Genomic DNA, 144,179 nt, shown 5'->3' on the forward strand with positions numbered 1-144,179 from the left:
GGCCTACCTTTGGCATTAAAAAATGTTATTTATTTTTATTGGAAAGGAAGATTTCCAGAGAGAAGGAGAGACAGAGAGAAAGATCTTCCATTCACTGGTTCACTACCCAAATGGCTGCAATAGCCAGGGCTGAACTGATCTGAAGCCAGGAGTCAGGAGCTTCTTCTGGATCTCCCACGTGGGTGCAGGGTTCCAATGCTTTGGATCATTTTCAACTGCTTTCCCAGGCCACAAGCAGGGAACTGGATGGGAGGTAGAGCAGCAGGACATGAACCAATGCCCATATAGGAATGTGGTGCTTGGAAGTGGATTAGCTAATTAAGCCAAAGTGCCACCCCTCTGACTTTAACATTTTATCAGCATACTGATTTCTGTCTCAGTATCATCTCTCCGCAACCCCAGCTAGCTATCCTTGCTGTTTGGAGATGTGGTGAATTCCTCAATGCCCTCTGGGAAGTACGGGGCCTCCTGGGAAGACGCTTGATCACACTAGAAATCACCAGGGCTATGGGACTCCACAGTTCAGCTGGAGGCATTGAGAGAGGAGTTAGACGGGGTAGTAATCAATTAGGGTATTTTGGGTTCCCAAGTCTTTATTTTTTTCTCAAATATGAAAGGATTTTTCCCCCACCATGTCTTGGATTCACCAGAGCACATCACTCCTGAGACAAGTGCATATTTTTTAAAAGATTTATTCATTTTTATTGCAAAGTCAGATATATACAGAGAGGAGGACAGAGAGATAGAAATATTTTCCATCCGATGATTCACTCACCAAGTGACTGCAATGGCCAGTACTGCACCAATCCAAAGCCAGGAACCAGGAGCTCTTCCAGGTCTCTCACGTGGGTTCAGGGTCCCAAGGCTTTGGGCCATTCTTGACTACTTTCCCAGGCCACAAGCAGGAAGCTGGATGGGAAGCAGGGCTGCTGGGATTAGAACCAGCACCCATATGGGATCCCAGTGCATTCAAGGCCAGGACTTTAGCCACTAAGCCACTGCACCAACTCCAGCAAGTGCATATTTTAACATATCAAGAACACACTTCCCCAAGAGACAAGGGTGACATTAACATAGCAATTCCCCACCTGAAGTGTCAGCCCAGTTCTGGCCCAGAGGGCCATTTGCCCAAGGGAGAGGGCCTCAGACTGGTCTCTATCATTAGAAAGGGACCAAAGAAGTTGGCTGGTGACACCTTTCTGGGCCTTTTGTCCCAGGGCCAGGTACCATGGAAAACAGGAATTCTCCTTTGTTTATGGAAAAACATTGAGGTGTGCTGGAGTCTGTGCAGTAGGTATGGATGACAGGAAGGTGTAAAGAGAACAGTTCCCCTGTTTGGCAGGGCCTGGCAGATGTCTCTCTGACCCCCTTTGATGCAGTTTCACCCCGTTTGCACAGACTCTCAAGCAGCCCACTAAGAACTCTGTAATCTATTGAGGCATTTGCTGTTTGCCCCTGTGAGATGGTTTTGCAACTGATGTGAGCTTGAGCATTAATGTTGCTGATAATGTCTTAGTGAGTGGGCCTTTGACAATTTACACCCAGGAGCACAGGTAAGCCCATGACATTTCTGGACACCTTATTGGGTGCTTAACCATTGCCTCAGAATCTGGCCAAGACATGTAGCACACCTCCTGGGAAAGGGCATGATAAATATCCTAAATAATAATGCAAGTGGGGGCCAGCGCCATGGCCTTGTGGCCAAAGTCCTCGCCTTGAATGCAGCCGGGATCCCATATGGGCGCCGGTTCTAATCCCGGCAGCTCCACTTCCCATCCAGCTCCTTGCCTGCGGCCTGGGAAAGCAGTTAAGGACGGCCCAAGGCTTTGGGACCCTGTACCCGCGTGGGAGACCCAGAAGAGGTTCCAGGTTCCTGGCTTCAGATTGGCGCACTGGCCGTTGCGGCTCACTTGGGAAGTGAGTCATCAGACGGAAGATCTTCCTCTCTGTATTTCTGACTTTGTAATAAAAAATAAATAAATCTTTAAAAAAAATTAATGCAAGTGATGGGAGTAAGAGCTGAAGCTGCTATGGCAATAAATAGAGTTATTGTTATCTCAAAGGCTAGCCTGTTTTTGCAATTTCTTTGGAGCATAGAAAATGTAACTGTTTTAGCCACTTCTATAATTTTTAGCTAGAGGAATTAAGGATGCTTTTATTAAAGAAGTATGCTTTTAATTACTGTTTCATTGTTTATGGGATTGTAGAGCCTATAGTTGTAGGGGGATTTAACATTTGAAACTTTTGTCTTGGATTTTCATGTTTTTTTCCTTGTAACCTATTTTCCCATTAAATAATGGGCAAATTGTAGAAATAGAAATGTGGTAGGAATGTACTACTGTGAGAGGAGTTAGATTGGGTAGTAGGCAGTTAGGGTATTCTGGGTCCCCAAGTCATTTTTTCTTCCCAAATATAAAAGGGAATTTCCCCGCCATGTCTTGGATTCACCGGAACAGGTCTCTCCCAAGACAAATGCATATCTTATCAGGAATGCTTCCCAGGAGACAAGGGTGACATTAACATATCTATTCCCCACCTGAAGCCTCCACCCAATTCTGTCTCCAGCCATTGCCAAGGGGGAGGGCTTCAGACTGGCCTCTTTATCATTAGAAAGGGACCAAGAAAGTTGGCCACCTTTCTGGCCTTTTGTCCCAAGGCCAGGTGCCATGGAAACCAGGAATTTCCTTTGTTTATGGAGAATCATCTTTGAGGGGAACCTTTAAAAGATGCTTTCTCCACCATTGATAGGGGTCTCTCTTTTTGCTTTTCCTCCTGCCACTATAGCAGGGAACTAGGGTTTTTCTCTCTAGCTTTTTCTCCTGCCACTATGGCAGGGGACTAGGGTCTTTTAGCTTTTCCTCCTGCCACTATGGCAGGGGATAAGGGTCTTTTCTATCTCAGAACCCCCTCCCGTCACTAGGGCGGGAGTCTCCTTTCTTAGCTTTTCTAATAAATCTTACTTTAAAACTAAACTGTGTCCGCATGAAAATTCTTCTTTCCTGCGAGACAAGAATTGAGGTTGCTGCAGTATTCGGGGTTCAAAAACCCTACAACACTACTGATTAGCAGGTAATCACACGTGCCTTGGCCTTGGAGTCCTGGCTGTCGCTCCATGGCTACTGTTGAAGAATGAATAATGGCTTGCTTTGAAGAATATGAATACAGTGTTTTAAAGAATTATCTCTGGGGACACCTGCTTAGCCTTGAAGTGCGGACAGAGTGACCAAATGTCTGCACATGCCCCCTTAGTCTTGAAGTAAAAATAGAACAATTAGTTGTTTGTGTAGAAGCTTGTGATGTGTCTGAGAAAATAAAAAAGGACAGCTTCTTGAGCTGTTGTGAGAGGACACCAAGTGGCAGTGTCCGTGTCTTTGTTGCCAACTCCACGCACCCTTCCTGACTCTGAACTCGGCTAGAGCTGGTCTCCAGCAGAAGTGAACCTTTAAAAGATGCTTTCCCCACCATTAATGCAGGTCTTTTTTTTTTTTTTTTTCCACTTTCCTTCCTGCGACTATGGCAGAGGTCTAGGGTTTTTCTCTCTTTCCTCCTCCTGCCACTTTCTATCTCAAAGCCCCCTCCCGTCACTAGGACGAGAGTCTCTGAGCTTTTCTAATAAATCTTGCTTTAAAGCTAAGCTGTGTCCACACGAAAATTGTTTTCTGCGAGATAAGAATTGAGGTTGCTGCCATATTCGGGGTCAAAACCCCTACAACAGCATGACCTGTTACCAGGCAATCTCTCTTGTTGGGTCTTTCCTCAGCTCAATAAGGCAGGAATTGGTTGCAGACAGATTAGTTTCATTTGCAAAGCAACTAGGTGAACATACAAGAGGGACTGGGAAGGCACCTCCTGGGAGCGGACTGGAAGATGGGGTACCTCTTAAAAGGAGACAGGGAGAGAGGCCAAAGGTTTGAGGAAGGGTCTTCAGATTTTAAGCGTTCTCTGATTCCTTAGGAGGGTCAGAGTGGGAACCCCATTGGTGGTCTCTTAATCAGCTAAGAAATGGCTGGGCAATTCTTGCGCCACAGACTTGAAGATGCAGCCAGAATTTTAGTGGGCTCATCATGTGCTAGGAAAGTGGCACAGAAAGCAGGGTACCCAATGTTGGGGAAGAGGCACAAAAGCAGAAGAAAAGGAGGAGTGAACTCACAGCCAACTTGAATTCATTAGCAATAAATTCAAAGAGGTGCCACCTGCCCAGGCATACATGTGGCAGTTGCCCAGTCCTTCAGTAGGCTGGACTTTACATAGCTTGGTGTCTTGGGGGGGGAGGGGTTCTTAAGGGTGGAGGAATTCCGAGAAATGGGGGAGTGGGTGAGGACTGGGAACAGCTTTTCTGGGATGGTCTTGCTACCTGGGGGCAAGGAAATGGAGACTGGGGTTGGGGGCAGATTACCTTGGTCTTTTGATATGCAGTGTAAGAACACCAAATGGGAACTTCTTTATTTACTACCCCAGATGGCATAAGGTGTAAACTTGTCTTTTCTCTCTCTCTTCCGTCCTGGGCACAAGCCCAGTGAGGGGCCTTGGGTGGCCCAGAGTGACCCACATTTGCATAATGTGAAAACTGGAACCATTATCAGCAACACCAGCACAAAGCAGTTCAGCCAGGAAGCAGCATGACATCTGCCAGGGAGCAAACGACTTCAACTCTTCATTAATGAGGGTCAAAGACAAAAGGCAAATGCTTTTTGGGCAAACCTGAAAGCCTGGCTAACAGGGTTAACAACATGCCAGCAGCCTCCTATGGCTTCTACTCCTCCTGGCTCTGGCCAAGGCATTGTAAAACAAAGCATTTCAGAAAACCAAACAAAAGAAGAGGAAGGCACAGTACTCCACACCTAGTTGACCCCCAGCCCTGTCATTCATCCCAGGCGGTCTCTGGCACCCACCCCCCTCACTGTGCTTCCTGGAAAGGCCCTTAACCAACTACTCTCCTCCTGGCATCTCTTTCTCTCTCTCTCTCTCTCTTCCTATCTCCCTCCCTCTCAGAGGTTTCTTTTTTTTAAATTATTATTATTAAGTTTATTCATTAATTACATTGTGTTGTAATTTCGTAGGAACTGGGATTCTCCCCACCCCTCCCCACACCCTTCCCCTCTCAGAGGTTTCTAACTGGTACTGGTACTGGGTTTCTTCCTGCTCCTGAGCCCCAGGGAGGCACTACCACAGGGCGTACCCAGAATCCTCAGAAGGGACAGCATACAGCATGGGACATTCTCCTTGTTCTTGTGCCCACTGGCCACTCCAAGAAGGAGGGGGGATGCATTTTAGCTGTCAGAGCAAAGAGGATGTTACGATTCTGGGGCTCCCTGGACCCACCACTGCCAGAACGACCTCCCGTGAACCCAGAGGGCAACCCCAGGGTCCGGGGGAGAGTAAGGGGTCTGCGGTCCCTGGAATTGCTCTTGGATGCCCCTCCCCACCCCCAGCAGAATGGACATCTGCAAAGAGATGGCCGGGAGATAATAGGAAAAGGTGGCTCGGCATCTTGCCCTGCCTTTTTAACCCACCGCAAGAATGTCAGGAAAACCGGCAGATGGGCCACCTATGCGGAACCCGGAGACCACGATCCTCCTGAGGGCAGCTTCCCTGCGCCGCTACGGGCCTCTGCCTGTACCTTCCGCAACCCGCCTCTCAGATTATGAGCCCCCGGGGGAGTATTTCAAACCCGCCAGTCCCAGTCTAGGAGACAGGCTTAGACGCTGCTTTGTCCCTGAATTACAGCTGTGGCAAAGCATTGCCGCTTTCGCCCGGAGAACTCCACATGCATCCGCCCTGGCGACTGAAGGACACGTCAAAGCTGTCACAGCTGCAGTCGGGGAGCGGCTGGCTGCCCATCTCCAGCCTCCACGGGGACCCCCGCAGAGCCACGCTCCCTGGTCTCCAAGCACAGCCAGCAGGGTCCCTAGAGAGCAGTTCAGAGATGCAGTCATGCCCTCATCGGCTGCCGCAGTAGGATTCCTTGCAAACCATGGAGGAAAAAACAAAACCTTAATCATGATTTGTTTTTCATCTCTTCCAATCCGGAGTCACTGAAGAAAGCTTGTCTCTCTCTTTAAACAGCGCACCCTCTCAAGAAATATTTAGACACCAAAACGTCTCTGCTGTGGGTAAACAGCACACGTCTAAGGGGAACCGATTTTCCCTGTGGGGAAATAACAGGACTTGCCATCACCTGGTTCCTACTACCATGGAGGAATTAGTGTGCAATCTCCAGTCCAGAGCCTGGGCACAAGGCAACCAGGAGGGTGAACAGAGGTTCCTGGCAGCTGGCAAAGACCAGCCCCCACAGAGGTTCAGGGTGGGGAAAGGCACGCATCGCTGGACTCACTGAACAAGAGGGCTGGAAAGGTGCTTCAGAGTTGCCTCCCAGCGTGTGGAGCCCCAGCCTCACTGGATTTCATTTCTAGGGAATGGAACGGGTTTTCTGAAGGAGAAAGAGGCTTCCGGAGGCAATCCCTGGTGCCCAGCCCCCACGCTCTGCACCTGCTGAGGTCTACAGGGCCAGAAGTGGGCAGCACTGGTCCTGCTTCTCAGGTTAGCCAGTGCCTGCCCTGTGTTCACACTAGCAATGGCCCAGCAGGCCTCTGATTTCCAGGCGGAGCACCCACTGAGATAAGGTTTAAGATTACCACAGAAATCCAAATGGGAAATATTTGCTAATTTCAAGGTAATCTATAATTTTTATTATGGATTCATTTTCTCCCACATATAAAGACAAAAAGTGTACCAAGTCGAGTTTTGCAGATCTTATTGGCTTTTATTAGTGAGTCACAAATCAGGCAGCATTGTGTGCACAGCACAGAAAGGGACCAGTCTGGCGGCAACTTGATTGACGTAAGTGCCTTGTTTTCTTCTTACTTATTTATCTTAAGGATTTATTTACTTGAAAGAGGAAGAGAAGCATAGAGTCAGAGACAGAGAGATCTCACATCTGCTGGTTCACGTCTCCCAAATAACTGCCAGGTCTGGGCCAGGCCAGAAACTAGCAACTCCGTATGGGCCTTGCACATGGGCGGTGTCATTGCTGCCTTCCCAAGCGCATTAGCTGGAGGCTGGATAGAGACCGGAAACAACCCTTCTACACGGGATGCAGTGCCCTGGACCGTATTTTAACCCCCTCTGCCCAAACACCCAGCCCCGTGCCTCATCTTTCACTGGTGACCTTCCTACCTTCATTCTTTCTCTTTGCTTATGTTAACTCTGCTGGCTGGATCAATTCTGTCTGCCCATAGCCCACCACCTATAAATCCTCATGTGCCTGTGTCAAAGGAATTTCAGAAAGTTTCCCTTGGAATGTTCCTGTTACACAAGCATGTCACTCCACTCTAATGAAAACCCCCTGCAGTCGTGGGGGAGGGACATGAGCCAGCTCTAGGGCTGGCTGACCACTGCCCTGCCCACCCTCCCTCCAGCCAACACCCACCCTGGGGACTTCTAACAGAGAAAAGCCCAGAAGGTAGGAGAGGCCTGGGCATGATCTCAGCAAGAAAGCTGTGGCACTGCCCCTCCCCTTTGTCTCCCTTGTCCTCTTCAGTCCTGTTCCCACAGCCAGAGGGTGACCGGTCAGCCATGACCAAAGTCACCAAGAGAATATTCCCCAGCACAGCACCAGCGATTCTTTCAGTCTCCATTGCCTGCTTGGGGCGCATGGAAAATGTCCTTCTTGACTTCACAGCAATGACTTCACATGACAGGGCACCCCTTACCACCACTTCGACTGACTAGGGCATACCTAAGACACATGACCTGACTAGACTATGGGAAAGGGACCAACACTAAAATTACCCAGAAAGCTGTGCTGCTGAGACAGGAAATCCAGTGCACGGCTCTGAGTGGTGGCAGTGAGACACATGAATGTGTTTCACGTGGCCAGATGCCAGCGGATGTCTCCTCTTTGCTCAACTCTCCCTCCCTACGGGTCACAGCAGTGCTCCTTTCCTGACGCCAGCTTCCTGCTGGCGGTAGCAGTTAATGTCTCTGCCACCACCCCCGCTGGAGACCCAGGCTCCCAGTTTCCATCTGGCCCAGCCCCAGCTGCTACAGGCATTTGGGGAGTGACCTAGTGGATGGGAAAGCAGTTTTTTTTTTAAAGATTTACTATTATTATTATTATTATTATTTGTTGGAAAGTTAGACACACAGAGGACAGACAGGAGGATCTTCTGTCTGATGATTCCCTCCCCAAGTGGCCGCAATGGCTGGAGCTGTGCCGATCCAAAGCCAGGAACCAGGAGCCTCTTTTGGGTCTCCCATGTGGGTGCAGTGTCCCAAGGGCTGTCCTTGACTGCATTCCCAGGCCACAAGCAGGGAGCTGGATGGAAATGGGGCAGCCAGGACACAACTGGCACTCCTATGGGATCCTGGCATTTGTAAGGTGAGGATTTAGCCACGGAATCATAGTACCAGGCCTGAATTCAATGTTTCTATTAGTGCTTGTAATCTATACCCAATTTCCCCCTGAAATATGTTCTCTAAGAACTCTTTGAAGCACCCACAACCTGTCCTCTCTGTGACTTGGGCCAGCTACTCCAGCAGCAGCTGACCAAAATCCACTTTTGAATTTACCTAGGTATGACCCCTGCTGTGCTTGGAAGGGTCTCCACCCTCAAGATGCGGACAAGTGAGGGAGTGGATTTGGGTCATCGGGATGTGGCCCCAAACCCCTCACTCCTTGCCACTCAGTTCCCTGTGGGAAGCTGTCTCCTTGCATGCTGTGCAGGATCTATGGTCTGCAAGTAGCCTCCCTGATCCCCCACACCACTGAACTATCCAACGGAAAGCAGGCAGCTGTGTGAGGGGTGCTTCTGCCCACTGCTGTCCTCAATCTCTGTTCTGCTGGCTTCCTTCTCACAGGCCTCCCCCACTTTAACAGCAGGGCCCTAACCCAGTGTCTTCAGACTGACCTCTTCCATCTGAAAGGACCACCAGGGAGCAAAGCTTCTGGTCAACCTTTGCATCTCCCAGTAGATTCGCCCCCTTTAGCTACTAGCAGACCATGTAATGTTAGCAGGTTCTCTAAGGTCTGCAGAGCCGTGCCTGGCTCCATCAGTTCCGGCTCCTTCTCTATCATTTGTTGTTACAATCTCCTGCTTAGAACCCTTCAGTTCATCTTTCAAACTGATCACCAGCTCTCCCTGCAGGCCATAGCCCATCCAGGGTTCCCTCACCCCACCCAGGGTGTCACACAACACCAGACTCTGCAAGGGCTTATTTGGGCTCATGATCTTTTCAAGTGTTTTAACTTTTGAGAGGACAATGGAAACAAAAATAGACTGGGGAATGATTCACATGAGAGATGAGTGTCCTAGCAGCTTTTTTTTTTTAAAGATTTATTTATTTTATTACAAAGTCAGATATACAGAGAGGAGGAGAGACACAGAGAGGAAGATCTTCCGTCTGATGATTCACTCCCCAAGTGAGCCGCAACGGCCGGTGCTGTGCTGATCCGAAGCCGGGAACCTCTTCTGAGTCTCCCATGCGGGTGCAGGGTCCCAATGCATTGGGCCGTCCTCGACTGCTTTCCCAGGCCACAAGCAGGGAGCTGGATGGGAAGTGGAGCCGCCGGGATTAGAACCGGAGCCCATATGGGATCCCGGCGCATTCAAGGCGAGGACTTTAGCTGCTAGGCCATGCCGCTGGACCCCCTAGCAGCTTTCAATGTTACCTGGTGCTCCCCTGGGTCTGGCTGCCAGTTCTCTGCTTTGGAGTTCCCGCTCTCTGAGCAGTGGTGATGTGGCAGAACACACCTTGACCTGGATTGGCCTCCCCTGCTGTGACTCCAGCAAGCTGTGTGCATTCCACTTGGTCCTTGCCAGTATCTTTGTGACTGAACACAACAGGAATGTCGTGACCCCAGGCATGACTTCACTCCTTTCTGTGTCCTACTGCTGCTCATTTCCCAGTTGCCCAAAGGCTGGCTGGGCAGGAGGGCCTCTGGGACAGGCGCAGGTGCCTCTATCTCCGACACATACGTCAGCTTGCCTGACACGGAGTCACGGGAGAGGATGGTCTCTCAGCATGAGGCAAGAATCTGCTCAGAGGAGTTCATCCAAACACGTACAGCGGTTAATCAACTTACTCCTCTTTCTCAATAATGTACTCATAACATGCCTCCCTTCTGGGGGGAATTTCTCCCCAGACTCACAGAAACCCAGGAGGCTTTTGAAATTCTACTAGAGAACACTCCACAGGATTCCCAAAGTTTTGCCTTTAAGGAACATAAAGAATAAGCAAAAACAATTACATGACCATGGACCTTTAGTAAGAATCAATAAAGCTACGACCACATTTCTTAAAAGACATTATGCTTTTTCCAAACTGCAAAATGTAGTGAGTATTAAGGTTGGTTATGAAAAACTTTTTTATTCTTTTTGGAAAAATTAACAGCTTCAAAGAGTCAACAACCAATTAAGGTCTCTCAATCCAACTTTGAAAAATTTCTCATTCTCACTTCTGTGCTGAATCAGCATACTAACCATAAAGCCAACACTAGCATTGTTTTATGTGTAGAGAATTACCTTGTTTATTAAAATCTGACTTTCATAGTTTAAGACAACAAAAAAACGGGCTGGCGCTGTGATGTAGCAAGTTAACCCTCCACCTGCAGAGCCAGCACCCCCTAGGTGAGTGATTCAAGCAATGTCTGCTTTACTCATTTTAACTTTTAAAAAACGATTCGTTTTATTTTTATTGGAAAGTTAGATATACAGAGAGGAGGAGAGACAGAGAGGAAGATTTTCCATCCGCTGATTTACTCCTCAAGCAGCCACAATGGCCGGAGCTGAGCCAACCTGAAGCTAGGAGCCTCTTCCAGGTCTCCCACGCAGGTTTAGGGTCCTAAGATTTTGGGCAGTCCTCCACTTTTTTACCCAGGCCAGCAGCAGAGAGCTGGATGGGAAGCGGGGCTGCCGGGATTAGAACTGGTGCCTATATGGGATCCTGGTGTGTGCAAGGTGAGGACCTTAGCCGCTAGGCTACTGTGCTGGGCCCCGTCTGCTTTACTTCTGACCTAGCTCTTTGGCAAACACTCCTGGGAAAGTAGCAGAGGGTGGCCACAGTGCTCGGGCCTCTGCACTCACGTGGTAGACACCAAAGTTGTTCCTGGCTTCAGACCAGCCCAGTTCTGGCCATTGTGGTCATCTGGGGAGTGTACTGGCAGAAAAAAGCTCCCTCTCTGTTCCATAACTGCCTTTCAAATAAAAGTACATCTTAAAAATAATAATAAACTGTTTTGAAGTCCATTCTCTCTCAGAACATCCTAATTGAGAGACCATTCTGGATCTTTGCAAGGCCGGGAGAGGTTAGCAGCTCCGACTCCCCAGAGGCCAGTGCAGCCAGCTATGCTAGATCTGCCATGAGCCTGGCATTCAGGCCAGCCACACGTCAGTGACTCTTGCCCCTGGCTCCAGGCTGACACTATAGCCACAGCTATTTTTAAAGGAGAGGAAAACATGTGAAAAAAAAAAAAAAAAACAAATGCAGAAATTTTAAAGCCATAGAAACTAGGCAATGTTTTCGGATGTCTCAGGAAGTAATGGTGTTTGCCTTTTCATTCACAATAAAAACTACAGAAAAGTGCAAAGAGCATCTGAGTAGCAGACCGATGAAGTCTTTGCCACAGTTGAGGTCATCTTGCTTCATCACCAAGTACGTCTGTAATGCTGCTCTGGGGCAGAAGGCGTGATGCAGCCCAGAGCATGATCATTTGGCAAGGCAGGAGCATGGCTGCCAGCAATGTGTATCTTAACGTTTTTATTATTAGTTTTTAAGATCTTCCACTCACTGGTTCACTTCCCAAATGGCTGCAACAGCGGGAGTAGAGCCTATCCAAGGCCAGGAGCCAGGAGCCAGGAGCCTTCTTCAAGTCTCCCATGTGAGTACAGGATCCCAGGGCCTTGCGCCATCTTCTGCTTTCCCAGGCTACAAGCAGTGAGCTGGATGGGAGGTGGAGCAGCTGGGACACGAACCAGTGCCCATATGGATGCCTGTGCTTGGAGGTGGAAGATTAGCCAGTTGAGGTAATATACTAGCCTCTAAGATTTTACTTTCCTTTAGAGGCAAAGTTAGACAAAGAGAAAGATAAAGATCTTCCAAATGCTGGTTATTCCTCAAATGGTCACACTCAGGCCTGGGCCTGGCCAAAGCCAGTAATTTCCTCTGGTCTTCCATGTGGGTGCACGGGCCAAAGCACTTGGACTAAGATAAATCTTCTACTGCTTTCCAGGCACATTCACAGAGAGCTGGATCTTCAGTGAATAATGAGATTTCAACTGGTGCCTTTATGGGATGTATTTCAGGGAGCAGCTTAACCCACTCCACCACAATGCTGGATCCTTTATTATCTGCTTTTTCTAAAGAAGCTACAGTACATTTTTCTTTAATTTCACAAAGAATTAAAAGGTTAAGGAAAGGGAAATGATTAGACCTGAGATTCTCAATGGAGCAAAAAAGGATACTGGTCAGTTAAAAATGTCTTTGCCTACTGGATGCTCCCACTCCAAGGCCCGATGCAACTGCTTCCTTTAAACCACAAACCGTGGAAGTGCCCAGCTGATCCAAGGGGGCAAGGAGAGTTCTGACACAATAATAATGAAAGCACACACTAACAACTTACAGGGTGTGTTAGTGATCCAAACCACTGTACAAGCTTAATAGGCAACATGGATCACCACTGATTATGAATTTGCTGAAACAAGTTCACCTTTCCAAAATGCTTTTCAAATTTGGAAATCATCTAACTACTCTAGACAAATAAATCAGAAATTCAGAGGTTTTAAGAAAAAAAAAATCATGCAAGGTAAAAAACGGGCAGAGCGCTTTTTTAACACAACTCAGACTCCAAAATACCTGTGCAGGCTACCTTCTACGATAAAGCCCAGCTGCACCTCAAGTCCTCTGAATCACAGCTAGCATCTGTGCACTGGCAGATGAACAGGGAACCCAAGCTTCGGGAGCCACTGTGGTCTTTCCGAAGACAAGACAGTGCGGCACATTGTTATCTATTTACCTGGAAAGAAACGCAAACTTCAACAGACACTTTAAAGATCTACAACTAAATGGTGTTCCTTTTTTTAAGACTGACTTGTGTTACAGAGAGGGACTGACAAATACATCTTCCATCTGTTGGTTCACTCACTAACTGGCCGGGTCTGAAGCCAGAAGCTTCATGCTGGCTCTGCCAGCACAGCCCAAGCACCTGGGCCATGCTCTGCTGAGTTCCAGATACACAGGCAGGGAGCTGGGACTCAAACTGGTGCCCATATGGGACGGCAACTTTCAAAGACAAAATAACAGGTCCAGCACGATAGTGTAGCGGCTAAAGTCCTTGCCTTGAACGCCCGGGATCCCATACGGGTGCCAGTTTTAATCCCAGCAGCCCTGCTTCCCAACCAGCTCGCTGCCTGTGGTCTGGGAAAACGGTCAAGGATGACCACAAGCTTTGGGACCCCGCACCCACATGGGAGACTTGGAAGAAGCTCCTGGCTTCAGGCTGGCTCAGCTCCCCGTTGTGGCTGCTTGGGGAGTGAACCATTGGACAGAAGATCTTCCTCTCTTTTTATCTGCCTTTCCAATAAAACTAAAAAATGTTAAAAAAAAAAAAAAAAAAGACCAAGTAACTAAACACACTTTGTTTAATTCAATTTTTTGGTGGCTTATGAAATTACTTGCATATACCTACACTTAGGAAACATACTAAATGTTCATGTTTGCTGCTGAAACAAGTATTTGCTGACTAGCACACAAGCTGTACCAGGTCATAACTACCTGAGAGGAGTTACAGTGAAGAACCGCAAGATAGCAGCATTGGAAATTCTACTCTGAATTTTAATGCAACTTTCACCTCCAGTTAACTTTTTCTTCAGGAATGTAGTCTGCCATCTCTGCTTTCTGAGAAGGCTGAAACCTTGAGGCTTCTCTCCAACAAACTTCCAGCGAGTTAAACCTCTACCAACAATGTGACCAACCCCATACAGCGAACACAGGGCAGCGTTACAACCCTACTCCAGCCTTCAGAAACCACTCTTTGCACCTTCAGAATCGTGTCTCTTAGGTACATGCTAAAACAGGTTCAGTGTCTGTTGCATTTAAATAGAGCATTTAAATACAGCATATTCTTAGAATATGGGTGCAAACACCAGAAATCCTACCCAAGAATTTAATTCTTGATGCATTATAACACTGAGGAGAAACTAATGCCAACAGAAATTTTTCTCTTACAAAACACAATCAACTTTTAAAACTTTCGTAAAGATCAATTCTGACCATGTTTTAAAAAAGGAAAAAGCAGTCAGTGTTACGGCATAACTTAAGCCTGTGATGCTGGCATGCCATGTTGGCACCAGTTAAAATCCCGGCTGCTCTGTTTCCGATACAGGTCCCTACCAAGGCATTAGGGAAAGCAGTGAAAAAGGATCTGAGATGATGAGTTCCTGGTTCCTGGCCTTGACCTGACCCAGCCACAGATGCTGTGGTCACCTGCACAAATAGTAGATAAAAGATCTCCCCTCTCACTTAATAACCTTTAAAGAGAAAAAAAGGTGGTATTCAATATGTTACTTGAAGCTGCTGTATCTGAAGAGAGAACCAAAAATGGTGAGCGTGTTTACACATACAAACTTCTCCGGCACAGTCATTCCTTTTTAAGAAATGCTGCTTTCCTCTCTGCAGAATATATCCTACAAGTGGACTTGCTGCTTAAGTCACTGTTCACCTGACTGGTGAGTGGATGCTGTGAACTGTAGCACTGAGTCACATGGCACCAAGTAGGCACTCTGTGTTTTTTTTTTTTTTTTTTTAAAGATTTATTTATTTTTATTACAAAGTCAGATATACAGAGAGGAGGAAAGAGACAAAGATCTTCTGTCCAATGATTCACTCCTTAAGTGATTGCAATGGCCGGTGCGGTGCTGATCCAAAGCCAGGAGCCAGCAACCAGGAACCTCCTCCAGGTCTCCCACGCGGGTGCAGGGTCCCAAGGCTCTGGGCCGTCCTCAACTGCTTTCCCAGGCCACAAGCAGGGAGCTGGATGGGAAGTGGAGCTGCCGGGATTAGAACCGGCGTCCATATGGGATCCCGGCGAGTTCAAGGCAAGGTCTTGAGCCGCTAGGCCACAGTGTCAGGACCGGCAATCTGTGTTTGTGAGCACTGTGACAACTCAGAATAAAACATGATGTGTACCCTCACTCTTCAAAGTTTAATTCAGTCTATTTCCCAGTCACCCTCAACCCCATCATCCTTCCCCAAATCTTCTGTCACACTGGAAGTACTCTTGTACTTCAAAAAACCTTCCTCACTGCTGTTATAGGACAAGTGAAACCGTATCAAAGTGTGATCTCAAAAAGCAAAACCCCACTCACCAACCTGCCCCCTTCCTGAGAACAGGCTCATGGCCAGGCTTGGGTCCGGCCGGGCTCACAGCTGCTAGTGTGCTGGAAATGCCTCCTTTACGGCTAAGCAATTTGCCCAGAGCAGTGGGTTAGCCAGAAACAACAACGTGGTTATGTGGCTCCTTTTAATGCTATTTTTATTCATCCCTTTTATATGCCAATAGATTTTGAATGTTTCTACAAACGGTCTCTGCTTCACATGCCCTCAACAGAAGTAACACGGAAAACCAACTGCATAAGGCATTGTGAGTTGAACTGTGTCCTGCCTACAAATCAAACACTAAGTTCTAACCCTGGGACCCTCAGAACGTGACTGTTCAAAGGTATTTCTGAGTTATTTTGGTGGGGCCACTGTCTGGGATGCCAGCACTCCCTGTGGTCTCCAGTTTGATGCCTGGCTGTTCCACTTAAATTTCAAATCTCTGTTAATGGCCTGGAAAAGCAAAAGATGGCCTAATTCTTGGGCCCCTGCCACCCATTTGGAAGACCCAGAAGCTGGCTTCAACCTGGCCCAGCTTTAGTCAGTGGGGCCATCTGGACAATGAACCAACAGATGGAAGATCTCTCTGCCTCTCCAACTCTTACAAAACAAAACAAACAACAAGAAAACCAAAATAAGCTTACCTTTTAGTTCAATGTTCCAGATATTTGAAGATAGGCCTTCAGAGGTGATTAAGTAGGGTGGGCCTAACCAAAACTGAGTGGTCTCCTCCAAAGAGAGGATGAGGACAGCCACCCTCAGAGAGATGGCTACAGTCCACAAGTCAAGGAAGGAGGCCTCTGGACAAACCAGGCCCGCACACAGTTCCAGCCTTGTGACTTGCAGAACTGAACCCACATTTTTGTGGCATGTCGACAGGAATGTTGCAGCACAATACTTAGAGGCAGGGGATCATGACAGAATCACCTTTTTGGTCTATCACATATGTGTTTATTCAGCAAGATCCTTTCAAAGTGTTATTAGTACTCCCAAAGACCAGTGTTGTTGGCTCAGATGGGTTCTCGCTGTATCCAATAGGTTTTAGTAAACTAAAACACAGAAAATTGCAGAGCAGAGAGACTATACTGCAAGCTAGGTATATGGCTGTATACTAAGAGCAAGGGAAACTCGGGTTTTAGTAAGATACTCATTTCACGACACACTTTCTAAAAGAAAAAATAGTTCTTTTTCTGGTGAAATAAAAACCTATATCAACTTTGATTCAAATTCTCAGGATACAAAGACGCCTACATCTCAGCAAAACCTCTTCCTAGGCTATATGGAAATATGAAAGCCTTTTTTTGTTGTGTTCAATGCATGAAACAGCTACAAATACTATATGGACAACTCACATACTTTGCAGAGGAAGCGGGAGAGGCAGCTGGAGCCTGAGCGCACATCAGGGGCTCTGGGCCTCTTCCCTGGGGGAGCGGAAAGAGCGGCATCTTCCAGACACTGCTGTGAGGATGAAATGAAACAATGCATGGAAAACAGTCCCAAGGAACCTGTTAGGCACTTACCCATGTTTTATTAATGCCCAATCCTTTTATCATTGTTGCAAACATACACCATGTCAAGGAAAAATGAAAGGAAAGCCCTTGCCTCCAACACCTGTTACCAACACCAGCTCTGCCAGCCTTCTGTACTGGACTGGCTTTGTTGTTCTGGGAGGACCACACGTGCCTTCCACGAACACCACAGAGAGAGAAGGCAATGAAAAGCAGAAGAGGGCTGAGCACCTGGGCTCCCAACTGCTCAGCCCTTCCCTCAGCTCAGATGGTGCCCAGCACACACCACACAGCTACACCACCAAGAGCCTGGAGGCCAGGTGAGTTTCACCCATCTTGTCACCAAGTAAAAGCAACTAGGTCGCCTCTCCTACCCTAGTCTTTCAGCAAAGTGGATAGGGAAACAAAATAAAACAAACAAACAAAAAATCTTTAAAATTACCAAAAAGACAAAACACAGGAACACACACGTATTAATATCACCTTAATTTCCTCAGCCTCAGCATGATATATATATATATATATATAAAATTTCAGAATCTTACCCACTGGCATTTAACTATGACTAATGGCATTTTAAGCAACATTCAGATCAAGAGTAAATGTGAAAGTATAAAATAACACTACTAATTCTAATTAAAACAATTATTTTGTTTAAAATCTTAGGATAAATTAAAAATGCCTCATCAGCGTCAAATCACAAAACTCGCCTGGCGTATCTGTGCTGCTTACTGTGCTCTCTCTGCGGAAGTCACTCCAGCACGCCTTCCTGCTGCTCCTACGCACACCTGGCGATTCCCATGTGCTGACACAGCTTTCCTGGCTTAGAAACTTTGTTCAGAAGCAGGTTAACGCATCACATTTTGCTCATGAGTACAAAATTTACAGTCAGAAGTTGCACATAAAGGGTTTATTTTTAAATGTTTTAAGGATAGGATAGAGTTACATCATAATTATAAAAATTACTTACAGAATTAACAGATGTATATTGTGTATACTTCTAAATGCAGAACAGGGGCTGTCTACACATTGTATAAAATAAAACCAAAATTAAAAGATGAATTCAAGCTCAAAAGATGAGGTCATTTACCTAATTTTAACATGTGAACACGAAGACCTCTGACCTACGCACGTTCGTTCCCACTGCACTAGCGATGGAACGGTACAAACAGCGCAGCATTTCCAAGGAACCACAGACATTTCGACCATAATTATTGTGTTACAATTGTTCCTGTTTTGTCTTTGGAGAACTTATTATTTTTTTTTAAGACAATCAGCTGAAGCACGTTTTCAGGCACTACAATTGGTCACAATCAGAACAGTCTTCTTCGGGTCTACAGTGTTCAGAGATTCGGTCCCAATGCACTTCCGGGTTTGGCACATGAAACAAGAAAGGAAATCTGGGTGAGAAGTAACTGTGGTTTTTAAAGAATGCACAGTCCCTTCAAATGCTGCATGACATACACAATTGGAAATCACCTTCTGTCGGCACTACATTGGCTTCACCAGTGCATTTGTATCCTACGACCACTACAACAGCACAGTAAGCAAATATACAGGAAACTCAAAGAAAATAAAAAAGAAAGAAAACAAAAAACCTAAATATCTTTACCATGCAATTTTTAGTTAGTTACACTGAACATCCTACTTAGAATAGAGCATGCAAAAAACGATGGTCTGCGTTCAAGGTTTGTCTCGGAGTTTTACGTGGCAGCCTGACACCACACACACACGCGCACACACACACGCGCGCACACACACACACACACACAAATACAATAATACTAGAGCAGGTAAAATGAGAAAGGCCAATAAATTTTATACATAGATTCATGTCTTGTGTTGTCCCAAGTCCCATGGTAATTTTGGAACTTAATGTTGAATTCCTAGAACAAGGAATCAACATTCAGATACCAGAAAAACGCAAGCAATGCATGCAGATCTGAAACATGAGCCTAAAACGAAGCCCAAGTTACACGGGTGAGGGAGCAGAATTAGTCACAGCGTCATTAAGAGTGGTGTAAGCCACCAAAGAAAAAAAAAAGAAAAAGAAAAACGAAAAACGGGGGGGGGGGGGGGGTGGCGGCGGGATGGAGAAATAACAAAAACCTTTCCCCTCTCCTCAGACTTGAAGGCAATAAACCGAACAATGACCGACATCATCGTCGTTGATGTCATCACTGTCCCCTGCATTCCTCCGGAAACTGGGAAATCATGGATATATTAAAGTCACTAAGGTTACTTGCAGGAAAACCACAATGCAAGTCATCAAGTAATGCTAGAAATGTTTCAACTGACCCAACCCTTGTATAGTTCAAACTGAAATTTATTTTCCAGCCCATAGTTGCCACGACATGTTCTGCTGTACCTACTTCACATGGATGACTCCTGTGTCACGCATGTCAACGTGGGCTCCAGGAGCCAGGCTCACGTTGGAGACTTGACTGACACACAAGAAAACACACAGCAGAGCTGAGAACAGTACTGTCCACATCAGAGGAGCATCTAGGACTGGGGGATCACAACGCAGTGAGAAGCTTGGCCCTGCTTGCCCGTGGGCAAGCCCTTGGGACGGGGCAGCTCAGCTGCTGACAGACAGAGGAGGGGGAGCAGGGATTTCCATCCAACAGCAAAGGCAGGAGCCTTCAGGAAGGCTAACAGGCATCTAGGAAACCATGCACAGCAAGGCCTTGAAAGCACACCATCTCTTCAGATCAGGATCAGCCACAAGAGAGGTCGTGCAGACACTGACTCAAACCTCTGCATGCACGCTTAGGGTCTGCTCAAAGTGCAGAAAGATTCTCCACCGTCCAATGAGACTGGTTCCACATTTGGCCTTTCTCCTGGTTGGAAAGCCACCAGGATTCCTCTAGAACAAAGTGACCAGCAGTTCAACTGCTTAATCAATCACCTTTGCAGGTCTGTTTCAGTTTAAAATGATCTTGCAACAACAAACCACGCAAGGACTCCAGGTAAGGGCTGCTTTCATATCCACAGCAAACATGGTGACTGGACCTTGTAAGGTGGCACAACTCTGCCCAGCAAACCCTCAGGGGTCACCAAAGGGAGTAACTCCACAGTAACAGCACACCCGGAGCAAGAACTACACCACCACAAAAGGTGTTGAGAGTAAGCTGTTATTTGTCCATCATTCTTTGTGAGGAAAACTGGGGGGTGGGGGGGAGACCTCTGACCATAGTAATATCAGCAATAATAGTGACAAAAATTAAAAAGTCCCAGAACTTGTTACAAGGCAAAGCCATTTTAAAAACTTACATTTCCAATATAAAAGTACTGTGTTCTCCCATAAACTTAACACATACACACAAGCCACTGATGGATGTTGCCTTTCCAATCCATGACCTAAATCCCAAATTTCTTATTTATACAAATAACATACCACATGTGCTGTCCGAAACACACCTGCGTTATAATTCTACTATGTGGACCAAGGACCTGGGCTTTCCCAATGAAGAGTACTTATGATTAAAATGTAAACAAAAATGTATAAGGTTTACAACTAAAGGCAGCCTTTTACCCAGCTTTCTCAGCAGTTTGTGAATTCTAAGGTGGGTCACTAACTGTTCACACAGAGCTCCTTTGGACGTAACTGCTTCAAATCTCCAGATGGAAAAGGCGCTCTGAACTTCCTTCAAAATAAGCTGCATCTTCTCATGTGCTTCCTGTGCCCAAATTTAATTTTAAATAAAGAACGGTAATATCATAAATATGACTGACTTGGGTTAAGCACTCCTGTTAAACTGGAGAAAACTGTATCACCCCCATCCCAATCCACAGAGAAAGGACTGCCAATGGTGTGTGTGTACACTTGTATCTCTGTGTGTGTATATATATTATATACGTATGCACACAGATGTAAGGTATAGACAAGTAGATATAGATACATATATCTCAAAAAAGGCAATAACAAAAATACCAAACTATACTTGCATTGTGGCAGCAGAAAAAGAGCATTAAAGAGGAAATGGCTGAGATCAAGTACGGGTTTAAATGACTATGATGCTAGCTTAACTTTCACCAAACTTGCCTGTAACTCCCCTCCACACGGATTTCTTCTAAGAGGGAGGAGTTTTCCTTACACAAAAACTTGGTCTTCACATCAATCTGTACTATTCAGAACAAAACCAGTTCTGCTGGCAGAGATTGTGGGTTCGCAGGGACATTTAAGCTTTCATTAAACTGGAAAGCAATCAAGTCTTTATGTCTACAAATTATACATTTAATAGTTCCACAAATTTGGCAGAGTTCATGATGACATCTAGGATGTTTTCACCAAATCGTAGACATAAATATGGAAATCATCATCAAACTTGATGAAATAGACGGATGGTTTGGCCTCTACTTGGTGAATGACCATGCCAGTCCTTTTGGAGCCATCTTCTTTGGCATATTCCACTTGTTTGCCTACCAGGCTGTCCACAACTTCTCCTGGTTCCCGTTCCGCTGGCGGGGAATCATCTGCAATGAGAGGGGGCAGGGAAAAGCAATTTTTAGATACAGAGCAATTCATGTACATAACAATGAACAAAGCAAAAGAAAAAGAAATTTGAAAAAAATCTAGTAACTTACAGTCCATTACAATTTTCTAGACCAGGAGCTACTGACCTTGTCTGCAAGGGTCAGAAAGTAAGTATAGAGGACTTCAGGCCACACAGCCTCTGTCCCATCTATTCAGCTCTATCGCTACCACACAAAAGCTGTCTCAGATGAAATACGAAAGGGGTGGGTATGGTGGTGTTTCAATAAAACATATTTTACAAAAAAGGCTTGCTGACCCATAATATATAACACGGACACCCTATTTTATTGGAAAAGCAGATTTACAGAGACAGACAGAAAGACCTTCCATCCACCGGTTCACTCCTTAAGTGGCTACAATGGCTGAAGTTTAGCTGAGCTGAAGCCAGGAGCCAGGAGTCTCTTCCAGGTCTCCCACGTGGGTGCAGGGTCCCAGGACTTTGGTCTGTCCTCAACTGCTTTCCCAGGCCACAGGCAGGGCGCTGGATGGGAAGTGGAGCAGCCAGGACATGAACCGGCTCCCATTTGGGATCCTGGCACATGCAAGGTGAGGACTCAGCCACTGAGCCATTGCGTTGGGCCCATACCAAAAATTCTTTTGGTTCATGATTAAGTTTGAGTGACTTTAAGGTAGAATTTCAAAGCAGACAACTCCTACGGTGACTGCTCAGAGTATGTTACACACTGTATATGCTCAGGTATTACAGACCACTGAGCTTCTCCAACCTGAAAACAGAAAACAATGCTCTCGAAACTTTGAGAGTTAATACAGACAGTATCCAGAAACTTCAGACTTCAAACGTGGGATGTTCAACCAAAGCAGCCTATACAACAGTGTCTGTGACACTTTAAAAGTATGCAACATTTCTAACGCTATGTTTCACAGATAAGGGATGATCAACCTGTACTAATCTAATTCTACAAATCCTTATAGATTTATTTATTAAAAAAAATTATTTATTTTACAGTGCAGTGAAAGTTACAAGGGAGAGACAGAAAGGGATATTATCCATCTGCTGGTTCACTACCCCAACAGCCAAAACAGTTAACGGCTGGGCCAGGCAGGAATCGTGAGCAGGCGCTTCTTACAAGTCTCCCACAGGGGTGAAGGGACCCAAAGCCTTGGGCCATGCTCTGCTGCTTTTCCAGGCCATCAGCAGGAAACTGGATCAGAAGTGGAGCATCCAGGATTTGCACCAATGCCTATGGGATGCCAGTGTGGCAGGTGGAAGACCAACTTGCTATACTACTGGGCCAGCCTGTATTCTAGAAATTCTTAAAGTATCTGCCTCTCAGTGTCAATGCATTCCATGTAATCTTTCTTTCTTTTTTTTTTTTTAAATATTTATTTTATTACAAAGTCAAATATATAGAGAAGGAGAGACAGAGAGGAAGATCTTCCATCCAATGATTCACTCCCCAAGTGAGCAGCAACGGGCCGATGCGCGCCGATCCGAAGCCAGGAATCTGGAACCTCTTCCAGGTCTCCCACACGGGTGCAGGGTCCCAAAGCTTTGGGCCGTCCTCAACTGCTTTCCCAGGCCACAATCAGGGAGCTGGGTGGGAAGTGGAGCTGCCGGGATTAGAACCAGCGTCCATATGGGATCCCGGGGCGTTCAAGGCAAGGACTTTAGCCGCTAGGCCACGCCACCGGGCCCCCACGTAATCTTTCTACTCTAGTTTTAAAACAAAAGGAATTCCTCATACTCTGGAAAGCAGTGAATGGTGTACCGAGTAAAATTAAGTTGCTTTTGGGAGCACTGGCATTTCATATGGATGATCTATTGGAGTTTCAGTTGCTCCAATTTGAATCTAGCTCTCTGCTCACGTGCCTGGGAAAACAGCAGAAGGATGGTCCAGGACCTTGTGCTTCCTGCACCCATTATACTGGCTCCTGGCTTCAGACTGGCCCAGTTCTGGACACTGCAGCCATCTGGGGAGTGAACCAGTAGAAGGAAGATATCAATCAAAAGAATTCCTTACAGATTTTGAATAATACACAACTTTTTCTTGTTGGCACAGGTGACCTCACTGAAGATTAACGTTCTCATTAAACAGAAAAACAGCCAAGGCTTGTGGATGAAGACTGCTAGAACGTGGTAGCACTGGAACCAGCACAATGGTTCAACTGGCTCATACTCTGCCTGCAAGCATCAGTGTCCCATATGGATGCCGGTTTACGTCCTCGTTGCTTCATTTCTGACCCGACTCCCTGATAATGGTCTGGGAAGGCAGCAGAGGACAGCCCAAAGTCGGGATGCTGCACTCTCACAGGAGATCTGGAAGAAGCTCCTGGCTCCTGGCTTCAGACCAGCTCAGCTCAGCTCTGGCCACCACAGGCAACTGGGGAGTGAACCAGTGAACAGAAGATCTCTCTCTGTCTCTCTGTAAATTTGCCTAATACAAATTTAAAAAAACTGTTTAAAAAAAAAAAAAACTTGTTGGCAACTAAAGACATCATTTCCTGCATCTTTAAAAAACCATTTATTTATTATTTGTAATGTAGTTACACAAAGGAAGAGGAAAGGGATGGGGAAAGAGGGGCTGGCCCTGTCCAAAACCAGCAGGTTTTGAATGTCCTACATGGGCACAAGGGCCCAAGTGCTGCAGGTGCTGCCGTCACCCACTACGTCGCAGCACTGGCCTCTCCACATGGCATTTCTTTTCAAACTTATCTAAAGATTCAATGCAACTTTTCCCAGGAAGGCCAGGTGATTTCTTTGTAGAAACTGGAAGGAATCTGAAATGAGCCAAACAATTCTGAAAATAAACTCAGACCTTCAGACCTTGAAACTTGCTACAAAGTAATATATTTAAGGTAGTGTGGCCCCAGTACCACAGACATGCAGACAAATCAAACAGAACTAACAATCAGTAATAAACTCATACATCCAATGCCAACTAGTTTTCTACAAAGGTATCAAAACATAAATGGCAAAAGAATAACTATTTTCAACAAAGCAGACAACAGGTCATCCTGACATAGAAATGATAGAAGCTGGGCTCCTATGTCAAAACCTATCAAAGACTGACATGCAGAACAGAGAAAAAGTTATAAAACTATCCCATTACTTGTGAAAACAGCTAAATAGTTGAAATTTTGACCTTATAATCTAGTTCGCACTGAAAGGTTCCCAAACTGTTTTCTGAAATCAGTATTCTCCAAAGGTCAAACATTTAGATAAAATCATACAATTCTAGGGTTGGCTTCAAAACAGGAGTCGATAAAACAGACTGGTGTCAGGCAGGGGAATGTGGGGGTGCTTCCTTGCTGGACGGCTACTCCCACTGGAGAGCGTGAGCTGGGATGGGGGCATACCAGACTGGGCAGGGCTACAATACCTATGCGCCTCATGCGGACCAGGATCAGGGAAAAGCCAGGCTGGGCTGATTATTCCTACTGGTGCAAACAAAATTAGAGTGGGTGAGGGCTGTTTGGGCTTAGCCACAGCATCAGCTGGCAGAAGATGGCACTGGGGGCTAATTCTGTCAACTCAAACCACAGAACCTCCTGGAGAGTGCATGATCCGGGAGTGAGAGAGGCCTGGGAGGGAAATAGTGGGCTCCTCCCTCTTGGGCTACCACTTTCAAGGGAGGGCACGAAAACTAGGACAGGGGCTGGGGTAGCTAGACAGATACCCAACAGCATCTCTGTGGGCTGCATAGTGGAGCTGGTTAGATGAAACTAAGCGTTACTACTCACTGACATGTACGAGAGCCAAATGGGATGTGGGACAGACTGGACTAGTCTGCTACACATACTGGCAAACCAGGGTAGAGGGCGGGCCTGGTGGGGGTTATTGTGGGTCGCTCTGAATAGGCTGCAGCTCCCACTGGTTTATGTGAGGGCCTAGTATGTGCTGGGCAGAACCAGGCTGGACTACAACACCCATTGGTTCCAGTGGAAGTCGGGACTGAAAACAGAATCAACCCAGCGATCACAACCACCAGTTGATTGGGGCAATGGACTGTGCCGGGCCCTGTACTTGCTAGCACATACAAGAACCTGGTCTGAGAACACCTCAGACAAAGTTTCTTAGGAGCTCTCCCCAATCGAAATGCTGGACTCAGAACCCTAACCAAGAAAAGACAGAAGACAGAACAGGTCAATCAACCATCTCAGCTATATGTAGGCAGCGAAATACTGGGCAAACAGAGACTCTATGATGGACTATGTCAATCAGTGGATTCTTTAAAGACCTCATCGTGCTTGGAGTGGCAAGATTGGCAGCGATTCATAATTGGTGAACTATCAAAACCACTTGAGCAAGAACCTCGGAGCATACCCTACATCCAGGACCTGGGGAGGGTGGAAAATTGGGTAGGCCTTCTCCCTTAATATCCTCCTTTAAACATGAAGGAAACAATATGGAAATAATAGTCTTACTAACTTCCCTATAGCCCTTGAATCTTTTTTACCCTAATTAACTATGTAAAGATTGTCAAAAAATTAAAAACAGAAAAATAAAAACAGACTGGCAATGAAATAGCAGCTATTAAAGCTAAGCAGTAGGGCCCAGCGGCATGACACTAGCAGCTAAAGTCCTCGCTTTGAAAGCACCAGGATCCCATATGGGCGCCAGTTCTAATTCTGGCAGCTCCACTTCCCATCCAGCTCCCTGCTTGTGGTCTGGGAAAGCAGTCAAGGACGGCCCAAAGCTTTGGGACCCTGCGCCCACATGGGAGACCCGGAAGAGGTTCCTGGTTCCCGGCATCGGATTGGCGCGTACCGGCCCGTTGCGGCTCACTTGGGGAGTGAAACATTGGATGGAGGATCTTCCTCTCTGTCTCTCCTCTTCTCTGTATATTTGACTTTGTAATAAAATAAAAAAATCTTAAAAAAAAAAAAAGCTAAGCAGTAAACGCATGGAGATTTATTATAGTGGTCCTCAAACCTTCATATTTTTAAACAACATAAGGTCCGGCACTAGAAGGCTAGTGGCTAAGTCCTCACCTTGCATGCTCCAGGAACCCATATGGGCGCCAGTTTGTGTCCAGGCAGCTCCACTTCCCATCCAGCTCCCTGCCTGTGGCCTGGGAAAGCAGTCATAGATGGCCCAAACCCTGGGACCCTGCACCTGCGAGGGAGACCTGGAACAGGCTCCTGGCTTTAGATTGGCTCAGTTCTGGCCATAGCAGCCACTTGGGAAGTGAGCCAGTGGACAAATGATCTTTCTGTCCTTCTGTCTCTCCTCCTCTCTGTATATCTGACTTTCTAATATAAATAAATAAATAAATAAATAAATAAATAAATAAATAAATAAATCTTTTAAAAAAACCTTAATAATAATACATAGTGCTAATAATTACTAAATAGCCTTTATTTTTGTTACAGGAGCCAAGCAAAGCTAATCATCTAATAATTTCCCTAAAACTTATGACAAGAGGATGAAAACTTTCACAACCCAAATGGAATGACTAAAGGATTATCATACCCAATTTTTAAAATATACCTACAAAATAATACACTGATTGTTATAAAATTAAAATTTCCTTTTACTAAGCAACACAAATGTTAGTATCTACTTACTGGAATCAGGCATGATGCGAAGGTCGCCTTCTTTGTAATCGTCCAGGAGCTGGTACATGTACAAGACAGGGTCTTTCTCATAGGTGATGTAAAACCACGTGTTCATGACTGGTGCCCGCGCTAGGACCATCCCCCTCCACTCATCCTTAGAGCCGTCCTCGGTCTCAAACATGTGCTCCACCGCTTTGCCTATCATCGTGTCTGCTAAGTGTGCGTCACTGATTCGAGAGGTGGCTGGAAATAAAAGAAAAGGTGGCAAAGTTGGCAGCATTTCACTGTTATTTTCTAAAAAGACTGAATTTATTAAAACAAAAATTACATGTCCTGTCCATGCAAATGTATCAATGAACAACAGAGTCACCAACAGGGCTTTAAGTATAACCATTAAACACAAATTGCTGGACCCCAGCCCAACCCAGAGCTGGATTCCAAAGAAAAAATTTTTATCTCAAGTCAACTGAAATAATTTCAGTTTTTCCTGTTTATATATTTTTTGGCGTCATGTGCTCTTGGTGTTATACCTAACCAAGAACTTCCCACTATTCATTCAAGGCATAGAATGGACTACTCTTCAAGTTATTTCAAATCTGACAATTCCAGACTTCCAAAAGAGTTGCCAAATCAATTTCAGATCGCTTCTTTCCATTAACATACCACATGACCACAGAGCACTAATTAAAACTAAGAAATTTACCCCAATTAATGCATAAGTTTTGTTGTTGCTTTAAGGAAACTGGTGTTCACATTCCATCAACTCAATTCCATGTCTGCTGAGGCACTGGGTTCTGCTCTTGTCCTTACATTTAGTGCCTTTCCTTTCCATGACCTGAAAAACAATCAAACGCAGCCCTGGGGCTGGTGTTGCCGCACAGTAAGAGGAACCTCCAGCTTCCAGGCTGGCATCCCGTATGGGTGTCAGTTCACATCCCGGCTCCTCTACTTCCAATCCAGCCTTGGAAAGCAGCAGATGATGGCTCAAGTTCTTTGGGACTGAACCCACGTGGGAGACTCAGAAGAAGCTCCTGGCTTGAACCAGCACAGCTCTGGCCATTGAGCATATTTGGGAAGTGAGCCAGCAAGCAGCTCTCTTTGTGTGTCTACTTCTCTCCAGTACTGTCCTTGGGAGGAAAAAACGCAGCTGTGCAGCCTTGTACCCTGCCCCCAGCTCACCACTTTCTTCCTCTTGGACGAGCCCACCGCCATCCAGGCTGGCTGATGCTCCTGTGCCTGAACCTGCCTCCCACTCCTCAGGGAGCCTGGTTCCCATCACAGCTCAGTCCCTCAGAGGACTATGACGCTGGAAGAAGTGTGACGCATGCTGGTCAGGGTAGCCATTTTTATTTCTTATCAATAGTCACCCTTATCTACCTTCCCTTGAGTTTATGCATTTGATAACTGTTTATTGCTCATATGTCTGTGAAACCAGAGAGAGGCCTTTCCTCTCCCACGTCACAATTCAGTATGTGCCGCTGACCTAACCAGATGGCCCATGCTGTTGAGATTTCCCACCTCCCAGATGACAGCCCCATTCTAGAATTCTTTCAAAAAGTAGATTTTAGGGTTTGGTGCTCTGGCCCAGTGGGCTAATCCACTGGGAGCAACAGAAGCATCCACAGGGGACTCACTCCCACGTGCCACGAGAACCCAAGACCAGGGCCATCTTCTGCTGCTTTCTCAGGCTATTACAGTAGCATGGACCTGGATCAAAAATGGACCCGCCAGGACTTGAACCAGCACCTCTTACAAGATGCCGGCACTGAAGACAGAGGTTTAACCTATTACACATGGCACCAGTGCCAGCATCTGTACAGGTTTCTCTAGTCCTTAACTTTTACAGGCTGGCACTGTGGTGCAGAGCGTAAAGCAACTGCGGACATCCTACAGGGAGGTATGTGCTCCACTTTTTTTTTTCTTAGTTATTTTTTATTGGGGCCCGGATTTATTTTTTATTGCAAAGTCAGATATACAGAGAGGAGAGACAGAGGAAACATGAGGGTGCAGGGTTCCAAGGCTCTGGGCCTTTTCCAGGCCACAAGCAGGGAGCTGGATGACTGCCGGGATTAGAACCAGCACCCATATGGGATCCCGGCGTGTTCAAGGTGAGGACTTTAGCTGCTAGGCCACTGCACCAGGCCTTATGCTCTACTTTCAATCCAGTCCCTATCAATGGTCTGGAAAAGGCATTAGAGGGTGGCCCCTATGTGTGGGCCTCTGCCACCCACATGTAACGACTAAAAGAAAACTCTTGATTTGGCCCTAGCCTTGGTGGGTATTCAGATATGAACCTCCCTCTAACTGCAGGTTTCAAGTGAGTAAACAGATGGTCTTTGAGAAACACACACACGTGTACTATTCAACTCATTCATCACCTCCTTTATTGTTAATAAACATGTTAATTTTCTAGTTGAATGTATCACTGTTTAATTTTGTGATAAACATACCCTACTTGAATAAATAATAATTCAAGAATGGCATAGGCACTGCATGTTGTGGCACAGCCTGCTTAGCTACTATTTGCAAAGCCAGCATCCTATACTAAAGTGCCCCGATTGCTGCACTGAAGTCCTGCGCTCTTCCCTGCCAAAAGCACATACAGCTGCAAGTAAGCAGATGCAGAATCAGAACTCTTGGAATACTGTTTGCAGGACTGCAAAATGGTACAACTGCCCAGGAACATACTCCGTCAGATCTGTGTGCCCTTCAGCCTGTGATCGCAAAAGGACTGAGCAGCTCAGGTACCACGGCAACCAAAACAGGGAGGTACTCCAGGGAGCCAAGAGATTTTGTACTAGAAAGGGTACAAACTACAATTCTGTGTCAGAAGAAGGAATGAGAACTCTTTAGCAAAACTAATGGCATTATTTGGGTCATCTTTTTTATCATCCTACATTATTATTATCCAATAGTGATTTTAGCGCTGCACGATCTTAGCATGCGGACATTTCTGAGAAACGGACTGATCTCAAAAAATAGACGGGCACGCACGAACACTTGAGAATAGAGAAAAACGTGAAAACTAAACTGTATCTACAAAAAAGTGAGTAAAGATTATCATGCAACATGGGAAGAGAAAATTAATGAAATATCCTGCTGCTAAGAAAGAGTTAAGTTACTGGGGAAAAAAGGAGAGAAAGTGGCATTAGTGTCTGCCTTTCACAATTTTCTTTTAAAAAGGTTCACTTATTTATTTGGAAAGGCAGAGCTACAAAGAGAGGAGACAGAGGTCTTCCATCTGCTGGTTCACTCCCCGAGCAGATGCAACAAAAGGAACTGTGCCAGGCTGCAGCCAGGAGCCCAGGGCTTCTCGAGGATTCTCCCACGTGGGTGCAGGGACCCAAGGACTTGAAAAGCCTCCACCGCTCTCCCAGGCAGCTCAGCAAGGAGCTGGATCCGAAGTGGAGCAGCTGAGGCTGGAACAGGCACCCATATGAGATGCCAACACTTGTCAGTAGTGGCTTTACCTGCTATGCCACAGTGCTGGCCCCTGCACTGCACCTGATGAAACTGTTTTAATAGCACAGACCTTTAAAGGCCATTCTGAAAAAATACATCAGTATTTAAACAAGAGCAAGAACACTGTAACAAAACACTTCAAAAGAAACACTCTGAAGAAAGTCACATTATCTTGGGCATCCACCACTGTGTTAAAAATAAAATCAGTGATTATTTAACACCACCGACCTCATATCTTAGTATTTTTATGACAAAATCTCACACTGTGTGACACAAAAGATATATTCATTTCCACAAACATTGTTCAAACAAATCCTGAGAAATCAAAGGCAAATACTAAAGCTCCATGCTTTGGTTGCTTAGATTTTGGCTCAAAGCACAGTGGTCATTTATGTAATATACAAAGACATGTACTGCGTATAAAGATCCCAACACTAAAGATCTCCAGATGGTCTTTGAGAAATCAACATACAAGACATGCGCCAACGGTAGGTGATCTCACCCATCCCTGTCCAGGGAACAGTGAGTAAAATGCTACACATTACCACTCTGCGCACTTCTTCAGCAGAGGTGGAAGCTGCAGGATAGATTCCTACAGTTCCTGGAGTTGTGGTTTCAGAAAATTTGCTTTGTAGCAATGTTTGTGGTTTTGCAAGAATGACTTAAATGTTCATCAGTAGTATTTGCATGCCAATCAAAATAACACCTGTTACTAAGTAATCAAAACACATCCACGTCAATACCACTTTTTAAAGCAGACACACTAGTTTAAAAAAACAAAACAAAACTTACCAACTCTATCGGGGAGGACTTCGAGTGCAGAAACTCTCTCATCTTTATTAAGCTCTAGTCCATAAACACAGTCAAATCCATCGTATTTTATAAGATACAAAGAAGGATTCACGGGCACCTGGTCCAGCACAGTTCCCTTCCACTGGGTGACAGGGCCATTGCCTTCTTTCCACCCATGCTGAATCCTGCATCCTACGATGTTCCGACGGGGCTGGGAAACAGGTTTGCTGGGCCCCACGCTGCTCCGGTGTTTTCTGCATTCACACACACACAAGGGATTATCTCACCAGAGCTGCACATCCAGAGCCAACATGGTACTGGCTAGCATGCTCCCACAACAGCTGAGTCAGCCTCATCGCTACTCAGTGGCGCCAGGGGTGCCTTCCCACCCCACCGCAGGAACACCTGCAATGAAGTTTTCCCCTTTACCAGCAGTAACAGGGCAAGTTAGCAACAGAAGCTTCCTGTGTGTCCTACAATCAGGCATCAGTTTCCTAGCTTTCAGATTTCTTTCAATTCAATTAACTCTACCCATTCTAATTCTCCTCTGGCTGAAGCAACAATAACAAACTAGGTATTTGGGTTTTTCTTAAAAAGGAGTTGAGGCTGGCTTATTAACAACATATGACATCCAGTATGTCTTCAGCAGGCATATTATTAGACACTTAACTAAGTTATCTTATTGTTTATAACAAATGCTTAATGTACTACTAGAAATTACCAGAGCAACAGTGGAAATACATTTTTTCTCAATTATTACCAATTGAAAAAATCTACATATAATAGATACCTGGCTCTTGGTATCAGAAAAATCTTCATTTTCATTTCACCTTGAAACACAAAGATAAGGGACCAGACTTGGCTTGGATGCAAAGGGGAAGGTCAAAATCAAGACAAAGGATGCTAATAATACAAGAACAAAGCAGCTAACAGCAAAACATAACTTCCTTCCCAGTTATACGGAATAAAGCCCCAATTTGGTACACCATGAATAAAAGTGATTAATGCTCAGCAAGTAACACAAGTTTTTTAAAAACAACACTTTCTTGTGGGTTGCAGTATTTAAAACAATTGTAAGTAAACAATAACTTATTCTAGACCTGTTATGTAAATTTAGTCAAATTAGAAGTCCCAGAGCCTTGGCAGAGGAGGCATCTAACTAATCTAAGGAGTGGGAAGCCCACACCAGTCAGCCGAAGAGGAGTGCAAAGTTCAACAGTGTGCCTGCCAACTTAGTCCCTGCTCTGCAGAGCCCCAGGAAGGCAGGGCCTGCCCCAAGACACCTGCTGTTGGCTGAGGGAAGGCCTAAAGTCTCCGGAAGCCAGGAAAAAGCTCTTAAGCTAAGGAGTCCTCCAGTCCCTCTTCACTCAGATGAGGCAGGGGCAGATTTGGGCTGGACAGCACAGCAAAACAGCAAATGGAGAAAAGGGCAATCAAAAGTATTCTGACTGGCAGGAGAAGCCCAAAACAAACACTTAAAAGGAGTAGAGAAAACAATCCACTACCCTTCTGTAAACAAGAGTCAATCAGCCCAGCCTCTAGGCGGGTCAGCGCTGGCTTCCTGCCCTGCAGTCTCTTCTCAGGCCTTTGCATGCAGAGACCTCCTCAGCAACCATGCCAATTCCTCCTAACAAATGTCATCTATGAGCTGTCCTCATGGACACGCACCCTTGTCCACTATGTAAACAACATCAAAAATACAATACTAAACAAAAAAATGTCATTTGTGGTCACCTATCTCTCACAGGCTATTTCTCTAGAAAACTTTAATGCAAGAACACCTAAGAGGCTTGGAATGGAAAAGTTCAGAAATGACAAAGACATGCAGAAAATAGAAAAGGCAGAGAAATAACCAGCAATTACAACACAGACTGGAGAAGCATGGAAAAGCCAATGTAGCAAACAGATGAGGGAATGCAGACAAGACAGGATTCAGACAGGCACAGACAATAAACTCCAACTTCTTTCTTTCTTTTTTTTTTTTTTAAAGATTTATTCATTTTATTACAAAGTCAGATATACACAGAGGAGGAGAGACAGAGAGGAAGATCTTCCATCCAATGATTCACTCTCCAAGTGAGTCGCAACGGGCCGGTGCGCGCAGATCCGAAGCCGGGAACCAGGAACCTCTTCCAGGTCTCCCACGCGGGTGCAGGGTCCCAATGCATTGGGCCGTCCTCAACTGCTTTCCCAGGCCACAAGCAGGGAGCTGGATGGGAAGTGGAGCTGCCGGGATTAGAACCAGCACCCATATGGGATCCCGGGGCTTTGAAGGCGAGGACTTTAGCCGCTAGGCCATGCCACCGGGCCCTAAATTCCAACTTCTGCACAAGTTCTGAAACTTAAAATCAAAGACACAGAAAGGAATGCTAAAATCCATTTAATTCAGGGAATGCAAAGGCAACAGGAGAACCCTAAGAGCAGAATGTGCAGACTACCTGCTAAAGCTCAGACTGCCTCACAGCAGCGGACAAAGAACTCAAGTCAGCTCTGTTCACAGCAAAAAGCCAAGACCTTTGCCCAAAGAGTAAACGAAAGGAAAAGGTCTCAGGGGACAGGAGCATTTATTCTGTCAAGGCCTGCTTGGAGCTTAAACATCATCTGCATGCCATACAGAATCATCAACTTCACATGCAGGCTTCTATAGGTTTATTCAAACTCAAGTCTCACCTGCATTTAACTTAGCAGGGCCAGACCAAATGACTTCACCAATCTTGCGTGACCCATGCACTAGAGGTTTCCTACCTCTGGGACGAGGAACTATCAAGTCTGTAACCTGTAAGTGCTGAAAGCGTTCAGATACAAGAGAAAGTAGATTTCTCAACATCCAAAGCATCACTGGACTCCATCTGGTTTCCTTGGGGCTGTGCTTCTACGGCAAGAGCTTTCTTTTTAAGACAACCAACTAAATACCCCCAACCAATATTTACACCAAGTCTCCATGACATTCACTCTGCAGACAGGATTAGGCTTTCTTCACGCTTACAGCAAAGGCGAACACTAGGTTAAAGACCTTACTGAGGAGAAAAATGCACACCAGCCTCTAATTTACAAAAGATATCCCAGTACTACCAAAATTATAAGCAAATGCAGCATTTTTACCACTGTGGCAAATACTTTCTAGATGTCGCTAGTATTTCTTGAAGCTGGAGTTAACACTTCAAGACGTGGACTCTGAGTAAATCAGATGACCCTCCATACCAAGGTCAGCCTCTGCCAGCAGGCAGCATTCACTCCTTCCCCGGGCTGCATCCTACTGGCCGCCCTGGAGACCATGTCCTTGCACGTCCCCAGCCAATCTCTCTCTACATACACACTCGTTCTCGCTCTCTTAATGGCAGTTATTCTAGAGTTCTGGCCAGCAGCTCTTTGCTAGACTCACATGCATGGAGTGCTCTACATTTTCAACAAAGCGATTATACACTTAACCAATGGTGGATTTCCTGACTTACTACCTGTCCCTTCTACATTTACTATTCTATATATGACGACCATCAGCAAGCGTTCCTGAGAGTTCCTGGGATGCTTGTCATCACATTTCACTGTGACTTCAGCTGTCTTTAGGCAGCCCTCTTTAACAGCACAGGAGGCTGGGACTCTTCAGCAGGAACCCGCTTTACACCATAAAGAGGCACGGCCCTTCCTTTGGGGCATTTTCCCCACTCATCTTTCAGCAAAATAATTTTACCTTTATCTGTTTTAAAAGATTTATTTCTTTTTACTGGAAAGGCAGAGAGAAGGCGAGACAGAGAGGAAGATCTTCCATCTGATGGTTCACTCCCCAAGTGACTGCAACGGCTGGAACAGAGCCAATCCGAAGCCAGGAACAAAATTTCTTCTGGGTCTCTCACTTGGGTGCAGGGCCCCAAGGGTTTGGGCCGTCCTCGACTGCTTTCCCAGACCATAAGCAGGGAGCTGGATGGGAAGCAGAGTTGCTGGGATTAGAAGCAGCGCCCATATGGGATCCTGGCGTGTTCAAGGCGAGGACTTTTAGCCGCCAGGCCACCGCACTGGGACACCATTATCTTTTGCCGCGTTACATTCCTGATCTTACTCTCAACGTTTCGCTTTGCATTTTCTGCCATTCCCTTTCCCTTCCTTCCACGATGGATACAGCTGGAGCCACTGAGGCTCCTCCACAACACAGGGAGCTGCTGGCACAGCCAACGCTGCCACTTCTAGGCTTGCGGTGATCACCTGCCAAAATTTATCATATCCCAGCTTAGATTTCTCCACTAAATCTACAATTAATCAAAACCTATACTTCTTTTTCCCCATCTAAAACGACACTAACAAAAATCTTTATCAAAGAAAACTCAAAAACTTGACCTAGCTACTACTTTTACTAAAACTTGCTTCCAAACTGTTGTTTTCCATTTTGCTACTATCTTTTTATTTTTACATTTAAGTTTTTTGAAGATTTATTTATTTTTTTATTACAAAGTCAGATATACAGAGAGGAAGATCTTCTGTCCGATGATTCACTCCCCAAGTAAGCTGCAACGGCTGGTGCTGCGCCAATTTGAAGTGGGGAACCAGGAACCTCTCTTCCAGGTCTCCCACGTGGGTGCAGGGTCCCAAGGCTCTGGGCCGTCCTCAACTGCTTTCCCAGGCCACAAGCAGGGAGCTGGATGGGAAGTGGATCAGCTGGGATAAGAACCGGCACCCATATGGGATCCCGGCGCGTTCAAGGAGAGGACTTCAGCTGCTAGGCCATGCCGCCGGGCCCATTTTGCTACTATCTTAAAAATACTTTTAATCCAGCTTCCGGCTAATAGAAAAACAAATGACTAAAGTCCATGGGTCCCTGTCACCCACAGGAGACCAGGATGAGTGTTGGAGGCTAGTTCTGGCCAAGTTCAGTCCTGCCTGCTGCAGTCATTGTAGACTGAATCTGAAGGTATAAGATCTCCGTTTCACACAAGTTTAAAAGTAAAGCTCCCTGCTTGTGGCCTGGGAAGGCAGTAGAGGAAGGCCTAGGGCTTGGGATCCTGCACCCGTGTGGCAGACCTAGAGGATGATTTTGTGCTCCTGGCTCAGATCTGGTCATTGTAGCCACTTGGGGAGTGAATCAGCAGACAGAAGATATTCCTCTCTGTATATCTCACTTTCCAGTAAAAGTAAATAAAATCTTAAAAAAAAAAAAAAACAGGATAAAACGAGGTAACCATGCATATGCAAGTACACACATCTCAAAATGCTTTTATAAGACCTGAAAGTACATTTTTCAAAACAAATACCAGGGCCTGGAACGATGGCCTAGAAGTTAAAGTTCTCGCCTTACACATTCTGGGATCCCATATGGGCACCGGTTCTAACCCTGGCAGCCCCACTAACCATCCAGCTCCTTGCTTGTGGTCTGGGAAAGCAGTCGAGGAGAGTTCTAATCCTTGGGACCCTGAACGCACGTAGGAGACCTGGAGGAAGCTCCTGCCTTTGGATCGGCACAGCACCGGCCGTTGCAGTCACTTGGGGAATGAATCATCGGACGGAAGATCTTCCTCTGTCTTTCCTCCTCTCTGTGTATTGGACTTTGTAATAAAAATACATAAATCTTCAACAAATCATAATAAATCTTCAAACAAACCAACAAAACCAGAAACAATCTAATTCTACATGTAAGTATATGGCAAGACGTGCCTAGGGCAGCCAGGAAACCTGCGACCATGCTCACACCCCACAGTGGTGCAAGTTGGGGTCCCAGTAGTCCTACTTCCAATTCTGCTTCCGGATAACAGCCTGGGAAAAGCAGGGTGCCATAGCTTAGGGACCCTGCCACCCACCTAGGAGACCCTGAAGCTCCTGGTTTCACCTGGCTCAGTGCTAACTGCTGTGGCCATCTGGGGAGTGAACCAGCGGGTGGAAGACTGATCTCTTTCTGTGTCTGTCCCTTCTTCTACTACTCTTTCAAAATAAAGCAAGCACAGAGAGACTGAGAAGGAGACAGAGGGGGAAGGAGGGAGGGAGGGGACATTAGAGAAAGCAAGTTAAAGCCAGATGAGATACTAGCAAAAGGAAAAGGTCTTTGCTACTTTCCGTAGCACAGGAGTTGGATAGGAAGTGGAGCATTTAGAACCTTAACCAGTGCCCATATGGGATGCTCGCACCATAGGTACTGGTTGTCACAGCACCAGCCCTTAAATTATTAACTATCATTTACCAACAGATAAACATCTCTTCACAAAGAATATTGTAAAATAAATACCAAAACACTATGACTTAGGACATCCTGATTTACAGCAAGTCACAAAAGGTTACTCTCACATCAACTAAAGGGGAATTCTTAAAGAAAAATCAGAGTTAAACACCTAACAACCTCTTACTTTACTGCCATAAACCATTTCTTGAGAAAAAAGAGGCACAAGAAAAAGAGGTATTTATCATCATGGAGAATGAGCTGCTTAACAGTATCCAGAAGATGAAATGATGATATAGTTATTAAAATCATGGAAAAAAGTACATTTCTAAAGCCTACAAATATAGAAACTGGACCACATGAAAAGTTTTCATACACGCAATTATCCATAGATACGTATGGAGATGTTCAAATATGTTAAATTAGTAACATCTATAACCTCTGAACAACAGCATTAGCAAAGCAGCCCATTTCAGCTTCGGATGGATCTGGCTCCAGGACCCTCCCTTCTCATGAAGATACAAAACTCCAGGAATGTGTGAGTACCATATATAAAGGATGCAACATTTGCAAAAACCCCGTGTCTATCCTTCCTTCAACTGTGAATCATCTCAACATTACTTGTACTACTTAAAGTTCAATCACCTACTAGTTACGTGACCATGGACAGTTCCACACCCTGTGCACCAACTTCCTCATCTAACATAAGAGCTCATAGTAGGGCCCGGTGCAAAGTCCTGGCCTTGCATGCTCCAGGATCCCATATGGGTGCCAGTTCCAATCCCAGCAGCCCTGCTTCCCATCCAACTCCCTGCTTGCAGCTTGGAAAAGCAGTTGAGGATGGTCTTGGGACCCTGCACCCATGTGGGAAACCCGGAAGAAGCATCTAGTTCCTGGCTTCAGATTGGCTCAGCTCTGGCCATTGCGGCTGCTTGGGGAGTGAATCAGCAGACAGAAGATCTTCCTCTCTGTCTCTCCTCCTCTCTGCATATCTGACTTTACAATAAAAATATATAAATCTAGGGCCTGGCGGCGTGGCCTAGCAGCTAAAGTCCTCGCCTTGAACACCCCGGGATCCCATACGGGCACCGGTTCTAATCCCGGCAGCTCCACTTCCCATCCAGCTCCCTGCTTGTGGCCTGGGAAAGCAGTCGAGGACAGACCAATGCATTGGGACCCTGCACCCGCGTGGGAGACCTGGAAGAGGTTCCTGGTTCCCGGCTTCGGATCGGCTCGCACCGGCCCGTTGCGGCTCACTTGGGGAGTGAATCATCGGACAGATCTTCCTCTCTGTCTCTCCTCCTCTGTGTATATCTGGCTGTAATAAAATGAATAAATCTTTAAAAAAAATAAAATAAATATATAAATCTAAAAAAAGAGTTCACAGTAGCTATTTTTAAAAATGTTATTTTTAATGTTGTTTACATAGCTTACATGAGGACCACTGATTAGGGTGGGGAGGGTCAAGTTATGGTGGAAGGTGGGTGGAACAAATGATTCCAATTTTCCTTTTCTTTGCTTCCAAGGTTCACTGGCTGACAGAGTCCACCTTAATGCATCCACTTACCCAGACACCTGGCCAGGAGAGTTGTCCAACCTGTTCTGCTTCCATCTTCTATATGGTACTCAACATCCTCTGCAAGCCTAAATGAGCTGGCCCCCACCCATGCACCTGGGCATGCTGTCCACTGCACAGGCATCAGCAATTGAGGCATTATCCTGATATATGAATTCCAAGGTCAGACCACAAATACAATGATTCTGCCTGTGGCCAGAATTTCAAATCCAGTAGTCCAGTTGGGAATTCTCCCAAGAAAACTCACCTGGGGTGACTCCAGCCCTGACTCGCACTTGCCAGCCAATACAGGGGCCGGTTCAGTCTGTCACCTGCATCAACCTATGCATACACTGGTGATTGTAGCTGTCAGCTCAGTTCCATCCACAGCCCCAAGGTCCTATGCAAACCAGTGGGTGCTGTGGTTCAGCCCAACCCAGCATGCCATAGACCTGACCCTTGTGCACACCAGCAGGAATTGAAGCCTGGCTGGGGAGACCTCCAACTGCCCTCCATCAGGCCTGCCCACACCCTTGGTTTCTGTGTGGGCCAGTACATGGAGCATATTAGTCTGGTCCTTGCCATATCCCAATGGGGCTCTCATGTATGGGTGTTGCAGCTTAGCTCAGCCCACTCCAGTCCACACATATCCAACAGGTACTGCTGCCTTGTCCAGTCACACCCACCCCCAGCCCTGGCTCTCACGCACACCAGCAGGAGGTGCATCTTGGCAGAGGAGTACCCACAGTTTTCCTACTAGGACCACTCCCAGTCTCAGGTCTTGCACTTTTGCAGGGTGTACTTCGGTCCAGTCTGACACAACTTGCACCCTTTCCCGGCACCTATTGCTGCAGCAAAGCCCAGGCAGTAAGCATTAATCCTTGCCGTTGTTTTTTTTTTTTTCATATATATATTTTTTTATTACAGCCAGATATACACAGAGGAGGAGAGACAGAGAGGAAGATCTTCCATCCGATGACTCACTCCCCAAGTGAGTCGCAACGGGCTGGTGCGCGCCGATCTGAAGCCGGGAACCTGGAACCTTTTCCGGGTCTCCCACGCGGGTGCAGGGTCCCAATGCTTTGGGCCGTCCTCGACTGCTTTCCCAGGCCACAAGCAGGGAGCTGGATGGGAAGTGGAGCTGCTGGGATTAGAACCGGCGCCCATATGGGATCCCGGGGCTTTCAAGGCGAGGACTTTAGCCGCTAGGCCACGCCGCCGGGCCCCATCCTTGCCGTTGTATGCACCAATGGATGAGGTGGCCTGGCCTAGCCCATCCCTCCCCCAAATCCAGCTAACCTGCAGGCTGATGGCTGCTGAAGCCCTACACAGCTCGGATCATGCTCAGTTCCAGCTCTTATGTCCCCCATGGGAATAGCGACCCAGCAAGAAGGCTCCCACAATCTCAACAGGCTCACTCTTGGCCTGACGTCTTACATGTGCTGGTAGGTACTACAGCCCAGTCAGGCATGGCCCATCTTTTTTTTTTTTTAAAGATTTTATTTATTTTATTACAAAGTCAGATATACAGAGAGGAAGATCTTCCGTCCGATGATTCACTCCCCAAGTGACTGCAACGGCTGGTGCTGTGCCGATCCGAAGCCGGGAACCAGGAACCTCTCTTCCAGGTCTCCCACGCGGGTGCAGGGTTCCAAGTCTCTGGGCTGTGCTCGACTGCTTTCCCAGGCCACAAGCAGGGAGCTGGATGGGAAATGGAGCTGCCGGGATTAGAACCGGCGTCCATATGGGATCCTGGCGCGTTCAAGGCGAGGACTTTAGCTGGTAGGCCACACCGCCGCCGGGCCCAGGCATGGTCCATCTTGCCTTGGCATTCCTTGACAGGTGCTGCAACCTAGCTCCACCTGGCCTGCCCTCAACTGCAGCCCAGTCCCGGCCCTAATGTGAACCAGTGGGTATTGTGTACCAGCCCACCCTGGCCTGCATCCCGCATTGACGCTCATACCTGTCAGCAGGTGTTGCAGACCAGTCCAATCCAGCCCACCCCCGATCTGACCCAATGTACGCCGATGGGTACTACAGCCAAGCCTAGACTGGCACCTAATCTCAGTTCTCATACTCACCAGCTGGCGCCATATCTTAACAGAGTAATTCCCCAGGTTCCTAGTCACAGACCTTGCGCATACTAGTGGGTGTTTGGCACAGCCTGATTTGGCCTAACTCTAGCTCTGACATTCACCAGTGGGTACCATGGCCTTGCCAAACCAGCCCATACCCATTATGGCTCTCACTGGTGGGTGCTACAGCTTGGCTTGGCTACAGCCCTACCTGACCCACCCCCAGACCCGGCTCTCAGGTGGATCAGCGGGTTCCATGATCTAGTCCAGCCCATCCCACACTCACTCCGCCTCTCGCGAGCACCAGCAGGTGCTGTAACCTAGCACAATCGGCACAACCCTAGACCCGGCTCGCACATACGCCAAGGGATGCTGCAGCCATGTTCAGCCAGTCTGCCCCCATTCTCAACTCTTGTGCTCACCAGTGGGAACTGAAGCTCAGTTGGGGCATTCCCTTAGCTCCCCTAACAGGCTAGCTCCAGCCACAGATCTTGAGCATGCCAGTCGTTGCTCTGACCTGGCCTAGCACAGCTTATCCCCCATATTTTTCTTCTTCTTTTTTAATTAGAAAGTCAGATATAGAGAGAGAAGAGACAGAAAGGAAGATCTCCCAGCCACTGATTCACTCCCCAAGTGGCTATAACGGCCAGAGCTGAGCTGATCCGAAGCCAGGAGCCAGGAGCCAGCAGAGCTTCCTCTGGGTCTCCCACACGGGTGCAGGATCCCAAGCCTTTGGGCCGTCCTCAGCTGCTTTTCCAAGCCATGAACAGGGAGGTGGATGGGAAGCACGGTTTCCGGGATTAGAACCAGCGTCCACATGGGATCCCGGCATGTGCAAGGTGAAGACTTTAACCACTAGGCTACTGTGCCAGGCCCTATCTCCCATCATGATTGTTGCCATCGAATGCTGCAGTCTGGCATGGTCCACTCGCCCCGCAGCCCCGCCCAGGTCCCAACTCTGGCTGGCTGGCACTATAGCCTATCCCTACCCAGTCAGCCCTCATCCCTGGTTCTCATGCAAACCAATCAGTGTGACATCGCAGCCCACCATGGCCAACACTGTACTTTGGCTCCTGTGCTATGGTTTGGCTCAGCCCTCCCTGGTCTACCCTCTTAGCCAGACTGCACATTTGCTGAAGAACAGAGCAGCCTTGCCCACCTGGCTCACACCCAGCCCTGACTCTCATGCTCACCAGCAGAGGCTATGGTCCACCAGAGTTTGCCAAGTTCACTCACTAGGCCCACTCCAAGATTGGAATCCCACATGTGCCAATGGGTGCTAGACCCCTACACCACCATAGTCTGCCCTCCTGCTTCGGCCTTTGCATGTGCTGGTAGATATTGAGGCCCAGCCTGACTCACATCCAATTCATGGGTACATGTTGTTCCTGCAGCCTGGGCCAGCCCAGCCTATTCCCAACCCCAGTTGTCATAAGTGTCAGTGAGTTTCTTGGTCATGCATAGGTCAACCCATTATCACCCCCAACCCTCGAAGAAACCAGTAGATATTGCAGTACCACAGGGATGAGCCCACAAATCGCCCAAAGAACCTGCCCTCAGATCCAGTTCTCCTGAGTGCCAGTTGGTAACATGGCCCACTGTAACATGCCCCTCCTATCCTGACACTGGCGGGTACAGTGACCTAGCCCTGCCAAGCAGGCCTCCCAGCCCTAGCTTTCCTGTGCACTGCTAGGTAGTGGTAGAGGCCAACTAGCCCAGCTCAGGCTTCCCACTGTAGGCGGGTGCACTGGTCTGACCCAGAAAGGTGCTCCAGCTTCCCTCCTCCATTCTGCTTGGCCTCAGCCCCCTCGCTTCCCTGCAAGTGCAGTGGCCTGGTTGGTGAAAGCCCCAGAAGTCACACCTCACCTGTAATGTACACCCTCAGTGGCCACCATGATTCATACATCCCTATGTCTCATTCCCTAAGCAATGCACAGCCCCGATGCCCACAAGTACAGCGGGGTAGCCTGTCACCTGGAGTCCTGCCCACCTGCCCAGGACCCCATCAGGGACAACACAAAGACAATGATATTCTTTGTCAATGATTAGTATTTTTAGCTTAATAACTAGAAAGGAAGTGTTTGCTTCACCAGCACACACACTAAATGGAAGAGAGAAAAAAAAGTAGACTACAGATAAGTCAGAAAGAACCACACAAGTTGGTTACCTCTTCCAACATCACCATGAAGTGGAAATGTATGCTCAGTCTGTGGGGGTGGTAGGGGCAGGTTTGTATTTGAAAACTAAAAGAACTAGTATTTAATGCTAGATACTATCTCAACTAACTTTTTCCCACAAGCAGCACTTAGAAAGCGGAAGCAAAGAGTGTCTGGAAATTCCCCAAACAGTGTCAGACAGGGCAGGAACACACATTCACAAAGAGCAAGGTGTCTGGCTGATAGCAAGCACACAAGCTTATTGAGTGGAAATACACAAACACAACTCTCCCACAGGGCCTGGGGTCTGGTATGTCAGCCCTACATCCTAACCCAGACTAGCAGCTCACAGGGACAGGTCCCACTGCTTGGAGCCTCTCCCTCAGCATCAGGTCCCGTGTCTGCTCCAGCTCCAAAGCTCCAAGATGTCCAGCCAGTGCAGCCAGCCAGGGGATCACTTGTGACGTGTCCTGAGGGGCTTCACTCCTCTCAATTCCTGGCAGTCATGCTGGTGAAGAGTGAGGCTCCAATTTTGCTTTACTCGATTTGGTTTCCTTAAAACTTTCACATGAGGTGGCACTGTGGCAGTCACTGCTTGCAACACACGCAGCCCATATGCATGCTGGCTAACCACAGAGCATAACACACTGGAAGCAAGTTTTAGAAGAGCTTACTTGTGGGACGTCCGCTTCTTCATCATGTTTGCAGACACTCCAGCATGGCCTGTAAGAGAGGTGAGTTACAATCAAGGAAAATGTATGAAACACAGCTGAGAACACACAGAGAAATTAACCACCAGCGGCCCACACGTAAGAGTCATTTGTTCACTGTTTCAAAGAGGACGACGTAAGGCCTCTGGGAGTACAAGGGGCAGTGCACAGGCAGCAATTCCTCCCCACCCAACACCAGCTCAAGGTGGGCACCATATTCACACACAGACGCTGTAACCAAAGTGAGTGGGCACTGCAGCCAGAGTGCAACATGGTACGCAACTGTCCTCCTGTTGTGTAAATTGAGAATGGGACAAAATACACAGGTATCTGGATTCAAACAGCAAAGCGGCACCAAATAGAGTCTATGAGAACCTGGCAAGGAAAGAGGGATGAGCAAGTTTCCCAGACATCCCAAGAAGGGACCAGAAGTGAGGTCAGGACTGTGGAGCCAGTGCAGGCCAGGGGGAGCTGCCGCGGAGGAACAGCCTCTAAGGCCTCCAGGAAGTGGTCTTCAGTCTCTGGCTAAGCCCAAGTCTGCATATAAAGAATTCTGAGAAATCAGTGATCAAAGTTGGTCCAACTCCACTCAGCTGCTTCAGCACGTGGGCCAAGTCACAAACTTCAAAAGGGGGACCCCCACTAAGAAGCTGGAGGAAGCCTCACATCCATCCTCAGCACCTCCTGCCCTATAAACCTTCACATTCTTTATGAAATATCAGCAACTGTCTTAATACTCAACCACAGTTTGTGGAATATCTAACACTCCAATAAAAACTGTGTGCAGAAAGATAATCACAATCCCATAACCAAGTGAATCATAGCCAAAACGAAGTATTTAGAAGGGCATGAAGAAACTGATTAAGTCCAACTATTTGAAGAATACAAATACTTAAAAATACTTACAAATACTTTAAAAATAGAAAATACAAAAGAAACAAAAGACAGGAGTGAAAGATATAGCATATCAAGTGAAAAGTTCACTGACTGTGGTTAATGAAACAGACCCTTAGTGTGCGGGAGCACAGCCCTACTGACAAACCACCCTAAGGGGGGAAATAAGGGAGAAAGGAACACAGCCCCAGGGAGCCGCGGGACCGCATGAACTGGTCTGACACACAGGAAACTGGACACGAATTTGAAGGAAGAAAAAAAGAGTATAAAGTTTTCCACTGGTAATAAACAATGTACGACCACAGAGCCAACAAAAGAGCAAAAACAGAAGCATGCTGGGGCAGACACCGTGGTAGAGCATCACGTGAGACGCCCACATTTGACATCAAAGTGCCTGGCTAGAGCCTCAACTTACTCCACTTGCAACCTAGCCTCCTTTGCTAAAGCCCCATGGATGCAGCCAGTCACGGCTCAGTGCTGGGCCTCTGCTACCTACCTAGGAGATCTGGACCGAGTTCTGGACTCCTGGCTTTGGCCTGACCTACTATCTTTGTCTTTTGCAGTCTTCTGGGGGAATGAACCAGAGGATGGAAGTTGCTCTCTCTCTCTGGTTCGCTTGATCTTGCTCATTCCACCTCTCAAGTAGATGAAAGCAACATTCAAAAAAAGTGGGTATTTGGCCTAGCAGCCAAGACCCACATGAGGCGGGCAGTACTGTCAGAACAGTAGTTAAATCCACTGCCTACAATGTGTGACGCGTACGAGTGCTGGGTCTGGTTCCAAACAGCATACTTCTGATGCAGCTCCCTGTTAAGGCACCTAGAAAAGCAGCAGAGGATGGAAAAATGCTTGGGCCCCTCCATGCCAGCCATGTGTTTCTGGCTCCTGCCTGGCCTGCCTCAGCCTTTGCAGCCATTTGTAGTGTGAACCAGCAGACAGTTCCGTTCTCTGTAACTCTGCCTTGTAAGTGATTGAGGGAATAAATCAATCTATATAAACCAATAATGCAGACCATATGTGGCAGCAGTGATTGTCCAAGAAGCTGGGTTCTTGCAGCCCTTGTAGGAGACACAGTGGAAGCCTTCTGGGCTTCCACCTTGCCCCTACAGTTGTGGTCATCTGTGGAATGAACCAGCAGATCACAACTCTATCTACTGTGTGTATTCTCTCTGTTTCTTGAATAATTTAAAAGCAAAGTACCTCGCACCAATGTTCTTCCGGATCAAATTTCTGAGGCCAACTGGCAAAGAGAATATTTAAAGCCAGCCAGGACTGAGTGCTTGTCACGGCGGTTAAGGCGCGACATGAGACGCCAGCACCCCTCATGAGAAGCCATGGCATCACTGCTGCAACTCAAGCTTCCTGCCAGAGTGCGCCCTGGGAGGCACCAGGTCACCCCAGGGGCAGGACTGCATTCTGACCTTCTGGCTTCAGTCCGGTCTAATCCCAGCAGCTGCAGCTGTCTGAGGAATGAACCACTGGAGAGGTCTTTATCCTCCCTCTTTCTCTGCTTTTTAAACAACCAATAACAATTAAAAAAAAAAATTCACTCGTATGAAAATAGCCAAAGAAGAGCAGGCACACTGACATAGGGAAACAGCTGAAACAGCGGTTCTAGATTTGTTGTCCCACAAGGAATATAACTGAAGCACTACAAGACAAGCCAACCAGGCAGCAGGTCAAACTGCCACTCAGAATTCCTGGCAGGCAGCGGACCATCGCTCAAACACTGAGTCCCTGCCACCAGCATGGGAAACCTGGACAGAATTCCTAGCTCCTGGCTTCAGCCTGGACCAGCCGGGAAGTAAGCCAGTAAATACAACTTACCGTTCTCTCTGCCTCTGCAAACATGTATGTATGTATTGTTCCACATCTCAAAATAAAAAATAAACATTTTTAGGGCCTGGCACGGTAGTCTAGTGGCTAAAGTCCTTGTCTTGTACATGCTAGGATCCCATATCAGCGCCGGTTCTAATCCTGGCGGTCATACTTCCCATCCAGCTCCCTGCTTATGGCCTGGGAGGGCAGTGGATGACGGCCCCCAAGGCCTTGAGACATGCTTGGGAGACCTAGAAGAGGCTCCTGGTTCCTGGTTTCAGATCGGCTCAGCTCCAGCCGCTGTGGCCACTTGGGGAATGAACCAGCAGACAGGAGATCTTCCTCTCGTCTCTTGTCCTCCTCTCTGTGTATCTAACTTGGCAAGCGACAAAATCTTTTTAAAAATAAACATTTTAAAAATGGGCGTTGTAGGCATTTGGAGAGTAAACTAGAACTCTGGCTAGCTGTCTTGCTCAAAAATAAATAAAGTTTTAAAAAGGGTAATTCAAAAATGTAAGACGGCCAATTCACCAAGAAGGCATGCTCCTTAACACATCTGAACCTAATTCCATGAACAGCGTTCGGCGCTGTGGTACACTGAGTAAAGTCGCCATGATGCTGCCATCCCATGAGTACTGCTCCATGTCCCAGTGCCCCATTGTGAGGCTGTGCCTGCTAACAGCCTGGGAAAGCAGTGAAGATGCCCGCAGTGTTTGGGCCATAGAGCTCCTGGCTTTGCCCTGTACCAGCCTTGGCCACTGCAGCCTGCTGGGGAGTGATCCAGAGGATGGAAAACCTTTCTGTCTCCCTTTCTGCCAAGTCTGACTTTCACACAAGTAAGTAAAGCTTAAAATAAAACAAAACACGTGAAGCAAAAATTGATGACATACCCAGGAAGGAAACATGTGAAATCGTACATTACACAACTTCTCCAGGCTCAGCAACTGATGTGACTAACTGAAATGAAGACTACATGAAATCAAGAGCTATTGACGGTCATGAACCGCCCATCTAACTTGGCTGACATTTCTAGAAAACTGGACCAATTATGCCAAAGCACACATTTTTCCAAGTTGGCACAGAAACATTCATCCATGTACCAGCACATGTCAACTCATAGCAGAAGTTTCAATATACTTAAAGATAATTTGAAATCATAAAAACATAACCTCTTACCACATTACAGTTAAGCCAGAAATAATAAACGAAATATTATCTAAAAAATTAAGCATCTTAAAAAAATTTTTTTAAGATTTATTTACTTGAAACATGGAGTGATGGAGAAAAAGAGGTTTTGCTTCCACTGCCTTCTCTAGGTGGCAAGCTCTGGAGCCACCCCCTCCACAACTCCCACTGGGTGACCAAATCTGGGCTCTCAGTGGCCACGCCAGCAGGCACATTAACCAGAAATCATCAGAAGCAAAATAACTGGGACTCACGCTGGCACTGATGGGGGTTTCAGCACAGCCAGCAGTGGCTTAAGTACTGCACCACAACACTAGCTCCCCAACAATAGCTTTCTAAAGAGCCATAGCTCAAAGGCAAACTCACAGAAATAACCCATCAACATTTACCAAGCAGCACTAACAATATTCATCAGGAACATCGTTTAAAATGATAAAGTATGAAGGGAGAAAGGACTTCTCGAGGCTCTGGAGTGTTGTGGCATATCATGTTAAGCCACTGCCTGCAACACTGAAGTCCCATATGGGTGCAGATTCAAGACCACGATGATGCCCCTGGGGAAGCAGAGGAAGATGGCCCAAGTTCTTAAGCACCTGCATCCACATGAAAGCCCTAGAAGAGGTTCTGCTTTGGTCTGACACAGCCTGGGTGGCCGTGACCATTTGGAAAGCGAGCCAGCAAATGAAAGATTTCTTCTCTCTCTCTCGCCCTCTCCCCGTGTGTATACCTCTTCTGTGTAGCTCTGGCTTTCAAATAAATAACATTAAAAAAAAAAAAAAAAAAAAGACTTCTTACCATGAAGTCAGCACAGTGGAGAGGGCAGAAGGAGGCTCCTGACCATCTGCCATTGTCCTCTCCAGCACTTACAGTGAGCTGTGCTCTGAAGCACGCATTTCAATATTGTTGCATTTATAACATTCAAAAGTTAACTAAACATAGCTGAAGTTCAGAGACAAGGATGTTGTGATGGGGGATCTGAGTGCAGAGAGCAAGTATGACTTGCCTCTCCAGAGTGATGAGGAGATGGGCAAGGAGGGGGCACTAGTGGTGAAGTGAGCATGTGCCAGCAGCAAATCCTCCAGCAGTATTCCTGTGACACCTCTCGGCTGCACAGCAGACCAGAAGGAGCGAGGGGAAAAGGAAAAAGGCAGGATCCAAACCCCTCTATCCCAATATGCACAACACCCCACTGGGTACATCACGTGCTGACTTCTGGGCAAGGCAGCTGCTTCATGGGCCAATCAGGCAGACATCATATCTGCCTTTCAACAAAAAACTACAAGGTACATTAAACACAAAAATGGACTGAAGAGACTGAACATGTATCAGAACCAGACTCAGAAATGGCAGGATGTTGGAGTGATTAGGACAGGAATTTGAAATCATTAATATGCTGCAAACTTGAGTGAATAAGTGACCAAAAAAAAAAAAAGATTCTAGACACAGATCTTACACCTTTACAAAAATGAGGTTAAAACGGGGACACAAACCTAAGTTAACATATGAAATTATAAAATACCTGGTAGGTAACACAGGGACAATCTAGACAACTTAGGCTACAGCAATGACTTGCTAGGTATAACACCAAAGGTATCATCTATCAGAAAAACAAAAATCTGTAAGAAGCTGGGACTTCAAGAAAACCTTAAATGCTGAAGACAAGGTCAAGAGAGCCCATGGTCACACAAGCCCCAGATTAGGAGCAAGTACCTGCACCAGAAACACCTAATTCAGGAGGTCTGGCTATAGCAGCTCTGCTGCGGTGACAAGATGCGGACTCGCAGAGCTTTCTGGTCACACAATCAGACCTTAGCTGTCCCTGAGCCTGTCCCCACAGCAGTGTGTGACCTCTCCACGTGTTTTCAGAACCTCCAACTCTCAAAAGTGTCAAGAGAACTTGGCCCACTTCTCAATCTTCAGAAACCCCAGGAAACTTAAGAAACCCCTCTAATAAAATTGCCCTGAAGTTCTCCACTATTAGACAAAAACACTAGAAAATGCAAAATTAAAGAGGTAATCAAAGATCTGGGCTTGCCAAGGTCCACAGGAAGACAAAGCTCACAGAGTACAGGGCTCTTCAGTGTAGGAAAATCATCCTGCATGACCCTGTAGTGGCAGACGCACACCATCACATCTCTGCTCCTGACCACCCATGCACAAGATCAAGAGGAAGCCCAGTGTGAATCCCTGCTCCGGGTGCTGACCACACACTCAGAGGAGGCTGAAATCAGACAAGCATGTAGGATACAGACAGGGGGAGAGCTATAAGTCTGTGAAGAAAAGGAGTAACAGGAATTTTGTGTATTTTCCATTCCATTTTGCTCTAAGTTCAAAAGTAAGATCTAATTAAAACATTCCTCAAGGGGCAAGCATTGTGGAGCTATTTCGGAGTGAATCATTGAATGGAAGTTCTCTTTCTCTTTCTGTACCCTGTCATTCTGCTTTTTCAATAATTTTTTAAAAAAGATTTAATTATTTTTATTACAAAGTCAGATATACAGAGAGGAGGAGAGACAGAGAGGAAGATCTTCCCTCTGATGATTCACTCCCCAAGTGAGCCACAATGGCCGGTGCTGCGCCGATCCGAAGCCGGGAACCAGGAACCTCCTCCAGGTCTCCCACATGGATGCAGGGTTCCAAGGCTTTGGGCCGTCCTCGACTGCTTTCCCAGGCCACAAGGAGGGAGCTGGATGGGAAGTGGAGCAGCCGGGATTAGAACCGGCGCCCATATGGGATCCCGGCACGTCCAAGGCAAGGACTTTAGCCGCTAGGCCACGCCGCGGGGCCCCTTCAATAAATTTTTAAAGACTTCAGAATCTTTTTAAGAGACACAACACAGACCCCACATTTTCTCCAGGAAATGACTCATACCATAAAAAGTGAAAGAAAATAACATTTTTCACAAAAAGTCAAAAACTCTAATAAAAGAACTTACAAAAGTTGAGGAAGTAACAGAAAAAGGCCTAATAGTTTCCTAGAAGACACACAGCCTCACATATAACTATTCTTTCTCACCAATGAAATCAACACAACTCACAATTGTGACAAAGAACACTAGTGGCAAGTCTTCCATGTAGCTGGTAGAGTGCAAAACAAAACAATAGTCCAAAGAGGGGAATATGGTGATCTTCACAAAATCACATACGCACTTAAGATCTGAATCGACCCTACTTTCAGAAATTCACCCAGTGACAGACTGGCAAGCTATATGCACAACGCCATTCAGGACAGCTATATTTGCAGTAACAGAACGGTGGAAACAGTCCAAGTGTCCAGAAATAATAAATGAACATGGGCATACAATGGAATACTATTCAGTCCCAAAATAGCACAAGCAGGAGCCACCACTGTGGCACAGAGGGTAAAGCTCCACAGGGATGCCGTCATTCCACAGCGGTGCCAGCTCCAGTCCCAGCTCTTTCACTTCCAATCCAGCTCCCTGCCTAATGTGCCTTGATGGCCCAAATCCCTGGGCTCCTGCACCCACGCGTGCAGAGACCCAAAAGACCTTGGCTCCTGGTTCTGGCCTATGAACCAACAGGATAAAAAGATGTCTCGGTCTCTCCCTCTGTGTGAAATTCTGCCTTTTCAAATATATAAATATACTCTTAAAACAAAAACAAACACCACACAGCGGATACTCTGCATCAGGAATGACCACCAAGACACACTGTTAGGTGGAAGAGCCAACTAACAGATTAAGAGTAATGTAAATACTACCTGGGCACTAACACGTTCATCACTGACGATGGTTTATACCTCCTGTCAGAGGCTCACTGACTTTCCAGCAGAAAACAGAACAAGATCCTTTACTAAGAGGCTGAATTACACCTATCTATTGGAATGAAAAAAGATCCATCATGTACAAATATTCTATGCCTCAAAAATAGCTATATTATGCAAAACTATAACATTCAGAGAAACCAAAACTGGTTTAACATACAGCTTTATTCAAACACAGGTTCTAAAATAAGATGAACTCACTCATTAACTAAACTGTGTGGAACTAGATATGACTACCCAGAAATCCTCATGGATTAGAAATGCCCCGCCATACCACACTTGCTCATCCTAACCCGGATATACTCCTCCCTGGAAGCCTCTTTCCCACTTTCCCATCCCACTGGGAGTCTGTTACGCTGATACCCCTAGCAGGCAGCAGATTTCATAAGTCTAGTGCCGCATACCATGTGGCAGTCTGTGGGGGCAAGGCCTTAGAAAGAGGTAATGGGGGTGTGTGTGTGGATACACCAAACTTCAAGGCAGAAAGGAGAACATCTGAGACACGAGCTGTACCTGTATGTGAATAATATCACCCTAGCAAACTGCAAATCACTCTCCAGAGAAAACATCCACAAATATTAACCCACTCACAGGGACCCTCATGAGTACACAAAATATACCACATAACTAAGGTCACTTTCTCACACATAGTTTCCCTCCACATCCTTGGCACTCATCAAATGAAGGTTCCGCAGACTAACAACAAAGAAACAATCAGCAGAGCTAACTCCAGAAATGTTTAAAGGCAACTTACGTCCTCAGAAATGTAATCTACTTGCACTAATAAACAAGCATGGGAATTAAAAAACGACCCAGAAGACAGCAAATGGAAGGATAGGTCTAAGAGGCCTAATATCCAATCAAGATATTCCGGAGTAGGCAGCAAACAGCGGACGACTGAAGCAGTACTCAACACTCCGCACTGCTCAAAGACAGAGCTGAAGAGCAAAGGCTGGAAGCCACAACTCACAAGGATACTCCTTGACACAACTCACAAGGATACTCCTTGACACAACTCACAACTCACAAGGATACTCCTTGACACAACTCACAAGGATACTCCTTGACACAACTCACAACTCACAAGGATACTCCTTGACACAACTCACAAGGATACTCCTTGACACAACTCACAACTCACAAGGATACTCCTTGACACAACTCACAACTCACAAGGATACTCCTTGACACAACTCACAACTCACAAGGATACTCCTTGACACAACTCACAACTCACAAGGATACTCCTTGACACAACTCACAAGGATACTCCTTGACACAACTCACAACTCACAAGGATACTCCTTGACACAACTCACAACTCACAAGGATACTCCTTGACACAACTCACAACTCACAAGGATACTCCTTGACACAACTCACAACTCACAAGGATACTCCTTGACACAACTCACAAGGATACTCCTTGACACATGTTAGCACCGTGTTTCACAATGCAGCTCTAACAATGCCTAGAGAAAAAGTAGAAAGGCAAAACCCACTGGTCACAAAGAATGAGGAATGAAGAACACCAGCCAATCTTTACTAAATATAATGGGACCTCAACTAACAGAGCAATGTTTTAATTCTGACTAAAGAGTACCTTCCTTGTAACTTTCCATTAGAATTACAGATTGAGCATGATGGCAGAATAAAGACAGTATCAACGCAAGACCTCCAGAAACTACTTTCAGGGGTCAGCAATGCGGCACAGCAGGTTAAGCCTGAGTAAAACAACAGCATTATCAAATCAGAGTGCTGGTTCAAGTCCCCACTGCTCTATTTCCAATCCAGCTTCTTGCTCATGTGCATGAGAAAGCAGCAGATGATGGTCCGGATATGCGGGGCCCTGCCACCCACTTGGGAGACAAAGATGGAGTTCACTTGGGTCCAATCAGCCCTGGCCATTTGGGGACTGAACCGACAGATCATTGTGCCTTTTGAAAAAGTAGATCAGAAAGCCAGCAAGTGAGTGAGACAAATTACTTCTATATACACTTTTGAAGAACTATTGATATAGACAATTTCAAACGTATGCAAAAGTAGAAAATAAGAATGAATAACCGTATACCTCACATGTAGCTTTGATAACCAATTCATTCACTGCCTACTCTTCAACTTGTTAAGACGTACATGCTTCACCTGGACAAGTATAAATACCAGAAAACAGTTAGCACAGCCTGCAGGAAACATGAAAGGAATTCCTACAGTGGCAAAGTGGCAAGAGATCTAGTACTCAATCAAAACAAACCAAAAATGACAAAGTTCTATAAAAATATAAAACAATATTTTAACATACAATTTTTCAGATAATTGTACCAAGGAGTTTTATCAAATTTTGGGAGAAGACAAAATGCCTTCAAAAATAGAAATAATAATGAAAATTTCTTACTTACACAACAAGCAGAAACAGAGCAGACACTCCATCTACTGGCTCATCCCCCAAATGGCCGCAACAGCCAAGGCTGGGGCTAGCCCAGGAGGGACCCAGAAGCTCCTCCAGCGCTCCCACACAGGTGCACAGGCCCAAGCACTCGGCTCATCCTTGATTCCTTTCCCAGATTAGTGGGAACCTGAGCTGAAGATGGAGGAGGAACAGCCATGATCTGAACTGGTGCCCATATGGAATGCCAGTGTGTAGGCCATTACCTAACCTGCTACCCTACAATGCTGGCCCCAATACCACGTTGCTAATTGAAGCAACAGAAAGAAAAGTTAACCATTAACTCCAGGAGAAACAAAATGCCCTAGCAAAAAAGCAATTATACCACATTACCTGGTCCAACAATATATTACATATACATATCAATTATAATAGAAACACCTCATAATTTTAGCCAAACACACAATAAGCGAGCTAGTGGGAAAGGAAGATACTATGTAAAAGATTCAAAATTCTGTGTACAAATCATCTAATACGCTTTTAATAGTTATAAATTTTGAGAGTGAAAATCACAATGAGTTAACAGTGCTACCTCTGGAGTTTCTACTTGTTTTGCCTTTTAGCATGACTTGGTATCACCAACCATAAATTTGTATCAAGTTGATACAAAAAACATCAAACTTTTTTTTAAAGGAATACATATATACACAAGGAAAAAGTCTTTGATAAATCTATTAGGTACAGTGATATTTAATGTTACCATCACCTGTACTCCTAGCATATTTAAAATAAGTCATAAAAGAGGCAATACTGCTACCACTAGCAAACCAGTAAAAACAACAGATAAGAACACTAGGGGAAAATATGTGAAAAATTTTACCGTAAAACAGTGGTTCCTACTTACGCTATTCTATTTGTTTCTATTTTCTCCACAGTACAGGCTCTTACTCTCTTCTTGTAGGTCACAGAAACTCTAATCGTTGTCTCTTTCTCTAACCTCCCCTGCATGACATAGGTCGTAGGACTCTGCATTCCACACTGCTGCTAGCCCATTGCCGGGAGGAATAAATGCTACAGAAAGGAGCAAGAAAAATCTGGACAGACCTTGCTGGGGTTTTCCACCTGGTACATAAGCAATCTTGTCTGCTTAGTGAGGCCTTCTTAAATCTCACCAGACCTGGGGTAGCCTCCTGACTGAACCGTTCGTGGAAGTGTTGTACTGTCCCCCACACCTTGTGTCTCATCAAACTCTCTGTAACTTTTTTTTTTTTAAATACTTAGGCAGATACACAGAGAGAGGGGGAGACAGAAAGATCCTCCATTTACTAGTTCACTCCTTAAGTTGGCCCTAACAGAAGGAACTGAGCTGACTGGAGGCCAGTAGCCAGGAGCTTCTTCCAGGTCTCCCACATAGGTGAGGGTCCCAAGGCCTTGGGGCCACCCTCTACTGCTTTCAGAGGCCACAAGTAGGGAGCTGGATGGGACATGAACTGGCACCCACATGGGCCCCGTCTCTGTATCTTCTGTAATAAATATCCTTTAACTCAGACAGGGGTTTGTGACAACCCTGAATCACAGTGTTTTGAGACACCAGATTTGGAAATAGCATCTGAAAAGGGGACTGTCTCACACAGGGAGCCTTCGTCCAGCCTGTAGGATCTGGCATGATCTTCAGATAAATGTCAGAATGGAACTGCAGGCTACCCTGCTGAAACCTAGTACAGAATTCTTCAGCTGGGAATAGCGAAAAATTCCCCCCACCCCGCTTTTGGGTTCCCAGAGGCACAGTGCTGTACTGTTCACGAAAGGGGAGCAAGGAGGAACTACTTTTCTTTTTTTGGTGGCTGGAGCCGGGATCCGGGCATGAGACACCCCATCCTAAGGCCCACCAGCAGCCAGGAGGCTGCTGGAAGTTTAAACCCCCAGGCCCAAGGTCGTGCCCCTCCCCAATCCCATTCACTGCCCAATGAGTGTGGTGGGTGGGCCCTAGACCTACCCAGTCGCGGAGACCTCCCCCCCTCAGTGTACTCACCCCGAAGGGAGCAGCCCCCGACTCAGGCAGCCCCGGGGACAGCTCACCACGTGCACATGGTGGCTGGAGTCGGGATCCGAGCAAGACATCCCATCCTGAACTACTTTTCTCCTGCTCTATAACCACCCAACAGTAAGAAAAAAAAAAAAAGAAAATAACCTTATAGTTCCCGAAACAGCTACCAAGCCCACCATTCCAGAATATCTGTAAGTCATATGACTTTAAGAAATACTGAACAAGAAAATGTAAGATCAAACATACAGGGATTCCCAATTTTCCCTTTAAAAATTAAACAGCTCTTGGGTCACTGTCAGTATTTTTTTTTCTTACTACACTACACAGCTTTCTTCTTAATAAGGATGATTTAAAAACACACACAATAAAGAAAACAGCAACACCAAGTTTGGGATGATGTACATACATGAACTTTGGACAATGGATTACTACTTCAAGTGACCCTGACTCAGGAACTTTCACCAGGCAATAAAATCCAACAGCTACACTCTCAACCGATACAATAAAAGCAGTGTAACAGTAATGCTATTAAAAACATCAGGCACCTAAATACCTGATGTGTTATTTCATCTAATCTTTAACCCTAATAGCACACTTTTAGGTAAGAAAAAAAGGGCTGAACAGACTAAAAAAGAGCATCAATCTGAACACAGCCACAGAAAAGAAGTGGGATTCTCAGTCAGCTCTCGGACGGTGTCTTCTTACACAGCAGTCATCATTATCCTAACTGAAGTCTTTTTGATAAACATAATTTTTAAAATTAATTTTTACGTGAAAGTCAGAGTTACAGACAGAAGGTGAAGTAGACTGAAATCTTCCATCTGCTGGTTCATTCCCCAAATGGCTGCAACAGCCAGATCTGGGCTGATCCAAAGCCAGGAGCTTCCTCCGGGTCTGCCACCTAGGTGTAGGGTCCCATGGCTTTGGATCATCCTCCTCTGCAGCTCTGCCAGGCCACAAGCAGGGAGCTGGATGGGAAGAGGAGCAGCCGGGACACGAACCAGCGCCCCTACAGGACTGCAGCACCACAGCAGCAGCTTAGTCTACTATGATGCAGTGTAAACCCGAAATATTTTTTTGCAAAGGCTGTTAATTTATTTTTTTAGTTAGTCTGAGAAGCAGAGTTGGAGATGGAGAGAGACAGAAAGACAAAAAAGAGATCTTCCATGTCATTGGTTCACGCCCCCAAATGCCACAACAGCTAAGGCTGGACCAGGCCAAGCCAGGAGCTGGGAACTCGATCCAAGCCTGCTATCTGGTTGCAGAGTCCCAGGAACATTACCAGTGAGCTAGATCAAAGGCAGAGCAAGCAGGACTTAAACCAGCACTCAAACTGGATTAAGCATCAGCAACAACAGCTTGATACGCAAGGCCAGGCACTGGCCTCATAGCAAACGTTGAAATCAGCATTATTTTTATACAGAGATAACCAAAAATGATACGCAGAAATCTAAGTCTCTGTGGATTCTATTGAAAAGGCACTCCAAATACACTGCAACAGTAACCAGCTTGGTAATACCTGTAATAAGTCTGCTAGCATATTCCCATAATAATGTAACAAAGAACCTCAAAATGTATGACAGATTTTTCCTTAACTCCAGATGTTTATGGGGTTGAAGAAGAAAATTCCAAAGAAAATACAACTTGCCTATTTTGTAGTGTATCCTATAAGGTTTATTTTATCTTTTTGCATACCATAAAAATAAGCATTAATGCAACTATTCATCTCATTTCCATTTCTAGTAGGGTTCCTTTCAAAGAAACAAACTCCTGAACTTATCTTTCTGCCTTAAAGCTCTTCTAAATATCTTCAACCTTCTCAATTCAATATTCACCTACTAGCTTTCATTCTTTCAAAAAAAAAAAAAATAGATCTCATTCACTTTACTATCCACCAAGTAACAGGCATTTACAATTCACTTACGTTCACTGTAACTTGCTAGAAGTTTGTTAAGAACAAAAGCAAAATCATCTTTTTCTTTCAAGAAATCTTTTTTGTTCCCCTCAAACATGTGTACGCATGTACAACACTTGTACAACACTCGGGAGTGGCAAACCCTCAGACATTCTCAAAGTGCTTCTCAGTTTCACAGCTGCTTCCAGTCCACCATCCTGAACCACCGCAGAGGCACACTGCCTACCTGCATCAGCTCTGGACCGCTGGCCAGGTGTCTTTCCGAATGGGGTCTTCATTCATCTGCATTTAAGTGAGCAGCAGAGCTGCCGGACTAGGGTGAAAATTCAATATTCTCCAATTTGAAACTTCCAAAAAGAATTTCAGTTTTCTCATTAATCCACTATCCAAATGTTTCCTTTGCAAGTTCAACAAAACTCCATGAAATCACAAGCACTCTGTAAAACAGTGAAAACAGTTCATTACTAGAGCATCACGAGAGTAAAATTACAGCAAAGGAGCTATGCAACAACATTTTAAACACAAGTATTAGCTCAAACACGCTTTACATGTAAGACCCAGATTTCTACAACAGGACAAAGTAGAAAAGAGTAACAGAGCCTGTAAGACAACTACATGCCATGTGTTTCTTTAAATTTTCCACTTCTTTTCCTACTGTGCTTGCAAGCCAAAGCAGAGAAATAATTACACAAACAAAACCCATAATTCAACTTCATATTTGCACTCTTGAACTTCATTCACCTCAACAAGACAAAAGGATCCTCCTCTACCCCAGGATGGTGAGCTCTGATTCCTGTAATGAACCGGCCTCCCTGAGACATGCCAAGTTACTCTACCCCATTCCCTCTCATCACAGGACACTCTTACCAGCACATAATTATGAAGTTACTCCCCAATCTTCCAACAACCTGTGACTCCATCCCCTTTCTCAGCTCCTCTTTAAACATCCACCTCAGTATCCGGCACAGTGGTCTAGTGGCTGAGTTCTCACCTGGCACGCTCCAGGATCTCACACAGGTGCCGGTTTGTGTCCCAGCTGCTCCACTTCCCAACCAGCTCCCTGCTTGTGGCCTGAAAAAGCAGCAGAAGATGGCCTAAAGCCTTAGGACTCTACACCTACATGGAAGGCCCAGAAGAAGCTCCTGGCTCCTGGCTCCTGGTCAGTCCAGCTCTGGTCACTGTGACCACCTGGGGAGTGAACCAGAGGATGGAAGATCTTTCTGCCTTTCCCTCGCTCTGTAAATCTGCCTTTTCGATAAAAACAATCTTTTAAAAAAAGCCCACTCCAAAGCTTAAGGAAAAGGTTAATCTCCAAAAAATTAATTTTTTAAAAGATTTATTTATTTTTTTATTTGAAAAGCAGATTTACAGAAGGAGAGAAAGATCTTCCATTGCTGGTTCACTCTTCAAGTAGCCACAATGGTCAGTGCTGAGCCAAGCTGAAGCCAGGAGCCTCCTCCGGGTCTTCTATGTTGGTTCAGGGTCCCAGGGCTTTGAGTCACCCTTGACTGCATTCCTAGGCCACAAGCGGGGAGCTGGATGGGAAAAGCGGAGCAGCCATGATACAAACTGGTGCCCATACGAAATCCCAGGTGTGCAAGGCAAGGACTTTAGCTACCAGGCCATGGTGCTGGGCCACAGAAAAGTAACTTTTTTAAAAAAAATTTTATTTTTATTGGAAAGTCAGATATACAGACAGGAGGAGAGACAGAGGAAGATCTTCCGTCCAATGATTCACTCCCCGATTGACCGCAACACCTGGTACTGCGCCAATCCGAAGCCAGGACCCAGGAACTTCTTCCAGGTCTCCCACGTGGGTGCAGGATCCCAAGGTTTTGGGCCGTCCTCGACTGCTTTCCCAAGCCACAGGCAGGGAGCTGGTTGGGAAGCGGGGCCACTGGGACACAAACTGGAGCCCATATGGGATCCTGCCCAGCTCATGCAAGGTGAGGATTTTAGCCACTAGGCTACCTTGTTGGGACCCACAAAATTAACTTAAATCTACGCAAACAAGGTTGTCCTGTGACATGAAAACCTTAGCTAACTAATATCCACAAGTGCACACTATTCTCACTGACAGATGTAAGCTTATTTTGGAAATATTTCCAGGTAATTAAAACTGAACTTATTAATGAACTTTGATTCTAGGACAGCAGTGAGCGGTTGGTGCATCTGCACTGAGGGCCACCTATGCTCCTAAGGGAGTGCCTAGGGTCAAGTCCTGCCTTGGCTTCTGATTCCAGCATCCTGTGAATGGGCACCCTGGGAGGCAGCAGGGAGTCGTCCAGGATTTGGGCTTTTACCACTTGGCCCACATTTGGGAAGTGAACCAGAAAAAAAGATCTGCTCCCCTGCACTTCCAACTTTGCCTTTCAAATAAACAGATGAAAGATGGGGGGGTGGGGAACGGGCAGGTGATGTCTCAGGCAAGTAATTGCTTTTTTAATAGTCCTGATTCTGACAGATCCAACAACAGATAAAACCATTAAATAAAAGGTTGCTGGAGAAGAATTTTTTTATGGTACCAAAGCATCGCCCCCACAGACTACTTTTTAACTATAAATGGAAAACTGTTCCTTGACAATGGAGAGCTTTAAACCTTCGTTACCAGGTCAAACTAATGCCACTAATAAGTTGACTCCACTTTATGCATTTTTGATAGTCTGATGTAACGTGATGCAAACAAGTCAGTTACCAAGCATTCTTGTCAAAATTCTAACATAACCTTAAGCCAGTTTCAGTTCAGGAAACACAGATGGTGCACAAACCAGCCAGATGACACCAGGAGCAACAAGCAAACCTAAAAGTAGGCTAGGACGCATCACCATTGGGCCACACGCCTCAAAAGATGTCATTAAAAAGAAGGCGGACTACTGCTTCAGGTGAGAACAGACTACACGGAGCCCACAATTAATCAAGTAAACCCTGAACCAATAAATCAGATTTGGAGAAAAATCTGCAAAGGGCTCAGAAGTTAAAACTGGTCAAGGTCATACACATTGCAAGCAGCACCGTTAGTAAATTCTCTACTTTAAAAACACACACACAAATCGCTTGCATCCCTAAAGGATAGGATACCAGAAAAAGGAAGGATAATGCAGAAAGTCAGAGATGAAGATTTCCGTATTGAAGATGGAAAAGCAGCATCACTTCAAAACAGAATCTCCGTATCAAAATGCTTGCTGCTGAGCCAGTGCTGTGCTACAGCCGTAATTTTACCTCCTGCAAAGCTCGCGACCCACAGGAGCACTTCCCATTCCAGCCACTCCACTGCTGATCCAGCTGTCAGCACAACATGGCCCAAGCGTTTAGGCCCTGCCATCCATGTGAGAGACCACATGAAGCTCTTGGCGGACCAGAGGATAGAAGATCTCTCTCTGTGTCCCTCCATCTATCACTTTCAAATAAATCAATAAATACAAGAAAAAAAAAGAGCAGCTTTTCAGCAATTATCATCAAATAAAGCTGTTTCTGAAAATAGGTTTCCCAAACTCTTTAATCCTAATTTTCTATGTACATACAAAATGTATGTATTAATACGCAACATGTCAAGTATGAACTGAAGCTTGAGCTGCCAACAAATCATCTTAAAACTTTCCAGAGGACTGAACAGTATTAAAAAATACATGTTCAAGACTCAAAGCGGCACTAAACAATAGTAAAACTACTATACCAATGCATGAGGGGGGAATCGGGTGCGATCCTGACAACCTCTTAACAGGAGGTCATGTGCGTGGAGCAGGGGGGCACTCCAGGGTGGAGCAGGTGGTAAGGAGGAAGCTTGGATCCCAACCATGAAGACTCCCAGACCTTCACCACGAACTATTAATACGAGTAACAAGGACTATATCCCAACTGCCCAGGAGGCCACAGGGAATTGGATGCCCTCAGAGGCCGAGTACTCTGAGGTCACCCACCCCCAACCGGAGTTTCCGCAGGGGATGGAAGAAGTCCAAACACTACCGTGCAGAAACCAACGTCATCGGAAAGACAACCAGAAGCCCTGAGCGGTCCGCAGACACAGAAGAACAATAAACGTCCTTCGGGACCAGGGAGGAGAGCTTTCTCTGGTCAGAGCCTGGCTCCACCTCTGGACCCCCACCCTCCCTCGCAATGACCATCGGGATGGCTCCGAAAACCCCTCATAGCAAACAAACAATCATACAAACTAAAAAAACCTAAAATAAATAGACAAACAAGAAAAAGTAGAGCTTGGAATCTGACAGGAAAGAGCTGGCATGGATTGGCTCATGCCTCACTGGGTGGGACACAAAGATTAGTCACTCCTCACTATGGTGTTGAGGATTTTCCTGCACACCCCCCCCAAAAATGTTCTGCACCTCAATTGTCAACAAATGTCTTGTTAGAGTTACAAGCCAGTCTAGATTATCCTAAAATCTGCCAAGATCAGCAATATTATACTTCAACACAACAAATGGCTAAATACTAAAATGAAATAGACACGAGACAGCTGAATGGTACCTTATAGCCATTTTAAGGTATATAGCAGCCAGTCCTGTATATAAACTAAAATTGAAATGTCAATGAGCTAATCATAGGTTGTGGTTAAGAACTTTTTTTTTTTTAACATACTGGTTATTCAAAACCATGTCAATTCCAAAATGTTGCAAATTGCTGTTGATGTTCTATTGGGACTCTTAATTGACTGGGATGATATTCTACCAGCTCTAACTTCAGACCAGAAATGGTCTCCCCAACAAACTGTTCAACCCATCTGGACAATAAGTAGCTGGACTCTATGCTTGGTATATGTTTGCAAGGAAAGAATCTTGACTGAATTTGAACTGTAATACTGCATCAAGGTGGAGGAATCCACCAGGGGGAGGGGCGGGGGGATTCCCAGAGCCTATGAAACTGTCACATAATGCAAAATAATTAATAAAAAAAATAATAATACCTTGAACACACACACAAAAAAATACATGTTCAAATCACTTCTCAGCCTTTTGGCTAACAGCTAGTGAAGAATTGGATTTGTGGCGCAGGGGAGAGGGGGGTGCAATGGCTTAACTGGTTAATTCCCTGCCTCACAGCGTCACCCAGCATCCTATGTAAGTGCTTGTTCATATCCCGACTGCTCTACTTCCATCAAATTCCCTGCTTAAGGTCTGGGAAAGCAGTGGAGGATAGCCCAAAGCCTTGGGCTCCCACACAGGAGACCCAGAGTGGGTTCCTAGCTCCTGACTTCAGATCAGTTCAGCTTCAGCTGTTGCGACCACTTGGGAAGTAAACCAGCAGATAGAAATTCTTTCTGTATCTCTTCTGTCCGTAAAGCTGCCTTTCCAATAGAAAAATAATTTTTATAAAAGCATATATATTGGGACCAGCATTCATTTTGGTACAACGGGTGCTGGGGTCCCCTTGATGGGTGTGGAAGACAGAAAGGTGTGAAGAGTATTGTTCCATTGCAGGCAGGACCGCAAGGAACTTCCCGCTGTGTGGCAGGGTCCGGGGGATGTCTCTACAACCACCCGAATGCAGCTCCACCTCCCTCTGCATGAACACCAGATAACCCTGCTGAGATTTCTATAATTTATTCAGGCATTGTCTGCCTCTGCGGAGTTAATGTTGCTGGTATCATTTTAGCCAAAAGGCCTTTCATTATTGCTGTCTCAGCTGCCCCTATTGACCATATGCTTATCAAGGGTGTTAACACCCCCTTTGATCCTATGTTAATCAAGGGTGTAGCAGAAACCTATGCTTAGGATTCTCCACCCCCATTGACCATATGCTAATCAAGGGTGTTACATCCCCAGGTGTAGTGGGAATCTATTCTTTCCCTCTTTCTTTGATCTTTTGATCCTTCCTTCTGTGATGCCTTTCCTCCCTTAACTGATTCAAGATTAAGTTGTGGAATGAGGATTGCAGTAGGAATGTGTTACTGATTGATATGCACCATCTATTGAGAACTTCCTAACCACGGTGCCAGGATAGATAACATCCTGCTTTAAGGTGAAACAAATGGCAGAATTATCCTTAGAAACACCCACTTGACCATGACGTAAAAAGTCTCAGCCAGAGTTTGGCTAGTTCTGTATAAATAAAGCGGACAGCTTTATTGCATTGTCCACGATGATCACAGAATTATAGCGGTCCATTTCGTTTCTCTTTACGCCTCATCCACACACCCTTCTGCAGTTCCGAACTCAGCTGGAGCTGGACTCCGGCAAATGGGTTAAACTGTTGTCCAACATCCATACAAGCAACAACTGAAGTCCCAATTGCTCCATTTGCAATCCAGCTCCCTGCTACTGTGCTTGGTGAGCCAATGAAAGACGGACCATGTTCTTGCATTTCCGGGATCAGTATAGGATACCCAGATGAAGTTCCTGGCAACTCACATCAACCTGGCCCAGTCACAGACCAGCTGTTGTGGACATTTACAGAGTGAACCAATGGATGGAAGATATCTCTCTACCCCTTTCAGATAAACAGATCTTGGGGGAGGAGAGGGAAGAGCCATGGTATCTGGAATTTAAGGCAACTTTTGAAAGGCCAAGTGATGAAAAACATGACAGCAAAATATCATCAAATGACTCTGGATGGACAAGTCGGGTCACTCAATTATAGTTTCAATTTTCCTACATACAGAAAATTTCATTTAAAAACCTAGGGATCTGTACCTGCAGCAAGAGCCAGAGCCAGAGTTAGGAGTAGGCATGGTAGGGGACTTGAGCAGCTGGGGCTCCTGGCCCAGGCGAGCGTACCTGTGGCTGAGGGTTGGGGGGGAGGTAGGGAGGCCCACCAATGGCTTTCGGCATTAGTAAGCAGCCTGTGCTTGCTCCTCATATTGGCCTCACAGAACAGGATCTCCAGTCTCAGGGACCAGAAACCCATAGGCGTGTAGTCTGGCCTTGGGGCACACATTCCAAGATTAGACCCCCTATACTAACTCCTGTGCAGAGGTCAACATCTCAGAGGAATGGTGACCATGTGGGGCACATGACCATTGGCACTGAGTAATTCACAAGAGAGTTATATTAGATGAGAGAGTTCAGAACCTGGACAGGCAAACCCTATGCCCCAAATCAGTAGAAAGTTACTAAACAAGATGTGATAAACCTGCACCCTTCAGCAACCCTTGGGTTAAGGGTCTGAAATCTCTTAGGGATAATGAAATGGGAAAGGCAGGTCGGGAGCTGCAAGTCACACGTCCCTGCTCTTACTCACCAGGTACTTGCACTCTTGGAAAGCATCCCTGCTGTAGCAGGAACTGTCCATCTTTACACACACAGTCTTCCACCCACGGGGTCATTCCCCAAATGGCCACAATGAAAGTAGAGCAGCCAGGACACGAACGGTCACACTCCCACGAGATGTGATGGCTCAGTTAGTAATTCCACTACGCCACAACACTGGCCTCCGCTGCTCCACGTCTGACTCAGCTCCCTGTTAATACGGCAGGGAAGGCAGAAGATGGCCCAAGTACTTGGTCCCTGCCACTCAAACACAGGTTCTCGCTTCAGCTCAGTCCAGCCTTGGCCTTTACAGTCATTCAGAGAATCCCAGAGGGTGGCAGATGGACAGCACTCTCCGTGTAACTACCTTCAAAGAAACAAACACTCAAACAGAAGTCTAGGGGTAAGAGTAGCCAAAGCCAGAACTGGTCACAGCAACATGGCAATCCACCAGAGAGTTACATCAAAGCCTGCCATAAGTTCAGAAAGAAGGCAGCGACCAGCACTGTAGCACAGCCCACTGAGTTACAGCTTATAATGCCCACGTGCCCTACCCAAGTGCAGTTTTCAGTCCATCCTGCTCTGATCCTTTTTTTTTTTTTTTTTGAGAATTTGTTCATTTTTATTGGAAAGGCAGTTATTCAGAGAAAAGGAGATACAGAAAGGTCTCCCATCCACTGGTTCACTCTCCAAGTGGCTTCAACGGCCAGGGCTGAGCCAATCCGAAGCCAGGAGCCAGGAGCCAGGAGCCAGGAGCCTCTTCCAGATCTCCCACGTGGGTGCAGCGTCCCAAGGCTTTGGGCCGTCCTCCACTGCTTTCCCAGGCCACAAGCAGGGAGCTGGAAGGGAAGTGGAGCAGCCGGGACATGAACCGGTGCCAAAATGGGAACCCGGAGTGTGTAAGGCAAGGACACTAACCACTAGGCTACCATGCCAAGCCCAATCCGAATCCAACCTTCTGCTCTGTGCCTGGGAAAGCAGCAGGTCTCAGTCATCCACGTGGAAGGGCAGCATGAACTCCCTGGCACCCATCAAATGCCGCAGCATTCGGGGAGTCTCTCCTCTTTTTGTTGTCCTTTCAAATAAATCTGAAAAGATGGCAAGATATTTATACTTCCTGACTCTGGGTGTGAGAATGCAGTTCCGCTGTTCAACTTTTCCATATGTTTGAAAACCTTTACAATAAAACATCGAGAGAAAAAGAATCAATGGTTTTAATATTTCTAATTCTGAAAAGGAAAAATGTTGGGAATATCAATCAGAACTTTCCTAATTACCTAAAATAAGTTATTGGAAATTTTTATTATAAATATCCCAACGAATGACACCAAAGTGTTCTAGAGATCTCTGGCATAGTTTAAAACTTCAGGCTGAATTCTAGTAAAGCACTGTTAGTCGGTGTTTGTGTACCTGAAGATTCGTAGAAATTCCTGTCACACATATCAAGTTTGTATGAAGCCCCCAAATCCTCAGATCAATTTAAACAAAATTAAGCAGCCAAAAACAATAAAGCGCTAAACATCACGTTACAATGGAAACTCTCTAAGAAAAATTCCCAAGGACTGTGGATTTCCCGAGGTGTGAAAGTGCACACCTTTCTTTCTTCCTAGCCTCCACCTGAGACCCGGGACCCCCTTCCACCATGGACGACTGCAACCAAATCCAGTGCTTCTGCCAGTACCTCCTACTCCTCAAGAGAAGCCACCCGTCTCTCCAGCTCCCTTGCTGCAGCCCTCACACGCGTCAGCTCCACCTGTGACTGAGCAGGTCTCCCCACAAGCATCAGTATTCCCATCTAGGTGTGTAGATGCAGCACAACCCAGTTACACGGCTACCCTGGGCCTGGGCCTTTCTTCCTCTTGGCATGAAATTTCCTGAGGAACACTGAGAGTCTGATTCATGGTGGACTTCCTAAGTGGGTGTTGCTAACAAGCTGCTTCAGGCCAGGGCTGGTGAGCCCACAGAGACTACCAGCAGTCTAGAATCTGGGGAGCCAACAATGTTAAACGCAGGATAAGCTGACCTCACGGAACACCAGCAATAAGTCTGAACACTGATGCTGAAAACAACTGTGCCCTGTGGCCACACCCAGAAGAGCAGGAGACCATCCGACTGGCCCACAGGAGGCCAGGCTGCATATAATGGGGACTGTCCACAACCTGCCTTTGTGTCTCTTCTTTCAGCTCATCCTGATTTGACGACTCTTGTCATGATAACAAAACTACACTGTCTTGAGCTCTGTAGGTCATTTTGGGTGAATTACCAAATGACGGATTATTAAAACCTCCGAATTTCTGTCAGCTAGCCAGAAACTGAGGTGACAGGGAAGCCCTCAGCTTACAGCTGGTGTCTGACAGCCATTTACACAGTATCAGGGCACACCCCTCCACAAGGATTCCCTACCATTCCCAATCAACAATTATGTAGTCAAAGATCACACCAAGTTTTTTTTTTCCACATTAAAGTCTTCACTTGAATATGAGGAAACAAAATTTAAATTATCTGCTAGTATTTTGTCATCTGAAGTATTAAAGCAGTAGCTATGGTACTACATTAAACAGCTATATATTTATAACTACTGAAATACTATGTATTTTGTTCACTGTGCTTAGGAACATTACAAGAAGGCATCATTTCACTAGACAGAAGATCCATGGCACAAACCACCTTCGCCTAAAGCCTCAGAAACAAGCAAGCCCTCTGCTTGCTCAGGGGCTTGTGAGAACCACATGCAAGCATCCATGTAAGAACCGCAAACTCCTGGTAACAACAGACTAGTCATTTAGACAGTCGTAACAGCAACAAAAATCAAAATAAAATTTAAAAGGATATTCCTAATTAATAACAAATAGGAATCAATTTTCAGGTTAGTGAAAGGAAAAAGATGAGGTGCTCAGAACATTCTGTCCTGAGTAGGAACTTATCAAAGACTATGCAAGAAATCACAACAAAAGGTGTTCTTTTCTAGACTCATTATTGTGACTGAAAATTTCCACGGCAAAGCTGAATACATACCCTAAACATATGACTAAAAACAAAGAACCTGAAAGACAGTGAGCCAGGGCCCAGGCAGAACTTAAGGCAGGAAACCTGCTGGTCACACAGCTAGTAGCCGGGAGAACAACTCCCACAACAGGGGGCTCTGGGAAACCCACCTCAAAAGCGAAACCCCAAGATCCAAGGTAGCTCAACTTCACATTTTTATCCTAAAAATTAGGTTATCAGATTGTCCACCACCTCAGATGCAAAGATTTATGTATATCACCTAGGTCCAAATTATAACAATATTTGAAATATAATCTAAAATGTATGCATGCATATACACACACACACACACACACACACACACACAAAGCCCACAAGGAGAAAAAAATGAGTTAAAAACCCAGCAGAAAATAACAAACAGGAAACCAAATAAACAAAGCGATACAACATAGTTTTAGTTTCTAATTACATAACACGATAAAATTTACAGTTTTAGTATGTCTGAAAATTTTTAAGATTTGTTTATTTTTATCGGAAAGGCAGCCTTTAGAGAGGAAAGAATCTTCCATCTGTTGGTTCAACCCAAATGGCTGCAACATTCTGAGCTGCGCCAATCCGAAGCCAGGAGCCACAGGAGTTTCCTCCAGGTCTCCCGTACAGGTGCAGGGTGCCAAGGCTTTGGGCCGTCCTCGACTGCTTTCCGAGGACACAAGCAGGGAGCTGGATGGGAAGTGGAACAGCCAGGACATGATCCTGGTGCCTGCAAGAGGAGGATTAGCCAACTGAACCATCGTGCCAGGCCCTATTATACCTGAAATCCTAAAAATTCTATTAATTTATTTGACGGCAAAGTTGCAGGCAGGCAGAGGGAGGAAGCAAAACAACTTCCACGTACTGGCTCATTTCCCAACTGGCCTGACAAGAGCATCCAGGCCAGGCTGCAGCCAGGCACCGTGAGTGTCCGAAGTCCAATCACTCGGGCTATCTTTCAGTGCTGTTCCAGGAGCCTTAGCATAAGCTGGGCTGAAAGCAGAGCCACTGTGACCAAAGCCAACACTCACAGGGAGGCCAGTGCTGTAGGAGGCAACTTGACCCACCGTGCTGCTCTACAAACTGGTATTTTAGCTACACTAGAACTATCTATGAATAAATAAAATAATAAATAACTATAATCACTATGTTCAAAGGGATAAAAACGCTAAGGATTTTGTTGAAGCCTATCAAGAATCAAATATTTCACAAACGAAAAGGAAAATACTTGATCGCTGTGACTGACAGCAATTTAATATCATTAAAAATTACCAAAGAGATCTCAATACTCAGAATGAAGCAAGCAGAGGGTAAGACATTAAGAAGGTAAACCACGCATTCAAATGGATTCTCAGAAGACAGGGGCAACAGGAATACCTGAAGACAATGCCTGTTCAACACGGAAGAGTTGGTGAATGCCCAAGAAAGAAAACAAAAAGAAAAAAGCATAAAACCTATGTAAGAGATCCCGGGTCAGTGCCATGGTGCAGCAAGCTAAGTGCCTGCCTGCAGCACTAGCACTACATACAGGCACCAGTTCAAGTCCTGGCTGCTCCAATTCCAATCCAGCTCCTTAGCTAATGGCCTAGAAAAGCAGTGGAAAATGGCCCAAGTCAGATTCACACAGAAAAGGAGAGTCAGGAAGACCTTTCATCCACTGGTCTACTCCCCAAATGGTCAGATGGCTAGAACTGGGCTCCTTCCAAGTCTCTCTCACGGTGCAGCGTCCCAAGCTTTGGCCCGTCTTCCCCTGCTTTCCCAGGCCACAGCAGGACAGGAGTTGGATGGGAAGCAGAGCAGCCGAGGACATGGACCAGCACCCACAGGAATGCCCGTGTTTGCTGGCAGGGGATTAGCAATTGAGCCATCACGCTGGCCCCCACCAAATCAATGTTAAGCTGTCATGTTTTCTTCTTACAGAACAAAGCTGAAAATGTGCTAATTTTTTCCCCCATATCTCAGGATCTCAGGAGAAAATAAAGTTTACACAATAAATATACTCCTCAAAAAAATCACTTTGAGGGACCAGTGAGATGACTCAGGGCTAAATCATCACCTTGCACGTGCCAGGATCCCATAAGGGCAGTGGTTCATACCTGGCGGCCCTGCTTCCCGTCCAGCTCCCTGCTTGTGGCCTGGGAAAGCAGTTGAAGATGGGCCAAAGCCTTGGGACCCTGCAAAGCCTGTGGGACACTGGGAAGAAGCTCCTGGCTCCTGATCGGCGCAGCTCAGAATGTTGCAGCCGCTTGGGAAGTGAATCAGCGGACTGAAAATCTTCCTCTCTGTCTCTCCTCCTCTCTGTATATCTGACTTGCCAATAAAAATAAATAAATCTTTAAAACATAAAAAATATATACCTTTTCCCTCACTCCCTCCTCTGCGTCACACTGGTTTTGAATCAATGCTTACACATATATATACATACATGAACCTTCTTTTTGTTATATTTTTATTTTGAATTTTTGAATTTTATGGTAAAATTTCATACAGTCTGGGATTCCTCCCCACACTTCCACTGTCGTCCCCCCCCCGCCGACAGATTTTCCCCATTGTCACAATAGTACAGACCCTCATAAGGAGTTATACTTCCGGGCCCGGCGGCATGGCCTAGTGGCTAAAGTCCTCGCCTTCAAAGCCCCGGGATCCCATATGGGTGCCGGTTCTAATCCCAGCAGCTCCACTTCCCATCCAGCTCCCTGCTTGTGGCCTGGGAAAGCAGTCGAGGACGGCCCAGTGCATTGGGAGCCTGCACCCGCGTGGGAAACCTGGAAGAGGTTCCAGGTTCCGGGCTTCGGATCGGCGCGCATCGGCCCGTTGCGGCTCACTTGGGGAGTGAGTCATCGGACGGAAGATCTTCCTCTCTGTCTCTCCTCCTCTGTGTATATCTGGCTGTAATAAAACGAATAAATCTTTAAAAAAAAAAAAAAAAAAAAAAGGCGTTACACTTCCACCAGGCTGTTATTGAAGTGTGCCCCGACATTGCTGGTACAGTGTCAGACAGTCCAGCATCCCGTTGTCTAGATATGTCCAACAGTTTCCTTGGGAGTCCATCTTTGATTTGGAAGTAGGGACGCATGTTGCATTGTATCCCCACATCTGGATATGGTAGTCTCTATTACTCCATCACTATACATTCCCTTAAATGAGAAGCCATGAAATAAGGTCAACAACCAGTATGAATTAGAACAACAGCCACAACAATGAATCTTCTTCTTTAAAAAATAACATATGTCATGGAGCCCATAAAGGGTGTTTGTAAGCTAGGCAGAAGGGAATGTACTAAATGGAGGATCAAGTTACATCAAAGACTAAAGGTAGGTGAAAACAGCAAGTTCTGTGGGTAAATACAAATGGTAATTCATCATGCAAATTAATATCTTAAAATATATAACTAAAACATCACAATGGTATGTAAATAAAATTATAACTTGAAGAAATTTAAATGCCTAAAGGAGAGGGAAAGTATCAAATATTAGATTTGGTAAGTTAAACAAAGATGTTTAAGTAGCTTCCAAGTTAACATATAAAAAAAACAAAGTTAGCTCCCAAAAGCTCAAAAAGAACAAAAAATTGACAAGACAGACAGAAAGCATGAGCAGATTTAAACCCAATTTTGCTATTTTGCAAAATGCCAATTAAATTAATACTGCCTCTTTAAGGTTTATTTATTTTCATTTGAAAGACAGAAGCAAGAGATCTTCATCCACTGGTTCACTCCCCAAATGGCTGCAATGAATGAAGTCGAGTTGATCTGAAGCCAAGAGCCAGGAGCTTCTTGTAGGTCTCCCATGTGGATACTAGGACCAAAGACTTGAGCCAACCTCCTCTGCCCTCCCAGGCCATAAGCACGGATGGGATGTGAAGCAGTCAGTACATGAACTGGTGCCCATGTAGGACATCAGTACTGCAAGGTGGAAGACTAGCCTACTGAATCACCACACAGTCACCATCCCCCTTTTTACAACTATGTATGATGGCAGGAGTCATGCGGGGTAACCACGAAGGCACAGTGCCTAGGATGGAGTCCTCTCTCTGCTTCCAATCCAGCTCCCTAAGGCAGTTGGGAAGCAACAGAGGTCCAAGTACTTAGGTCCTGCCAACCATGTGCAAGAACAGCACAGTTCAGAGTAAACCAGTGCACAGAAGACAGCTCAGCTTTTTTTTTTCATCTCTATCTCCCAGTCCTCACGTTGTCTCTGTCATTCTGCTTTTCAAATAAATATTGGGGCCCAGCACGACAGCATACCGGTTAAAGTCCTCGCCTTGAACGCCCTTGGTTTCCCCTATGGGCGCTGGTTCTAATCCTGGCAGCTCCACTTCCCATCCAGCTCTCTGCTTGTGGCCTAGGAATACAGCTGAGGACAGTCCAAAGCCTTGGGACCCAGCACCCACGTGGGAGACCCAGAGGAGGCTCCTGGCTCCTAGCTTCGAATTGGCTAGGCTCCAGCCACTGCAGCTGCTTGGGGAGTGAATCATCAGACAGAAGATCTTCCTCTCTGTCTCTCCTCCTGTCTGTATATGTGCCTTTGCAAAAAAAAAAATAAATAAATCTAAAAAAAAATATTTAGGGGGAAGAAAAGATTCACCTAAAACAGAAGTACACAGAAACACTGAAAACAAAGGGTAGGGACAGTTGGTACAGCTGCCTGGGATGTCGACATTTTATACTACGGACCCGGGTCCATGGCCAGCTCCACTTCCAATCCCAGTTTCTAGTCACGTGCATTCTGGGAGGCAGCCTGGCCCAGCCCCAGCTGTTGCAGGCATTGGGGGAGTGAACCAACAGATGGAAGATCCATGTCTGTCTCTGCCTCTGCGTGACTTTCAAATAAAAAATGGAAATACAGATTTTGAAACAGGAAAGGGTAAGGAAGACAGTCCCTGAACATACTAACCCAAGAAAAGACACTGCAACAACACCAATATGGAGCTAAATAAATGTCATCTCTAAAAATAGTGTTGCCATAAAATCGGAAACGTAGTAGTCTTTTTAAAACACTCAAGAAGTCAGCCTCAATGTTATATATGCATTGAATAACAAATCTTTTATACAGCAAAAATTCTAACTATAAACAGACAGAAGCAGACCTGGCACCATTAGGAACTAACACCTTTTTGAGTAGCCAACAGACCCAGCCAGCACACTCGGAGAAGACTGTAACATGAACTCCAACTGGCATAGAGTGCTGCTTCCAACAAATGTCTTCCCACCACACACAGCACTTACCAACACTGCCTATATGATGGCCATCTTCAAAACTCTCACAACCTTGTAAGTATACAGTGTCAATTTTTTTGTCCACAATGAAGCAGACAGAAGTTGGTAAAAATAAACACATAAACAAGCACACAGATCACAGAGGATTCTTAAGGCAGTGAAGCCAGCCGAGCACGAATTATGAAGTGTTTGTCTAAGCCAGAAATATAAACTATGGTCTTTGGATAACGATGTGGGATGTCAAGGTACATTCATTCGTACTGCATGCTGACTGTGAAGAGAGTGTGCCTGTGTCAGGGGTGAAGTGGAAAGACTCCAGTTTCCGCACAATTTTGCTGTGAACCTAAAACCACTCTAAAAAACTTCCTTTATTAAAAAAAAAAAAAATGGCCGGAATATAGCATAATAAGTCACACTATGGCTATAAACAGTCAGAAATCCTATTTACTAGAAAAGAAGTCATCTTGCAGCCCATCTCAGCTCATGAATATGTGCGCTGTGGAGAAGTGCACGTGGAAACGTGCCCACAGTGGCAGGAGGACCGTTAGGTAGTAAACCTCACCACCGTCACACAGTGACAAGTCTCTTCTAGCTACATTTCACTGTCCAGGGCAAACCACATGGCCACACCAAACTTACAAAGCAGGAACCACAGTAAAAACCACCTTACATCCACTGGTTTGACCGAAATTAGGAAGACTGACAATACCAAACACTGAAGATGTGCAGCCACGACAGACACGGTGCACTTCGGAACCATGCAAGAAAACGTATCCATGTAAATGCTGATAGCCACATCCCCTTATGCATTGCCCGGACCTCTGTGTGAATGAGACTCCTGGTCCCCACCCGTGAGAACGCACTGCCCTTCCCAGCCCCACTCCTGCAGGACCCGGGCCTTCTCAGAACTGTACTGCAGTCTTAATATTTTTCCTATTCCATATTCCTTCCTCCCCTTCCTCCTCCAGGAACAACCAAATGTTGTGGGTCAGGTGGCTCATTTCCAGTGCTTTCCCAAATTGTTATTATTTGGAGAACCTGAATTTATACACGCAGGTATAAACTATAATGACGTAGGATTCCATAGGCGGAAGGCGTTACAAAACGGGGGAAGCTACAGTCAGCACCTGGCAAAACCCAGGAATCTACAACTACTTTTGCATTTATAACACATCTCAAAACTTTAAAAAAAAATTTTAAAGACAATACTGAGAGCAGTGCTGAAAACAAAGGAGTATTTACTATTAAGTTATCTGAAGCCAAGCACTTCATCTGTTGTCATCCCATTATATAACGTCTTCCTCCAGTTTGTTACGGAGGCAAAGGTTACCTGCAGCCAAACACGTCACACTTGCTACCTTACACAATGGCATCCTCCCTTCCCAACCTTCACCTTAAAGGACTGCCATGAAATGAATCTAGCACTCCATCTCTACATAAAAACCTGAAATCACAATACATACAAACACCACACACAACTGAGAACACACAGCTCTGCAACTTGCTTCTTCCTCAGAGCTGTTTTCCATGCAGTGAATGTTTCCATCAGTTTCTTTCTTTTTTACACTAACAGGACAGAGTATGGATAGAATCCTTTACTTTACTTCCCACTGGACACCTGTTCCCAGTTTTTCACCATCACAACTTTTTGCTACAGTGAGGAACTTTATAATAATGATTTGTATTCCAGTGTAAATTCATCCACAGGAAAATTCCTACAGCAGAACAGCAGGGTAAAGTTATCTGCATTTCCAATTCCTTCAGAGTAGAACGTCATGCTCACAAAATGAACGCCATTCTCATTAGGTTGTCGTTCCATTAACAAGCTATATATTTAAAGGCTATGCAAGGCACAGAAGCCAGAACCAGTCACAACTCCAACATCCCACATGGGCACTGACTCCTGCTAACATACGTGGGAAGGTAGCAAAACCTGATCCTTGCACCTCTGTACCATGTGGGAGATCAGGTGGGGTTCCGGGTTCCCAGCTTCGGCTTGGCCCTGCCCCATCTCTGCAGCTACGTGGGAAGTCAACAGGGTATACAAGATTGCCCTCTCTCCATCTCCCTCCACCTGGTAACTCTGCCTTTCAAATACTTAAAATCTTCAAATCTTAAAAACAAAAAAGGTTGTGATGGAGTGCAATTATGAATGAATAGCACAAGGTTACTTTGTCTCTGTAAAGCACAAGAGCTCACCACCTGCTGATTCACTCCCTAAATGGCTGCACTAGCCGGATCTGGGCCCATCCGAAGCCAGAAGTTCCAGTTGGGCCTCCCATATCGGTGGCAGGGTCCAGGCACTCGGGCCAACCTCAGCTCCTTTTCTAGGCAGCTCAGTAGGAAGCTAGACTAGAAGCAGAGATGCCAGGCCCCGAATCTGCACCTCAACCTGTAAACTTTTACCTTTTGTTTAATCAACTCAAAGAAAAAAATCTTTCAGGAATAAAAAGTAATACCCAAGAGGCTTTTGTGTTTTCTTTTCGTCACCCATGCATTGGTTATTCAGTTGAGCCTTTTTTTCGACTCCATGGTGCTATAATTTTTTGTTGTTGTGTTCTAATTCAGACCGGTTGAGGATCTTATTTCATGGCTTCTCATTTAAGGGAATGTATAGTGATGGAGTAATAGAGACTACCATATCCAGATGTGGGGATACAATGCAACATGCGTCCCTACTTCCAAATCAAAGATGGACTCCCAAGGAAACTGTTGGACATATCTAGACAATGGGATGCTGGACTGTCTGACACTGTACCAGCAATGTTGGGGCACACTTCAATAACAGATTGATGGAATCATGACTCCTTATGATGGAATAACAATGTGAGGAAAATCAGTTTAGGGATGGTACTTTTGGGGGGGAGGGGAATCCCAGACTGTATGAAATTGCACTATAAAATTCAAAAATTCAACATAAAAATTGAAAAAAAAAAAACCCTGCAAAAAATAAATCATGGAAAATGGAAATGATAAAAAAAAAGTAATACCAGTTGAAAGCAAAAAGTATCAACATTTAAAACCCAGGGACTAATCTTGAGTAACAAAAATAGATCATTCAACAAATCTTACGCTTACTTGACAAAGGTAAGTCTTTCAGTAGTACAAAACAAACAAAAAAAACACCTTACTTGAAAACCAGTTTACAGAGACGGAGAGATAAAGACAGCTCTTTCACTTGCCCACTCACTCCCCAAATGGCCTCAATGGGCAGGGTGGGCTCATTTAAAGCCAGGGGCTTCTTCCAGCATCCCCACATGGGCAGCCCGATGATCTGGGCCATCTTCTGCTGTTCTCCCAGGCCACTAGCAGGGAGACAGATCAGAAGTAGAGTATCTGGGATTTGAACTGATGCCCACACGGGACATCACCATTGCAGGTTGTGACTTTGTTTCCTGTGCCACAATTCTGGCCCAATCTAGAAATATATGTAAGTGTTTAAAACAATGTTTAGCTGTTAATTTTTGGAGAACAATGTTCAGAAAGTGACTACGTTCTAGCACACTGGTACAACAGGCTAATCCTCTGCCCGCAGAGCCAGCACCCCATATGGGTACCTTTCAATCCAGCTTCTTGCTTGTGGCCTGGGAAAGCAGCCAAGGAGGGTCCAAGTCCTTAGGTCCTGAACATGGGAGACCCAAAAGAAGCTCCTGGCTTCAGACTTGCCCAGCTCTAGCCATCTGAGGAATGAACCAGTGGATGGAAGATCTGTGTCACTCCCTCTGTTATCAATAATGCTTTAACAAAATATTAGTTTATGCTGCAAATGCTGCCACCCACATGTGAGATACACACAGATGTTCTGGGTGCTGGCTATGACCTGAACCAGTCCTGGTCTTTGGTGACCATTTGGGGAAGTGAACCAGTATACATCCCTTCCACCTTTCAAATAAACCTTAGAAGAAAAAAAGAAAAGTCATGTGGCCCAGGGCAAGCCTGATGGCTGAATCTTCTGTTGCAAATGCAAGAATCCCATGAGCACCAGTTCATATCCCAGTTGCTCCACTTCCCATCCAGCTCCCTGCCTGTGACCTGGGAAAGCAGTCAAGGACGGCCCAAGGCCTTGGGACCCTGTACCCGCGTGGGATACCAGCAAGAAGCTCCTGGTTCCTTGCTTTGGATCAGCTCAGCTCTGGCCATTGTGGCCACCTGGGGAGTAAACAAGTGGAGAGATCTTTTTCACTGTTTCTGCTTCTCTCTGTATCCTTTACAATTAAAAAAAAAAAAGTAATGAAATGGGGCTTTGGGAACTAGAGCAAGGAAGAAAGGTTAGCAGAGTGAGAAATAAGATTGTGGTTATACACACAAAAGCACAGGAAACAATACAACAGCAAAGCCCAGTAATGCTGGGTGAGGTATTATGAAAGTCACTGTTGAATGATATTGTACAGGATTGTTTTGAGTTGTTTAGGGAAGATGGAAGTTGGGCAAGAAGCAGAAAAGGAGAGCCCGCGCAGACAGTCCTACAGTGCTTCCCACAAAGGCCTCAGCCGCCACTTGCCATGCCACTGCTACCGGTGAAGAAACGACCCTCGTTCCCCACAGTGCCAGCTAAGAAGCCTGACTGAGCGAGACGGATGTCCTGTGTGGGTGGCAGGAAAGTGTGGTCGTAACCCAGCACACTGCGAAAGCCAGCAGGCCCTGGGAGTCCTACCTGCTGTTTCTCCCTCCAAAGCTTCCTTATCACGGGACTGGGAGTGTTCTGCCCTGAATTTCCTTCTCAGTACTTCTTTCTGGATTCCAAATTCTTATTTTTTGGACTTGCTCAAGTTCTCTTTTGAAAACTGTTCCTAAAAATATTTCTTTAATGTGTAGCTGAAGATGGAGCTAATTAGTGATTACTGTGTGAAATACTGCAAAACAAACAAACAAAAACTAACTCCAAACTTACCAGGGCTCTTACACTTCCCGTAACTTCTGGGCGTGGCACTTCCAAGAGCCCGCCCTCTCTTCCGCCCGCAGCCTGGATGGAGTCCTGGAGCCACTGCTGCTTACTTGGTAAGTTCAGCAGTTTCTTACACATTTTAGGTTATATTTTTAAATCTCTCATTAAAAAGGGTGGATTAATAAAAACTATTTTGAAGCTTAATTTTTTGTAAAACAATTCTGGGTGCAACAGTGATTCCAAATAAGGGTAGCTTAATGTTTTTATGTCTTTTTAAAGATTCACTTATTTTACTTAAAAGTAAAAATTACTGAAACCAAGGGAGGGTAAGTGAGCTCGTCCATCTGCTGGCTTTACTGCCCAAACAGCTGCCACAGCCAGACCTGGGCCTGTCTGAAGCTGAGAGCCAGCAGCTTCTTCTGCTACTGAGGACGAGTTCAGGGGCCCAAAGCCTTGGGCCATCTTCTGCTGCTTTCCCAGGCCATTAGCAGGGAAACGACCAGAAGCCAAACAGCTGGGACCCAAACTGCCACCTGTAAGGGATGCTAGCACCACAGGCAGAGTACTAGCCTGCTAACGCACTGTGCCAGCGCCACAGTCAGCTAATGCTTACTTTCAACATCATGGATGACTGGCTGAAGACAACATCAGGGGCGACACGGCGGCTTGGCAAGCGAATCCTCCTCCTCCAGTGCCAGTGGTGTCCCAGCTACTCCACTTTCAATCAGCTCCCTGCCTACAACCAGGAAAAGCAGTGGAGGGGGCTCCTGACTCCGACTGGCTCAGTCCTGGCCACCTGTAGTCATTTGGTAGGAGAATCGGCTGATGAAGACCTGTATCTCGGACAAAAATACACTAAGCCGTAAAAGACTCTCATCTTGTCTTTTGCAACTACATGGATGCACAAGGAAATCATTAGGCTTAGTGAAAAGCCAGTCCCCCAAAGCTAAACAGTATACTGTCCCTGACTTGCGGTAACTACTAAAATTAAAAAGGAAAAAAGTTCAATTTAAAGATACAAAAGTGATACTCTTGGGATTTTACTATGGCATACAGCCTTTATACATCTGAAAAATAGTAGGTTTTTTGAGCGTTACTATTCTTTCATTCTTTGTTATTATTAACTTCATTTTTTAAAAGATTAATTTGAAAGGTGGAATTACAAAGAGACAGAGCAAGATCTTCTATCCGCTGGCTTACTCCCCAAATGACCGCAAAGGCTGAAGCTGAACTCATCCAAAGCCAGGAGCTTCTTCTGGGTCTCCCAGGTGAGTACGGGGTCCTCTGCTGCTTTTTCAAACCATAAGCAGGAGCTGGATCAGAAATGGAGCAGCCAGGATTAGAACCAGCACCCATATAGGATGCCAGCTATTGCAGGCAGAGTATTAACCTGTTGAGCCACCACACTGCCCCTTATTACTATTTTCTATTTGCCATTTGTTGATAATGGAGTAGTAAACATGTGGAAAATAAAACTCACACAATCCTTAAAAATAAAAGGTTTGATCTTTAACTTAATAATGTCAGTGGAAATTCCATTTTTTTGCGATATTCAACAGCTGTATTACCTGGATTGTATAAAAAATATAGGTCGGGGTCCAGTGTGGTAGCCAAGTGGCTAAAGTCCTTGCCTCGCACATGCCAAGGTCCCATATGGGCACCGGTTCATATCCCAGCTGATGCACTTCCCATCCAGCTCCCTGCTTGTGGCCTGGGAAAGCAGTCGAGGACAGCCCAAGCCTTGGGACCCTGCACCTGCATGCGAGACCCAGAGGAGCTTCCTGGCTCCTGACCTCAGATTGGCTCAGCTGTGGCCTTTGGGGCCTCTTGGGGAGTAAACCAGCAGATGGAAGATCTTTCTGTAAATCTGATTTTCCTATAAAAATAAATATTGTGTATATATATATATATATATATCTCACACACATATATATCCAAACCACTAAAACAATGCATTGCATGCAGAGGTGTCATGCCACCGTCTGCTGCTTCCACAGGCACATCAGCAGGGAGCTGGGTCAGAAGAATGAAACTGATATGGGATGCCAGCAGTGTAGGCGGCAGCTTACCTCAGTGTAGGGTGGCACCAATCCGATTTCCACTTCATTGTAACTCAAAGCCAAAGGCCACTGAGTCTCCACATACAGAACTGAGAACACCAGCTACAGAAGCCACCGTGTATCATTACCACTGCAATCTGAGAGGTGTGACAACTTGGCTATGGCATTCTGTTCCTACGGGGGCTTGGAGGAGCTCTGCAAATCACCTGCCGTATGCTTCCTCAAAGAAACATGTCCAGCAGTTCGCAATTTATCAGCCAACAGTTTATCAGGTGGCACTGTGATATTAATACTACACTGATTACAGTGGTAGTATCAATGGAAAACCAATTTGGCCCTGGCAATTATGCAAAGGTAGAAACACACAGTACACAAGCTATGAGAGAACCTTATAAACAGCCAGTATCCTCCCCCGATCTATCTCCAACTCACACAGACGTCCTTTGAGATGTAACTCCCCTCATTCCTCCCAAGAGATCTGGGGCTACACACTCACACCCTGTGTGAAACCAGCAATCAAGTCAGAATTCTATTCCCTGGATCTGGAACTCTCCTATTACTTTCACAGGTCAAACAGGATCTTAGTATGAACACCCCTCATTTCAGTTCTAGGGACACCATAGTCAATCACCGCTCACCTACCAGGAACAATAGCCAGCTTATCTGTGGTCTAACTCCAATGGTCCCCAATGTCTTTAGGGATGCAAGCTGAGAGGCCAGCGCTGAGGCCTCCTGTAGTGCGACATCTCACAGGAACTCTTTAAATCCTGGCAGCTCCACTTCTGATTCAGCTCCCTGCTAACGGCCTGGCCTGGGAAAGCAGAGAAGATGGCCCGACAACTTGAGCACTGTACCTGTGGATAAAGAACCAGGAGATAGATTTTTCTCTCACTCACTCTTTCAAGTAAATGGGCCTTAAAAAAAAAAAAAAAAAAGGATTCAGGATGAGTGGCAACAGTTTCCATGGTATTTCTGTCTTCAGAGAAGAGTGGCCACAGAGCTCTCAAGAATACCAGCCACCCCTTACCCCCATATCTTGCACTCTGCCACGGGATGCATGAGTTTTCACCCTCCCAGGACGGGCATGACATCCAACGATAATCCACTCTAACATTCCCGTCTCTCTAGCTTTTGGACCCCTCCTTGACAGTTCACCAGGGCAGTTCTGGTATCGGTTTCACTTAGCGTATGCCACCTTTGGGTTTACATTTCGATCCACAGATTCAACTGCCAGGAGCCCTGTCCTACTCTTCAAGTTCAACACTGAATCCAGATCTCTACTTGGTGGGTGCAATATCCTTGCTCTGATCCAACCTTATGTCCCTTCCATTATTATCTACAAATATTTACCCAGGCTGCCATCTAATAAGTGGTATAACTAGCATCTTTTCCATTATTAATTTTAACACTGTTTACATAGTTAAGATGGATGCATGCCATGTCAGGCTGGGCCAGACAGGGCCAGGCAGAGCACCCACCATTGAGAACTGACTGGCAGTAGGTCAGTTGGGCTACCTGCAGTACTCACTGGTGAATGCCAGGATTGAGGGTGACCCATGTCAAGTTAGGCTGCTGCATGTACCAGCACATGCAGAACTGGCTAGGGCTGCGAGTGGGCCTGGTAGGGCAGCTTGGGAAACTTCCCTGTTAGGCTGCAGCTCCCGCTGGTGAGTGCAGGAGCCTGGGCTGCCACAGGACATGCTGGCATGGGCTGGGCTGCAGCACCTGCTGGCAAGAGCGTGTGCTGGGGCAGGCCATGCTGGACTGGGCTAGGCTGTAGCACCTGCTGGCAAGTGCCAGGACTGGGTGTGAATCATGACCGGTGACACTGCAGTACCCCTGGCAGGTGCAAAATCTGGGGCTGGGAGCAGGCCCAGTAGTGGAACTGTGGGCACTCCCCTGCTGGGCTCCAGCTCGTGCTGGTGACCATGAGATCCAGGGCTGGGGATGGGCCAGGCTGGTCAAGGCAGAAATACCCACAAGCACAATAAGTGTGAGCAGGGTCTGGGGAGCAGGTCAGGCCAGCTAAGCTGCAGTATCCACAAGTGTCAGATGGGTTGCACAACATACCGCAGCACATGCTAGCACAGGTAAAAACCAGGGCTGGGATGGGCCAGGTAGTGGTTATTGGGAGGTGCCATGATAGGCTGCGGGAAGCTGGGCTGGGCTAGGCCACAGCACCCAGCAATTTGTGTGAGAGAAATGGGGCTGGGGACAGAACAGATCAGGCAACTGCATCCAAAAGAATGTGCAGGGGCTGGTGCAGGTGGTGGACCAAACCTGACCCTGCACTGACTGGCACACACAACAATCAAGTCTGGGCTCATCCCAAGCAAGGTGTCCTGGGGCACTCCCCGGTTAGATGGCTGGACTCAAACCCCAGACACAGGGAAAATCACAGGTTAGGTGGTCCAACCTTGGAGTGCACGTGTCAGGACTGCACCTCTTCAGCTGCTGCTGCCTGTGCAGCGGACAGCATGCCCACATGCCCAGATGAACATGGGAGACGTGACAGCCAGCTCTCACCTAGCACAACTGGAGTCATCAGGTGCCTCACCAGAGGATGGAAAGCAGAACAAGCTGGACTACTCTACTGGCCAAGCTTTGCAGCATGTTCTCAGGCCTGTGGCTGCACTAAGGTGGAAAGATTCTCTCAACACTGGTGCAATGAAGCAGGCAATGCCTCAGAATTGTCAAAACCACTCAAGTAACACCCTTGGAACACTGATCCCACCTGGGGGCCTCCAGATGACTGCCCCCACCCTCAGGTGCTGATAAAGTAACCCCCTTTCCTTTCCTCCCTGTGGATACAGGAGAAAAAAACTGAAACATTTGTCCAACCCACCTTCTTTCCCATCTGATCCCTCCTCACCATAATCAGATGATCCCTCTCAAGTGTGAAAATATTAAAAATAAAATTTAATTACATTTTTAAAAACCTTGAAATATTAAATTTGAGTTGGATTGCTTCTTAGCCTTTTGGCTAACATCAAGTTTAGTATTCTTATCAGTTTAAATCTGAGTTGGAAATAACAATGGAAAAATAATTTTTAAATTGATTTTACTTGGAAAAAGAGGGAGAGACACAGAGTTATCATCCATCTACTGGTTCACTCCCTGCCCAATGGCCACACTGGTTAGAGCTGGACCAGTTGGAACCTGGGAGCCAGGAGCTTCTTTACAAGTCTCCCCTGTAGGGACCCAAGGACTCAGGCCATCTTTCATTGCTTTCCCAGGTCATGAGCAGGGAGCTGGATGAGCAGTACAACAGCCAGGCCATGAATTGGTACCTATATAAGATACTGGTGCCGACAGGTGGAGGACTACTGTTATACCTATACCAGCCCCCTAAATCAAAATTTATATATTCTCTAAGTCTAATGACAACACAAACATCCTCTAAGGACTAAGGCTTTACAGCACCCAATTTTATTTCTAAATTTGGCTCCCTCAAAAAATGAGTTGAAGGAAATGCCTAATAGGCAGTTGGTTAGAAAAAGTAAAAAGCGTTTCTCAGACATCATGAACACATGAAACGCTTCAAAGAATAGTGTGTCATGTATCAGATCAAAGAACCAGATTATCTTATGACAAACGGGGACAGCAACAGAGTGGGGACCAACCCTGTGGCACAGAGCAGGAGGCCCTGCCTGGGAAGGTGGGACCCCACAGACACTCCACTCCCTACTGATGGCCCCAGTGCGTGGGTCAGTTCAGCCACCTGAGGAACCACCTGGACCACTGCTGGACATTGTGGCCACAGGAGCGAACGAACCAACAGATTAAAGCAATCTCTCTCTTTTACATTTTCAAACAAACAAATCTTTTAAAAATACAGGTTAAGAAAATCTAATTTTTTTTTAAAAAGCCACTTAGTGTAATCATGAAACACCTCAAATAGTACATAAAAAATGACGTGGTGGTCTCTGCATTTACTCTCATCTTGCAGCTAACATATTAATATCCATGTGACTTGCATCCCAGAGCACACACTGGACTCAACACTCAATATGCTGACTCCATATGAATTCCTCCTGCCTCCACTGACTTCATCCACCTTCCCAACAGACAAGATTCTGGAGACTCATTCTACACTGGCAGGCTCCCCAGTCCACTTTTACCTGTCCCCTATCCATCAGTAATTTCCCCACCTGTACAATAGGTATCAGCTATCTGTATCTGCCATGCAGAGTCTGAAATGTGGCCCCAGGGGCTGGGGTTGCAGCACAGGGAGTAAAGCTGCCACCTGCACCAATGCCAGCATTCCATACAGTTCAAGTCCCAGCTGCTCCTTTTCTGAGCTAGGAAATCAGCAAAAGGTAGCCCAAGTGTCTGGGCCCCTGACACCAATGCAGGAGACCTAGGTAAAGCTCCTGGCTCCTAGCAGCCAGCAAGGGAGTGAATCGGAAGATGAAGATCTCTCTCACTCTCTTCCAAGTAAATAGGGACCAACGCCAAGACACAGAAAAAGCTTCTGCCTGTGGCACCAGCATCCCATATGGGCACAGGTTCAAGGGCCATTGGCTCCCCTTCCCATTTAGCTTCCTGCTCATGGCCAAAAAAGGCAACAGAAGAGGCCCCTGCACTCCTGTGAGAAATCTGGAAGAAGATCCTGGCTCCTGGTTTCAGATCAGTTCATGTCCCATCTTTGTGGCCATTTACGGAGTGAACCACCAGAGGGAAGCTGTCTGCTTCTCTCCCTGTAACATTCTATTTAAATAAACAAAAAACAGAAAAAAAAAGAAGAAAAAAAAAACCTTTCTTTTTAAAATATTATTATTTTTACCTTTAACTTAAAATTAAGCTGAATTTAATCTTGAGATAAGACTAAGCAAACTATCTACACAGAAGAAAAATCATGCTGTAATTACAGCACAGCTCAAAAGTGGAAAGGGGAAGACATCAACATTTACTGGCACCAGCTGTTATATTTCAGAAAATGTACTGGGAAATAGATAAACCTCCTCCATTTAATTCTCATAATAGCGAAGTCTCATCCCAGTTTACAGCTAAGGAACTGAAGGTTTAAAAGACTATGGGTGGGGCCTGGCGCAATGGCCTAGCAGCTAAAGTCTTGCACACATTGCGGGCCCATAAGGGTGCTGGTTCTAATCCTGGCAGCCCTGCTTCCCATCCAGCTCCCTGCTTGTGTCCTGGGAAAGCAGCCGAGGACGGCCCAAAGCCTTGGGACCCTGCATCCACGTGGGATACCCGGTAGAGGCTCGGGGTTCAAGGCTCCTGGCTTCAGATCAGCACAGCTCCAGCCATTGTAGCCAGTTGGGCAGTGAATCAACAGATGGAAGATCTTTCCTCTGTTTCTCCTCCTCCTCTCTGTATATCTGACTTTCCAATTTAAAAATAAATAAATAAATAAATAAATAAATAAATAAATAAATAAAATCTTAAAAAAAAAAAAACTTTTAGAAAACTATGGGTGATGATTCAGCTTTGTGGCTTCCAACCAACACAGTGGGACTCATTCTCAGCCCGGAGGTTTCTAACATGCTAACTCCAGAGCCATATTTCCTTTCGCAATGCAGTAAAAGTAAAGAAAATGCTTGGGTAAAATAGTGTACACAGGCAGGCTGGGAAGTGAAAGCACAGTCATTACATTTATTTAAAACCAAGAACTCCATCTTACCAAGCTAAGAGCCAAACTCAAGGTACTATTCACTAAATGCATAGACACACTCAAGCCTCAACGCCACGGCCTCTCAGTTCACCAGGGAAAGACGCTGCAGACACACTGCAAGCGCAGGGTGAATCAAACCGGGCAGCACTGTCTGTGCCTGGGTGCCTGCAGCAGCCCCAGCAGGCCAAAGGAAAACTCACACTGCACATCACCAAACTCAAGTGGAGTGGTGTGACTTCCCTAGAGAGAAGGAAGGGATAGAACCACCCAACCTGCCCAGCAGACCGGTTCCTCCAGTGTCAGCAGCTTCACTCTGGGTAAGCCCTTACAAAAGAGGGTCACGTGATGCTATCTGATCCTAACCGGGCTTTAACTGTTCTGTGGCTTGGTTCCCAATTTACTGTGGAAAGACCAATAAGCTGTTTTACTTTCTTCGGCCCTTATGTCTCACAAACTCTCTTCAGACTTTCAAGGAGTAGGCCCAGAGGCTGAGAGGCCGGAGCTGGATACAGCTGGAAAGCAGCAGTGACTCCTCAAGTCATCTGGCTCCTGTCACCCCCACGGAAGACCTGATGGCGCTCCCAGCTCCTGGCTCAGTCATGGTCAGCCCCGTCACTGGGGGCATGCGAGAGGTGACCCAGCAAGTAGGAGCTCATGCCTGTGCTCTCTCCCCCTTTCAAATGCAACTGAAATGTAATGAAAGAGCTCCAACAGTCTTAATTTTGTGCTCTGACAACACCAGTAGCCCGTACTTCACAAGGACTGCTGGGAACATCCGCTGTTCCTGGATTACAAGGGCACACCAAACACCATAAACAGAAAAGGGTTCTGGGCCACATATGGAAAACACAACCTCAGGAATTCCCACAATCTCCAGGATGTTAACATAAACTGGTCCTAAGGAGCAAACCTATCTGACCAAGGAACCTTTTTATTTAAATCCCAGTAGCATCTCTTAGAAGTGGTATGACCAAGATCGCCACTCAAGCGACCCTGCTCCCCACATTCCAAAAATTAAGTTACTGATTATCCTATACTGTTACTTTTTTCTAAATTGGCAATTAAAGGCACTTTCAGAAGACAACAGTCAGCCACAACTGTAGATCCACACAACCGCTGGCTGATGACACTCAAGAAACACAACTGCACCTGAACGAAGTGTGAACAGCCTTTCTCTGTCACTGCTTTCTAAACAATACAGCATAACGGACTACCTGCGAGGCATGCACCTTGTCAGCTAAGTATTCAGGAGGATGTGCGTGTGCCCCAGCCAACACCGGGGGATTTGGGTACCAGCCAGCATCACAGGTCCACATCCAGAACCTCCTGGGACAGACACGGAGGTACAACTTCACTGGCAAAAATCCGGAGGTTAACCAACACTTCACACATACAGCCATGACTGACATCATGTATGCTGTCTCCTCTTGACTGTCTCGTATCTGTGGCAGCAGCAACTGGAAAATTTCGCTACTCAAACATGAAACAAATGCTTGCTGTTTCTCCTGAGAAACTAGTACTATCCACAATATATGGCATAAAAATGTTGCACATAATTACCAAATCCTCCCAAGGGAGACCTGTCAACGACTGGTTAGAATTGTTTTTAGTGCTTCCTCATCAACAGAGGCCGAAGGGGGGAAAGCTGGAGGAATCTGCCATCAGCTGAGCTCCCCAAAATTTCACAGTCTCTGAGGTTCCAAAGTCACCGCACGTCCAGGCACGACCCCTCCTCCCCCAAGTTCAGGTTCGATTCTCACGACCTAACAAAAGCTGCGCTGAACGCCAATCGCCATACCTTCTTCCTTCCTTTTCACACCGCATAGCATTCCTTCTAGAAAATTCGACCACAAGAAAGTTGCACGGATTATCGGCATTTTGGTCAGAGTGTCGCCTCCGGCACCAATCACACTGCACAGTGGAATCTCGGTGAACACCTCAACGTGCCTCGTGTTGCTTATTGCTGCACATGCGAAAGCAGCCCAACCACCCGCAGCAGCAGCAGCAGCAGCAGCAGCAGCGACAGGGACGGTAAGCCCTGTCCTGACCCCGGAATCAGTGCATGAAATCATAAAAAGGCAGGCACATCACCGTACAAAAACAAAACAAAAAAACAACTGCGTAAACAAACTTACGACGTTCCTCACCACCACCCTCTGCAACGCCGAGGGCGCACCGTCGGTCACGACACCACCCGAGGGGGGCCGGGTCCGCAGCCCCCCGAGCCGTGGCAGCGCCAGCAGCCGGGCGCGCCCAAGGTCACCGGAGGTGGGGCGCCCCGCGCGCCCCGCGCGCCCCGCTGCTGGGGCAGCACCCCGGGGGCACCCGCCCCAGGGAGGGGCAGGCGGGGGGTCCTCGGGGGTCCTCGCCGCCCCTCGCCGGGATTACGCAACCTCCCTCGCCCGCGTGCACGGACCCCTTCCCCGCCCGCGCCGGCCACCCCCGCCCGGCTCCGAACAAAGCGCGCGCCGAGGGGCCGCGCCGGGCAGCGCCGCCATGTTGGCGGGACGCGGGGGGCGGCGAACAAAGGCGCGCGCGGCCGCCCCGGCCCGGCCCGGCCGGCAGGGGGCGCTGTGCGGGCGCCGCCCGCGGACAATGCGCCCCGGGCCCCGCGGCGAGCGCTCACCTGCGCCCCCGGCCGCCGCCGCCGCCGCCGCGCCCCCGCTCAACCCGCGCCCCGCACGGCCCGCGACGCTCCCTCAGCCCGCCAGCCCTGGGAGGCTCACCTGCCGGCCGCCCAGGCCGCCGTCCGCAGGCCCCGCGGGGTGCGCCGCCGCCGCCGCCGCCGCTCCCTCACGCTCCCGCCGGCCCCAGCCCGAGCCAGACGGCGCCTCCCCGCCCCCGCTCCGCGCCGCGGCCGCCGCCCGCCCCCCGGCCGCCACGGCGCACGCGCACTGCGCTCGCCGAACTGCGACGGCCGCGCCGCCCCGGCGCCCGCCCGGCGCCCACGGCCACACTGCGCAGGCGCGGCGGCGGGGGCGGGGCTGCCGCTGCGCGGGGGCGGGGCCTGGCGCGCTCACCTGGAGGAGGGCGGGGCGCGGCGGGCGGGCGGCCAGGTAGGCGGTGGGCGCGTCGGCCGGCGGGATGCCCTGGCCTGGCGCGGCCGGGCGACTGTCCACCGGGGGCCGGCCGCCTTGGTCGCTCCACGTCAGAAGCGATGGGTGCCTGGCAGCGATGCAGCGGCGGAGAGGGCGGGCTGGGGGGTCACATGGCGCCGCCGTGCGCAGGACAGGTGAGCACTGCGCAGCAGCTTCGGCGTGAGGAGGCCCGCAGCAGGACGCGAGCCCTTTAAAAGGATGGTCCTGCCATCTGAGATGCCGTGGAAAAACAGCTGCCCCGCCTCGCTGCGCAGAGCGCCTTAGCCCGGGCCCCAACGCCACACCTGGCGGTCACCCACTGGCCCGGGGCCAATAAAGATGTGTCCACCCCCCACCCACCCGGCTCGCGCTCCTCGCCAGGTTGGGAGCCGGGCATGCCCACGATTGCGCGTGAATTCATTTGACTTGGGTGTCAGTTCAGATGCCCTTTGAATATGTTGCTTTTTGTTTGTTTTGCAGGAGGAAGGTATAGAAGGCAAAGTTAAGAACCATTTTTATTCCCACAGGCTCGAACCTGGAGGCCGAATCCTGGCTTCGGGCCAGGAGGGCGCTCGGCCCGGACCTGCAGCCGGTCACCAGACCTCATTCCTCGAGTGCGTAGCTAAAGAAGCGCCGCCCTCCCCAAACGTTGTGAGGTCAGGTTACAGGCCCCGTTATTGGAAAGCCCTGGGGACGCTCCGTGCTCTTTGTTGGGATGGCTCTGGCACCTTATCTCCCAAATAGGATCCAAAGGAGACTGCTCTCAGGCCAATGACGGTGCTTGTCTCAGATGACACACTTGGCAGGCAGGGGACAGCGCAGGGGCCAACCAGAGGACTGGCTTCAGAGGTAGCAAAGTGTGTCTCTCTGTCAGCCGGTTGGAAAGTGCTGGCTAGTAATTCGCTGTCCTTGGCGTGCTTCTTGCTTCCGTAGGGGAGCGCGGCAGGCACCAGGAGCCAGGAGAAGGCGTCAGGGGCGCAGGAGCTGTGGTGGATGGGCCCCACTGGGTTGCACCACCTTGGCACTTAAGGATCTTTCAGTGGCAGCAGATCATTCATTTTTTTTTTAAAGATTGATTTATTTTTATTGGAAAGGCAGACTTTGTAAAGAGAAGGAGAGACAAAGATCTTCCATTTGTGGGTCACTCCCCAGGTGGCTGCAAGGGCCTGAGCTGAACCGACCTGGAACCAGGGGCTTGGAGCCGGGTCCCAAGGACTCGAGTCATCCTCTGCTGCTTTCCCAGGCCACTGTAGGCCCCGGTCTCCCAAGGGTTAACTGCACAGCTTAGCTTGTTTCTAAGGGATAACAGGATGGGCAATCTTGGCCTAATACATTTAGCCCCTGGCTTGACTGCAAGTTCCTCTTCTCTGCTTCCTCTTTGTTAAGATGCCCCCAGGGGAGCTTAGGAGTTACTTGAGATAATACTGGGAGGGACTAGGCAGACTGTAAAAGATGCAGGCTGACCCAAAATAAACGGCATTCTGTTTACAAGAGTGACCCACTGCGTGTTGTCTTGTGTTGTCTTGTGTGTTGTCTTTTTGTAACCCTAGTCCCTCCGCTGGGCTCGGGGTACACGGCGACGCGGGCGTTGCCGACAGGCCACAAGAAAGAGAGCTGGGTGGGAAATGGAGCATCCAGGTTGCAGCCCGGCTCCCATATGGAAGGCCAGCGCTTGCAGGCTGAGGATTAGCCTGCGGAGCCCTCCCCCAGATCATTCTTTTTTGAGCTGGGTTATTGACCTGTATCTACCCTCTGAGCCTTACCTCCGATGCTGAAAACCAAGCTGTAGGCTGTGAGGCCCTCTCCTTCCGCAACCCCTGGGTTTACCTGTGTCTGGAATACGGAGATCAGCAGCAGCAGGCAGAAAGCAGACGGCTGAGAGGGCCACACCCCAAAGCTCTATCTCTCAACTCCTCAAGGTCTTACTGTGCTGAAGGTCAAGGTTGGCTTTTTACTCTCATGCAATTCACCCGTCTATCCACCTGACGTGTTTAAAATGAATTTAGGGGTGGTCTTTTGAACATCGGTTGAGATGCCTTTGGGGTACTACTTCCTCTCCGGCGTCCTGCCTAATGCACACCCTGAGAGACAGGAAGTACTGACCGGAGTAGCCGAGTCCCCACTGCCCTTGTAGGAAACCCAAACTGAGTTCACAGCTCCAGCTTGAGGCTGGCCCAGCAGCCCCAGCTGTTATAGGCATTTGAGGAGTGAACCAGCGGGTAGAAGAGCTCTCGTCTATTCAAATAAATGAGTCAGCACAAAAGCCTACTGTGGAAGCTGCAGACTTAAAGCAGGCCAGAGCAACGCCACCCGCAGCCCTTTGCCTGCACCTACACTGGAGAAGATGAAAGCCTCTCGTAAAAAATCCTGGGCAGTGATGACAGCATCTAGGTTTCCATAAGAAAGCTCAGACTGCCCCAGGCCTTCACTATAACTAAGGTATAATGACTGCTTTTGCTGAACACTTGTAAATACTTCCACATTGTCCCCGCAGCCTGGTCTCCACCCGTCCCTCTGGTTCTATTGTCAGGTCTTCACTTTTTCTTTGCTAAAATAAAACTTCATTTTTTTTTTTCTGCTCTCACCATTGTTCCTGGTCTCGCACAGCATCATGCACACCACAGCATGAACCCGGGTTCGTCTCACCAGTCTTCCTCCAGCACTACAACCCAGTCTATCAAATGGTTCTGGACCCAACACTGAGTGGAAGAAAGCTGAGGAAACATTCTGGAGACAGCTGGAACTTTGTGTGAGCTAGATACAGGAGACCTCTTGAATCCTGGTGAAGTTTTCCAGTGTTCATGGCAACTGACAAGATTGCTCCGGTTATTAGATTTTTGCTGAGTCATTTACAAGCGAGTTCTAGTAGCTACGGTTTCTTTCAGAGAGCTTAGAAACGCACATTTTGTGTGGAGTTAAGCACATGTAGCAGAATGTTAGCACGTTGTGAGGCTAAGTGATGAGCAGTGTGTGTTCATTGCACGTGTTTTTCGATTTTTCTGGACAACTTCAAAGTAAAAAAATTACCTGAGTTACTTTATGAATCTTTGACATGCTAATTCAGGTTGGTCTTGGCTCACCAAATGTTTTCAGATATTTAAGCACTTTTTAAATTTTTCTCAACCATGCTGAGGCTGGTGCATGGAGTAGCAGGCTAAACCTCTGCCCACACTGCCAGAATCCCATCAGGTTGCTAGTTCATGTTCCAGCTAATGCACTTTTTTTTTTAAAGATTTATTTATTTTTATTGGAAATCAGATATACAGAGAGGAGGAGAGACAGAGAGGAAGATCTTCCGTCTGATGATTCACTCCCCAAGTGAGCTGCAACGGCCGGTGCTGCCAATCTAAAGCCAGGAGCCAGGAACCTCCTGTAGGTCTCCTACACGGGTGCAGGGTCCCAAGGCCTTGGAGCATCCTCGACTGCCTTCCCAGGCCACAAGCAGGAAGCTGGATGGGAAGTGGAGCTACCGGGACTAGAACTGGTTCCCATTTAGGATCCTGGCTCATTCAAGGGAAGGACTTTAGCTGCTAGACCATTGTACCAAGCCCAACTACTGCACTTTCAGTCTGCTCCCTACCAATAGCCTTGGAAGGCAGGAGCTCAAGCCCTTGGACCCCTGCACCCATACGGGATGGCTTAGAAGAAGCTCCTGGATCCCAGGTTCTGCTCAGCTCTGGGTGTTGCAGCTGTTAGAAAAGAGAGGCAGCACATGGAAGCTCTCTGCCTGCCTCTCTATCTGTAATTTTGTCTCTAATTTTTTTTTAATTGGACAATTGGCGCGAACGCCGAGTCCAGTCACTCGAACAAACGCCACGAGTGGAGAGAATGGATGCTTGCCATCAAGCGTTTATTCAAGTGAGTACACACCAAACAGGATGAGGGAGAGCGCCCCTTGGCTTATCTGTCGTGGAAGCCTGCTGGGCGTTGGCTCCGGCCTAGTGGGAGCCTGCTGGCTTTGGTGGAAGCCCAAGAGGTTGGCTTCAGGTGACTGGGACCAAGGCATGGGTTTATATACAATTCAGGGGGTCAAGCCATTAGTTGTTTACAATGTTTTTGGTTGGTTATTACATATTTACAAAGTATTTCCATTGGTTACTTTCACTTTCACAAACATGTTTACTTATTTCTAATTGGTTATAACTTATCCATCGGTAACACTCTTTGCTTTTTCTTAATTCTGCAAAACATGTTTTTTACACATTTGTCAAAACATATTTTTCTTCTTTTATCGTTTTTACCAGAACTTGTTTTTTTTTTTTTTTAACATGTTTACTTGCATTAGAGCTTCTTGACAGGAGTGATATGAGAGGTGACTCCTCTTTACCAGTAGTCTAGGGAGATGGAGTCACTTCTGTTCAAAAGTACCAACATACATACTATATCCATTATTAAGTCACAGCATAATTTACATAAAAGGTCTATTATTGTAGCTATTTTTGGGTCATCAATCTCAGATAAAAGTGTAGTAATATTAAGAATACAATTAAGATTATTGATAATATTACTACCCATATTTCCCATAGATTCATTTTTATCTATACCCATTCAAGTATGTATTGGTGGAGCAGTGTAGATGTAGAAGAGAGTAAATAAACACTTATAATCAGACTGTTCCCATCAATAATCAGATGTACAGAGAGGAGGAGAGACAGAAAGATCTTCCATCCATTGATTCACTCCCCAAGTAGCCACAATGGCCGGAGCTGAGCCAATCAGGAACCAGGAGCCTCTTCCAGGTCTCCCAGCAGGTGCAGGGTCCCAAGGCTTTGGGCCGTCCTTGACTGCTTTCCCAGGCCACAAGCTGGATGGCAAACAGGGCAGCCAGGACCAGAGCTAGTGCTCATATGGGATCCCAGTGTGTGCAAGGTGAGGTCTTCAGCCACTAGGCTACTGTGCTGGGCTGAAAATAGAATAAATCTTAAAAATTTCTCAAACAAAAGTAAATAAATTTCTCAACCACCCTCCATTTCTGGAGGTTAGGTCAGAGGACCTGTGTATCTTTCCCACAGCACCTGATTAAATACAAATTGACACAGTGAAAGCCCTGCTGGGGTGGGGATTGGGCCTAGCAGTTGAATCAAGGATTTAGATACCCACGCTCAAGTTAGCTCAACTGCCAAGTCCAGCTTTCTGCTGGTGACACTCAGGGCAGCAACAGAAGCTGGCTTCCGTATTCAGGTCTCTGCCATCCACAAGGGAGACCCGAATTTCCACACATGCATCCGACCCTGGCCCTGGGGAATCTGGGGGGGTGAACCAGAGCAGGTTCCCACCCTGCTTTCCAAATAGATAAAATTGAAAACTCTAAGAGAAAGAAAGAGTTTTGTCTTGTAGTAAGCAGTCTTATCTTTCTTCAAACTCAGTGTTTCTTGGTCCTCTGGGAAAAAGGATTTTTGCCCCCAGGAATGGGACAAGAGTTGAAAAGACATGGGAGGGGTTGGCAGTACTACGAATCTTGGTCTATTTACAGATATTGGAGTAATAATTGGAAATCTTCACTTTCCAAATTATTTAGACTACTTTTTAAAAATTTGTCTACTTATTTGAAAGGAAGTTATATGGCGGGAAGAAGAGACAGCTCTTCCATCTACCAGGTCTCTCCCACACCCCACCCCCTCACATGGCCACAACAGTGGGACTGGACCAGACAGAAGCCAGGAGCCCAAAGCTGCTGCTTGGTCTCCATGTGGGTGCATGGATCCAAGCACTGGAGTATCTTCCGCTGATTTCCCAAGCACATTAGCAGTGAACTGGATCAAAAGTAGAGCTGTTGGGTCTTGAATCAGCACCGGAATTGCAGTTAGAGGCTTCACTTGCTATGGCACAATGTCAACCCCTAATTAAGACTTATTCAACACATCAAAAAATACCCAGTATGCAGTGTGTATTCCAAGCATGCGGATAGTTCTTTACATTGGCTTAACTTCTAGGTGGATAATCTTGATGTTTCACCATTGGTGGCCTCATGGATCATCTCAGTGGTATCAATAATGCGCTCTTTTGCAAGGCTCAAAGGTCATCCATGTTGGACCACTCAAGATTCTCACAGCAGTCTTCAGTTTGACCAGGGCTTGGCTGTTACCCACTCCAGCTGTGAGTGTGTTTCTTGGTGAGTATAATCAAGGAACACACAAGGGGCGTTATACAAAGCTCCTTTGCAGATGACAAACCAAGGAGACTGCGGAGAATCATGGCCACAGCCCTGGCTCAAGCAAAGGGAAACAGGGATGTGAAAGCAGAAGTTCTTGCCTTCAAGCAGGAGCAGCACAAACTCAGCTCCCACAAGTGCAGCATGGAGACACACTTCCTTGTCGTCAGGAGGCCTGAGCTCCTCCGCCCAGACACCCAGGTATCCTCAAGACCCAGGTAAGGTAACTGTTCCGAACACAAATGCTCAGTGGTCCTGACTGGTTGCAGCTGGTTTCTAAGGGGTTTCTCTGCTTTGTTGGAATCATCTGTTTCCTCCTTCTGGGCCTGAAAAACAACTTTGAGGAACTGCTACTTTTTGTCTGGTTACCCAGGAGGAAGGAGGGGCTCTTCAAACTCTTGTTAAGTCAGTTATAATGTTATTGATTGCTCTGCGATGGCTCTCGATTTTGGCTATACCATAATGCAGTCTTAATCTGTGAATCCTATTAAGATGGTGGGCTAGCGATGGGACAGAAGCAGCCCTTATGTATTAGTCCTACGAGATACTGAATTACATCTCTGAGAGCCACAGTTGAGATACCATCATTAAACTGACCTGGTCTAAACCTGTTGCTGAAAGTATGTGATAATGTTTGACCCAAAGTGGCTTCCATACATGGTGAACTATACCCTAGCTTGGTGTGTAAACCAATCATAAGCTAACGTAAGACTAACCCTGTTATAACAAAATCACTTAACCTCAGCCAATGACAGCTGTGAGTCAACCAATCACAGGCTGCCAAAGGACAAGACCGTGCCCACACAAATAACCTACTGCAGCTGGTCACGTGATGAGGTCGGACATTCTGAACCTGCCTCCCTCCAGACTGATGCCCAGTTCCAGAAACTTTTTCTTGCTCAAATAAACCGTATTAAATGTGTACTCCCTATGCAAGGAAACATGAGATCTAGGGCTGTACATCAGCACAGAGGTGACCTGAACCTGCCTGGAGTGTCAGCGGTAGCACTGGAGAGGGAGTGGGAAGAAGGGGTGCCATAGGTACAGGAAGTGCCAGGGCCAGAAACAAACTGGGCCTGCCAGCCCCTGCCAGGAGTGTCATGAACGCCATTTAAGGCACGTAGGTGGCTTCAGGTCCCATTCTTCGCCTCGCTGCAGAAAGTATCCATCAAGGGGAGTTTCGGTTAAAGCAAAATGAGGCAGGTATGGCCAAGAGGAGCCACACCCCACCAAAGGCCTCACACCCTGCTTCCTAACTCTTGCCAGCCCGACTCCCTCTCCAGGGTACAAGCCCAGAAAGGAGCTGCGGGTTTGTCCCTTCTCTCCTGAGAAGAGAGGCCTGGCCTGCTTGCTTTCCAAGAAGCCTCTTCCACTTGGACCCAATACAAAAGAAATAGCACAGAGTGTGTTTCAGCAAAGACCCATTCATGATCCCAGCAATGTCTCAAACCAGGAGAGGTTCAGAGAGCTTTACGGGACAACACGGTGTTGAGAATATGGATGAGAAAAGACTGGGGGAAAAAAAGGAAAAAGCAGCAAAAAGATACTGGGCGTTTCAAAGGAAGAATTGAGGCCGAGAGGATTTCTGTATCATGCAGGCTAATCCTGGCCAGTTTGGAGATTTGACTTAATCTCTCTATTAAAAAACATTGCAAAGGTATCTGCATTTTGACACAATATGTTAAGCCATTACGTGCAATGCCTTGACACCATTGTTAAGGTAGTTAGGTACCACCTGACTAAAAAAAAAGGGTTTCGTAAAATTTTTCAGCAAAATCTGTGTCTGTAAAGAAAATCTCAGGGTTGGCACGGTGGGTCAGATGGCTCATCCTCCACCTGCAAGTACTGGCATGTCATATGGGCACTGCTTCATGTCCCGGCTGCTCTACTTCTGATGCATCTCCCTGCTTACGACCTGGGAAAGCAGAAGACCATGATCCAAAGCCTTGGGACCCTGCACCCATGTAGGAGACCAAAAAGAAGCCCCTGGCTCCTGGCTTCGGATTAGTCTAGCTCCAGCCGTAGCAGCTACTTGGGGAGTGAACCAGCAGAGGGAAGATTTTTTTCTGTGTCTCTCCTTCTCTTTATAAGTCTGCCTTTCCAATAAAAACAAATAAATCTCTTTTTTTTTTAAAGGAAATGTGTGTTTATTGGGCAGTGCCCACTCTGTACCAAGAAGAAAAGGATGTGTATAAATCACTGGGAACTCACCAACACACGAGGCAGCCACTGGAATCTGCATCACAAGCCTTGCTCTGGTTCGCCACACTTGTCTTGGCTGTCAAGTCATGCAGAAGAGGAGGTCTGCCAGCATCAGCCAGTCTCTGTCTCAGGTGATGGTTGCAGGGAAAACAAGGAGATGAAAGAAGAATTTCCACTTAGACAGACAGTGAGCAAAGCACCATTTATTGATTGAGAAATCTCCCGCCACAGTGGTCTGGTGAGGTGTCTTCAGGAGAGGAAGATCCAAAAATCTGGTCAAAATGAAATTGTTAGAGCACAATTGTTGGGGCCAAAAAAGAAAAAAATAAGGAATAGCTGCTAACAATCAGATGGAGAGGATGAAACCCCTCGGAAGGCCAGAATGGCAATCATGGCTAGCCTGCATGCTGAAACAAAACACTCCCAGAGAGCTGGCATAGGTAACTCCAGTCTGTTCTCATAAAATGAAAGCTCAGAACGGTGAAATTACTTTTTCCTTGCTAATTTTTAAAGATTTATTTATTTTTATTGGAAAGGCAGGTATAGAAAGAGGAGGAGAGACAGAGAGGAAGATCTGTCTGCTGATTCACTCCCCAAGCAGCTGCAAGGATTGGAGCTGCTCCAATCCAAGGCCAGGAGCCAGGAGCCTCCTCCGGGTCTCCCATGCAGGTGCAGAGTCCCAAGGCTTTGGGCTGTCTTTAACTGCTTTTCTAGGCCACAAGCAGGGAGCTGGATGGGAAGCAGGGCTTCCAGGATTAGAACCATATGGGATCCTGGCGCATGCAAGGCGAGAACTTGGCTACCATGCTGGGCCCTTCCTTGCTATCCTTATGATAGGACTGGAAACCAGAGGAATGAAGACCAGTGCTTTTGGTCTAGCCAATGACAACTTTGGCGGAAAAGCAAGCATTGTGCACCCTCTTAAAGAGAGTTCACTAGTTCCTTTCTGTCCTGATAAGACTAGAAACCTAGAGGAACTGGGATTGACATCTGGGTATACTTTCAAGGGAACTCTCCCTTGCTATTTCCAACAACGACCTGCCTCTGTCTGCCTATTCACTTAACTCCTTGCAGAATGATTAATTTTCATTGTGAAGTCAAAGTGTGACAGACGGACTAATAGGTCGTCACAGTCACCTCTCTGTTGGAATGAGAAAAGGGGGGAGTCTCTTTAAAAGCTCACAAAATACTTGCTTCTGCCCAGAAGGTGCTCTTAGCAAGACAGAAGTGCCCGCCCACTGTTGTTGAACAACACTCCAAGATGGTTGGAGGCACTGTTGTAGAACCCTAAACTGGATCCCCTTGCACAGTGCAGAGAAAGGCAACCATTGACATTAGGGTGGTAGAAGAAAGTAGGTGTTTATTGCAAAGTATTACTTAATTCACAGGCTCCTCAAGGAGTTAGAAATACAGGTTCTTATAGGTTGAAACTGGGGCTGAGAGGTGCGTGATCAGCTAGCTCATGTCCAAGTTCTCGGTTGGTCACTGAAGTGTGTGACCTTCCTTTGATTGGATCAGTGATACTGTGATTTTTAGGGAGTTTATGATGGCCTGGTGGGCTCCAGCTAGTCTGGGGGTTACGTGAATGTGGCTGTTATGTACTGTCTAGACCTGGACTCCCCCTACACAAATCACATCAGAATAATATTGGCCATTGATGCTCCTATCTGTTGGAGAACAAGTGTTTTCTTGAGTCAGATGATTTGAACTCCGTAAGGTCAGCTGTCTCTCCCTTGTCAGTGGGTTTCTTTTGATAAAAGTCAGGCAAGGACATCTCGTGCCAAGAGAGGCAGACAGGAGGTTGGGGCCTGTTTTTACATCATGAGTACTCTATTTCACTACTCTTCTGAGCTTTTAGCATATCTTAAGAATGGAGAGAAGTTGCCAATCACACCCTGGATGACTTTCTGTCTTATCAAGCTAGACAGGGCTACAATTTGGCCTTCTGATGAGCTTTGTCCCTACACTGTTGTTGTCGTCAGCCATTGTTCCACTTACCCAGATTTTGCTTATGGGACACCACTTCCACCAACTTCCTCGGATCTTCCTCTCTTGAAACTCCACTCCTGATGCGATGCAGGTTCCCATCTTTAGTATCTTTAAAAATCTAGCTTTTTACACTGAACTCGTCTACATACACGTTCTTTTGTGTGAGACAACAACTGAGGTTGTTTTCTTCTTATCACATGGAAATTCCCCAAGCCTCCTCCTTCAGAGTGAGTTGTCCCTCTGTGTCCGTGAGCTATACGTCCCAGTTCCTATCTGGTTCTCTCATTGGTCTGTCTTTGGCTAATAGGAACTCACCACAGAGAGGATGGGGGAATGATGTGCTTTTTTACATCACCTAGGCCAGCTGCTCACTATCCTGTCTGCTGGAAAATCAGACAGCAGTGAGACCGTGAGGGACAAATGTTCCCGCCAAAGCTTGCTGGGTGCTTTGCTCAGCTTAGTATACAAATAGAAAGCTGGGAACCACTTGCTGACGGAGAAGTTTCAGTTGCAAAGTGTTTGCAAAGTGAAGGAGTGAACACGGAAAGAAGGAAGGAGAAAGCATCCCAGGAGCAGTCCAGGGTGTGGTGTGTCTTTTGAAAGGAGAGAAGAGACACCAGAAGGTGTCTTGGGTTTTCAAGCATTCCCTGACTTTGGGCTGGAACCTGCGGAGAAGACATGAGAATGATCTCTCAACCAGTTGGAAAGTGACTGGGTAACTTCTGTGCTGCCCACTTGTAAGAATGGTTCCCTGGGCAAGATTTCAGCTGGCTTGTACAGTCACCACAAAGAGGACCCCTTTGCTCCAAAGAGCCCTGTCCTCAGAAGGCACTCTACATTCACGCAGGTTGTAACTTTTACCTCCTTGCTGCTGGAATTGCAGCAAGCTCACACATTACAGTGTCTTAGGCCTCTAGGCTTCCCAAACTGCCGACGTGGCATGCAGATGACCAACAGAGCCCTTCCACTGGCTGCCTTGACAAATAACAAATGGACCACCACCACCTGCCGCCCAACCACCAGCAAGCAGGGAATACAAAGTCTACAAATCCAAGCATGTTGGTTCTTCAAGGAGGTTTTATCACCTGCGGCTCAGGAAATGTCAACTGAATGGAAGATTCTGGAATAGAAACAGCAGGAGCAGAGCTGAGCCATCTGGTCGACTACCTGGCTTCTTTCCCGGCTCCCTCACTCTTGCGTTCCTCCAGGCCACTTTCTGCCCAGCCAACACATAAATGCTTTTAAATGTCACCTCCTTCGAGAAGCCTCTTCTGACCACTGATGCCCATAGATCGCTCCCTCCCATGCTGTCGTCCTTACGTTCTTGGGGCACCATTCCCCTCTTGTAATTACATCCCTATAGATTTCTTTCTTTGTGTGTCCTCTCTTCCCTCAGCCCATCATAAAATCTAGAGGGAAGAGCCCAGGTCTGTTTTTGTTATCAACATACCCTTAGGTCCCAGTGAGAGCTCAACAGGTACCTATCAGAAATGAGTGCGGGACTTGTTCTGGGGGGTGTGTGTGGCTGTATGAAGACATAACTCATGGGAAGGACCTCCAATACCAAGTGACAGGGTGAAGTTAAACTGCCTGCCCACTTGGTGTGACCGTATTCTGTTCAAAGGTCAAAGGAAGTTCTGTACAGAACTAAACACAGGTGAAGCAGCTGGGCCATAGAGTGGAAAACAATGGGAAAGAATTGGTCACATGTGTAGGGGGATCATCCCTGAAACAGTCTGTGGCTGTTAAATACTAATAGTAAAGATACATATTTCAAAATGATTTTGAAACAGCTAGCAGACTAGACACTACATCAATGGGGCTCCTTCACTAGGGAGGGGCACGATAGTGGCTTTCAAGTTAGGTCAAAAAGGAGAAACGGATTTTTTAAGAGAAATAATCTGAGGATTCTGATGCAATGATATAAGGTTAATAAGATCCTGTTGATTTCTTTTTTGAAAGATGCATTTATTTGTTTGTAGGTAAGAATTACAGAGAGAGGGAGCAAGATTTTTCTGCCTGAATGACTGCAGCCGCCAAGGTTAAGTCAGACCAAAGCCTGGAGCTCCTCTCAAATTTCCCATGTGGACGCAGGGGCCCATGGCCTTGAGCAACTTGCTCTGCTTTCTCCAGTGAGTTAGCAGGGTGCTGGATTGGAAGTGAAGCAGCTGGTCCTGGAATCCGTGCCCACACAGGGTTCCAGCACAGCTGACAATAGCTTAACCCACTTACAGGTTTTTCCCAATTCTGCTAATTTTTCTGAACTGATTAGCTTTGCCTATCTCTTTTTTTAATCTTTTCTTCTTCTTCTTCTTCTTCTTATTATTATCATTTTATGATATAGTTCCATAGGCTCCTGGGATTTCCCTTATCCCCTCCCCAAGTGCCCCCTCACCTAGATCTTCTATATCATTACTAAAGTATAATTCTTCATACACTGTCATATGTCCATCATTGCGGGCATGGAAAATGGTAGAGAGTCCAGCATCCTATTGTCAAGATATAGTAAACAGTTTCATTGCAAGTCCATCTTTGTCCGGAAGTAGAAATGCATCCTACATTGTATCCTCACATCTGGATGTTAGTCTCCATTTCACAGTTACTGTACATCCACTTAAATGAAAAGTCATAATACAAAATCACCAAGAGGAAGAAAAATAGAAATTTACAATGCTATGAAGTTAAATAACATGTTACTAGGTATGATAGTCTCCATTAACACAGCTACTATACATCCCTTAAATGAACAGCCACAAAACAAAATCAACAATAGGAATAAAAAAGAAATTAACAACACCATGAAGTTAAGTAACATGCTACTAAATGACTAACATGTAGCTGAAGAAATGAAAATCAAGAATCTTCTTGAAGAAAATGGTGCTACTGTGTGATCTATGAGTCATTGAAGAATTTAATCAGAAGATGTTTTTAAGAGATGAAACTAACAGAAAACATCAAAATCCATGAGAAACAGTTTCCGCTGATCTTTGTGTCTCCTATAGGCAATGAATAGATGGGTTTTGTTTTTTTAATTCAGTCTACTAATCTATGACGTTTGACTGAGCTTAAGCCATTTACATTCAGGGTTAATATGTATGGTGGTACTTTGGTCCTGTCATTTTAGCAATGGGTTGTTCATTGATGCAGTCTTCTGTTATTTTACTGGGATGTTCTTCACATTTGCCTTTGGTTTTGATGGGTGCTATTCCTCTTCTCTGTCAAGAGAACATCTTTAAGTGTCATTGTAGGGCAGGTTTGGAAGGGGCATATTCTTTTAACTTTTCTTGACTGTGGAAGAATTTTCTTTCATTTTCAAAGACAAAGGAAAACTTTGCTGGATATATTATCCTGGGCCAACAATTTTTTGGTTTTAGAATCTGGAATATGTCACTCCATTCTCTTCTTGACTATAGGGTCTCCTGTGAGAGGTATCCTGGGAGTTTAATTGATATTCCTTTAAATGTCAATTGATTTTTTTTCACATACAAATGTAAGGATCTTTTCCTTATGTTTGATTGAAGAGAGCTTGATGATCATGTGCCGTGGTGAAGATTGCTTTTGGTCAAGCCTGTTGGGAGTTCTGTGCCCCTCCTGAATATTGCTTACCAATTCTTTCTCTAGATTAGGGAAATTTTCCCTTATTATGTCATTAAAAATATTTGTAAAACCAGTTTCTCTTTCTGCACCTTCTGGGACTCCCATAACTGTTGTATTTGGCCTCTTCATAGTGTCTTTCAATTCTTGAATACTTTTTTTAGCCTGATCCAGCTCTGCTTCCAGCTTTTTGTGTGCTTCCCCCTGGTAACAGGAAATATCTTCCAATTCTGAGATGCTTCTGCTTGCTTCATTTCTATTTTGGAGGCTCTTCACTGTACTTTTAATTTGCTCTACTGTGTTCTTAATTTCTGATATATCAGCCTTGATTTACTTTATTCCTTTTACTTCTTGTGTAACAATTTCCTTAAATTCTTTGGACTCTTGTATGTGCTTCTATTGTTGATCAGAAGCTTTACAATGAGTTTTTTGAATTCTGTGTCCCCCATGTTCTCGATGTCTTCCTCAGTTAACTCTGAGGTTGGCATAGGGTTTTTTGCTCCTTTGCAGGGGAGTCTTCAGTAATATTCATTGTGCCTTTATCTCTTCTTTTGCTCTTGGTCATTGTACTTATAGTTTTCAGATTCTTCTCCTTGGGGCAGGTTTCTAAGTTGTGTCACCCACAGGTCTATAGTTCGATGGTTGGTACATGGTTCTTTGCTTGCAGCCAATTGTGCCACTCCCTCCAGTGAGTTCCAGGTCTGGGTTCTTATGTTAGATCTCCCCTGAGATCTCCATATCCCCAGCTCCTGGCTCACCACTCTCCACCTCCTGTGATACTGTGCTGAGGCTGCACCGTTTGCTGTACAACCTTTCTCCCACTTCCAGTTGGAGCAGGTCCCAGGATTAGGGAAACACCATGTGTCCTATATAGCTAGGTTGTTGGTGGTGCTGATCTTGCCAGAACCTGTTGGATGTTAGGTCTGTGTGCCACATGGACCTATTTTGACCCGTATGATCACACAGTCGGTGTTATTTTCCTGTGGGACCAGTGCAGTCCTGAAACTCAGTGAGTTCTCATCAGCTTAGCACATGCGCAGTTCACTGTTGTCTCCTGCAGTCCCAAAGCTATTGCCACAGAGCACAAAATGGTGTCTGACGTGTCCTGCTAGAGTTCTTGATCTTCTGGCCATCAGGTCTGAGGGCTACCCAGACCTGTCTTGGGTGGAACCTGTAGAATGCCACGTAGTTGCAGTTCACTGAGTCAGCAATGAGTTCACTCCCAGCTCAGCATATGCTCAGTTCTTTCCCTTGTCTTTGCCTCCTTACGCAAAATGGCTCCCAATTTGGCTCTAGGGGGCTGACTGGGCTATGAAATCCACCCTGTTCTCGCACTGCCCGTCTGGGATCTGCTGCTCTGTCTCTGCTCCTGGTCAAATCAAACAGACCAGCATGACGGACAGTTCTTTGGGTTCACCTCCCAAGCTCCCAGTGAAAGTCTCCTCCCACCTGGTTGATGGTGGAGGTCTGGCTGCTGGTGGAGTTCAGATGGCCGTTAGCTGAATGCTGCTGGAGTATCAGTTACTGCAACACCACACCATTGTGTCCACTGCTTTCCAGTGTCCGTCAGTCTCCAGGTACCCCTCTGCTGTTGTTCTGTACTCTCCTATTTCCTGGAATGTGTTCTTTCTGCTTCATCCTGATTAAATGTTTCTCCGTCCATTTAAATGCCATCTTGATTCTCCAAAACAGATCCTAAAATTCAGCTTTGCCTATCTCTTAATGGATCCAGAGAGTGTGCCCAGTCATTCAGACTGGAGTAAGTAAAGTTAAAAAGTTTAATAGGGAAAACACACCTGTCAGGTGGGACGGACATCTCAGCAAAGATCTGCACAGGAGTACGGAGCATGCAGTCTGTATTCACACTGGGGTTCCTTCTTCCTGCCATTTCTCCTTGCGGCTGCACCTTCTGCTAAGCAAAGTGTTTGCTGTGTGTGAAATAGATGAAATTCGTCCTTGATGCCAGCAGACCGAAGTCCCCTGGGGTTGTTTCCTTGGTAGGGAGAGGGGATGACAAGCGCCACCCATAAAGGTCTCTGTGTAAGGTCAGGACTTTGTCGTGTTAAATGCTGGGCTGCTTTCCAGGGTGCTCCCTCTGCCTCCCCTAGGGACTGTCTCCCTTGGCCCCTTTCACACACATCAGCTCATGTCTATGCCTGCCTAACAGGAGCCTTTCCTCCCTGTGCGTGGCCAACTTGCTCTGTCCTTGGTTCTCAATTAAATAAATCACAACTGTAGATGAAACTTATGGGAAGCCATTGTCCTGAGACTAGGCTCATGCATCGGCATCAGGAAACCCGGCTAAAAAAAAACAAAGTAATGTATGTTTTGCTTAGCTTTCTAAGAAATCAGGATTGAGAAGTCCATGTCTTCCTAACAGATAATTTTTAATTGATGTGATGATGAGGTTCCTTCTGCCCTAACCACACACACATCTTTCACCTGTCCTAAAAGCAAAGTGTCTAGGGTCAGGGTGATGACTCAACAGGCTAATCCTCCCCCTACAGTTCTGTCATCCCAAATAGGCGTCTGTTCTAGTTCCACCGCTCACTTGCTATTCAGCTCCCTGTTTATGGCCTGGGATAGCAGAGGAGGATGGCCTAAAGGATTGTGTTCCTGCTCCCATGTGTAAGACCTCAAAGAAGCTCCTGGCTCTTGGCTTCAGCTCAGCTCAGCTCCAGGCCTTGTGGCCACTTCGGGAGTGCACCAGTGGATGGAAGCTATCTCTCCCTATCTCCCCTTCTCTCTGTAAATCTACCTTTTAAATAAAAATAAATCTTAGGGAAAAAAAAAAGCAAAGTGTCTTAGTCTTCACTTTTGCTTTCTCTGTGAAAACAACCACTTCTGCTTAGTCCATCAGAACATTTTTCAGTTTTATTAGAGGAAATATTGCCTGATTCTAGGATAAAATATAAATTTAATTAAGATCTTTAAATTGTGGTTTTGTCCTTTGACACTTGAATATTATTTATGAATTTATTTATGTTGCACCTGAACTTGAAGATAGCTGCTATAGACTATATTCCTAGAAGTCGAATTGCTATGCAAAAAGCACGCGTGCTTATTAAATAGATACCACTCTTACACGATGATAGACACATTTTAGGTATTTTCCAATTAAATAGGGAGAGTATCATATTCCATGATGGCTTGCGTTGCATTTCTGTCAGTCTAAAAAAATTTGATCTTTGGGCCTGCCGGCGTGACCTAGCAGCTAAAGTCCTCGCCTTGAAAGCCCCGGGATCCCATATGGGCGCCGGTTTTAATCTCGGCAGCTCCACTTCCCATCCAGCTCCCTGCTTGTGGCCTGGGAAGGCAGTGGAGGACTGCCCAATGCATTGGGACCCTGTACCCGCGTGGGAGACCCGGAAGAGGTTCCAGGTTCCCGGCATTGGATCGGCACGCACCGGCCGTTGCGGTTCACTTGGGGAGTGAATCATCGGACGGAAGATCTTCCTCTCTGTCTCTCCTCCTCTCTGTATATCTGGCTGTAGTAAAAATGAATAAATCTTTAAAAAAAAATTCAATCTTTCTCCATATGCTTATAAATGATCCAACTCCAAGGAACCCGTGAAAGCACTATTAGAACTAAGTGAGTTCAGCAAGGTGGTAGTCATATGGACTTGGGCAGTCAGGTAGTTCAGAGTCATGGGCTTCTGTCACCTTTGTAATCCCTTCAGCCCACCCATCAGTCAAAGGAGGCCTTTCCAGAGAGAGGCACACCCTCCTGAGACCTGAGGGAGAAGATGTCACATAGCCAGTCCTCTTTCAAACCCTTAAAAGCCGGTGCAAGAGCCCAGTGCACTGGCTTTGTGGCACAAGTCCTCGCCTTCTCAGAGCCAGGATCCCATATACCTGCAGCTTTGTGTCCTAGCTGCTCCACTTCCCTTCCAGCTCCCTGCTTGTGGTCTCAGCAAAGCTGTTGAGGATGGCCCAAAGCCTTGGAACCTGTACGTGGGAGACCCTGAGGAAGTTCCTGGCTCTTGGCTTTGCATTGGCTCAGCTCTGGCCATTGTGGCCACTTGCGGAATAAACCAGCAGACTGACGATTTCTCTATATGAATATGTCCTTTTCTCTGTAAATCTCTTTTCCAATTTAAACAAAACAAAACTCATGCACACAAGGGGCTGCCTTGCTCTGCACTGGTGTGGAGGACGGAAGGTAGAAGTCTGTCTCTCCCTCAGATTTCCCTCTCCCTTCCGCACACTCTCCCTGAACACAATCCATGTGTGTCTGTATTCTTCAACTTTTGCTGTCACTGCCTTAAGCCATGGTGGTGACTGTGTTTAAAGTACTTTGTAAGAGACAAGAACTTAAGAAATAAACATTAGGCCATACATAACCCAGAGCACAATAGTAGGTTATAAGATCAAGAATCAAAAATCAGTTGTATTTCTATATGGTAGAGATGAGTAAACTCGATTTAAAAAATTCTACCTAAAAAATGGTTAAGAAACCTTAAAGAAAACTGAAAAAGCATTCTTGAAAACAAAGACTTGATTAAGTAAGTCAGAAAGAATTCTGTTTTCGTGGATTAGAAGACACATCTAAAGAGACCAAAAGCACACAGCTGCTGCCTGGGGCTGTGAAGGGATGGGGCAGTGTGATGGTTGGTAGAACCTGTCAGGCCACTGAGACTTGCAAAATTAACCCCAAGCCTGAGACAACTAGCTGCAAATAGTTCACCTAAAGACTGGTGGGATGTCTGTGGCCAGGCAAAGCCCCTCACGGGGAAATGCCCACTCACCCTCCTCCTCAAGCTCTGCGCCCGCCTCTGCGCCTCCCCCATCAAGCAGCTTTAGCCTTCCAACACCTGTCCTGCACGTCCTCACCTGCTTAGAACCTTTAACACATTTATACCTAACAACAGCTAAGACCTGTAGGTTTCTTTCCATGAAAATATTCTAAAATTCATTGTGGCTCTCTCCTTTTCTCTGTTATTTTAGAGGCTGCATCCAACTCCTGTCCTTGCTGTTACTGGAGCCATCTTGGATGTAACAGCATTTTAGGATCTAACCACCTGCTTGAGCTATAGGCAACCTAGACGTCATCCAAAAAGTTATAGGCTAAATGAAGTCATTAAGAGAACATGCCTGGCCAGACCCTGGAATGTCCCTTATCTATGCCTGCAGTATTAATATTCTTTGAGAAAGTCATGGTACACTCGGCCTGCTTACCCAGCTCGAAGGCAGGGGTACCCACTGTGTCACAAGTGCCCAGTATCTGAGACCATCCCTCTGTCCATAAATCCCCTCAGGAAATCACAATTTACATAATCTTGGGTTTGTGTTATTTTTTTGACCTCTCAGCCACTTCTGCCTTTGGCAGCTGGTTTTCATACATGGGAGTTTTCTAAAACACTTGACGTTTTAGTCAGTCTTTCATTTCTTTTTTTTCTTTTAAGATTTATATATTTTTATTGGAAAGGCGGATATACAGAGAAGAGGAAAGACAAAGATAAATATCTGCTGTCCGATGATTCACTCCCAAGTGACCGCAAGGGCCGGTGCTGCGCCAATCCGAAGCCAGGAGCCAGGAACTTCCTCCAGGTCTCCCACACGGGTGCAGGGTCCCAAGGCTTTGGGCCATCCTATACTGCTTTCCCAGACCACAGTCAGGGAGCTAGATGGGAAGCAGGGCAGCTGCGATTAGAACCGGTGCCCATATAGGATCCCGGCATGTTCAAGGCGAGGACTTTAGCCGCTAGGCCACTGCGCCAGGCCCAATATTTCATTTCTTTAACAAGAAGAACAGGGAGGGGCTACTTAAGAAGGCAGGAAGTCTGCTCACAGTTTTGGAAGTTTGCAATCCAGGATCAGGTGATCCCACTGGTCTGCAGTCTGAAGATGGCACACAGTGGCAGAACACAGGCAGATGAGGATCCCATGGTGAGTGGGGCCAAAGCAGCTGGCCTCAAGGCAGCTTTAATAACTAACCCCGGGCTCGGCAGCGTGGCCTAGTGGCTAAGGTCCTCGCCTTGATCCCATATGGCCGCTGGTTCTAATCCCGGCAGCTCCACTTCCTGTCTATCTTTCCTCCTCTCAGTATATCTGACTTTGTAATAAAAATAAAATAAAAAAAATCTTAAAAAAAATAAAAATAAAAAATGGTTCCCTTTAAAAATAAATAAATAACCCCATGACAGGAACTGCCTTCTGAGGCCATGCTCCCCATGGACCTAAAGAAATCCTCTCCGAGGTTGGATCGGGCCTCCCCTCAGTCAATTAAACATTAATACAAGATTGGAATTTATATACATAGTATGTATATATATGTGTATATATGTGTATATATTATATATATAGTTTTATGTATAATTATATGATTATATATGTTTAGATAGAATTAAATATAAATATACAATAAAATATGCATAAATAAAATAGATTACTTATTTAAAATATATTGAATATATATTAAATATATATTTATTTACATAAACATATGTATTTGTGTGTATACGTGTGTATATATATTTTAGATTTATTTTTATTGGAAAGGCAGGTCTGCAGAGAGAAGGAGAGATAGAGAGAAAGATCTTCCATCCTCTGGTTCATTCCGCAAGTGGCTAGAACTACTGGAGCTGAGCTCTGATCTGAAGCCAGGAGCCGGGAGCTTCTGGGTCTTCCACAGGGTGCAGGGTCCCAAGGCTATGGGCCATCCTCTACTGCTCTCCCAGGCCACAAGCAGGAAGCGGAATCGGAAGTGGAGTAGCCGGGACACAAACTGGTGACCATGCAGGAACCTGGAGCCTGGAGGTGGAGGATTAGCCAATTGAGCCATCATGCTGCGCCCACAGTAGTTTTTCTGTTTACCATTTGAATTGTTTATTTAGTGATCATAAAATAAGCTGAAATTATGTCATTATAAATTTTTTATTAAAAAAGGAAGGGAGAGTGGGAGTGTGGAAAGAAAGGAGGGTGAGTAGGAACTACCATTGTATTCTTAAATCTGTGTACATGTAATACATGCAATCTGTTTACCTTATATATAAATGCTTCCCGGAGCTAATCCGGCTGCCTGAGACGCAAGCATCCCATATTAGCACCAGTTTGTGCCAAGGCTATTCCACTTATTACCCAGCTCCCTGCTAATAGCCTGGGAAAGCAGTGGAAGACGGCCCGATTGTTTAGATCTCTGGCACCTGATAAGAGACCCAGATGAAGATCCTGCATCTTACTTTGGTCTGGCCCGGTCCCAGCTGTTGAAGCCATCTGAAGAGTGAACCAGTACATGGAATATTCTCTCATTCTTTGTAGCTCTTTCTTTCTTTCTTTTTAAAGACTTATTTTTATTTGAAAGACAGAGAGAGATACAGAGAGAGTAAGAGAGACAGAGAGAACTCTTCTATCCACTGATTTGCTCTCCAGATGGCCACAATGGATGGAGCTAAGCTGGTCCAGAGCCAGGAGCCAGGAACTTCTTCGAGGTTTCCTTCCTGCACTGCCTTCCCAAGCTATTAGCAGGGGCCTGGATCAGTAAGTAAAATATTAAAACCGAAAACCAAAACCACAAGCAAAACCGACCTAGTCTGCCAACAGATTCAGGTGAAAACTGTTCAGGGATCAGGCACAACTCAAGAGATATTGGAGAGGAATCAAGCTGGTCCATAAAGAACTGCACATAAGATATTCATGTGTGCACATATGCATATTCATGCTGTTACGGGGTCACTGTCATCTCTACTACAGCAAACTGAAAGTGCTACCACTGTGGCGACAGTTAACCATGTTTTGTTGGGGATGTAATGTTTCTTCGTTTCTGTGCTCTTCATTGTTCATTTAGTTCAGTAACGAACATGTGAAACCTCACATGTCTAATGGCATGGATATTCTAAAAGGCCATTAGTACAGTTGAGATAGGTGAATTGTATCGTATGTGAATGATGTCTTTTTGATGTCCCTTTAAAAGGCATGGAATGGACAGACCAGAAATGGCACCCTTCGTTCTCTTTTCCATCTTGTAAGACGGCAGGTGGAAGAGCTCCAGCTCCAAAGGCAGCGCTAAAAACACTGCAGCCAAGAAGGCTCCTAATGCCATTGGCAAAGTTAGAAAGAGGATACACATCCCAAGGAAGGGAAACCCTCTGCCCTTGTGGAAGGAATTGGCAGCTGTCAGCCGCGTGTTCCAGGAAGGCTGTGTGCGGGAGGCAGCGCTGCGTTTCCACATTCAGCCTGGAGGAGATGAAGGAGATTTGTGGTGAGAATGGTCACGCCAGGGTGGTGATGTTTTGTAGAATGCCTGGGTAGTAATTCCCTGGAAACATGCTTTGAGCACTGCAGGACTGCGGCAAAAAGCCCTTTAGCCAGTGTGTGAGGAACCTGCAGGTCACCGTTGCTCCTCGTTTTTCACTGTAAACATTTTGGTGATGTGTATGTAGTTGAGAGATGCATGCCCATGTGGACCACCAATTAGGGTGGGGAGGGTCGAGAAATGGGGGAAAGTGGATGAGACAACTGCCCCCAAACTCCTGTTTTCTTCCTGTGTCTGAGGGAAGTGGGAAGAGAAGAGGAGAGGGCCATTCCCAACACTCCAACCACATCAGTAGTACCTGGGGGACGGCCACCTGTCAGGATTAACAGAACAGACGAGAAGATGCTTAACAGAGAAATGATTTTATTAACCTGCACTGCGGTCATCATCTTTACTTTCAGGCTGATTCACTTTGTTTGAGAATACACAGAACCCATTTGTCACACAAAAGCTTTCATTAATCCTTACCTTACATAAAGCTAGCAGTTCTTAGAATAATTTTTCTTATGTTAGCACCGATGTCATCCCAGAGTTCCCAAGATGGAGCTTGCTCCAAGGATTCTGCTTAAGTGGTTTTGATAGTTCTGAGATGCTGTTGATTTCAGTGCTCGAAGATTGAAAAAATCCTTCCAAGGTCTGTTGGCTGACATTTCAATAGTAGAGTCTCAATTCAGCCAGATACTTGCTGTCAAAACCTGTCTGGGAGAGCTGTCCAGTTTGTTCTGACCTCCGTGGCACCAGATGTCCTCTGCAGACCTCAATGAACTGGTTGTCATATTCTCCATGAACATCTGGGCATGCTGTCCACTGCTCAGGCCTAAGGGATTGTGGAGACCCAGTTCTGACACATGCACTCCACAATCCTGTGGTTTTCACTGTGGTCCAGTGATTTTCACTTCTGAGTCCAGTGATCCAATTCAAGGGGATCCCCAAAGAAAACTTGCCAGGGGGGTGACCCCAGACCTGATTCCTGTGTGTGCCAGCCAGAGCAGGACAGCTCAGTCCATAACCCAGATCAGCCTACACACAGTGGTGGCAGCAGTCACCTGATCAGTCTGTCCCCAGCCCCATCTCAAACGCAAACCAATGGATGCTGCGGCCCAGCCTAACTCTGCCCGCCACACACACACACACACACACACCAGAGGGAAGTGCAGCCTAATCAGAGCAACCGTCAGGCTTGCCCCTAACCCGCATTCCTATGCATGCCAATATGTGCAGTAGACTGATGAACACACTTGTTGGCTACGATCTGGTGCCAGAACCCAAGATCATTGATGCTGCTTTGCGGGCGTGCAGACGGTTGAATGATTTTGCTAGTGCAGTTCGCATCCTAGAGGTTGTTAAGGACAAAGTGGGACCTCATAAAGAAATCTACCGATACGTCATCCAGGAACTGAGACCAACTTTAAATGAGCTGGGAATTTCTACTCCAGAGGAGCTGGGCCTCGACAAGGTGTAAGCTCCTGTGGTTCCCAAGCACTTCCTGGTATTACTACTTGATTGTAACCGTCACCTGGAAATACTGATGATAACATATTACCTTATTCAGACCCGTTTTCCTTTATTGAGTGCTAAACCATGTCATGGTAATGTGAACTTTAATAAACGGGAAATGAGTTTGAACTGAAAAAAAAAATATAATATCAGTGGGCCTACCTCAGCCCAACCAACCCCACTATCCAAGCCACACTCATACTGACAGGTGCCACCACATCTCCAGCCAGGCCTTCACCCAGTCTTGGTTGTCATTCTCACCAGTGGGAGTTGCAGCCCATCAGAGAGGTGCCCACAATTTCTGTGCAAGGTGCATTCCCAGACCTGTATCTTGCACGTTCAGGGGATTCAATGTTCTAGCCTGGCAGGACTTGCCTGTAATACGCTGGTATTACCTACTAGCTGACATTGTGCAAAGCCCAACTAGCTGCACTTACTCTGGTTCATGCAGTGGATAAGGTCGCTTAGCCCAGCCTGGCTCTCCTATTAAACCAGCTCACACGCAGGCCAATGGGTGTTGGAGGCCTGTCTAGCCTGCTCTGCTCCAAGTCCCAGCTCTCATGGCCATCAGTGGGAGTACTTTCCTAGCAGGGGACACTCCACAGCTTCCCTCCTGGGTTTGTCCCCATCCTGGGACTTGCGTGTGCTGGTGGGAGCTGCAGCCTCGACTGATATGGCTCACCTCACCATAGAATTCACTAGCAGATTATGTAATGTGGCTCAGCCCAACCTGCCCCCAGTTCTAGCTCATGCTGGTGGGTGCCACAGCCTAGCCCAGCTCAGTCAGCCCCCAGCTCATCCTGGCTCTAATGTAAACTGGTTGGTATTGTGACTCAATCAAGCCCCTCTTGCACCCTGTCCTGGTTCTCACATTTACCAGTGGGTGTTGTCCCCAAACCTGACCCACACGTATGCCAGTGGGTACTATAACCTGGCCTTGTCTGGGCTGTTCCCAGCCTTGGTCCTTGCACTTATCTGCAGGGACTGTGACCGGAAGTTCCCCAAGCTTCTCCATCAGGTCTCCCCCCAGTGGCAGATTTCGCTCACACCAGTGGATTTCTGGCCCAGTTTACTTGATGCACCTCCTGTCCTGGCAGGAACAGTGTCTTGCCCAACCAGCCCACACCCACAATGGTCTGGCTCTTACCGTTGAGTGCTACAGCCTAGTTCTGCCTGGTCCACCCCCAGACCAAGCTCTCATGTGGTTCAGTGAATGCTGAGACCTAGCCCAGCCTGTCCTTAAACTTACTGTGGTTCTTCCAAGCACCGACAGGTGCTGGGACCTGGCCCAGCCTGGCACATCCCAGATCCAATCCACACCCATGCTGCCAGAAACTGTAGTTATGTCCAGCCCAGTTTGCTGTCGCCATTCTGGCTGTCGTGCTCACTAGTAGGAACTGCAGCCCAGCCAGCGCATCCCCTTACCTCCCTGACCAGACCTGCTCCCAGCCACAGATCTTGTGCATGCTAGTGATTGCTGCAACCCAGCCCAGCACAACCCACCGTCCAAGTTGGCCTTTGCCATCAGATGCTGCAGCCTGGCCTCACGCAGCCTGCCCCCAGGCCAAACTCTTGCTGGTAGGTACAGTAGTCTAGAAGTCACTCCTTACCTGTCACATTCTCCCTCAAAATCCTCCCTCCCACACATCTCCGTCCTGCTTCTCTGTTCAATCCATGACCGCACATGCCCACTAGCATGCAGAGCCCCAAGCCTGTCCTCCAGTAGTGTGCTGTCCAGCCTGGGTCTTGCCTACCTACTCAGACCCAGGCATTCTCACATGCGCATCCCCAGACCCTGTCTGCTGGTGTGCAGGCATCTGCCCCCAGCATATCTTAAAAACAAAACAAAGTGAATAAACAAACAAACCAGAGTAGGCCACTCTGCTGGCACGGTGGTATAGTTAACACAAATCTGGCATTGACCAGGCCCAGGATGCCGTCAGCTATTAGCTGATTTTCTCCCAGCAACTTGGTATAATGAACCTAGGCAGTTGCCTAAAGCTGGGGAATGTTTAATGTAATGAACACTTAATTATTTACTTTATTGCTCCTTCATTTTTCACCATGTTTAGAAAGTTCTTCCCTGTGCTGGAATAATATATATATTTTCTCACATGTTCAGAAACTATTTTTTGCTGTTTATAAAATTAAAATTATAGAATATAAACAATGGAAATGATGAATTTGCACTTCTTTCTTTAAACATTTTTGTTTTTAGATGTGGTTTACCTTGTAAAATAGATGAAAATCTTGCACTTGAGTTCTTCATCAAGTTTAAATATTGGTCTCTATAGTCAACCCAGAGATGACATGCCCAGAAATAAAACGATTTTTGAGGAGTTGGCATGGTGTCGTGGGAAGCTAATCCTACACCTGCAGCTCTGGCATCCCATATGGTCACTGCTTAGAGTCCTGGCTGCTCCTCTTCCTATACAGTTTCCTAATAATGGCCTGGGAAGGTAGCCGAAGATGGCCCAAGACCTTGAACTCTGCAACCATGTGGGTGACCTGGAAGAAACTCCAGGTTCCTGGCTTTGAACCGATCTAGCTCTGACACTTGTAGCCATTTGGAAATGAATCAGAAGATGAAACATTTCTCCATCTCTCCCTCTTTCTCTCTGTGACTTTGCCTTTCAAATAAAAATAAATATCATTCTTTTTGAGATGGTCACAGATCGATACGTGCTTCTATGTCAGAGGACATCTGGAAGCCTGGCACCGAGGCAGTGGAGCACAGGATCCAGTCGATAATAAGAACCCTAGATAACATGCAGGGCCAGTAGACTGTGGCCAGGGCAGAGTCTGTGCTCTGGGAGACGGAGCCAGGACCCAGCCAATGGTGGCCAGGGCTAGACAGGCCACCACTGATGACCAACTGCTTGTGTCAACAGCAAATCTTCTAAATCCACTTAAGGAGTGGCTCTTATAATTTGAGTGCCTTTAAATATTTAACATATATTACTTCCTTCCTCTGCAAAACTTTCAGTTTTTTGATTGGTAGATAGAATTTCTTCCAAGTAGGTCGGTAATCTTCACAAGAATTATAAATTGTAGGTTCTTTTGAATGGTCTAATACTATTTATGTAAAGTAACATTTCCTTTTGAGATACCAAAGACCTAATCAGTTATTTAATTGCATGTTTAAGCTAAAATGACAAGACTATTGCGCTCCAAATCTGTTACATTTTAAATCTACTTACAATTGCAGGTACTGTAGGCTATTCCTTAATACAAAAATATGAATCAATTTATTTGATTTACTTTGTGGGGTCTACTCTTATTTTATAAATCTTAAGTTAAAATGTTTACATATAGGGCCCGGCGGCCGTGGCCTAGCGGCTAAAGTCCTCACCTTGAAAGCCCCGGGATCCCATATGGGCGCCGGTTCTAATCCCGGCAGCTCCACTTCCCATCCAGCTCCCTGCTTGTGGCCTGGGAAAGCAGTTGAGCATGGCCCAATGCATTGGGACACTGCACCCACGTGGGAGACCCGGAAGAGGTTCCTGGTTCCCGGCATTGGATCGGCGCGCACCGGCCCGTTGCGGCTCACTTGGGGAGTGAATCATCGGACGGAAGATCTTCCTCTCTGTCTCTCCTCCTCTCTGTATATCTGGCTGTAATAAAAATGAATAAAATCTTATAAAAAAAGTTTACATATAACAGACATAACAGCGTTATCATGCTTGAATGTTTTTCTGTTTCTTTTCAGATAATTTAAAAAATTTTTTCTTTTCTCTCTTTCCAAGCACTGACAGAGAAAGAAAGTTCATTCTCCGAATGTCACAGTTAGGTGGCTATGCTAGGTCAAAGCCAGGAGCCAGGAACGCAATATAGTATGCCCATGTAGGAGACAGGGACACATCTACCTGAGCCTTCATTACTGCTCTGCAGTAACATGTAGCTGAATTCACACTCAGAACCAGGTGTTGAACTCAGCCACTCTAAAGTGGCATGCAAGTGTCTTTGTCTTTTATTAATTTTTGAAAGGTATAGTTAAAGAAGAGATCTTCTGTCTACAGGTTCATTCCCCGGATAGCTCCGAAAGTTGGGGCTAAGCAAGGCCAAAGGCAGGAGCTTCATCGGGGTCTCCCACACGGACACAGGGGCCCAGGGACTTGGATCATTTTTGGCTACTTTCCCAGGCTGATTTGCAGGGAGCTGGATTGGAAGGGCAGCAGCTGGGATTCCAATTGATGTCCGTGTGGAATGTTGGTGTGACAGCCTGCGATGTCCTCATTTCAGGGAGTCTCAGTTTGAGGCCTAGGATGTTTCACCTCTAATACATTCCCAGGTGATTTCACCTGCCAATGTGTCTGGCCAAAGTGCCTGAGCGCAGGTGGCTTGTGGCTTCCTCCCAGCCTAGGCCTGCATGTTGCAGTCATGTGGTGAGTGAGCCGGTGGATAACAAATCTCTGTCTCTCTCTGAGACTCCACCTTTTAAATCAATCAAAAAATTTTTAAAAATTACCTTTCAACTCCATTTTCCACGAACTGTTTGAAGTTCCCTCGCATATTATGCTTGTCCCCACAAGCACATACCCGTGATAAAGTTTAATTTATGATTTAGGTTCAGTAAGATTGACAACAACTACTACTGATAAAATAGAACAATCATAAAAATCAAACATCATTACTGTTGTGTTTTGGGGCTTTTATTAAGTGAATAAAGGTGATGTGAACACAAGCTTTGTGATAACAAGACAGACCATTGTCAATCCGAGGTGGCAATTGTCAGACTAAGAGGAGAGTAGTGTATACAGCATGAAACTGTTGGACAAAGGTCTGATTCCCATGCCAGGCAGAACCGAGTGAGTTGACTTCAGCCATCTACTCAGAACAGCACACAATTTAAAATCGATGAGTATTTATTTTTGAAAAATGTCCATTTCATATTTTCAGACTGTGGTTGGCTTGTGGGTAATTGAGACTGCTGAAAGCAAAACTGTGGCTAAAGGGAAGATGACTGCATTTTCATGCTAAATTGGATTTCAGGGGTGGACACTGGTGCAGAAGGGTGACTGGCCAAAGTCGGGGTAACTTGGGACGGTGGGGGTGAGGGAGGCTCGGCTTTTGCCCTGTTCCCTGCGCCCGCCGAGACAAGGGTGCCCCTTCCCTCCAGGAAGAGAACAAGCACCTGTAGAAGCAGGTGCCCTGACCTCCTGGAGAAGAGAGACCAGAGAGAAAGATGGCACAGCTGGGGGTGGTCCTGAACCCCGTTTAAAAATTACAGGAATATGTGCTCTATGTCCTTTTCATCACCTCCTTGTTTTGGGTCTGGACAATAAATGATCAGAAAGAAGCTGTGTACTTAGAGTGGGTCACACCTCTGTCCCTCTGTCTATGAGGGTGCCAATGACACAGGATCTATTGCCTCAGGAGGGCACCTGCCCAGTGCCTGAGGCAGATAGGTCATAGTGATCCAAAACCCTCTTCGTGAGGTGGGGGGCACTGAGGGATGCTCCGAAGCCACCCTCCCCCGGCAACATACACACACTGAGGGAGTCTGTGCCAGGATCAAGTGAAAGACAAATCGGGCAGTCAATCCCAAAAGTGATTGATAACTTCACTTTCCTTCTCCTAAAATTTTCTTTGGAAACCCTGATCTATCATCTCTCTTCTCTTTTATCAGGAACCTGCCTATAAAATGAGGGCCTCTTGTCGCTGCATGTTTGTTTTGCTACCAGTCTAACATTCAAATGAATGTATTTCTGAGACAAATTCATCTTGTACTAGCTACTTATGCTCTTGGAGAAGATGTTACTGTAAAGAAGCTATTTCATTGGATATTTGAGTAGATATGAAGTTATTCTTATTCCGTTTTAGTGCATTTTCAAAACACAGGGCCATGTTCGAGTCATAGAAGAATTCAACAGGAAGTTTGTCTCAGTCTGCTCTTGGTTCAAGAGCTTATTTCTTTTTAGCATTGAGTAATCTTCTATTGTTTGGAATACCAGCTATTTTCTAAAATTACAGTCAACTCTCGACATCTGTCTTTACCACCTCTCTGGACTCAGCCAACCACAGACTGAAAACATGGGAGAAGGGGCAGGCTTAAGGTGAAGAGCTAAGGTGTTACTTGGGGAGCCCACATCTTAGACTCCCTACTCTACCGCTAATTCCAGCTTCTTGTTATGGACACTCTGGAAGGCAACAGGCGATAGACCAAGCAGTTAGGGCCCTGCTGGCCATGTGAAATACCTCGTGAAGTTCCTGGTTCTTGGTTTTAGCTGGCTCAGCCTGGCTGCTTGGGCATTTGGGGAGTGTACTAGCATATGGAAGATCTCTGTTTTTGTCTCTCTGCCTTCCAAATAATTGCTTTCAATGAAAAATTAATTTGTTAGCTTTCTGTAAGTTTTATTTTTGATGATGTTTACATAGCTGATTAGGATGGGAAGGGTTGAGGATTAAGAGAAAGTGGGTGAGACCATTCTTTCCAAAATTTCTTTTTCTTCTTCCTGTGTGGGGGAAAGTGGGAAGAGGAAGGAAGCTGCATCCAGCCTCTTAACCACCTCAGCACCCTGAGATGGGGACAGTCACCCCATGTCATCCCAGGGTCCCTGATGTGGAACATGCTCTGAGGATTATTTCGAGTGGTTTTGATAGTTCTGAAATGCTGTTGATCTCACTGATCCAAGGATGAGAAAATCCTTCCAAGGTCCACTGGCTGACACAATCCACTCTAGAGTCTCTATTCACTCAGATATGCTGTCAGCGCTTCACTGGGAGTTGACCAATTCATTCTGCTCCCCTTCCTTTGCTGTGCCACCAGAAGTCCTCTGCAGGCCCCTATGGACTGCCATATCCCCCATGTGCAGCTGGGTATGCTGTCCACTGCTCTGTCTAAGCCACTGAGGAGGCCTGGTTCTGACACAGGTACTCTACGGTCACACCACAGATCCTGCAATTCTCCCCAGGGTTGGAGTTCTTAGTTCAGTGGTTCATTTGGGAAGATCCCCAAAAAAATCTCATCTGAAGTGATCCCAGACCTGACTCCTATCACCCACATCAGCCTACGCACACTCTGGTAGTTGCAATTGCTGGGTCAGTTCTATTTCAAGCCCCGTCTCTTATGTAAACCAGCTCAAACCTGCCTGCCACACATTTGGCTGTCATATACACCAGCAGGAACTGCAGCCCAGTCTGGGAGACTCCCAGTAGCTCGCACTAGGCTCACCCTCAGCACTGGCTCCTGTGCTTGCCAGTATGTGTAGCAGACTGGTCCAATCTGTCCCACATCCCATTCAGTTGTTATTTACATCAATGTGCACTGAAGCCTAGCTCAATCCATCCAATCTCACTACCCGATTACACTCATGCCAGCAGGTGTCATGCCACTACCTATCCTGCCAGGCCTACCTCCAGCCCTGATTCTCACGCTTACCAGTGGGAGTTGTGGTCCATCAGGGAGGTGTTCACCGTTTCCCTACTGGGCCCACTCTCAGTCCCAGCTCTTGTATTTTGCTGGTTGTTGTGCATCTAGCTTGACAGGCTTTGCAGCTAATGCTGCAGCAGAGACTGACCAGCCTACACTTACTCTGGCTCATGTATAGATTAGTGAATATTGTCACTTAGCCCAGCCTGACTCTCCGCGTAACCCAGCTCACATGCAGGCCAACAGGTGCTGAGGTCCTGCCCAGCATGCTCTACCCCTGATCCCAGCTTTCATAGTCACCAGTGGAAGCAATGTTCCAGTAGAGGAACCCCCGCAGCCTCCCACCGGGATCGCAAATCCAACCCCCCATGTGTCACATGTGCTGGTTGGTGCTGCAGCCTAGTCTGACATGGCCTATCTGACCTTGACATTTGCTAGCAGGTGCTGTGGTCTGGCTTGGCCCTGTCTGCCTCCAGTTCCAGCTCATGTTGGTAGGTGCTACAGCTTAGCCCAGCCCAGCCCAGTCACTCCCTAGTCCTGGCCCTAATGTGAACTGGTTGGTGTTGCGGCCCGCCCCTGCCTGTCCTGCACCTCATCCTAGGTCTCACATCTGCCAGTGCATGCTGTCAACTGGCCTAGCCCTACCTGCCCCCAGACCTGACCCACACATATGCCAATGGGTATCATAACCTGGCCTGGCCTAGACTGCTCCCAGCCTGGGTCCTTGCACTTGCCTACAGATACTGTGTTGGGAAAAAGGAGTTCCCCAAGCTCCTTTATCAGGTCTCCTCCAAGTGGCAAATTTCACATACACCAGTGGGTCCTTGGCCCACTCTGACTTGATGTACCACTTGTCCTGGCAGGAGCTATGTCCTTATGCATCCTGTCCATACCCATTCCGGTTCTTATTGTTGGGTGCTATAATCTAGCCACACCTGGTCCACCCCGAGGCCCAGCTCTTGCGTGTTCAGCAGGTGCCGAGACTTTGCCCAGCCTGTCCTACACCCACCCTGGCTCTCATGAACATCAATGAGTGCTGGAGTCTCACTTAGTCTGATACACCCCAGACCAAGTCCATACACATGCCAAGGGACACTGGACACTGCTATTGTGTCTAGCCCAGTTTGTCACCCCCCATTCTGGCTATTGTGTTTACCAGTGGGAGTTACAGTCCAGTCAATGTGTCCCCTTAGCTTCCTGACAGGCCTGTTCCCAGCCACAGATCTTGCAGGTACCAGTGGTTGCTCTGACACAGCTTGGCATAGCTCCTCACCCAGTGGCCTTTGTCATCGGATGTGGCAGCCTGGCCTGGCCTGGTTCATACCCAGTCCCAACTCTTGCTGGTTGGTCCCGTAGCATAGCCCTGCCCAGTCTGTTCACATCCCTAGCTTTCATGCAAACTAGTAGGTGTGGTAGCCTACCCTAACCTGGCATGGCCCACACTCCATCCTGGCTCCTGCACATGCCAATGCGATAAGGCTGGCCTGGCCCTGCTTGGCCAATCCCCCTTTAGAACCAACCCACATACTTGCTGACAGGTGGAGTACCTTGACTGGCCTAATCAACACTCAAGCTTGAGTCACATGTTCATTATTGGGAACTAGGGCCCATCACTAATTTCCCAAGTTCCCCCACCAGGCCCACTCCCAGACCCAGATCTTACATGTGCCTGCATGTGCCAAGCCTTTACCTGACATAATCTGCCCCCTCCATCCAGGCCTTTGTATGAGCTGGTGGATGTTGCAGCCTGGCCTGCTTCATACCCTGTTTTGGGGTATGCCTATGGGTGCTGCAGGCTGGACCAGCCCAGCCTGTTCCCAACCCCAGTACCCATGAGTGTTGGAGGGTTCCTTGGCCATTCCTAGCCCGACCTGTCACCTCCATCGGCAGACATTGCAGTTCCACAAGGGTGGACGCACATATCCCTCACCAAATCTGTCCCTAGACTTGGTTCTCTTGCATGCCGGTTAGTGTCATGGTCCAGCCTAACATTGCCCATCCAGTGTTCCAACTCTCACTGGTGGTACTGTGATCTAGTCCTACAAGGTAGTCCCCCAACCCTAGCTTTCATGTGTGTCAGTGAGTGGTGTTCAGCTGTGATTCATGCTAGCTAGTCCAGCTCAGGTCTCGCACATGGACTGCTGCATCAGTCTGACCCAGAAAGTTCCTCCAGCTTCCCTACTCCAAACCGTTGGGTTTCAGCCCCTTTGTTTACTTGCAAGTACAATGGCCTTGTTGATGGAAGTCACTCAGAAGTCATTCCTCACCTGAAACATGCTCCTTCAGTAGTCTTCCCTCCCACTGCAGTTCCCGCTGCCACTTTCCCTCATCAATCCATAGTCCTTGGACCCAGGATTGCATGGGTTCCCCAGAGCAGCCTTCTGCAGCCCAGTCTTCTGGTGGGGTAGTGTGCTGGCCTGGAGCTCTGTCTGCTAACTAGGGTCCCAAGCTCCTGGCACATGTGCTGACTTGGAACCTTATCCCTTCACACACCCAAGATCCAAGCCCACTCTAAGTTCCCCAAACCTGGTCCACCCACACACCAGGCCAGTACTAGGGTGCTGCCCTCCTCTCCTCCCATCCTGTTAGGGACCAACCATGTGGAGAAATCCTGAGGCTTATTAGCCTGCTTGCTTGTGAGCTCCCAGGTCCCTGTACCCACCCTACTGGCCACATCCCCAAGACCCCTGCAAGCCTGTACCCTCAGCCCCCATGAATCCGCCGCCCCCAGTTGGCCCAGCACAAATGGTGCTGGGTTGTCCCCCACATTGCAATAATCTTAAATAAACTGTTCCTTATCATTTTATAAAGTGTCAGAATAATTTTTCTGATAAGGAAACATAGATACTTCTCTGTTTTGAGTTGTATTCCCACCAGTGACTGGACTGTGACCCGTGTACCTCTGGGAAGTAAGCTGTCAATTTTTTTGCTTGGTGCATGAAAGGTGAACAACCTGCTCTGATTCTTGTACCCGTTTCCTACCTGGCTGCAGAAGAATAAAAATGTGGGCAAAGAGCATGCCTAAAACCAGCAGATGTGGTTTTATCCCCTGGGGGTTGGAAAGAAATGACAAAGTCAGGAATAAAAGTAAATGTTTGTCTCTTTATTCTCAGGTTGAGGTACAACTGCCAGGCCTATCAGTCAGTACCTTGTATTGGTGGGAAGAGGGGTGGGGAGACCTCAGGCAGTCTGGAATGCCCAGGGGCCTGAGCCTAATGTGGGCACCTGCATGGGTCCCAGGGTGCATGTAGGATCCAAAAGACAACAAGATCCTTCCATCTGTGTAGCCTGATTCTCAACTTTAACATTCAATACATGCAGGAGAGATCTTCATCTGCCACCTTCCTACTTTTTAAATAATTCCTTCTGCAAAGAACAAAGCAAGGAGGAAATAGAAAGCTAGATTCCCAAACAAAACACAACTCAGGTAAGTGAACCGGATGATCGAAGATTTTTCTGTCTGTCTCTCCTTCTTCTCTGTAACTCTGACTTTCCAGCAAAATATATATAAATCTTTTTAAAATATTTAGTCATTTATTTGAGAAGCAGAGCCAGAGAGATTGCAACTGCTAGTTCACTCCTCCAATGACATAGCCGGACTGAATCATAAAGTGAGAGCCTGCAGTTCAATCCTGCGGTCACGGGCTGCCTCCCAGGGTACACAACAGCAGAATGCTGAAGTCAGGAGCCAGACTTGGAAATAGAACCTAGGTATTCTGATGGTAGCAGGCATCTTGGAAGATTTTTTTTTTTCTCTGCCCTCTCTGTCCTTCTGTGTTTCTGTCTTTCAAATAAATATACATGAAAGAGATTTGATACAAGCTGCTGGGACTATTTCAGAAGGAAGGCCCTGTGTCAGGTTTTGAGGGTCTATATGAAGATAATATGCGGTCTGTATAAGTTAACATCATTAATAGACATGAGACAGCTGAATGGTACCTTATAGCCATTTTAAGGTATATAGCAGCCGGTCCTGTATATAAACTAAAATTGAAATGTCAATGAGCTAATCATAGGTTGTGGTTAGGACTTGCTTTTTTTTTTTTTTTTTTCAACATACTGGTTACTCAAAACCATGTCAATTCCATAATATTGCAAATTGCTGTTGATGTTATATTGGGACTCTTAATCGACTGGGATGATATTCTACCAGCTCTAACTTCGGACCAGAAATGGTCTCCCCAACAAACTGTTCAACCCATCTGGACAATAAGTAGCTGGACTCTATGCTTGGTATACATTTGCAAGGAAAGAATCTTGATTGAATTTGAACTGTAATACTGCATCAAGGTGGAGGAATCCACCAGGGGGGAGAGGAGGGGAAAGGGTGGGGGGATTCCCAGAGCCTATGAAACTGTCACATAATGCAAAATAATTAATAAAAAAAAAATAAGTTAACATCATTATATAGAGCTCTGGGGAAAACATCTTCTAGGTATCAAATTCAATTTATATGGAAAAAAAATCAATCAACATGGTACTCTTCCAAGCCAACACAGTTTTGCTTACTGTTTTTTTTTTTAAGATTTTTTTTTTTATTACAAAGTCAGATATACAGAGAGGAGGAGAGACAGAGAGGAAGATCTTCCGTCCGATGAATCACTCCCCAAGTGAGCCGCAACGGCCGATGTGTGCCGATCCAAAGCCGGGAACCAGGAAACTCTTCCGGGTCTCCCACGCGGGTGCAGGGTCCCAAAGCTTTGGGCCGTCCTCGACTGCTTTCCCAGGCCACAAGCAGGGAGCTGGATGGGAAGTGGGGCATCAAATGCTGGGCAAGACGCACAGAAACTGAGAGAAGAAATGGTCAATAAACTCACGATCCTATTGAACTTATTAGTTATAAATTCAAAGAGATTCCGTCTGCCTGGGATAGATAGAATAACCTTCAACAGGTTGGGCTTTTTTCTAGCTTGGGGATCTTGGGGGTGTTCCTAGGGGTGGGGAATGAAGATGGAGGAGAAGGTGGGGACCGGACCAGTTTTTCACAGGCATTTCAACCTTGGTAGGCATTGGTCCCCAGGAACAAGAAAATACTGAAACTGGGATGGGGACACATTAGCCTGGTCTTTTGAGATACTATGTAAGAGCCCTTGGTGGGGGATTCTCTACTTACTACCCTGAGGGTGTAAGGCACAAGCTTGTGTTCTTGTTTCTTTCAGAGAAAAACAAAATTTTTAATTCTAGGTCAGTTAGAAACACAAACGAACAAGCGGCCAGAATTACGGCATAGGGGTAAAACCACTGCCTGTGACAGTGGCATTCCATATGGTACCTGTTCTAGTCCTGGTTGCTCCATATTTGATCCAGGTCCCTGCTAATGTCTTGGAGAAAGCAGCAGAAGATGGCCCAAGAGTTTGGGCTTAAGGAAACCATGCAGCAGAAGACTTGGAAGAAATTCCTGGCTCTTGGCTTCAGCCCAGTCCCATCCAAGTCCCAGCTGTTGCAGCCTTCCTGGGAGCGACCCTCTCTCTGTAATTTTGCCTTTCAAACAAACAAAACCAGAACAGTCAAGCATCCAAACTTTTGCTCAGAGTGATGGTGTATACGTGGTTATTTGGGAAAAATATCAAGATTACTGAAATCTGCCTTGGATGAAGATGCTAACACTATCAGGCCTTCATCCACAGTGGGCTCCCAGCTCGCTTCCCTTAGCTCAAGTTTCCCTGCCCTGGCTTATGGCTGCAAATCAACCTCTTAGTAAAATAGTAAAATTAGCTCACTGAATTGAGAGATTAGCACAGCTGGTTACCACCTGTCCCAGTCCCTGAACATAAGATTCAGGAAGTCATTTATGTCCCCAGGAGATAACATTCTGAGATGAGGAGCGTTCAGGGTGGTATGGCCTTAGACGGCAACTAGGAGATAACATTCTAATGATCTTTTTGTTTGTTTGTTTTTTAAGTTTTGAAAAAAATATTTATTTATTTCTATTGGAAAGTCAGATATGCACAGAAGAGAAGAGACGGAGAGGAAGATCTCCCATCTGCTGATTCACTCCCCAAATGGGCACGATGGCCAGAGCTGAGCCAGGAGCTTCCTCCAGGTCGTCCCTGCAGACACAGGGTCCCATGGCTTTGGGCTGTGCTTTATTGCTTTCCTAGGCCACGTGCAGTGAGCTGGATGGGAAGTGGAGCAGCTAGGATACGAACCAGCACCCGTACGGGTTCCTGGTTTGCTCAAGGCAAGGATATAGCTGCTGTACCTGGACCTTGATGCTCACTCTTGTCTTGAGGGACTTCTCCAGGAACGTGCCCGGTCTTGCACATAGCCCCCAGATTGACCAGAATCAATTTTGCCGTCACAGAAATTCACCAAAGGATGCGGTATGGCCTATTACCTGAAGGAGAACCAGGAGCATTGTGCAGACCGACCAGAAGCTTGGACAGGAGCTGACCACACACCTCTCTTCCCTAAGAACCTTTGTGGCCAACCTCCTCTGGAGCCTGGGAAGTAAGGGACAGATTGCTGTGTGTCTCCTTGCTCTGAGCTCCACAATACACACTTCCTTTCTTCCGTTTCGTCCACTACCCAACTGTCAGTAACGGGCTTGGTTGTCTCAGGGAGGCAGACCCAGTTTAAACGCTCCATTTCTCCAATCAGTTTTGGGGGAGTTCTGGTATATCCATTCTCTTATGGATCTTAAAGAGCTCACCAAGGCTAAATTTAAATCCCCAAATTCGTAGCTTGTAAATACGTAGGTTTCTGCAGCTCCAAGACACCACTCTCAGAAATGAGACAGGAGGACCCACAGTCGGTCGGTTGGTTCTGAGCTTCCATGATTGTGTGATTTGTGGTTTAACTTTTACTTTTTTTTTTTTTTTTAACATTTATTATGATCATTTTATGATACATTTCCATAGGCCCTGAGATTTTCCTTACTCCATCCACAAGTTCCCTACTCCCTGTAACTGAGTTCCCCCATATTATTACTACAGTATAGTTCTTCATTAACAGTCACATGTCCATCATTGTGGGCATGGACAATGGCAGAGAGTCCAGAATCCTATTGTCAAGATATAGTAAACAGTTTCATTGCAAGTCCATCTTTGTCTGGAAGTAGAAATGCATCCTACATTGTATCCTCACATCTGGATATGATAGTCTCCATTTCACAGTTACTATACATTCCTTTAAATGAAAAGCCACAAAACAACATCAAAAAAGGAAGAAAAATAGAAATTTACAACGCCGTGAAGTTAAATAACATGCTGCTGAATGACTAATGTGTTGCTGAAGAAATGAAAAAGAAATTCAAGAACCTTCTTGAAGAAAATGATGCTACTGTATGATCTATAATTCAATGAAGAATTTAATGAGAATGTGTTTTGAAGAGATGAAGCTAAATTAAAAAAATCAAAATCCATGAGATACAGTTTCCGCTGATTTTTGTTGGTAAGATATTTCTCCTGTAGGCAATACATAGATGGGTTTTGTTATTTTAATTCAGTCTACTAATCTAGGTTTGATTGATGAGTTTCAGTGATTTATATTCAGGGTTAATATGTATGGTGGTACTTTGGTCCTGTCATTTTAGCAATGGGTTGTTCATTGATCCAGTCTTCTGTTGTTATTTTACTGGGATGTTCTTCACATTTGCCTTTGGTTTTGATGGGTGCTATTCCTCTTCTCTGTCAAGAGAACATCTTTAAGTGTCATTGAAGGGCAGGTTTGGAAGAGGCATATTCTTTTAACTTTTCTTGACTGTGGAAGAATTTTCTTTCATTTTCAAAAACAAAGGAAAACTTTGCTGGATATGTTATCCTGGGTCAACAATTTTTTGGTTTTAGAATCTGGAATATGTCACTCCATTCTCTTCTTGACTATAGGGTCTCCTGTGAGAGGTATCCTGGGAGTTTAATTGATATTCCTTTAAATGTCAATTGATTTTTTTTTTTTTTCACATACAAATGTAAGGATCTTTTCCTTATGTTTGATTGAAGAGAGCTTGATGATCATGTGCCGTGGTGAAGATTGCTTTTGGTCAAGCCTGTTGGGAGTTCTGTGCCCCTCCTGGATGTTGTTTCCTAGTTCTTTCTCTAGATTAGGGAAATTTTCTCTTATTATTTCATTAAGTACATTTTTTAAACCCAGCTTCTCTTTCTGCACCTTCTGGGACTCCCATAACTGTTGTATTTGGCCTCTTCATAGTGTCTTTCAATTCTTGAATACTTTTTTTAGCCTGATCCAGCTCTGCTTCCAGCTTTTTGTGTGCTTCCCCTGGTGACAGGAAATACCTTCCAATGCTGAGATTCTTTGTTCTGCTTGCTTCATTCTATTATTGAGACTCTCCACTATGCTTTAATTTGCTCCGCTGTATTCTTCATTTCTGATATACGAGCTTTCATTTGATTCATTTCCAGTGTGACATATTCCTTAAATTCCTTGAATGCTTGCTTTACGTGTTTCTCATTGTTGATCAGAAGCTTTACAATGAGTTTTTTGAATTCTGTGTCCCCCATTTTCTCGATGTCTTCCTCAGTTAACTCTGAGGTTGGCATAGGGTTTTGCTCCTTTGCAGGGGAGTCTTCAGTAATATTCGTTGTGTCTCTGTCTCCTCTTTTGCTTTTGTTCATTTACTTCTGGTTATCGGATTCTTCTCCTTGGAATAAGTTCTAAGCTGTGTCACCCACAGGTCTACAATTAATTTTTACTTATTGTGGTTGGCACATGGTTCTTTGCTTGCAGTCAGTTGTGGCACTCCCTCCAGTGAGTTCCAGGTCTGGGTTCTTGAGTTAGATTTCCATCATGGGGCCCTGCGGCGTGGTCTAGCAGCTAAAGTCCTCACTTTGAACGCCCCGGGATCCCATATGAGCTCCGGTTCTAATCCCGGCTGCTCCACTTCCCATCCAGATCCCTGCTTGTGGCCTGGGAAAGCAGTCGAGGACGGCCCAAAGCTTTGGGACCCTGCACCCATGTGGGAGACCCAGAAGAGGTTCCAGGTTCCCGGCTTTGGATCGGCACAGCACCGTTGCACTCACTTGGGGAGCGAATCATCGGACGGAAGATCTTCCTCTCTGTCTCTCCTCCTCCCTGTATATCTGACTTTGTAATAAAAGTAAATAAACCTTAAAAAAAAAAAAAAGATTTCCACCACGGCTCCATAGCCTCAGTTCCTGGCTCACCACTCTCTACCTCCTGTGATACCTTGCTGAGGCTTCATTGTTGTTTGTCCAACCTTTCTCCCACTTTCAGTTTGAGCAGTTCCCAGGATTACAGAGACATCACATGTCCTGAATAGCTAGGTTGCTGGTGGTGCTGATATTGCTGGAACATGCTGGTGTTTATGCCTGAAGCCACAAGATACCAAAGTCGGTGTTATTTTGTATGTGAGACCATTGCAATGCACTGAGATCAGTGAGTTCACTCCCAGCTCAGCGCATGCGTAGCTCACTGTTGTCCCTGCACTCTTAAAATCTTTCCACACTGCACAAAATGGTGCCTGATGTGCCACTACTAGAGTTCTTGATCTGCAGCTGTCAGACCAATCTTTAGGATGCCACGTTGTTGCAGTTCATTGAGCCAGAAATAAGTTCACTCCCAGCTCAGTGCCTGTGCAGTACTGTTCCGTAACCTTTGCCTCCCTATACAAAATGATGCCAATTTGGCTCTAGGGGGTGGACCGGGATGTACAATCTACCCCGGTCTTGCGTCGCCCGTCTGGGACCTGCTGTTCTGTGTCTGCTCCTGGTCAAATCAAACAGACCTGCAGGACAGACAGTTCACCTCCTCAGCTCCTGGTGAACGTCCCTTCCCACCTGGTTGCTGGTGGAGCTCAGATTGCCGCTCACTGAATGCCGCTGGGTTATCGGTCACTGCAACACAACACTGTTGTGTCCACTGTTCTCCTGTGTCTGTCAGTCTCCAGGTACTCCTCTGCTGTGGTTCAGTCTTCTCCTATTTCCTGGAATGTGCCTTGCTTAGTGCCTAATGTTTCTCTGTCTGTTGATCCTGCCATCTTGATTCTCTGGTTTATCAGTTTCTTAAATAGCATGGCTAAGAGTCCTTTATTTTCCTATGCCCACAGAATGAATAATTTTTATGGACTGTCATTCTAGAAGATTCACCAGGAGAGTTGAGGTATCCTGGTTTCCCATGAGCGCAGGGTGATTTGTCACCTGCTCCCTGGCACTAATGCCAGAAAGTCAATTGGCCTCATGCAGAGACTTTCCCAGGAGGTGGAAGTACAGAACTCCACAGGGAGGCTGGATTCTCCACACACCTCTCTCATTAGCCAAAGTGGGAAGGAGCCTCCAGGGAGCAGGGATGTTTGTCCTGCAGGTTCCTCCCTGGGGAAGGCTTCCTGCTTCCCTCTGCTTCGTGTTAGGGCAGCAGTGCCTTTAGGGGTACTGTTGTCAGTTTGCCACAATTGATAACAATCCCTGCAGTCTAGTATTCAACAATTGTTTGCAGAGTTTCCAGCTGAGCACTGCCTACAACACCACACAGAAACATGGTGGCAAAAGGTACAGCTCATGTTCAGCCCTGTCAAACCTCAGACCCTGAACGACAGCGACCCAGACCCACTAGGGCTTCCGTAGAGGGACAGTGGCTGGCTACGGACATCCACAGCTGGATGTGGGTAAGGTCTGTGTATCTCACACCTGCCTACCCTCTGAATCCAAGAGAGCTGGGGTGTGTCTTTACATGTCTCATGGGCTGGCCCACCACTCATCCTGGCTTCACCACCTCATTCTTACCTCAAGATCACAGGCTTAGTGATGCCTCTCCTCTGAATTTTGTGTCACAAGGCTGCAGAGCACTGGGAGGAAGTTCCATCCTGAACTGGAATGCTTCATGCCCCCTCAAAGTATCACGTAGTTTTCTGTAGAATGAAGGTGCCATTGTTTATTTAAAGCTCCCTTTTGATAGACGTTTAGGTGCTTCCCTGCTTTTTTACTGTGATTAGCAATACTTAAATGGTATAAATATGTATTTAATATATTGATGTATATTAATATGCAGGTGTACAAGGTATGAGTATTTCTATAGAATAGCTTTTTAAGGCATTTGTTTATTTTATTTGAAAGGCACATGCATATACCCACAGAGGGATGTTAGGCAGGAAGTTAGAAATTAACTCATGTGTGAAGGGGCCTAAAGAAAGCAAAGTGCTTTGGCAAAGGCAGGTAGCAGCCTCCAAAACACAGCTTGGAAGTGGCTCAGTATTTTGCACTACAAAATCCTACCTGTGCCCCAGTGACTTTACAGGAGATCCTGTTGGCCCCCCAGGGAAGCACCCCAGGGAGCATCTTTTCTGCTTGGTGACCACTGGGCTACCCAGCTTAATAACACTGGATAGTAAAGCCTCAGCAGGAATTTCACTAATTTCACACCCAACCAACTTCATCCACAAGTGGGGCTGGGAGAGAAACAGTGGGAAGACCTGGACTCCATTTGCTCGTAAGCCCCAGACCGAATGTAGACAGCCTGGCAAGTCGTCCGGATTGGGCAGCTATACCGCTCTTAGCTCTCAGTACAGCCCTCAGAGCTCTGATGCTCCCTTGGCCTGCTGGGAGAATTCTCTCTAATGAACTCTTTAACCTCAGTGTAAATGGTGGGACACTGCTTTTCAGATCTGGAGCGGTGCCTCTCTGTTGTGCTGGCTGCACCGTCCTGTCCCATTAAACCTTGCCACCTTACTAACTACTCTCACTGTCACGTCTGAACTCCTTGCGTGAAGACAAGAGTCCATCTCAGCCATCTCTGCTAACACACTTGCGTGGCCTCTGTCAATACCAAAACCAACTTTCTTTTCACAGCCACTGACTGCTATGACAATGCACTCATTATTTTTCTCCTTTTTAAAAAGATTTATTTACATTTATTGGAGAGGCAGATACAGAGAGGAGCAGAGACAGAGAGTAAGATCTTCCATCTGATGACTGACTCCCCAAATAGCTGCAATGGCTGCAGCTGAGCTGATCCAAAGTCAGGAGGCAGGAGCCTCCTCCGGGTCTCCCACATGGGTGCAGGGTTCCAAGGCTATGGGCCATTCGGTCACTAAGATACATTCTGAGCTCTCGCTGGGTCTATGCTTCTTTAGATTAGGTAAGATTAGGTGGCAGGTCTAATCTCAGATTTGCTTGATAGACAGAGTTCCAGAGAGGGAAGGAGAGAAGGGAGACAGAGATGACAGTTGGAGAGATGCTCCATCTCTTTAAGATACTCTTTAAGGTATCTTAGGTGGCAGAGGCCCAAGTTCTTGGGCTGCCTTCTGGTGCTTTCCCAGCACTTGACCAGGGAGCTGCACAGGAAGTGGAGCTGCCAGGATGCAAACCAGCCTCCGTATATGCTGCCAGCATTACAGCTGGGGGCTTAACTCTGTGTGCCACAATATTGGCCCTTACCTTGTAAACTCATAAACCTCCTTTCTATCCTCCGACCCTTGTAATTAATTGCACAATATCCCAGAAACTTTCGCTGATCACAACAAGTCACCCAAGGATATCGTTGTCTACATTGACAACCAGCCCTTTCATTTGTGCAGATTTCTCCAGGTCAAGAGTTGGGGCAGGGTTCAGTTGGATAGCTCTGCTCTGCACAGTGTCTGTCATAGTTGGGCCTGGACCTGGCATCCCAGGGGTTGACCCTTCCAGCATGGCTTCCTTACACACCTGGACCTGACTAGGGTGGCTGAAGTGGTTACAGGCCAGACATGCTTTATGTCCACCTGAAATTGAGCCTGTGATTGAATTCTGGAGGCTTTGTCAGAAGAAGAAGAGACTTTCTTTATCTCTCTCTCTCTCTCACCATGTGATGCCCTATCCCATCTTGGGACACTGCTAGCAAAAAGGTCACCACCATATAGGGACCCTCCATTATGAATCTAGAACCTTAAACCACAACAAACCACTTTTCTTAACTTATGCAGTCTGTGGTTGGGGTTATTAGCAGCATAGACAGAGAAGGGCACCCAGTCTCATTGCTACACCAAGCCCCTTCTGCACGCTGTAGCTCAAGGCCTGTCTCTAGGCCAGCCCAGGTACAAAGGACACGCTGCCCACTCTGCCTCTGGATGGAGAACTGAGGTCACGCTGAAGGAGCAGAGCTGCAGCCTTCTTGGTCAACCCCATCTCCCAACACTACCTCCTTCCTGGGAAGGAGGGGCTTGCTAGTGTTTTGTGGTGCAGCCCAGATGTTGACACAGTCACCTCTTGGAGGGTTAGTTCAGGATAAACTGTATGGTATGAGTGAAGCCATCAGAAACACTGTTAGAGAAGTGTCATCTTATGTGACAGTTTTTCTTCTCAATAAGAAAACTAACTGTGGGGCCCGGCGGCGTGACCTAGTGGCTAAAGCCCTCACCTTGAAAGCCCCGGGATCCCATATGGGCGCCGGTTCTAATCCTGGCTGCTCCACTTCCCATCCAGATCCCTGCTTGTGGCCTGGGAAAGCAGTCGAGGACAGCCCAAGGCTTTGGGACCCTGCACCCGTGTGGGAGACCTGGAAGAGGTTCCTGGTTCCCGGCATTGGATCGGCGCGCACCGGCCCGTGGCGGCTCACTTGGGGAGTGAATCATCGGATGGAAGATCTTCCTCTCTGTCTCTCCTCCTCTGTGTATGTCTGACTTTGTAATAAAAATAAATAAATCTTAAAAAAAAAAAAAGAAATAAAAAAGGATGCAAATGTGCCTGTTCTCCCAGGCAGAGTATCAAGGGATTGCAAGATGGGCATGGGTAAACAGGAGAAAAAAAATATCACTGGTTAGAGGCAGCAGTGTGGTCTATGCAATTACCCTGTTCTGAAAGCAAAGGAAATAAACAGCCTGGAGAGACAAGCTAATATTATGGATAATAAAAGATTCTTTTGTTTTCTCTTGAGATGCAGATATGCAAGTCCAGTAGCTTGGTGAGCCCGTGGGAGCAGGGGAGGATGCCCCATTAGAGAGGTGGGGAGGCCTTGGGGAGCAGCTAGCACTTGGGATGTTGAAACAGGTAGAGGAAGACACTCACTTCTGCCCCATGGCTTTGGGGGCAGAGAGCAAAGCCTTGGTTTTTATAACTCAGATGGATTTTCTACAAAGAAAATCCTTGTTGTCACCATCAGAGGGATCTCTCTAAAGAATGACAGCTTCGAGGAACATCCTCACCTTACAGAAATAGTGCAAGATGGGGCCCGGCGGCGTGGCCTAGCGGCTAAAGTCCTCGCCTTGAAAGCCCCGGGATCCCATATGGGCGCCGGTTCTAATCCCGGCAGCTCCACTTCCCATCCAGCTCCCTGCTTGTGGCCTGGGAAAGCAGTTGAGGATGGCCCAATGCATTGGGACCCTGCACCCGCGTGGGAGACCTGGAAGAGGTTCCTGGTTCCCGGCATCGGATCGGCACGTACCGGCCCGTTGCGGCTCACTTGGGGAGTGAAACATCGGATGGAAGCTCTTCCTCTCTGTCTCTCTTCCTCTCTGTATATCCAGCTTTCCAATAACAATAAAATCTTAAAAAAAAAAAAAAAAAGAAATAGTGCAAGATCTATAAGTGGCCTAAAAAGATCTGTAAGTGACCTGAAGGCCTGAGGTGCTTAGGGGTGTTCAAATCCGTTAAAGCTCAATAATGACCAAATGAAGACACTCCAGGTACTGATTCCTTCACGAGGAGAGTTGGTTCTACCAGCAGGGTTCTATGGTGCCGGGTTCACAGGCTGCAGCTGGAGGAACCTGAGCTGGCTGCCCCAGATCCAAGCACCAATCCAAAACCGCTACAGGTTCGAGTCAGGGTCTAGCCATGGCAAAGGGGGAGCTCCTGGGTTGTAGAGCCCCCACTGAGGCTTGTGTCTTGCTTTTCCTAAGTGAGGACGGGGTCACATCGTGATGAATGTCTATATACCTGGGGTTTCTGGAGTTGCCAGCTGTATCTCCAACGAACATCTTTGGTCCCATGCCATTCGCATTTCCATGCAGTAACAATGGACAATAGACACGGTAAAATTTCAAAAATCTTCGATATGGTTTGAACCAAAGTGACAAACATTTGGTTGCATTTCCATATCTGTTTGTGTCTTACCTAGTAACAGAGACACAACTTTGTCCTGCCACGGACACTGTATCTACAGGCCTGCCAGCCTCCCTTCCTCCCACCACCTTCCCTTTGCCCCACCGTCTCTGAGACTGGAGCACAGGAGTGAGTCGAGGGGAGCAGTACACAGTTGGAGAGGAAGCAGACCCCTCGGGGTGTTTTTCTGCAGGAACTGAACTTGCAGTGAAGGTCAGGAGGTTATGGGCCTCTCAGCTGGCCAGCTCTTCCTTTGGGATGTGCGGGTTAGTGGGGAAGCACCGGACAGTGCATCAGGCTACTGTCGTCTGTGTCACAATTGAAGAAACAGAGGTTCATGGTCATCTAACCTCGTAACATGTCCCACAGTAAGTGCTAGGCCTAGGCTTTCGGCCCAGAGTCTGGGCCTCTCTTCCTTGTGCTGGCTACTCTTCTCTCCTTCTCATTTAAAAATTTTAATTTTTGAAACACTTTATTATTTGAAAAATCACTGAGAGAAAGAGCTCCCAATGACTGGTTCACTCCTTAAATGTGTACTATGGGTCAAATGGGCAAAGCTGGGAGCTAAGAACTCAATCTAGGTCTTCTGAGTGGGTTACAAGAACCTCGAGATACTGGAGCCACCCCTCAGGGTCTGCGCCTCCGGGAAGCTGGAGTCAGGAACTGGAATTAGGAATCTAAGCGCCTTCAGTGGGGACTGTGCATTCAAGAGCAGTGTAAGAAAGTCCATCTCAGCTCAAACTCGGAAAACGCTCACTAATGGTCCTTGCCACTGTGTTTCCTCTCATACGCACACCAGGTATTGTCCCTGCTCCCCAGGAACTCTAGGCAAATCCTGCCCCCATTTTATACAGGGGACTTGGGCACCTGCGGATTTTGATACATTCAGGGGCTGTGGGACCCATCTCCCAAGGTAGGGGTAGTGAGGAAATGACCCACCAGTGGGAGAGAGAGGGGCGGTGAGCCCAGCAAGGAAGTGAGAGAAGCAGTACCTCTTTAGGAAGCAATGGATGTGATCCGCAAGGAGAACATCAAACTGCTGGGAAGCCCCAGGAGCATGTGCGTGTGCCCTGAGACTGGCACCCACCACCGCCACCAGGGCAGAACCAGGCACACCTGGGGACACTAAGGCACAGGAGGAGGAGCCTGCTGTGATGGATCCAGCCCCGCCTTCCATGGGAGAAAAGGGGCTTCCCTCCCGATAGCCACGGAAAGCAAATGCAGCAGTTCCAAACCCCCAAACCCTGAAACTCACAGGCTCTTTTGCTGGATGTCTACTGGAGTGGTAAATGACCTACTTTTGACCTAGCCTGTGACTGCAGTGCTGTTTGATCTTCCTAAAGAAATCTGAAGAGAACAATACGCAGTGGCTTGCGGCAATGCCTGTGGTCATGCTGACCAGCAGGAATGACTGCTTGGGGGTGCTTGCTTCCACGGTAGGATTAATCAGACAGCGATCAAAGAGTTACCTGATTCCAGGGGTCAGTACACGCATGCCAGACAGCCCGGCACCTTTGATTGTGAGTGAATGGTACAGGGTCTGGAAAGTAAAACTAAATCAACCTGAAAATGTACGATTGTTCTGTAGATGGTACTGGAGTGGATTCTTGTGTTTCACTTGTATTGTCAAACGTTCCTTCCATTGAAACATCTAAAGGTCGTCTGCACAATAAGTTACTGCTGAATTGCCTGTGCTGCAACTACGAAAGTCAATAAAAGCGAGCAGCGCAGGATGTTTGGGGCTCCTTAGCTTTTACGCAGACTCCCCTGGTCGCTCCTTCTTCACCCCACCTGTCTCTCAGCCCTGTCTGTTGCTAGCTGGCTCGTGACAATCTCTTTGCCATGCACATTAACGGAGAGCTGTGTGAGAAGCTGCTGGGCCTGGAATTAGTACTTCTACAGCAGATACAGGTACCTCAATTGGTGGCTTAACACACTGCACCACAATGCTCTCCTAAAGATTTCATCTTAGTGTTATTTTTTGGTTATATAATCTTTCCTAACATGCTTCTACCTATGGGATTATTTATCCCTAATTCTCTTTTACCTTTATCTTGATTCTTTTATTTTTTTTCAGAAAAACATATTTTAAGAGTAATTTCCAAATGCTATTACTTGGCTCATATTTTGAGCTTAAAATGTATTTTCTTTGTTTCAGCAAAAATGTAAAACTACAGCTATCTTTTCTAGCCCAACCAGAGAGTCCAGGGACTGGGCGGGAGGAGTAAGCGGGGAACAATGTCCCTCCCCTTCTTCTGGCCAGGACAGCTTGTGCAGAGGAGGAAGCGGTCTCTGCTTCAACCTACTCAGTGTCCCTTGGTAGTCAAATCAGACTGATAAAACACAGACTATGTTTTACAAAAATGATTCATCTGTGTATGTAATTGAAAAGAAGGAGATACAGAAGAGAGAAATCTTTCATTCCTTAGTTCACTCCCCAAATGGTTGCTACAGCCAAGTCTAAACCAGGCAGGAGCCAGAAGCCAGGAGCTTCACTAGGGTGTCTGACACAGGTGGCAGGGGATCAAGTCTTGGGTCTTCTGCTGTCTTTCCAAGTGCATGGTCAGGGAGCTGAAGGAAAAACAAAAAACAGCGGAGACTCACATGGGATGTTGCCACATCGGATGGTGACATCATACACAGTAATCAAACCCTCTCCACCACAGTGTCAGCCCCCACAACGAGGTTAATTAATGCATGCGTGCAGCTCACGTAACAGAGAACTCAGCAAACAGCAACTCAAAGGATGGTTGGAACTTAAACTTACATAGTGTCTTAACAAAGAGCAATAAATGTGTGGCCAAGTGATCAAAGGACAAGCATGTTGAGCTTCCCAGAGTTAGAAATTGTGGGAAGGGAGGCAAGTACAATGAGCTCTCCTTATCTGTGGGTTCTGCTTACATAAATGCAACCAACTGCTGATCAAAAATCTTAAAAACAAAATTGTGTCTGCACTGAACACACACAGATTGTTTTCTGGCTATTATTCCCTAAACAGCACAGTTTAGCAGCAATTGCAGAGAATTTACATTGCATTAGCTCTTATACGGGATCTAGAGGTGATTTAAGGGAGGATGTCCATAGGTCCCACGCAAGATGCAAAGCTATACCATTTTATGCAAGGGACCTGGGCAGCTGTGGGTCATGTTCTCTGTGATGGGAAGGGGTCCCACAGATGGCGTATATGGGGGAGCAATGGTGGGTCAATGCAGGTTGGGAAGGTTTGTGACAGGCATTTCCTCTAGCGCTTCCTCTAGTGCTCACCTGTCACCAACGGTGAACCTCTGTCCTTCCTGGAAAAGGAGGGAAGGAGTCTCCTTTGCAGATGGGTATTCGATTTTGGGACAACAGGGGGAGGACAGAGAACTCATCCTGTTTCAGGCTGCTCCCAGTTTTCTTCCACTGAAACACAGCTTTATGCCAAAATAGCGTTTTCTGGAGTGGCCTGTAGTGCTATCAGCCCCCTCATAGGCCCAACGTTGCCTTGTGGATTAGGTCCCTCCTTGCCAATTTGCCAGCTATACCAGATCCTTCTTGCGCCCTCCAAGATGTGGAATCAGACGTGAATCCTCTCTGAGGTGTGGCCTCAGAGTCTAGAGTGGTTCCATGTGACAGGCTGCTCCGAGATGGAACTGAGACCAGCATCAGCCGTCAAGGACAATGTTCGCTGCCTGCAGAAAATGTTTCATTTGCCCAGGTAATAGTTCTCAGAGCATTTCTTAGCGGCATGTGAAGTTTGTATTTCTGGCTGAGGCCCGACCACTAACCCCTTTTTCTGTTTGCATGGTGAGCAGCGACCCACATCCCACCCACCTGGTGCTCAGGTGCCAGCTTGGCTGGAATAAACATCTCTGCAGCAGATGCCTAATGTGTGGAAGAGAAAAGCTGGTTCTGCCTTGTAAAACCTGAGGCATCTTACAGAAATGCACCTCACTGCCTGGATGCCTACTATTCGGAAGGGAAAAAATTCTGCTGTAGATCCCTCTTTCAAAACCGGATGCTGAGGTAGGCATCTGGCCCAATGGTTGAGATGCTACGTGGGCTCCCCACATCCCGCGTCAGAGTTCCTGGTTCAAGTCCCTTTACTCCAGCTGCAATTCAGCTCCCTACTAATGTGTCCAGGGAATCAGCAGGTGATGACTTAAGCACCTGGGCCCCGGCTGCTTAAGTAGGAGACCCAAGACAGAGTTCTGGGCTCCCGGTTTCTGTCTGGCCCAGATTTGGCTGTTGTGGGTTTGTCTGGGGTGTGAATCAAAAGATGGAAGATTTTTCACTGTCTCTCTCTTTCCGTGACTTTCAAATATAAGAATGAAAATAAATAAACATTAAAATCACGCAGTGAACCACACCCTGCTCACTGCTCTTGCTGAGGGATGGCTTGGTGTTGGGTGTTGTGCTGGACTTAGAGCGCTCTGCCTTCACTGGCAAGTCAGTCAAGGAGAGGAGAGAGGAGCCGTACAGGCAGCACGAGGGATGAACACGGGACTGCAAGGAAGGCCAGCATAAAGCACAATCTCAGGTGAATGGTAAACAAAAAGCATCACACTTTGCTTTCTTTTTAAAGGCTTTTTGAAAGACAAAAAGAGAAACACACAGAGGCAGGCAGCAGGAGAAGTTCCATCTGTGGATTTATTCCGTAAATGGCTGCAGCAGCTGGGCCAGGTGGGAGCCGGGACCTGCGCACTCAATCCAGGTCTCCCACGTGGGTGACAGGAACCCTGTTATCTGAGCCATCATTGCTGCCTCTCAGGTAGGCTGGGGTCAGGAGCACAGCCAGCAGCTGAACACAGGAGCTCTGACATGACAGTCAGGCATCTGAAGGTCTAGGCCAAATGCCGACGTCAACGCGACACTTCAGATCTATGGTGATGGCGTTGTGAGGGGTAGAGAAAACAAAGACTAGGTCTCAGGAGAGCTTTGACTGTCATGTTAAAATGTCTGCACAGCTGGCTCTGAAGCCCTGTTCATCATATCTATTAGATAGGGACAAAAGCAGACTTAGCACTGTGAAAAGCTTAGAAGCAAATGGAGCAATAAAAGTTGATGGATACAAGCACATTCATCACAGTTTTTCATTCTTTTCCCTAAGTGCAAAGACTTCATAGAATCAATCAATTAACTGATATTTATTGGTGACCCAAGTGCAGGCCAGAGTGATTGCTGACTTAATGGAAGTAGGAATATTGCTGAGCTGGCAAGTCCAGCCCCTCCTACCCACCCCCTACCCCAGGGAACCGGCAACACCTTCGGGAGGGTTTAATTAAGGATGAGTGTGTGCTCTAGGCATTCAGAAAAACCTTCAGCTCAGAGAGGCCAGAGCTGAAAGGGAGCAAAGTGTTGAGTTCTCGATAGGTCAGAGAGGAGCAGGGATGCAAGTGAATCTATTCTGAGCCCAGGGCTCCTGATATGTGTTTCCTGGCTCTGCGAAGCGCCCAGAAAAAAGAGAAGAGAGCAAATAGGCAGCTGTGCAGTCCCAGCCAGCTGCAGTTAACAAGCGCAAAGGCTGACTTCCCCAGGATATCTGAAGATTTGATAAAAACAAGTTAGTTTAGAATGGAGATCACTTCCAGGATGCAATAAAAATGTTTGCTCAACAGAGAGGTAAAACTGTACACATTTCACATGAAATGTAGTGACCAAGTGCCCAGTGGCCACTGTGGCCCTGAAACGTGGAGAGGCTAGCAAGTACAGACTGAGCATCCCTTCTCTGAGATGCAGAGAGTTACAGTGGTTCAAATTTCATGTGGTTTTCAAATTCTGGAATCATTGTACCAGTGTAATGAGATACATGAAATTCATGGATATGTTCCTCTACACCTAGCCTGGGACATTTTTATGCAGTAGCTTTAACAATTTTGTGTCAGCGTTGAGTCATCAGACTTGTGATGGCACATAGTACTTGAGAACTTCAGGTTTTGGACGAAGGACGCTCCATCGGATGAAAGGGAAGCAGACAGCACCTGTTGTTGCTCATGGTAACAGCCCCTCCTCCATTGACTGGCAGAAAGGCACTAAGCCTGCTTTCTCCTCCTCTGGGCGCCCTGCCCACACACCTGGACTACTCTTGGAGTCCAAAGCTCCACGAATATTCTTTTGAAGGGCCCGGTCTGTATACTAACATTGAATAGTTAATGGCTCACAGAATTCTAGGTAAAGAATGGAAAACCCCTGATGGAGGAGAGCCCAGCCCGTGCCTGCTGGCTGCCCCGTCAGTGCTTGTGAGGATTCCCCAAGACATGGCCTGTTTGTGACCAGGACCCTCTACTCCATTGTCTACTGCCAAGCATACCCTTCCTTGCTGTCGTTGCTTCTCCCACTGTGTGATGAATAAAGGTGATAGGGACACTTCTGAGAGCACTGTCAGTGTGTAACAGCAAGCACACATTGTCCAAAAGGCTGATCCACAGACAGGACTAAAGGAAGAGGAGGGTAATAGAAATGCTTAATTATTTCTGTGACAAACACTACACTGGGTATTTACAGATTCTTGTAGCTTCTGTTCAGGACACACTGACTTTTAACAAGAAGCGGTTAAATTTTCTAATAAGTGTACCATTTGAATATTACTAAATTTTGTGTGTTGGAAACTCAGTCTCTAAAATCCTACATTGCGGGCCCGGCAGCGTGGCCTAGCGGCTAAAGTCCTCGCCTTGAATGCCCCAGGATCCCATATGGGTGCCGGTTCTAATCCCAGAAGCTCCACTTCCCATCCAACTCCCTGCTTGTGGCCTGGGAAAGCAGTCGAGGATGGCCCAAAGCCTTGGGACCCTGCACCTGTGTGGGAGACCTGGAAGAGGCTCCTGGTTCCGGGCTTCGGATCAGCACACACCAGCCGTTACGGCTCACTTGGGGAGTGAATCAGTGGAGGGAAGATTTTCCTCTCTGTCTCTCCTCCTCTCTGTATATCTGACTTTGTAATAAAATAAATAAATCTTAAAAAAAAATCCTACATTGCCTTTGAGAGGTGGTTAGGGTTCATTGAGTGCAGGGTCTGCCCCCCACAGATTGCTCTAGTACCCCGTTGTCAGAGGAGGTGAGCCTGCTGCTCACCACCCAGCCTCCTGGCATGCAAGAGACAAACAGGATGGCAGAGGTTCCATCTAAGCAGTTTTGGTTCATTTGGGAGACACGCACTCTTTTATGAAATAGCGAATAGCCTCAGACCAGGAATTCCAGGAGAGCAGGGCTAGGAGCCAGACTATGGTAGCCACCTCCCATAGGCCAGGGGCAGGTGAGCAAAATGGCCCCTGGCTAATCAGTGTTTCTTTAAAGCAACTTGATCCCGTCCCTGGTTCATGCCCAGGGCTCTGCCATTGGCCGCCATCTTGCTTGCCACATGTAACTCAGTGACCTTAATCACTGATTGCCATCTTGTTGACTTAGCGACCTATTCGCCCTTGGGCCTCACAATTGAGGTCATGTGAGTGAAGCCCCAGCATGGCATTCATGGAGGCAGAGAGAGAGAGAAAGAGAGACCTAAGTTGGCACCTTGCTCTGCCCACCAGGTTATCAGGTAGAAAGAAACCCTCCTCAGAGGCTGGCACCACATGTTTCAACTTCTTGGCCACCAGACTCAGCAGCCAAATAAATCTCTATTCTCTATAAATTTCCTGCTCTCGGAGATTTTGTTACAGCAACGGAAACATACTAGAAAAATGTACTTTGTGGATCTGAGAAATTTAACAGTTTTGAATCCCTCATATCGATGGGGGGATCAGTTTTATTACAACACACCTTAAATGGAATTTCTTATCTCAGAAAACATCCCTTACTGTGTATTAAGCAGTCCATACAAGTCTATTGCAATTAAATTCCTTCTTGTTTGGGAAATATAATATACAAGGAGAATAAGTCAGATGCTGGATGCTATGGATTTGAGCGTGAACATCCCATCTGATTTTCGGCTCACCGCTGAAGCCTTTCAGACGTCCTAATGAAACTGTTTCCAAAAATGGGAAAGTATTGAAACCATGGAAATGAAAGATGTTATGAGAAACACAGGTGTAGTGCTTGGAGACTGCCTAACACAGTTTAGTTGCCAACCTAAAGGGCTAAATTTAGAATGCAGAAACAAAGCATAAATGTGAAAGGAAGTTTGTTCTCTTGGTCTGTGGAATAAAATGGGGCCTCCTGGGTGTGAAATAAGCAGAGTAGCAGGTGGAGGCTAGAGGGAACCAGAAGAGCCCACAAGCCCAACAGGGAGCTGCTGCAGGAGGTTTGTGGAAGATGAAATTCAAAGATAAACTTTATTTGGTTCCCCCAAATTCTGAAGTCTGTGCCTATGCAGGGGCTTCAAAAGGCTCATGAGAAATGCTCTCTAGGAAAAGACCATGAATGTTTCTCACCAGTTTGGAGATACTAAAACAAATTCATTTCTTTGTTCCATTCTTCACAACTATTTTGAAGTGTCCTGTCCATCACTCGGGCTCACACTCAGCCTGGGACCTTGCCTTGTTGAGCCCCGATTTACTACCCTGTAAGTTGAGGAGGGGTCCAGCTTAAAGTCTAGGATTGTTCAGGACCTGGAGAATTGCTTAACTTGTGGGAACATTTTTCTTAGAAAACCAACAATCCATGAGATGAAACTCACGGCTAATGTAGGTGCAGAGTAGTCGGGGGTCCTGAGTGCTGGAGGACCCTGTAAGTGCCTAAAAAATCAAAGCCTGAACCCCCCATGTGATGGGGGAAAGCTGGTGAATTCAGATCCTCCAAGCAGGTGACCCCCAACTGAAGGCTTCCCACACCACTCTTCTCTGGCCTCAGTCCATGTTTTTTTTTTCTTCTTTTAAAAGTATAGTTTCAGGCCCGGTGGTGTGGCCTAGCGGCTAAAGACCTCGCCTTGAACATGCCCCGGGATCCCATATGGGCGCCGGTTCTAATCCCGGCTGCTCCACTTCCCATCCAGCTCCCTGCTTGTGGCCTGGGAAAGCAGTCGAGGATGGCCCAAAGCCTTGGGACCCTGCACCCACGTGGGAGACCTAGAAGAAGCTCCTGGCTCCTGGCTTTGGATTGGCGCAGCACCGGCCGTTGCGTTCACTTGGGGAGTGAATCATCGGACGGAAGATCTTCCTCTCTGTCTCTCCTCCTCTCTGTATATCTGACTTTGTAATAAAAATAAATAAATCTTTTAAAAAAGTATAGTTTCATTTTATTTTATTTTTAATATAGTTTACATAGTTGAGAAGGATGTATGCCCAAG

At 46.6% G+C, this 144,179-nt stretch overlaps 1 protein-coding gene and 1 pseudogene across 12 annotated transcripts; one reads left to right on the forward strand and one right to left on the reverse strand.

Moving 5' to 3' along the window:
- Positions 1 to 20,003: 20,003 nt before the first annotated feature.
- SPIN1 (spindlin 1) lies at positions 20,004 to 88,746 on the reverse strand. 12 transcript variants are annotated; one of them, XM_058672972.1, is made up of 9 exons: positions 88,587 to 88,746; positions 58,078 to 58,288; positions 53,578 to 53,648; positions 49,243 to 49,320; positions 43,791 to 43,839; positions 31,985 to 32,024; positions 31,195 to 31,448; positions 26,950 to 27,183; positions 20,004 to 21,359 (listed from the first exon to the last, which is right to left on the reverse strand). In XM_058672972.1, exons 6-9 carry the CDS (start codon positions 32,017 to 32,019, stop codon positions 21,160 to 21,162), a joined length of 723 nt encoding a protein of 240 aa, XP_058528955.1. In that variant the 5' UTR covers positions 32,020 to 32,024; positions 43,791 to 43,839; positions 49,243 to 49,320; positions 53,578 to 53,648; positions 58,078 to 58,288; positions 88,587 to 88,746; the 3' UTR covers positions 20,004 to 21,159. The 12 variants fall into 12 exon arrangements, with proteins under 12 accessions (XP_058528955.1, XP_058528958.1, XP_058528956.1 ...); XM_058672975.1 differs by lacking the exon at positions 53,578 to 53,648; XM_058672973.1 differs by lacking the exon at positions 49,243 to 49,320.
- Positions 83,192 to 83,354, forward strand: LOC118759971 (U2 spliceosomal RNA; annotated as a pseudogene).
- Positions 88,747 to 144,179: the final 55,433 nt, after the last annotated feature.

The sequence above is a fragment of the Ochotona princeps genome, chromosome 14 (genome assembly GCF_030435755.1).
Source record: "Ochotona princeps isolate mOchPri1 chromosome 14, mOchPri1.hap1, whole genome shotgun sequence".
In the NCBI taxonomy this organism is placed as follows: Eukaryota; Metazoa; Chordata; class Mammalia; order Lagomorpha; family Ochotonidae; genus Ochotona; species Ochotona princeps.

What these genes read in the sequence shown, in the direction of transcription:
- SPIN1 (XM_058672969.1), bottom strand. Translation starts at nt 58,129, where the DNA reads ATGAAGACCCCATTCGGAAAGACACCTGGCCAGCGGTCCAGAGCTGAT. An exon ending in AGTCCTCCCCGATAGAGTTG is followed by an intron (nt 27,184 to 31,194) that starts GTAAGTTTTGTT and finishes TTTTATTTCCAG; the next exon opens with CCACCTCTCGAATCAGTGAC. An exon ending in TCGCATCATGCCTGATTCCA is followed by an intron (nt 21,360 to 26,949) that starts GTAAGTAGATAC and finishes CTCTCATTGCAG; the next exon opens with ATGATTCCCCGCCAGCGGAA.